Here is a 144,179-nt window from a genome sequence, read left to right as displayed (position 1 = left end):
CGCGCCTCTTCTTCTTGTTCCTGTTGGGTCGCTTTCTAGAACCATTTTCACTGGGTCGTCGTGCGGCATTCTTACGACGTGCCCAGCCCACCGTAGTCGCCCAATTTTTGCAATGTGGACGATGGATGGTTCTCCCAGCAGCTGGTGAAATTCGTGGTTCATTCGCCTCCTCCACGTTCCGTCATCCATCTGCACCCACCGTAGATGGTACGCAACACCTTCCGTTCGAAAACACCAAGGGCGCGTTGGTCCTCCACGAGCATAGTCCAGGTCTCGTGGCCGTAAAGGACCACCGGTCTAATCAGCGTCTTGTAGACAGTCAACTTCGTGCGGCGGCGAATTTTATTCGACCGGAGCGTCCTCCGGAGTCCAAAGTAGGCACGATTCCCTGCCATAATGCGTCTTTGAATTTCTCTGCTGGTATCATTTTCGGCGGTCACCAGTGAGCCCAAATACACGAACTCATCGACCACCTCGATTTCGTCACCGTCAATCTGAACTCGGGGTGGGAGGCTAACATTGTCTTCCCTAGAACCTCTTGCTTTCATATATTTTGTCTTTGATGCGTTGATGGCAAGTCCAATCCGTCTAGCTTCAGCCTTCAGTCTGATGTACGTTTCCGCCATCATCTCAAAGTTCCGTGCCATAATGTAAATGTCATCGGCGAAGCCAAGGAGCTGGATGGACTTCCTGAATATCGTGCCACTCGTGTCTATCCCAGCTCTTCTGATCACACCTTCTAACGCGATGTTGAACAGCAGACACGAAAGTCCATCACCCTGCCGTAACCCCCTTCGACATTCAAAGGGACTCGAGAGTGTCCCCGATACTCGAACAACGCACGTCACTCGATCCATCGTCGCCTTGACCAATCGCGTCAGTTTATCCGGAAAGCCGTACTCGTGCATAATCTGCCATAGCTGATCTCGATCGATTGTGTCGTATGCGGATTTGAAATCGATGAACAAATGATGTGTGGGCACGTTGTATTCGCGGCATTTCTGCAGAACCTGCCGAATCGCGAAAATTTGGTCCGTGGTAGCGCGGGCACCCATGAATCCCGCCTGGTATTGCCCCACGAACTCTCTTGCATATGGTGACAGACGGCGGCATAGAATTTGGGAGAGTACCTTGTAGGCGGCGCTCAGCAGTGTGATCGCGCGGTAGTTGCAGCAATCCAACTTGTCGCCCTTTTTGTAGATTGGGCATACGACACCTTCCATCCACTCCTCCGGTAATATCTCCTCCTCCCAAATCTTGGCAATTACCCAGTGCAGCGCTCTAGCCAGTGCTTCACCACCGTATTTCAATAGCTCACTTGGTAGTTGATCTACACCAGTTGCTTTGTTGTTCTTCAGCCGACCGATCTCCTCCTCAACTTCTTGAAGATCAGGGGCCGGTAGCCTGTCGTCTTCTGCGCGTGCTCCAAGGTCTGTTGCCGTGCCACCTTCGTTTTCTGCTGCTTCACCGTTGAGGTGCTCGTCATAGTACTGCTTCCACCTCTCAATCACCTCACACTCGTTCGTGAGAAGGTTACCGTCCAAGTCCTTGCACATATCGGCTTGCGGCACGTAGCCTTTGCGCGAACTATTTAGCTTCTCGTAGAACTTCCGTGTGTCGTATACGCGGTACAGATTTTCCATCGCCTCGCGATCTCGATCTTCCTGCTGACGCTTCTTCCTTCGGAAAACCGAGTTTTGTCTGTTCCGCGCTTGTCTGTATCGCTCCACATTCAATCTCGTGCGGTGTTGCAGCATTCTCGCCCGTGCTGCATTCTTCTCCTCTACTAACAGTTTGCATTCGCCGTCAAACCAGTCATTTCTTCGGTCCGGGATTGCAGTACCTAGTGCCGCTACAGCAGTACTACCTATGGCTGAACGGATGTCCCTCCAGCCATCTTCAAGAGAAGCTGCGCCAAGCTGCTCTTCCGTGGGTAGTGCAACTTCCAGCTGCTGCGCGTAGTCCTGGGCAACTCCGGTGTCCCGTAGTTGCTCAATGTTGGGTCGTGGCGTTCGACTTCGACGTGTGTTATGCACCGTCGAGAGTTTTGAGCGCATGCATACTGCAACTAGGTAGTGGTCCGAATCTATGTTCGCACTGCGGTACGTACGGACGTTGATAATGTCGGAGAAGAATTTCCCGTCGATTAGAACGTGATCGATTTGGTTTTCTGTGTGTTGGTCAGGTGATCTCCAGGTGGCTTTGTGGATATCCTTGCGGGGGAAAAAGGTACTTCGAACTACCATACCCCGGGAGGCTGCAAAGTTCACGCATCGTTGGCCGTTGTCGTTCGATACGGCATGCAGGCTGTTTGGCCCGATTGCCGGTCTATACATTGCCTCCCGTCCTACCTGAGCGTTCATGTCGCCGATGACGATTTTGACGTCCCGTTGCGAACAGCCGTCGTACACCTGCTCCAGCTGCGCATAGAACGCTTCTTTCTCGTCGTCGGGTCTCCCTTCGTGTGGGCAGTGCACGTTGATGATGCTGTAGTTGAAGAAACGGCCCTTAATCCTCAACTTGCACATCCTCGCGTTGATCGGCTGCCAACCAATCACGCGTTGGCGCATCTTACCCAGCACTACAAAGTCGGTTCCCAGCTCGTTGGTGGTGCCACAGCTCTGGTAGAAAGTAGCCGCTCGATGCCCGCTTTTCCATACCTTTTGTCCCGTCCAGCAAAGTTCCTGCAGTGCTACGACTTCGAAGTTGCGTGGTTGAAGTTCGTCATAGATTAACCTATCGCAACCCGGGAAGCCGAGCGATTTGCAGTTCCATGTTCCGAGTTTCCAATCGTAGTCCTTATTTCGTCGCGTAGGTCTGTGCCGATTGTTCCGATCCGTATTTCTTTCTTCGGTATTTGCAACTTTGTTTTTTTCCAGGGCGGCTTGTTGGGCCTGCCCCAACCCCCTGTCTCGCCGGGGGACCATCGTGCACAGCTCTGTTTAGAGTCCCACGCTGGCACTAGGACGGTGATCAGCCGCTCCTAACATGGAGAACAGACGCCGTTTTGAGCCGCACCTCCATGGTGAGCAGACGCTCAGGTTTGGTGAAGCATTTCCTCTATCACCGTACTATGGTTACCGCGCCAGTGTTCGCGTCGCACCTCTTCACTTTGCTATTGCCGGACTGGCAACATTGCCCAGGCTACGCCAACCAGCTGTGTCCATGTTTCAGCTGGTAGTCTTTTGTTATCATATGACTCGAGGAGGCGTGAAGTAGGAACTTGTGAGGACCAGGGCTAGGTATTCCGCTCCTTCCAGGTTGTCAACTCACCATTTTGTAGCCCAAATTTCATGTGTGAGTAAGTGATAAAAATTGTAGTGTGCAATTCACTTTAAACGGTGCGTTTCATTTTTCATCACATGTAGTTCCAAAGAGCCTTACCGAAATTTATTTCGGTAAACAAGCCGTTTTAAAAACCCACAAGCTGATTTATTACAGTTTGTGAGTCGAAGTGTCAATTGGATATTAAGATATTAAGAAATAAAGAATATTCCATGCAATTCTAGTAAACATCGAAATAAACGTTATGTGTTGTGACAAAATACAATAAAGTTGATAAAACATATGAACACGATTTCAAACATAAAACCATCCCAAATTTTATCACAAAAATACGGAGTACACTTAGGTATATAGGTTCGAGTTACAGCTAGCGAATTTAATATCCTTTTAATCTGCCAAATGATAAGATAAAGTTTAAATTTGTTTTGATTTGAAGAATTCGAAGGAATTAAACATCGAGCAAAACATTTTACAACTAATATTTCAGTTAATTTCAATGCTTATTTTTCAATTTCTAAAATTGTTGAGTAAAAAAACAAATTACCTGACAAAGATTTTCATAATCTCGTATATAAAAAAATAGAGTTTACCATAATGTTTCTTCATTATTTGTTTTCAGGTTTTTCTCTCATTACTGGGACTTGACTTTAAAAAAAAGATACAAATCACTGATAAAAAAAATCAACATTCAAAATTTCGAGATCTTTTAAATAGATTTTTCTTCAGAAAGCAAACTAAAGTCATTCTTCAAGATTCTAAGCTATGAACAAACTATTTCTGAACTTCTAATGAACTCAAAGTATATTACAACGATTCGCAATAAGATCATACTATAGAATTTTACTAGAGTTGATTAACCGGTTTTACCGTGTTTTTTTACAATACCGAAATACCAGTTTTTGTACGATAAAAAATCTTTTTTTTTCGGTATTTTTGTTGGATTTTTTGAGTATATTTCATTGTTTTTTACATGTTTACCATAGTGACTGAAATATATATAAATGAATTTTTGTAATACTAAAAACAAAAAAAAACAAATGAATAGTATAAATAGTAAATAAATAGAATAGAATAGTAAATGATTTTGGAGTAGAGAGGGCTAAGTATAAGAGAAGAGCGGACTGACTGCTTTTGAGCCAAGTGAACTGTCAAAGTCAAAGCCAATCGAGCAGCGCCTATCTTGATTGCATTGACAATTCACCTAGGCACAGGTTGCCAAAGCAGTTTGTGTTGAATCCGCTCCTCTCTTATACTAGACCCTCTCTAATTTGGAGTCTCCAATACATCGCGGTCTACTTTGATAAAGCACTCGCTTGAAATTCTTCGTCGTTTGATTGATTTGGAAGGCAACGGAAAACATGCATAAGCCGAGCGAAGAGAGGAGCTGAATCGACTGGATGATACAGCTGATGTAGAGAACGATGGTTTGACCGCGAAAGAAAAATTTGAAAGACGGTTGCAGCAGTCAAAGTTTGCAGCTTCCAGAACTACACAGAAAAAATCTGAATACTTCCTTTTCACGTAAACTAGCAGCTTGCAAGAAATGTTGCAAAGAAAGGTGAACAGTTGCATACAATATAAATAAATTTTACTTTAACGAACAATTTATTTTTACACGTGACGGAATCCATCTTTGACATAAAAGATGAGACGTAAACAAACATGTCATGTAAAATTAAGTGCTCCGAGACTGAAAAGTTCGTTACGAGCTGAATTTCTCGTCTATTATGGCTCAATTATATGTCAAAATTGACGCTCGTAAATGTCAGTCTCAGCGCACCTAAATTTACATGATTTTTTCTAAGTGTGTAGCTTTGATGAGCGCTTTTCCAACAGACCATTAACCAATAAACACATTTTCTTATAACTTTGCATTTTTTTTATAGTTCCTCCTATTACCGGTTTTACCGGTAATTGATTTTTCAATACCTGAAAACCGGTTTAGCAAATAAGCCTCCGGTATTGCTAACCCTAATTTATACCTATTATTTACAGACTGTTTTAATCAGAAACAGATTAAAAAGATTTTTACGGTGAAAATACAGATTGAAATTGGAAATAATGTGGCAACACTGCGTCGTCTTCGTATTGGTGCGATGCGTGCTGTTCCACTCATGTGTCGTGTCCGACGCTTATCTGTCCGTTGCTCGAAAGCAAATCTCTCAAATCTTTGAGGGATCGATTTTTTTGATCTCGATTTTCGATTTTAAGAATCAATTATTAAAAAATCGTAAAATTCGATCTTCAAAGAAGCAAATTAATGAAATTTTTAAGCATCGGAAAACTGATTTCCATTTACCGCAAACCTAAATTTAATGAATATACCACTTGCGTGCACAAGGTGGGGCAAAGTGGGGCAATTTCCCCTCCTTTTATAAATAAGATTTTTATTTTTACATTTACAAAATTATGATATAAAATAATTTGATTTCTTGATAACTTGAATTGAAGGTAAAATAACTTCATTTCATAAAATAAGGCCACTGAAATCTTGTTATTGCGTCAATTCCTTTTAGATGGTGCCTGAAAATTGCACCAAAAGGTGCATGAAATGACAAACTTCAATTAAATTTTTGGGTCAAAAAATTGCACCCCAGTGGTGCATACAAAAAAATTCTGGTGTAATTTTTTTTTCAGTGTGGTTCATGGAGGGTTAAAAAAGAGGGTAAATTTAAGGTTGAAAAAAATCACCTTCGTGGTGGTAAATCGAAGAAAAAGCTTTTTATTTAATGTTTCCGGTGTTAAAATATCATCGAGGTGGGGCATGGAGGGACTAATTAAAATGAATAACTCTGGTGTAAAAATTGAATCACGCTAAAAATTTGGAGAAGCACATTTTACTGAAAATTTCTGGTCGAAAGTTCACAACACTGTGGTGAATGTAGAAGCAAGGTTTATTAATTTTTCTCGTGTATAATTTGCATCGTTCTGATGGATGCAAGCTTCATTGAAAATTTATGGTGGAAAATTTGCACCATTCTGGTACATGAAGAGACAAACCATGAAAATTGCACCACAAAGGTGCATGGTGAAAAAAACTTCACTGATAATTTTTGGTGCACCGTTCTGATGAATGGAGGAGCATGCTTTATTGCAAATTTTTGGTGCAAAATTTGCATTGCTCTGATAAATGAAATGAACGGAATATTTCTGGTGGAAACTTGCACTGGTCTGATAAATGATGGCACAAGCTTTATTTAAAATTAAGCTATATTAAAAATTTCTGGTGGAAAATCTGCACCGTTGTAGTGAACGGATGCGCAAGCTTTTGGAAAATTTTTGTCCTTAAATTTGCATCCTTCTGCTGAATAGAGAAACAAACTTTAATAATAATTTCTGGTGTAAAATTTGCACCATTCTCATGATTGGAGGAAAGCTGTATTACTGACAATTTATGATGAAAAGTCTGAAAATAGGGGCAAGCTTTATTTGGTGGAAAACCTGCAACATTCTAATGATAGGAGAAGCAAGCTATAAGGAAACCAATCAGAAGATTGGAGAAACAATTTTCATTGAACATTAACTGTGACAAATTTGCATCGTTGTGATCTATTGAAATTTTCTGGTGTAAAATTTTATGGGGGCAAGTTTGTGTTGAAAATTTCTGGTGTAAGATTTGCAACAATCTGCTGCATGGGAGGCAAGCTGAATTGAAAATTTCTGGTGTAAGATTTGCACAGTTCTGGTCAATATAGGGGCAAGCTTTATTGAACATTTCTGGTAGAAAAACTACAATGTTTTGGTGAATGGACGGACAACTTAAGCTTGACTTCCGAGAAGAACCTCAAGGGTATTGAATTCTGACGACAGTTCTAAAAGAAACGATTTCTGGGGATGATTCCAGAAAAATCTGCGAATAATTTCTAATGAATCCTGCAGATAGTTCCAAGATAAGAAAACCAAGAGAATCAAATTTTGAATGAAATTCCAAAGGGATGTTGAGAAAAATTTCAAGGGAGTTCCGAGGATAACGTAAAGCGTATTTTGGGAAGAATTTCTGGAGAATACGGAGAAAAAATATCTGAAATTTTAGGGGAATTTCAGTTCTAAGGTGTTCTGAAAAAAAAGTTCAAAAATATTCCGAGAAGAACCTCAAGAATTTTGAATTCTTATGACAGTTACAAAATAATTCTGGGGAGAATTCAAGGAAAATTCTGCTGAAGTGCATCTTGCAGATAGTTTCAAGATTATTTCGAAAAGAATACAGAGAAAATCAATTTTTGAGTGAAATTCCAAAGGGATTTTAAGCAAAATTCCAAGCAAATTCCGGGGATAATTTTTAACTTATTCAGTTCCAATGTGTTCTGAGAAAAAAACATGAAAATTTCTAAATATAATTCCAGTGGACTTCTGAGAAGAATTTCAAAAGAGCTCTTAGGAGAGTTCTAAAAAATCCGAGAAGAACCTCAAGGATACTGAATCCTGAGGACAGTTCCAAAAGATTTCTAAGGAGTGAATCCTGCAGATAGTTCCAAGATGATTCCGAAAAGAATACATAGAAAATTAAATTTTGAGTGTGATTCCAAAGGGATTTTAAGGAAAAAATTCAAGGGAGTACCGATTATTTCTAGCTCTAGCCGGGAATAATTTTTTGTGAGGAAATTCTTCTGATATTTTAAAGGAATTTCAGTTGCAAGGTGTTCTGACTAAAAGTCAGAAGTCCTAAAAATAATTCGAGATGACTTCTGAGAAGAATTTCAAAAGAGCTCACAGAGTTCTAAAAATTTCGTAAAGAACCTCAAGGAATTCTGAGGATGGACTTTTTCGCAACTGTACAAAGTTTAAAGACTGCTTTTGGATTTCCTTGATACACCCTTGAAAAGTGGGTATTAGTTTGTCATTGAACCTTGGTCTTAATAAAAAAAATCGTCTAAGAATCTTCTCTGAAAATTTCAAGTCATTTTTACCGTGGTTAAAAAGTTACAGCTGTTTATGTGCGTTGCAATAAATTCGGTTTTGTCCTTTATATCATCTTTAGAACATGTTGCATGCTCGGAATCATTTTCTGTCACCCCGACTGGCGGTACTTTGGGACGGTTCACGACGGATGGGATTAAATTGCCAAATTCTATTGGCTGTCTGAAAGCAGTTTGCATTGAAGAAGATGAACCGCTCCGGTGGTGGTTATAAATAAAATTAGCTAAATTAAACAGTAGGGAAACAGTGGTGGGTGGACAGCACCATCTCACACGCACTTTGGAGTACTCCTCATCGCTAGATTAAATGCACCATAGAAAAAAATTGCCCCTCCTTAACATGATTCCTGTGCACGCTAGTTGTATGAAATAAGCCTGAGAATATAAATTTGTTATGTTGCCTCTTTCATTATTACGCATTGTGACAGTTAGGTTGACAACAGGGTTACTGTCATTCATTTCAAATCAAAATATGTTTTATAGGATAATGGAATCATACGATATTATGATTATGATGATATTTTGTTTTTGTTAGTAGCAAGAGGTGTTTGTAAAGTTTGTGTTTCACTCATTAAACCTGACAATTTCACTCATTCATGATTTTTTGCGAACCGCGATCCGAGCATCGCTGATTGTTACTCATTGAAAGCAAAATTGGCAGTGAGCAACTAGGGGCACGCAATAAACTTTAAGTCCAACGCAGGCAACGGCTGTAATTAAATTAAGTCCATTACTACTGCTTTAATAACATTAATTACACAATGTAGAACATTAACTACTTTTTGATTCCATAATTACAGTTGAAATTTCGTAATTACAGTACATTAATTACATTTTAAATATTAATGACCAAAGAATCAAAAACATCTCCAAATGACAAAATGACAAAATGACAAGCGATCAACGAACCGAATGATAACGCTCTGTCAGAAAAGGAAAGCAATAATGATATAATCTTCTTCCTTTTTTTCATGACAAGCAGGCAGTGCGACACAGCTCACTCGGAGCGGTAGAAGGAAACGAGCAAATTGTTGGCAAGCGAACGAAGTAAAGCCGAAGATGATACACGTGTGTTAATGGGAATTTTTATGTTATGTCTTTTCTCGATTCAGTGCAAGCTTTGTCCTCATCCATGTATATTGCAACAAAGCAGGCAAGCAATATATCATTATCCTTATACCACTCCGATCGAGCTGTATTGCAGAGCGAGTTTGTCATGGTAGTCGTAACAACCGTTTTGCTGTATCGTTGGTTGCTTTATGTGTTTGGATTCGCCGGTAATTACCCATAAATCCGAACACTTTTAAAAGTTTATTATCACTGCCTACTATGCTTAAAAAATCACCTAAAAGATGGATCATACGTATTAGTTATCTTGCAAAGAATAATTTAAATTTCCGGTACATTACCGTAATTCAGCATTATGAAGAAAAGATCGATTATTTTGTACCGATTAAATCGATGGATCGATTCTTGTGCCGTACCCAAGTAACAATCTAAATGCTTGGAAGATTTATTCTTATTTTATCATTGTTTTATCATAGCATCCCTTCCAGCCTGTGGTTGTATTACGGTTTTGTGTGCTTGTCATAAAATCAGGCCGTCAAGTCGTCTATAAAACTGTTTTATAACTACTAAATTAAAACTCAGACTTCATAGTTTTAACGGTAGCTGTAAGGTGGTTCTGCATCACTACTTATAACTGAAGAATAAAACCAAAACAAAACATACAATTATGTTTTATGGTACACTTTTTATGACCGATATAAAACTTTAAGCAGTCTTAGACCTTCATTAAAGCTTCATTACAACTATCATCTTTATCAGAGGCCTAAGATTCACAGATAAGAAATATACTGCTACAACAAAAAATACTCTGAAATTTTTTGTCATTATAAAAAACAAATCTATTCAGATATATGAAATGAAAACCCCTTCAGTGCTTCTGAACACGATGAAGATGAGACGATCGACAATATGAAACTCCTGGAGGAACTACAGTTATACGATCCCTACATAAGGCACAGTGCGGTGAAGGAGCTCTTAAAAATATTGAACAAGCGGCTTTCCGATACACTTCCGAAAGATCCACGAACCCTTCTTAAAGCAACGCCGACAGTTTCACTAAATCCGTTTGGAGATGGCCAGTATTGACATCACGGCTTTAAACCTTGTATTGAAAAAGCTTTTAGTGGATTCAATAAGCATTTCTTACATCTTGATTACAAGCGAAAATAGGAGGATCGCTTGGAATGTTGACTTTTTGACAGGTGGTCATGGTTTTTGTTTTGTTTTGATTCGCTGTACCGAATAAAACCAGCAAGCTAGTTATATAGCTTAAATATAACTTAACGCTCTCAATTTGGACTACGAAATGCTAAGATACAACCATTAGGTTTAGGTTATGCTATAGAATTCCAATCTAGGAGAATATGTTATATTGAGGTATTTTTAAGGAGTAGCAAGTTATAACGAAAAAAAATGTCGCCGTATGAACAAATTTCACACAGTATGAATAATTACGCTTTAATTGATAGGCAATAAAACACTTTCATACATCTATGTATAATTAAATAATATGTGACTAGTTATTGCTCAACAGTAGTAACAGTTTTGTACTAAATAGATAATCTTTGAATGACTCTTTAATGCATGGTGCTAATGCAGACAAATTAAAAATATCCCTATATTTTAGTATTCATATGGCGCACTAAATTTATGCTCCTATTTGGTATAATAATCACCATAAATATTGCACGGCATGCTGTGAAGCATATACAGATTGGTTTAAAATTATAATTATTTTCAATGTACAATCATATCAGCCATTATTACCAACTGACAAGGATCATGATTTCACATCAAACATCGAATGAATAAAACCACAATAAAATATTTCTCAATATTAACTATCATCCAAAAACCCCAACTTAAAACCTTCAAAGTTGTCAAAATGTTTCGCGTATCTTGTTTTATCAACTTCTTCAGGAGTGATTTATGCGGTTGTAATATAGTTTTATGGTAGTCATTAGAAGGCTGTTAAAACTTTCTGACCTGGAGGAGGTTTTATGTTTTCATTTTTAACAATCACGTCTAGAGTGTGATAAAACTGACATAAATCCTATGCTCCTAAAGTAGTTCGCATATCAAGTTTTAATGACTGCATTAAAACTGGGCCAATTGGCCATGACATGGCTGTATTGCGGTTCTCAGGAGATTGTTAAAGCAATGTGGTCGTCAATGAAGGTTTTATAATTTGGTTATATCAACTGCTATAAAACTTAAATAAAACAAAAAATGTTGCTTGGGTAAATAGAAATGATTTTCCAATATTGATCTTTTACTAAAGATCGCCCAATCCTAAAGCAAAAAACGAAGAAAACGATTTGGCAAGCGTTTTTGTTATCGCTGTCTTTATCCTCCCTTCCTTTCATTGGTGAAATGGTGAGCGATCAATCGAGCATTGAACTCGCTCACATGAGCATGCGCAATGTGTTGTATGTTCGATTTGCGCTCTATCATTGCGTCCGTGTTTGGGATTTTTTTTTCATGCCGGTTTTTTTTTTTATGTGTAGAAACACTGATAAAACAGGTTAAAACTGTATTTTATTGGCTCTAAGAAATCGAATTTTAACAATATGCTTAATCCGAACGATCAACAGTTCTTCAACTTTTTTATTTAAAAATTCTCATGAAAGTTATCTTCTAGAGACTTTTAAAACTCTTTAAGACAAATGTTTTATACCTGAATTTGTTGCCTGTATCTCTTCTAATAAAAAAGATATACTCAAATATAGTAAAAAATATGAATAAATTCAAATTGATTTTATACGAGTTTAAAAAATAACATACCTCCAATTTTTTTCATATTATTGAGAATAACATACGTTCTTTCAAATGCTGCAAAAAAACTTTTTTTTGTTAGCCCCAACCAGAGATACTAACATTTGAAAAGTGCATATTTTTAGTATACAAACGTCAATAACTCTTGATCGGCGAAAGATATTGAAAAGCTTTGTGCAGCGAAAAATTTGCGCCTTTTTAAGATCTAAAAGTTATCTGAAGACACCTTTGCTGAGAAATTCGAAATAAGAAAAATAGAGCAAAAAAACTGTATTTTTTTAATCGCCACCCTAACTCAATTCAAGAAAATAGCTCTAAATCGTCCAATTCAAGAGATACAAAAAAGTTATTTTCAACAAAGTTGCTTGAAATTAGCTCAGCTATAACTTTGCCCAAAAATGTATACCTTAATTTATTCAAGCAAAAAAGTTAGATTTTTGATTTTAATGATAATAGGAACCACCCTAGAATTCATTGTCATAAAAATGAGGGCCTAATTATAAGGAAAAACTTTGTAGAAGAGACTTTTAGTCTAAAGCTTCAATTTCAGGCTCAAAACATATCATTCCACCTAAATCTGCATTCTGTACCACTGTGCATTGTCGAGTTGGTGTGAAACTCGTCAATTACCATGTTTTTGTTTCTGGACTGTTAATCACAACAATCAATGGTTATCGTAGATTATCATTATTCACACGCAATCATTTCACACATTGCCTACTATTCTGCGCGATGTGTGATGTAACTTTGCATTTCATTTGCACGGAGACTCACATCGTACGAGGGAAGAATTGTCACCTCACACGCCGTGCAAAATAGTGCTCATTATTTGCATCATAGTGGTATGAGATCCAGAAACTTTACTCCAATTTGCAACGCATCATTTTCAAAAGAGTATCATTCAAAATCACGTACCACTTCCTAACAGAGTCAATTAATTATTCTGCATACATTTGCTCTCCACAGACACACACACACACACACACACCCTTTTACTCATCAGCATATTTCATTATCCCACAGCAAACAACGAAACACATTGTAGTCTTTTGGAATATCTCGTTTTGCCCATGTCCTGTATCACACTGGAAGGTATATCTGTTGTACTACGCTAGTGGGATGGGGAGGGGCAGTGGACATGGAAAACATGTCACATCAGCGATTCCGCACCATCCCGTCCATCTCCGGCCGGAAAAACTTCTCACTCGCTCGTGCGATTGATTGAGTGTCCGACTTTCGGAGGTCTGCTCGAGCGAGATGTTTACGAGCTCGATCGCAAATTGAACGATCCATTAATTTTGTTCAATACCGTAGGTATCCCCATGCGATACGTGCATTTGCCATGGATGTGGGAGGGAGACAGCGAAAAAGTGTATCATGTTTCGCAAATAACATCTCGCACATTTACCCTTCCCCCTTGGATGGTTTTATCGCTCCCAACGTGGCGAGGGAAAAGATGAAAAAACACGTGTAATAAATCAGAATTTGCTTCCTGTTTGCTCAGATTTCCGGAAGGATTAAATTCCATTCAAATTGTGCAACTTGTGTACGGAAAAAAATAAAAAAAAAGTGTTGCTCGGGTGGAGGAAACCATAATCGAAAGAAACATTCGTCAAAGTTGGTAAATGGAAAACAAAATACCATTTCTTCACGGCCGATCAGACTAACTCAGAGAGAGCGAGAGAGAGTCAGTTTTACTCAGTTGTATGAGAAATTTCTAAAACCCACGGTTACTCACAGCTGAGTGACAGTGGTTTTTAGAAATTTCTCATACAACTGAGCAAAACTAACTCAATCTCTCTGAGTTAGTCTGATCGGCCGTGTTGTTCGCTTTCTTTGTTCGGGAACAGCAAAGTTTAGAGCGAGCGCGCGCCCGTTTCGCTTTTTGTTTGTTTGGCTATATTTCCATTTGCCAGAAAAGCGTGTTGAAATCATGTCCCGGGAAAACTTTTCCAATTGTCGTGTCGATCACGGTACCTACGCGACACGAGTTAAGAAAACTGACTTTTTATCGGTCAAATGTGTTCCGTTAGGGTTTATCGAAAATTCACAGGACCCGAAAATGGTACATTGGAGAAGGAAAACTTGTACATCACCCTAAGAAACCAATGAAGGTTAAAAATTGAATGGATTGTTGAAAATGCTTTCCAAACGCAATTTATTTTTTAACTATTAAAAATTGAATCTGGTATGCTTGTTTACAGTTCTATCTCTGTTGATATCTAAATTGCATAACTTTCGAGCTGTAGCTGAAGCGAGTGCACACTGGACAGCTAGAAACTTATTTGACTTGGGAAATGAGCAGATTCACAACAGCAGTAGCAGCAGCAGCAGCACCAGCACAAGAGCGACCCTTTAGAAACTTCTTTAAGTGACCATTACATTGAAAGCATCGAACTGAGTGAAAACTTTTGGATATCATTAACCCGTAGGAATAATGAGTATTCTGTTTCGCAGTTTCAGTGGATCAGTTTAAAAACTAACTACTAAGCACCGGTCCGTGAGTGAAATAACATTCCGGTCATCGTCGGTAGTAATTTCGGTTAACGTCCAACAGTGGGATTTTCAATATCACGCTCGGCACCCATCAGCTGGCATCGATCGATCGGAAGCCATGTTCGAACGTTGCGGTTTTTGGTTGTTTGCTCCCTTGAGGCTGGGTGCGCTCAAAGAGGGTAAGTCGAACAGGGACGGTCCACCACCGTGTTCGAAATTAAACCTCCATTCTGAGATTTATGCATCGGAAAGCCGTTGCATGATTTGTTGCATCGAGTGAGGGATGATCTAAGGCAACAGTCTCTTATCATTGTGACCACCCTTCGGGGTGTGGGGGATATTTGTTCGAGTGTGTGGAACACTACCAATGCTGTGTAAACGGCAAACGGTGGAGAAAATTTGAACTAAAACGAACAATCATAGTGCTGGGCAAATGTATCCTTGCGACCTTAAGCCGGATTTAAGCGGTAGCCATCTGATTAGGTCATCAAGTAAAAGGTAAAAGGTAAAATGGTAATGGATGACCGTACAATTCGTAGTTGCTACTCCGTGATTAATCAGAGTGCCTACTCCGTGATTAATCAGATTGCCATTGCCTGTAATCTATGCAACGTTCCCTAAAGATCTATGAAACTAGGGATCGGGTGCTACTAAAATTTCTACTAGTAAAAAAACACGTTGTTAGGAGACAGCACATTCATTTCGAAGAAGTCGGTAAACTGATTTAATATTCAATCGCAGCACGAAGGGGTTTCTTTACTTAAAGTTAACTTGAGTGCATACATTCCGTAATCGGGTAATTTTAAAATATTCTATCGGAAAAAAATAGAGCCTGTTTACATGGAGCCGTTTCCTAATATTTGAATGGAAAAATATGATAAAACCAAATAAGTCAAATTTTCCTCAGTAGAATATTTTAAAACCAATCAATTTAGGAATGTTGGCACTTTTATTACCCGTAAAAAAGAACCGTAGAGGTACAATGAAATGTATTGTAACCAGACAATAGAGTTTATTGTATTTACAATAAATCTTATTCCCCACAACGATAAAATAACAATATAATGTATTGTTTCTACAATAGAATCTATTGTAAATGGTGAAATATACAATAGAACAAGGGGGTCGTTATGTATCTCAACCATACGAAAAATCACTTTTTCCCGAACAACCTTGAGCCATTTTCCATTAATTGTATTGTAGTTCTATTGTTGAAAACTCCTACTATATGGGATGTATTGTACATCTATTGTAATAACAATATGTTAAAATTTCGTGTGCTACACACGCACAACTAGGTCGATTGTTGGCAATAGAATTGCCTGCAATTGTATTTTATTTTATGGTAATGGTATGGTTATTTCTTTCCAGGTAACTTTTTCTGATGAAAAAGTATGAGGTTGTATCCAAGACACGACCGTAAATTAGACGTGTTGTGTTAGGGAAACCACTTTTTCCCATCACGGAAACGACCCGGATGACAAAATTACGCATTTTCGCGCACAAAACGCACGGAATTTTTGGTTTATTGAATAGATAAAAGCAAAAATTGATTGGAGGAATTTCTTGCAAAAATTATTCAATCGCGAAATATTTGCGATCGTTCAATAAATTCGAGATTGTTTTGCTTTTTCTAGCGTCCTGGAGAATATCTTACCTTAATTCGAAGTGTCGCAGTTGCAGATAATTGGCATCGGGCATACCCTCGAAGTACGGTTACCAATCGGTTACCAACAACAACAGGAATTCTCCTACGAATAATCAAATGATGAGACAATAGTTTTTGGGCCTTTTGCCACACACAAAACTACCAGAAGAGAGAGAGAGTTAGAGTTAGCTTGCGATCCGACCGGCAGTCGCGTCGCGTACGTTTGATACTAAATTATATTTTTAGTACATGTTAGTTCATTTAGTAAAATAAGTGTTCAATCTATACACTGGAATTTTTGTACTACGAAGAAACTGGCAAAAACGGTGGCAAATTGCCCCACAATAGAGGTTGGCTGCTAACCATCCCACCCCAACCAACCCTAGAGATTTTACTTCGTTTGGCTAATTTTTAAGGGTTATCTGAAGGGAACCAGTACAGCTATCGAACACGAAGTGTTTCTGATTAATTGACAATTGATTTTATGTACCACTTCAATGCTGTTATGCATTAGACGTTTGGTTGCTGGGTACATTATTGAAGAGCTTTGGACGTGATGTGGCTGGCAGCAAGGCGAGCGAACGTTCAATGAATATTAAATTTTAAGCGACAATAATTTATGGCGGTCCTCAAAATCACCGTTTAGTCGTGCTGGTTGAGTAATGCTGAGCTATTAATGTGTTCAACAGAGATGAGGCTGGCGAGCTGTATGTTGTTTGGAACGAGGGTAACGCGCTTGGCATAGATGGCCCATAGCGACTCACGAAGAGCTACTGAATTCGATCAGTAGCGGTGCGGCTTCTTCCTCCTTCTTCGATTAATGGACGCTCATGTGGGCTGCAGCTTGCTGCTTATGCGCAGCCTTTTGTTCAACGCCACTCGCCGAATGCACTGCTGCTGCTGCTGCTGATGATGATGATGACGGCCGACCGGACACCACCACACACGGTGATTGAATAAGCACCGTTCAGCGAAACCAGATGGAATTCGATTTTGAAATCTGTGTTAGGGAAAGCGCTTTTTGAAGACAATCGGTGATAATTTTGATCATCATTGCAACTGTTGAACATTTGTGTAATTTTAAATAGTGACCTATTGAAATTTGATAAAATGTTCATTTAAGCAGATTTGTAGAAAAATTTCCAATCGATTGGTTTGTTTAGAGTTAAAATCTATCCGCTATTGACATAGTTTTAAGTGGTCAAAACCGTAACGCAGTCGATTTTGGTTTTTTTTTTTTAAATTATACCCCCAATATGTTGCCGAAAAACTTCCTGAACTGCAGGATGATTTGAAGAATTCAAGATATTTTATTAACTCAGAGTATTAATTAATGGAACACATCTTAGTCCTTGTTGATAGTGGCAAGACTCGGGTTGATCCACGGAGGATGATCTTGAAAGAAGGAATAATGAGTTAGCTAGTCGTTATCTATGTAATTCCAAATCCTTGTTCTCTAGTTTTAAGTCTTACCCGACCATAAGGGAATAACACATTTATTACAGCTTGTGTTATTTTGTTTCACTATAATTTGTAACACAGACATGATGGGGACATGATGTTACACTTAAGATCCCGGATGTAGTTAAAATAACAAAAAATGTTACAAAAATTTCCTTTAGATACAACAAAAATATATTTCACTATGATACTTTCATAACAAAAACATAACAAATTTTGCAACACAATTCTGTTGTGCTATTACAAAATTATATCAAATCGTGTTATAGTCATATATTTCACTTTGTAAATCAAAAACTCAGATTGATTAACTGTGTAAATGAAATACAAAACATTATCAAACTCATAGAAAATATAATGCTTGAAAGTCACAAGAAAAAATATATTTGATTTTTTATTGGGGTTTGGTCAATAATATCTGGTTGTGATAAAATCTTGTTAAGAATCAGTTACAAAATCATAAAAAAATCAATGCATTTAAATTTGTTTAAGATTTGTTATATTATTTTCTTGGTGATAAGTTTCCTTAACTTAATTACATCATAATCAGTTATCCATAACAAGGCTTGTTAGAATCTTGTTATTTTATTGTTATACCCTTCTGGTCGGGTAGCCAACTAGGGTTCTGGTCAAGGAATCAAAAATATCTCAAAATGACAAAATGACAAGCGGTCAACGAGCCGAATTGTAACGCTATGTCAACAATGGAAAGCAAAAATTATATAATCTTCTTCCCCATTTTTCACGACAAACGGCCATTGGAATATAGCTCGCTCGGGTCAGTAGAGGGAAACGATCAAATTGTGGACAAGTTGCTTCACGAAGTAAAGCCGAAGATGATACACGTGTGTTAATGGGATTTTTTTTTTGTTATTGTGGTTTGTACATCTGTGCGTATTTTCTAGCGCTTGTGTACTAGTAATGTACAAAAAAAACTACAAGGGACAGCCCTATGGGCTTGTACGCAATAGTGTCGTAGGACTACGTTGCCTTATATAATAAATCGTATTTGTTAACTGCAGCAACAGCCTATCGATTGACGTATTAAGCATTAAAATCCTTCATCTCTGGATCAAAATGAGACCACTTTCCTGCCGCGACAGGTTTTTGAAATTGCATCCCAATGTTGCCTTAAAGTACATTGTATGTTAGATTTAAACATATCTGGATAGAGCTGGAATTAGACGTAACAGGTTTTGTAAACAATGACTTCTCTCGATATTTTTAGGAATTCAAGGCGCGCCCCCGCAAACCGACATTACCGTTGGGTAGGGAAAGTCTTACCCTACCTGATGGTGATGTTGATTTGCGTGCGCGAGCCTTGACTTTCAAGGCATCATCGAAAGAAGTCATTGTTTATACAAGCTGTCACGATCTAATTCCAGCTCTATCTTGATATGGGAACTGACATCCGATTTCTGACCTTGACAAATGTCCAGAAAATACTCTTTTTACAAATTTATGGTGGTCCTGAAAAGAACCGTTTTGTCGTATATGAGGCTGGTGAGCTGTATGTTGTTTGGAATGAGGGTGACGCATTTGGCATAGATGTCCCACAGCGACTCACGAAGAGCTACTGATTCCAATCAATAGCAGTGTGGCTTCTTCTTCATTCTATTGATGCTCATGTGGGTGCAGCTCGCTGCTTGCAGGCAGCCTTTCGTTGTGTACTGGATAACAATGTTGAACGCCAAGCGCCGAAAGCACTGCTGCTGCTGCTGCTGATGCCGACGACTGGACACCACCACACACGGTGATTGGGCTGAATGCGATCAGCGGTTGAGGGTAGCCTTGATAAAGGGCGAACACGAAATTATTGCGACACCGAAAATGTCATGCCAATTTTCTTATAATGTTTAGAATCAAACCAAAATTTTAGGGTAGTTTTATACATATATTTACTTCAAACATCAAAAGAAAAGTTAATCGATGGAGCCTTGAGTGTAAAATTGAACGCATTTTCGCTTGATGCCCTCCATCAAAGTCTTTACAGTGTCATCCGGTACCAGTTTCTCAGTTTTTTTTTTCCATTTTCTCAACATGTCCTTCTCGTCTTTGACTGTCTTCTTGCTCTTCCGAAGTTCCCGCTTCATTATTGCCCAGTACTGCTCCACCGGGCGCAGCTCCGGACAGTTTGGCGGATTCATGTCCTTTGGAACAAAATGGACAGAATTGGCCTCATACCACTCCAGGACACTTTTAGAATAGTGGCATAATGCCAAATCTGGCCAAAATAGCGGAGCTTCGTCGTGCTGCTGCAAGAGCGGCGAAAGGCGCTTCTCGAGGCACTCAGATTTGTAGATCTCGCCATTTACTGTGCCCTTTGTCACGAAAGGCTCACTCCTCAGTCCGCAAGAGCAGATGGCCTGCCAAATGAGATATTTGGAGGCGAACTTCGACATTTTCTTCTTCTTAAATTTGTCGTCCACATCGAACTTGCTCTTGCCGGTGAAAAACTCCAACCCCGGAATTTGCTTAAAATCGGCTTTTATATACGTTTCGTCGTCCATCACACAGCAGCCATATTTTGTCAGCATCTTCTCGTAGAGCTTCCGTGCCCGAGTTTTAGCCGTCGATTGTTGCCGCTCATCGCGGTTTGGGAAGTTCTGTACCTTGTATGTATGTAGTCCAGCTCTCTTCTTTACATTCTGGACGTAGCTCTGCGACATGCCGATCTTTTAAGCCACATCACGGCTTGAGACGTTGGGATTTGCTTTAATCATCCGCTTCACCTTTCCCTCCGTCTTTTTGTTCTCCGGTCCCGGTTTTCTTCCAGCTCCTTTGCCGTGGTCCAACGTCAACCGCTCCTGGAACCGCTTCAACACTCTGGAGACGGTTGAATGGTGAATGTTCAACATTTTTCCCAACTGCCAGTGCGACAGGTCAGGAAATTCCAGGTGTTTGGAAAGAATTTGTTCTCTCAACTCGCGTTGGTTCACCTCCATTTTCGTTGAATCAAAAAACACGACTTCGAGTTTGACAGCATGTACACAATACACATCAATGAGAAAGTGTGCCAAATTTGGTTGATTTTTACCCAATGGTAAAAAAGTTATGCCCTGTTGAATGTGTCGCAATGATTTCGTGTTCACCCTTTAGCTAGCTGCTTGCAGGGAGCCTTTCGTTGTATACTGGAGAACACCACCACTCGGTGAGACCAGATGGAATTCAACTTTGAAATCTGTGTTAAGGAAATCGCTTTTCGCAGGTAATCGGTGATGATTTTAACTATCATATCAACAGTTGCACGTTCATGCAGTTTTCAATAGTGTCATTTTGAAAAATTATAAAGTCTTAAATGGGTCTCAGATGGGTAGAATTATTTCTGATCGATTGGTGATAAAGTTATTGAAATTGGTCCAGGGGCAGCTGAGATATTAACGTTCAAACTCTATCATAATTTTGTCACATGTTCCATTTTCGGTTTTCATAAAGTGTATCCGCATATAGTAATCACAGACGTAGTCCTACTTCAAAAGTAGTCAACATATTGTATAGAGGGCATCAGCGTCTACAAGCATGATGTTTCAGGAGCAACTGAAATACGTGCTAGTTGATTGGGCTGGTGAGCTAATGAACTACACACTACGAAAAAAATCATGTAAAATTAGGTTCCCTGAGCCTGATACCGACACATGTAAGCGGGCCTTTTGACATAATAATCAGTTGAAAGAAATTGAGAAAATCAATTCAAACAAACGTTCGCTTCGTCGAGTTGCTTATGTTTCGTTGCCTATGAAATGTTTGTTTACGTTCCACGATCAACGTCGAATATGGATTACGTTTCGTGTAAAAGTAGTTATTTCTAAGTGTGTAGCATAAGTGTACACAGCCCATATGTCTTTTCATGATTCCGAGCAAGCTATGTCCTAACCCTGTATACCATATTACAGAAAAGTAGGCTAGAAATACATCATTATCTTTCTACAACTCCAAGCTTACAGAGAGAGTTTATCATGGTAGTAGTAACAAGTGTTTTGCCCTTATCGTTGGTTGCTTTATGTGTTTGGATTAGCTGGTTCTGATGCATGGTCAATTTACTGATGTAAAACTTTTAATATTCGCTCCACAGTGCTCAAAAGCTTTTAAATCAGGTCCTCCCAAAATGTGAACTCATTTGGTAAGAAACTGACTGAGCACACACTATTTGCAGTTTATATGGAAATTAAGATGGGGTATCCAAACTTTTTGTTCATTGTCATCTAGCCTTTTTCCAAATGAGTTAAAATTTTGGGAGGCTAATCAGGACCTGATTTGAAACCCTTCGTGCACTGTGGAGCGAAAATTTCAAATTTTGCATCGGTCTACTATACATAGGGGAAATGCCTCTAATGTAGGCCTATGGATTTAAGATTGGGCCCATCGCTAAAAATCTGCTATTTACCAATTTTATCTAGATGAACGCGTCATTGGGCCGGTACAAATGGATATTTTTGGTCGCTATTGAAAATTTAGTCGATTGCTGAATGTATGTATGGGCCCAAATTAGGGACATTTAGGCCGACATTACATTCATTACCGCACCGAGTGCCTCCAGAAGCGTCTGTTGCCCTTCCTGCGATCCCACGGAGGCAAGACATTATTTTGGCCGGACCTGGCATCATGCCATTACGCGCGATCGACGTTGGATTGGTACAGATACTATAACGTTGTTTTTGTACCAAAAACTGCTAACCCCCCAAATTCACCAGAGATTCGTCCGGTGGAAAGATTTTGGGTCATAAGTTCGAAAATCGTCCAAGGTGTTTAATAACGAGCTGGAGTTGAAGAAAGAATGGATGAAAGTGACCAAAAAGGTCGGCTCCACCATTGCACAAAATGTAATGAGGGGTCTTAAGGGAAAGGTGCAAGCTTTCAGCGATGGAAAGGAAATTGAATAAAGTAATTATGCCAAAACATAATCCATATGTATTAGTTCATTCCCTGAAGTTTTCAAGAAAATCCGACTTAAAATAAATTTTTGGCGAACACTTTTGTCTGGTGCATTTTTTTCGAGTACAGGCCTTAATTGAGTTCAAATCTTGGGTGGTTAATTAGGACCCGTTTGAGCACTGCTGAGCGGAAATTTCAAATTTCGCATCAGTCTAATAGTCTATATCGGTATCATTGCCTACTTTTGTTACTAAGAAATTTTGACTGACAAAGAGGCGCGCCTTTGGAGGGTGCTCTTACTTTTTGAAGGGTATAAATAGCGGTCAAGAACGACAACTGTATCAAAACGAAATACTTTATCATTTCTCAATAGTGATGGTGTAATAGGATATTTAAAAATTTACCATAGAACTTCCACATACTAATCTGATCCAACATATCACGAATGACTATTTTATACAATAACCGTGCTTTCAACACAACGTATCCCATTCCAAAACTACCGCCAGTCAGCCCCAGAACAGCGCCAATTGATAAATGAAAGTTTCTCTCCGATGCAAAATCTGTTGATGTTTGCCGTGGGTGGTAGAAACGACAGCTTAATGGGCACAATACACCGTGCATTGGAAAAACTAACTGCCTGCGGAATTTCCCAAAATCCAACAACAGAATACCACCGGGCTTCACAGCTGCTGCTGCTGCCGTTTGCCATTCACTGTTCGATTTCGGACGATATGAACAAGTGATTGAAACTGCGAAAAACCACAAACTATCTTCAGTGTAACCCGTTTCGCCGGCAGTCGATAGCAGGCTTTGATGATGTTTGTGCGGCTCAACGGCAAACTAGGATCTCTCTGGAGAATTGACGATGGTGTTTGGTTGGTTTTCGAAGCTTGACGGCAATCCACAAATGGTTCAACGCACCCCAGAGCGTAACGCGCCAAATTCCAATAGTTGCTGTTGTGTTGTTGTTATCTCCAGGCAGTGTGTTCTGTTGCGTTCTGGTTGCCTATGGAGGTTTGTGGTTTTTGGGGAGTACCGCGTATCGTTACGCGAGTGCCCGAAGCCGTGTCACTGACGGTGTCGAACCCCTCGAGGGAGCAGCGTGGAGATGTCAAATTAAAATTTATTCGCATTTTCCCAACAGCTGTTACAAATGCATGTTATTATACCAATTAACCTGTCATTCAAACCGCTAAACATGGATCCATTATTTGTGTAGACCAGCTGAACGTTCCGGTAAGTGCGACATTTTCTATGTGTGGGGGATAGTACTTCCCTTTGATGGTGAAAATTTGACGCCATTTCGATGGCTGTTTGAAACTAATTTGGCCCGATGGGTGCCATGTATCAAATCAATGCGACTAGAGGGATTGGGTTAAACTAGTGCTGAATTACTTGAAGCTACGTCGCAGTAGATTTTTGCCGTTGAAACGAAGCTGCTAAATTATTGCACTAAAAATGTTCAAACCACCACAGGAATTGATGCTTTTATCTGATCGTTATGGTCGACGTGCCTGTCATAATAGGCGACCGATAATTGTCGGTGGCAGTGCAATTGAATCATTTTATCAATTATTTTGTGGTGTTTTACGGTTTCTTCCACACCATTGATTCGTGGGAAAATTAAAACTCTTTTCACATTTATTTGCCATGCAACCACGTCCTTTCAATGTTGTGGGAACTTCAATTTGTAGGTTCATGTGTCATACTTCCGTCGGTGTCCATACAGCTTATCAAACCTGGATACAGTAATGACCCAATTTTGCGAGTCCCTTTTATGAAAATCTTTTCTAATGTTTTATGAAACCCATGCACTTTTCAGTGATCCCATTGCATCATAGAATACCTTATAAACATCGATCTTGTAGATGAATAAAAAAGATCTGGAATTACGGTTATGTGAAAAAAAAGTCTGATGTGCGGATGGCTGACAAAATCCGGTTATTACTATATTTGAATCCGCAAATAATCGAATAGTTTCAATATCAACAGTAATGGACTATGTCAATAGAGTATTAACACTAGTGCCACAGACACGTAATTCCGAATTCCCACCCAGGAGACATCATTCGAAAATAATAAATCCTTCGATTCATGCCTACCTCCAAAGCAAACGCATATTGCTTCCACTCTGTTGGTATTGTTGTTGTACGAACAAGGCAATTAGCCATGCCAAATTTATGCATACCATTTATTTAACCCTAAACAACGCTATCGTTTCGACCGCTTCGTTCATATCGGGGCTAGACGATTCTAGCCATTAGTCGCACTTGCTGATGCCAAAAAGGTAGACAACCGTAACCATAAACGCCGCTCGATCCAAACGATGTTGTTCCAACCCCCCATCCGACTACTTCCTAGATAAACCAGAAGTAGTACAAGCCAACCACACCTCTCCTCCCCCCGAACCAACCGAGCAAGGCCCATTATTATTATCACTAAAGGCTGTACCTACTTACCTTCAGGTCGCATCCGGCCATGTTCCTGTTCCTGCCACCCAATACAAACGCAGCCCAGCGCGCAGACAGCAGCTGGAAAGCGCGCCCAGGAGAGAAATGGCAGGGTAATAAAAACATTTCCCGATAATGCTTCACGGAACAAAATGGTAATCAAATCATCAAGCTATTTAACAACAATCTAGGAAGGAAGTGCAAAAGAGGTGGCTTTCATGACTTTCACCGCCACCTCATCGCCCTCCGACCGGACGAGCCGATATTGTCGGTACCTATAGGTGAGGCTTTGTAGATGGCTACACAGAGATAATGTCTTGGAGAGGAAATTGCCTCATTTAGACTTCCTCGGGGCTGAGTTAGTTTTATTGGGGTAGGTTTGGGTGAAACAATTGAGTTTTGTGATTTATTTATTTTTTGAATGGAAAGAGAGCGCAGTGCTAATATTTGTTGCTGTAAATTTCCTAAATGATGCATGAATATTGAGCAAGTTTCTAATGTATCTAATTAAAATGAACAGTAATTATCATGCGATTTCATCGCAACTGCTAGCAAATAGGTCGCTTTTTTCACAATTATTGACCCAACTATAATAAACAGTGTTCTGCTTCATTCTGCCTGTGGTAATGTAAATTTTGCAATAATCACAACATTTGGCATAATTTTTCGCTTAAATATTGTGCTAGCACCCTGCATGCTGTTGACACATGACGCGACCGACGACGGACGATGCTACAGTTTCCCGTTTTACGCATACCTGAATAAACACACCTGTGTTGTCATTCAATTTACCAACTGCATGTTGGTTCATCCATTTAGGTACCTACCTATCGACCCTACAGACATGCAGCAACAGCAGCAATTGGACATCCTCGCAGCGATTGTTTGTGTTTGGAATGCTGCCAAAATGTTATGCTCATCACCAATCGGGTCTGTGTGTCAGGAATCAGAATGGTTGCGTAGTTAAAGCAACCTTTTATTACCGAGCGAATGCAATCCTCCACTCAATACTACTGTTCCATATTTTAAGGTTGATTTTTAGTTTAAAACTTATAAAGCTGAAGTTAAGGCACGCTGATAGCGCTGATAAATTAGTCAAGTCGTTTCTGTTTTGCCCCAATTATCCTACGGTTGGCACAGAATGCTGATGATGTGAGCATTATCATGAAACTCATATGTGTACACATTTAATCACACTTAAATTTCCGAACATTCAGCTATTCTCAATAAAATTACTGATGATCAGTAGCTTTTGCGATTAACTACGCAATGCGGTTATATTGAATACTGCATTGGCCGTAAAGTAACAGTTTTACGGGAAAAGTCTAAAGCTCAGTAAAATAGAACACCGAATTTTCAGTACTGATTGTGTTTTACTGAAACAGTCATCAACCTAAGTTTCAAAATTTTTGATTACAGTAAATTGGATTCCATTACTTCATCTTGCTCCGTTCTATCTCGCACACTTGACTTCAGAAATTTTTGAGTGAAAACAGCAACATTCTTGTGAAAATTACTGAAACGACTGGTACTCAACATAGGAGTGGAGAAACATTCACGGTATTGGCCAGTTTCTGCACTCCTGCATCGACTTCCAGATATTCCATTGACTTTGAAACAAAAACTGTCAATTGTGTGTAGTAGAGCTCCAGATTAAGGCACGCAATCTGACACTCAAGCTGAAAAGTAATAAGCTGACCAAACCACGAATTTTCTGCTTTTGGCTCTTCATCTTTGTTCTAGTTAATTGGTTATTCTAATGTGATGATTGCGCTTAGCGCTAATTTATAGGATACCCTTTTATGGGATTGTTTTCGTTTGAATTTAAAAATTTGATAACCTACCTACTTGAACACATGAACCTACCTAACTACTTAAACTAGGTTGCCAAATCACGAATGATCTGGTGGTTTGATCGCAGACAGGCGACTCTGAACCTTTCCAGCGTGGAAGTCTTTCGCTCCTCGATCTTGTTTTGGATCCTCTGAAGCTTTAGGTGGTGGCACTTAGCACAGCTCTCCCAGATTGGCATACCATACTCAATAGCCGGCAGAATGATCTGCTTGAGGACAGCAAGCTTGTTTTTGAGGAACAGGGTGGACTTCCTGTTTATCAGAGGGTAGAGCAACCTGATGAAGATCTCTTACACTTGGTGGATGTCTTGTCCACATGGGATTGGAATAGCAATTTGCTATCGAGGGTGAGACCAAGGTAGACTTTAGTATACTTCACTCGACCATTCAATGGGAGTGCTATCAAGATGGAACTTGACGTTAGCAGGCGGAACAAGCCGAGGTGAATTCGAGTGTGGAAACAGAATGGTTTGTGTTTTAGCTGCATTGATACAAATCTTCCAGCTCTTGAAATAGTCGGAAAGAACATCCAGGCCTGATTGTAGTTTACTCGCTGGAGCACGGATCGCTCGACCCTTATAGATGATGGAGGTGTCATCTGCGAACATTGACACCTAGCAGGGAAGGAACGTCTGACGTGAAAATGTTGAATAGGCTAGGCCCAAGCAGGCTACCCTGAGGGAACCCTGCATCAACGTTGAACGTATCAGAGGGGACATTGTTCAAGTAGATCTGGAATGATCGGCCCGACAAGTATTTTTTGATGATCTTCACGAGGTAGATTGGAAATTTATATCGATGCAGCTTGTACACTAGACCATCATGCCAGACATTGTCGAACGCCTTCTCGACGTCCAACAATGCCATGGCAGATGTATTGCAAACGGACTTGTTCCGCTTGATGATGTTTGTAACCCGTGCGAGTTGGTGGATGGTAGAGTGGCCTTTCCTAAACCCGAATTGCTCTTTGAGAAAGATGTTATTATCATTTGAAAACACCAACAGACGGCTGAGTATCAACTTTTCGAATAGATGGACGACAGCTCCAAAGATTTGTTGAAGATAAGGGTAAGATGGTTGAAGAAGTCAATACTCAAGTTTTTCAACTCGAGGTTGACTGACTACACCATCCATACCCGCAGCCTTCATGTTTTTAGTGCTTATAACAGCTGCTATCACCTCATCAGCCGATATTCTACTATCATCATGTACTACTATGGGGGTGTCAGTGACTCTAGACATTGCTTCCAGTACAGCAGGCTCATGGGGGCTCACCATGGTTTGGCCAAGATTATGCGAAACAACAAAATGTTGGCCAAAAGCATTGGCTTTTTCAACTGGGGTTATGAGTAGGGATGGGTAAAAGGTCTGATCAACAGAGAAAAGCGGAAGGATCGGTCTCGACTTATTTTTAAAAATTTTGGTTATCTTCCAAAATGGTTTTGCACAATCTGGGAGAGAGCGAATCTTGTTGGCAAAATCGTTATTTCTGAGTTCCACCATCCTGGCCTGGATAATTTTGGTTAACCTATTGCCATTGGTCTTCAAGTGGGGCAGCCCAGAACACTGGAACTGCCTACAAATGGTGTTACGGAGTCTGATAAGATCTTTGGTTGGGCTGTCAAGGTTCAGAGTATGACTCACCTGTCTGGATGCTGGTACGTGTTGCTCCCTGGCACGGGATATCGCCTCTTCGATGGTTTGCCGACACTGATCGACTTCTTCGAACGACTCCGGTAGGACGTCGTAATCGATTGCTGTGTCCACTGCTACTACTGCTGCCAGTTGACACGATGGTAATTTCGCCAGAAAACTTGAAACCTATTGGCCGAGGAACCTAGTTCGGCCACCACCGGATAGTGGTCCGAGCTCAGTTTCTGATAGGCGATAGGTTGAGAGATGTCATCGCCAATGTTGCTGATGAAGATGTCGATGGTGGCATGAGCTCCGGATCGACTCAACCGGGTGGGAGTGTCCAGACACAGGATTTTGTGGTGGGCTTCCTGCAGATCGTTGTATAAGATTGTTCCGTTCTGGTTTCGCCGACTATTGCCCCAGGCTTGATGCTTGGCGTTCAGGTCGCCAGCGATGACGAAATTTTGTCGCCGCCGTGTTAGCTTGATGATGTCTCTTCGGAGGTATTTGAACATGAAAAATGTGTGTTTGGTTAAAAAGTTTACCTTTCTAGTTTCTAATAAGAATGAATAATTTACTTAAAATAGGATTGTATTGAACGACTTTATTCAGCAATGAATTTGAATCATGGTTGGACCTAAAAATGAAGCATTACGCGCCAAATCGTATTGGAGCTGGCAAGATACTCTCAAATTTCAATGAAACTTTCTGGATGTGTAGACCTACTAAATAAGCCACTAAGCATGCTAGGTTTTTCAAAAATTTATCTAGACTATCATTTGAGAAGGGACAAACTTATTTGCTGATGTTTTTCATTAAAATATAATAGTAAAATGACAACGCCTTCAAAAAAGACCTTTAGGAAATTGGCCAAATTTTCAATAAATATTATTGAAAAAAAAATCCATTTGAAACCTACACTGAAAAAAACCGAATTTTAATATTTAAAGTTGATTTAAAAAAATGATTATGTTTGATTTAGATGAAATTTTGTCTCAAGATAATAAAATTAATACCACCCAGCAAACCATAAATCGTAAAACAATGAACAAATCAAGTCGTATATACACGCATATTAAATTAGAATCGCATATAACGGCAGCTTAAATTGGATCAAGTTGTTAAAAGATTACACATTACGAATATTTATGATTGAAATAAAACTTTTTTTTCCTAATTGCCTAAAACATCATACTTGTCCACCCGAAATCATATCGCGAGAAAGCTGATGCTAGCATCATATCATTGCATATACACATGAAGTTATTTTATATTGCATATCTGTCTGTTTTCATTTATTTGATTGTGGAATCATTGTGCAATCTACGATTAAATTTGTTTAAAAAACTGAATCGGACAACTTCGATTTCTCAAAAGAATTTGGATAAAAACAACGATGTGAACCAGCAGCATTATTCTCGTTCGTCGATTTCTTCTTCTTATTCTGCCACGTCTGAAGCATTTAATGAGGCCACAGAAGCTTTGGATAATGAAATTAATACTCACGATATGGATTATTCGAAAGAAATTTTATAAAATATCGTTCAAAATGAACATTTCCAAGGTAATTTACTACTTTAATTTAAAGTAATTTACCGATTATAAAAAAAAATCTTTATTTGCATTCTTCGGATCACTTCAATCTGAAATTCGGAACTGGGCTTCTCAAAATCAAATATCGCAAGCAGCTTTGAAATCGTTGATTCTGGTGAATATCCACGAGCTACTACACAATATGCCAATCATCGTTGGTGTTTACTATGGAGCAAGCAAACCAAAATATGCCAATGAATTTGTTTCTCCTTCCATCAATGAGGAGCTTACATCTGTTCTGAATTCAGGTGTGAAAATTAATACTCAAAAAATTTCCGTAAAATCCAAGCGTTTATATGTGATTAACCCACTCGGGCCTTTATTAAGTGTATTAAAGGCAGAGCTGCCAACTAATCAAAAGTTTCGAGAGAATAAATACCCAGAGCACCAACGTGCCGTGGCTCTACTTACGCAACTACCGATACCGATACATGGTTGATGATGTCATTGTTTGATATTATGATGAAATTAGGACTGCAAATTATAATAAACTCACCAAAAGTCTTATTAGATGTTGACCTTAAACTAGGATCTAATGATTTTGTATGATACACGAAAATTCGCTGATTGCCCCATATTTGGACTAATTGATAAGTAGCTGCCATACTGATATGAAGACACCAGGTTCGAGGCTAATGTAAGCAGGTATGTGTTGAGTTTTTCAAACAATATGTGTTCAAACCAATTATCATGTATATATACAATATTCTCGAATTTGCAGTAATAAGTAATATAAGATAAACCATAAAATCTAATTTATACCTTCAGGTTTTTTGTCCTAAAATAATATATGTATATATATTTGCGGTTGCGGATATGATTTTAACACATCCTATATACGAACAATACAGTTAACTTTTTTTATCCATTAATTTATTTGTAAGGCTCAAACGCGTTAGCTTTACGGCGCCGATTCTTACAGTTTTTCATTAATTTGAAATAAAAGAGTTTATAAAATTAGTTCCTTTCTTCCTAAAAGCCGGTTGTTTGGTGTTAACTTTCTCTCGTAGCCGCAGTTTTCTTCTTTCTTCCGTTTTCTGTGTTTCAATAGCAGTTTTCAATTTCTTCGCGATCAAGAACAATGGATGGCTTTCGGTCTCAAGCTGACTTCCTCTTGCTGTTTCTTGTTCTTCTTCCATGTCTGTGGTCGTCTCATCGATTGCCATAACTTCTTCATCGAACACCTCAATAGCATCCGCTGAAGCATCGCCGGCTTAAACACCCGCATATGATGTACAGGTATCCACGCTGCTAACACTTTGGGCTTCGTCTGGGACACGTTTTTCCGTATCCGTCGTTTGTTGTTTTTCGAGCTTCCTGCGAGGTTTCCGCTTTGGGCAAGAATTCATCTGGTGCCCCTCAATCTTGCAAACAAAGCACACATTCTTGTTCCCGGGATAGAACACGTTTCCTTTACGGTTGAGGAAATGCAGTGATGTAGGAATTTCCTTCTTAACATCCATATATACACCGCGGATGCCAGTGTATATATCAAAACCTATCTCGGGAAAAAATTTCTCCCTAACCACACGTTTTACCTTGCCGTATTTCCCCAGCACCAATGCTAGATTTTTGTCAGGCACTTCAGGAGGCAGATCGTACACTCTGACATACTGAATGTATTCATCCGCATTCAACATGTGTCCCTCTACTGCCTTTCCATCGTCCTAACGGAAAGTTAATTGTTCACTGTTATTCATCAATGTGTGACACATTGCCTCTTTGACCTTGAATTTAATAAACAAGGATTTCTTCTCTACTATCCTGTATATAGCTTCCATCTGCATAGGATCCGCATCCAGAGTCTTCGCGAAATTAATAATTTCGCATATCGACGGTTTTCTAAATTTGACGGTGTTTTTAACTTCAACTCCATTCATTCTTGATTCTATCCACATGATTCCACACACGGCTAGCTAACTGCGGATAAACAATGTGCGCAACACACAATAGCTTGGTCGAAAAACAGACTGCCGATAGCACTATCGACACCGAGAACAAATGCTGCTGTGTCCGTCCACAGCTGAAAGCGAACTGTACAGTTAACTTGAAAAGTTATAAAAGCTTTGATATATAATTGCATTATGCACGTTTTGTTATACAAGACGAAAAACAAGAGATTGCGTAATCATTCTAATGAAATCATAAGACATCTCTTATACAATGTTTGCACTAACTACTATTTGTACGTATATGGCCTCCACTTTTGTACGCATATAAAGAATTTATGCATCTTGTACGATGCTTTTATATTGTATAAGCTTACAGCTAACTTAAGTACAACTGAATAATGTAAACAAAATTGTTTGCTGGGCAACCATCCATACATAGCGACCTGGGCACTTTAAAAGAAAAAAAATAATTCCGACAAAAACATTTTCATGATTGAACCGATATTTTTAGAACATTCCATTTTCATACAAAACTAAACCAGTGAAGGTCATAATCATCTCAGAATCCAATGAAGCTCAATGTGCGAGTAAATTTTGTCTAATCAGCAACTAAACTCATTTTGATTAATCGAGAATTCCATATGAAAGGGCTTATAACATTAGAAAATAATACTATTGATTATATTGTCTACTACTAAGGTAAAAACCGATACTACTAATAGCAACTTTGCATTCTTAGCTTAAAGTATTCATAAAAAATTAGGTATGAATCAAATTAAAAAAGTGATCTTCTTTCGTATCAATAACAATGTGGGAAGTCAACCTATAGCATCATAATTCTATAAAAAATATTATCATGTTTAGAAACTTCCCTCATTACTCCAATGCGACTCGAATACCCTGCGTCTCCATTGATACATATCGAATGTTACTAATTTCCATTTCTGATCCAAGACTAGAAATTTCTAAACATGATAATTTCAAAAAATCGTAACTCAAAAACAAAGAAAACTACATCCCAGATTTTTTGATATGTTGTGTAGAAAAGCCTAAATTTTGAAAGAAAAATATAAAAACGTGTTACGCTCATTGTCTACAAACCATGAAAACCATACAAAAAAAAAAAACAAATACAATCAAAGTTCTTCTATACAAAACTCCAATTTCAATGTTTTTTTTTTATATATTTTTTTTGATAAAGATTTTTAATAACCTTTCATTTGAAATTTTGATCGTTCAAATCGGCTCAGTGGCTCAAAAGTTATGATTTAAAAATAATCATTTTAGGAAAAAATGGAAGAAAAAAACGGTTTTTGGACCACCCTAACATGGAAATAGTCACCCTAATGAGAAAAAAAATACGAGTATAATATTTTTCGACAAGGAACAAAACTGCCAATTGTTACGAAATTCCGAGCACCACTATATCGTTTTGCTATGGAATGGCTGTATATATCCTTTGTTCCTTATCGAAAAATATTAGACCCGCATTATTTATTTTTTATTAGGGTGACCATTTCCATGTTAGGGTGGTCCAAAAAATCGTTTTTTTTCTATTCATTCTAAAAATACAGGTCTAAAATTTTTCAATAAGGAACAAAACTACCAATTGTTACGAAATTCTGAGAACCACTATATTGTTTTACTATGGAATGGCTGATTTTTACGTGGTTTTATTTGAGTGGTTTTTTTACACGGTTAGTGCCGCTGAGTCGCAATTTACGCGGTACGTTTTTAACGATTTCTCGACAACGATACAACCTATCGACTTGATTCTAATCACATTATCCGTTTCAAGCTATAGTTAATCGAATGGCATACTTTTAACAAAATCACAATTTTTGGTGTAAATACAGAATTTTTTTAAATTATGTCTATATGGACCATAGCATGCTATAATAACGAATGGCATTAAAATCCGATTTATAAAAAATATTTAAACATGTGAAAAATCAAAATCCCTGAAGTTTTTTTTACGCAATTTTTTTTACGCGGCACGTATAACCCGCGTCAAAAGCGACTCCAGTGTATATGCCAGTGAGTAAGGTTTTACTGGGTTTCTGAATTGCGGAACTGTTTGGTAAAAGTTTTAAAATCTTTGGGAGATTGAAAAATGAAAAAAAAATGTTCCGAACTTGTACACACTTAGTTATGTTAACCCCACTTAATGATAGAAAATACATTTTGTCAATTTAATTGATTCCTTACGGATAACGGTCATTTGAATTTTTACCAACTTTTTAATTTCAGTAATTCAATAACCCAGTAACAAAATACTGACTCCTGTAAAATAATCTAAGTGTGTATATATATATCACAAGCGAGAGAGGTTTCTAGAATTTCAAAAAAGAACAGAGAACCTCAGGGCAGAACCATAAACTTAAGAGAAATAACATAAAATAAAAAAATTAAAAACAAATAAAAATTCCGGAGATGAACTAGCCATAGGCTAAAAATCTCCTTAATAAAGAAAAAAAATCAAGAACTTCTGCGAATTGTTAAAACATCAGCATCTTCCTAGAATACTAAAAAATAGCGGAAACACTGCCGTGAGATGAGAACTTTACGTTAGCGATCCCATGTTATTTTCGTTTTTCACAATATTCGAATTCTGTATCCTTAAGGTGATACGATACTTCACGCTTTTTTGCTTTTTTCTCTCTCGTTTCTATGTGTCAGTAAAATGATTATCATTGATGCTGTAGGGGTGTGGGTGTACATCATGCACTGTCGCAACTACCGTAAACATAGCTGCTGGAGTTCGTTATTAATAGGTCGAATGTCTATTTATTATCCATTATTGACACCATTACTACATTTCTATTCAATCTGCCAAAATTAACGATCTACCACCTCCCAAGGACATCCCTTTCTATACAGAAAAATATCATACGCCTAGCCACCAAGGCCAACCAAGTCAAGTAATCGTAGTAGTTGATTAATTCAAAGCTACACTTTGGTTACACACGACCGGTCCAAAAATAATTCCAGCACTCAAACCTCCAGGTACATGGCAAGAAAAAAGTACCCAAAAGTAAGTTATTTTCACACATCTCGCCACTTTATTACAGGAAGCCAAAAGTAGGTAAAGTGAATCAAAGTAGTTTTCATTCACTTGTGTTCAAATCTTATGGAATTGAAAATTCGCTTTCTACCCAAAAGTAAGTCAGTGAGAGTAGGTGAATATGATCGTGATTATACTCAAAGTAAAAAGTAGGTAAATGTGAACTGGCCGCTAGGTACGTTTTTTCTCGTGTATGTTTATGTTTTTGCATCATTCTTTTCCCGCCTTTTTAATATCAGCTGATGGCTTCAACCAGTGCAACCAGAATGACAAATAGGTTCTCTATAGAAGATTTGTAGGTTTATTTACTTCCATTTCTTTTCTGGAAAAAAAACAAAATAAGATATCGTTTCAATATTTATTAGTGATGGTTTCTAAATTGAACACAGTTGAAGAACCTTCAAAAGCATTAGCATTAGCATTATTGACCGCCCACGGTTGCTACTCTGTTATTACCAGATCAGCTGCAATTACACAGAGAACCAACAGATGATGTTTGGGACTAACATTCATCCTCAATGTGTAAAAACTAAAGATCTAATATTTAGCAATACCAGCGCCGGCCGTGTCCGAATGCAGGTCCAATAGGGAATGGGAAGAAATGTGTTGACGTGATACTAGTTGTGAAGGAAACCGAGAAATTCTCTGCGCTTCCACGAGAAATCACTGGGATGTTGGATGTGGGGAAAGGTTTGCAGCAGCCGGGATCGTTTTTGGTAAACTAATGCTGATTGTAGTGATTTATAATAGGTACACAAACACAAAAACGGGCGCATACACACGCACACCCACTCGCACTCGTGAGAATAAACAGAATATAAAATGATATTAACTTTATTTTAACTTAACTTTTACATAACTTCAACTTAACTTTAACTTAACTTTAACATAACTTCAACTTAACTTTAACTTAACTTTGACTTAACTTTAACTTAACTTTAACTTAACTTTAACTTAACTTCAACATAACTTTAACTTAACTTTAACTTAACTTTAACTTAACTTTAACTTAACTTTAACTTAACTTTAACTTAACTTTAACCTAACTTTAACTCAAATTTAACTTAACTTTAACTTAGCTTTAACTTAACTTTTAACTTAAATTTAACTTAACTTTTAACTTAACTTTAACTTAACTTTAACTTAACTTTAACTTAACTTTAACTTAACTTTAACGTAACTTAAACTTAACTTTAACTTAACTTTAACTTAACTTTAACTTAACTTTAACTTAACTTTAACTTAACTTTAGCCTAGCTTTAACTTAACTTTATCTCAGCTTTAACTTAGCTTTAACTTAACTTTAACTTAACTTAACTTTAACTTAACTTTAACTTAACTTTAACTTAACTTTAACTTAACTTCAATTTTACTTTAACTTTACTTTAACTTTACATTAACTTTACTTTAACTTCTGTAGGCTAGTTCATCTCTAAGCTGAAAAAGTGAATATTTATAATAGAAATGCAAAATTCAATAATATAAATGAAACATTATAATATAATCCTAGAGGTGTTTCATCATCGAAGAGCTGAAAGCAAGCTTAAATAATTAATATCCATACATCCCGCATGAATGAAAACTGAAAAAAGTGTATTATTATGATGTCATTTATTCAAATATTCAACGATCTGAAAATAAACTTATCTTATTTAAAACAATGGATCTAACTTGAGTGAAGACTGAGAAAAACTAATCATTATGTTATAAATCCAAAGATGTTCCGTCATCAACGAACTCAAAAGATGTTTCATCATTGAAGAGCTGAAAATAATTTTTAAATAATAATATTTCTTCAAGTGTTCGTCGCAGCAAAGCTATGCAAATAAAACGGCGTCCCTGAAAGCTATTTATAATTTCATTTAAATAATGAATCAATAGTCAGACAAATCGAAGTAATTTGGACAGTTAATAGTTTTCATGCACTTGTTATAATGCATTACAATATTTTTGTATTTTGCTGAACGAAGGCTGAAAAAGTGAACCATTATAATATTATTCTAAAAAATTTCCATCATCGAAGAGCTGAAAATAAACTTAAAGATTCAAATCAGTAAATCCAACCTAAACGGAGGACTCGCGAACACAATAAGCTCCCCGATCACTCATATTCCGAATCTGATTAAATGAGTATTTACAAGTATACAATTAAATATATCAACAAGTAATGTAATTTTCTCTCCGGGAATGGAAAAATAAAATGGTTAATTGCTCTGTCATATAAACGTAGAACATACATTAGAGAAAATCAAACAATGTTACGTTGCTTCTTCCAGTTGTGTTTTGATCCTGTTTTAAATATTTGTCATTGTATATATAATAATAATATAATAGGACCTGGGATTTATTCAAACTCAAACTCCACGGTGGTGCCCTTTACACAAGAATAAGCCTCTGCTACCGATGATCTTTTAAACCTGGAGACAAAAAAGCTACGAAAAAGCGCTTATGCCTTCATTAAATTCTACTCTTAAGCGACGTTAATAAAAAATAATAAGATTCTCTTGAATTGGTGGCGTCGCGTTAGCAATTATGCACGGCCCACACAAATAAAAAAAAAATGCATGGACAATTGTCTACGCAGGGGGAGGGGGTCAAGAATCCCAAAATCCTGTCTACGTAGTTAATGAACAGCCCCTAAGAGCGATCTTCAACTGGAACGTACTCACCAAATCAATATATCCGGGAGCACATACCCGATGCTTATTTTCCTCTCGCAAACCCGGGAACTCGGTGAGCAGTTTTGTGATACGGAATTTTTCCTGAAAAAAACCGCGAATTCACGAATTTCACCACACCCAACTGCGAAACACGTTTAGACGCACTTTTGGTACACTTTCGATATAAACTAAGTTGAAGAACCTTCAAAAGCAATAAAAACATTGTTTTTAAACACTTTGTTTCAATTTAATTGACAACACTGGATACGATGATAGATGATTTGTACACACACTTTCGTAATGTGGTGTGTAGAAAAAAGGTAAACAAAAAAATTTCAGTTCACAAAATTATTCGCGGCTCGCATTTTTAACGATGCAAATAATATCATTTAAGTAAATATCATCTTTAAAAGTGTATTAAATTGAAAGTGCTTGTAGAAGCACGTGTCGTAATTGTTTTTAGTGTGGTTCTGAAAAGTGGAAGCTAGTGAAAACAATTAGTTAAATTACATGCCCAGAGTAGAACAAAATCGACTGATCGTACTTTTTCATGCAAATATTGCGAATGCGTGAATGTACTGGTAATATTTTGGTGAGAAAGTGTAAAAATATGTATCCAGATCTTATTCATACAATTTTGGCCCATTTTTCAAGGTATGTAATTTACTATTTTGTAGGAAGATGTCTTCCGTAGGCATACCAAAACACGTTTATTTAATGATTGTGGGGACAGCCATTGTTACATGACGTGCCGTATCACCTTAATGCTATGATGATAGCATGATGATAGTGGTTTACCACCCATTGTAGCACGGAAACTAAGTCCGATAGCAGTGGACTCTCTTCTCTGTTTGTCTTGATCATGCTTAATAACCTCTGATTGTCTTCAATATGTCGCCAAAAACGAATTGGGTGGATCGATCGATAGACAAAGTCGCCTATACGCATCTACGGGACAATAAAGAATCTCCTTCCAGCAACATGATCGCACAATTGGTCAAAAAGACGAGCCTCCAAACAGGAAGATGCCCCAATAAGTGGGGAGAAAAACCCACCCTTTATCCACGAAATGTTATCAACAGGGAGTTGGCATTCCCACTCTCCCCGTTCAAATCGCATCAATCGGACCATCCTTCCCTTTTGTTTATGTATTGTAATGTTTATTTACATGTAATACATAATTAATCTTCACTTATACGAGTCGATTTGAGCTATTGTCAAAAGTTGTTACAAGACCTACAAAAGCTGCATACGTCATTTTACGGAATTATGTTGATGAACAAAGTTAGAGTCAAATGAATGTATATGAATGCATGAAATAAATGTAAATAATTGTGTTTTATTGAAATATATCGAATACGCTATTTTGAAGTGTGTTTGTGGCTGTGTATTAGCTCAAATTCAAATGATTAACAAACAATTATGCAAATCGGTGAAGGTCAAGCCTAAGATTCAATTTATGTTTGCTATTTGCTCATATGCCACACCAGAATATGTTTTGGGTGTCTACAGGAAGTTGTCAAGAATATTATCGAAACCAAATCCCATCCGGTGAAGTGGCCAGATGATGACAGAGCCCGGTGTTCAATGTTTAATAACCCGGTCAAGTCTCACAAAAGTTGGATGAATTCTGATAATTTCATAATCATTCGATCAACTCAAATAGAGCTTTGCTACCGAAACAAACGGTCAGTCTGACCTGGTACCATATATTCAGAATTTACATTTTCAATTACCTATTCGAAGAAGATTAATAATTGCACTTTTTGACGAAGCAAAGGATCAATCCCTCCATTAAAATAATCCTCCTCCGCAAGCGGCAGGTAAGCGCAGTCCACCTGAGGATGGATCCTACCCCTGCAATTACGACCCTCAATGAATTGAATCAGCCAAATAAAAAAATCAAACATGAACTGGCAGTCGGTCTTGCGCTGCTGATTTTTCCCATTTTTATTCGTACCACCTATCCAGTCAGCCAACCAAAAAGCCAGCTCAAACCACGATAAATCTCACCGCACTGTTGTCGTTCTACCTTCTCCAAGTTATACAATTAAATTTCAGTTAAATTTAAATTTAATTATTATCCATAAATCAAAGAGCACGCTTTTACCTTGATTTTCAACGAGGATACGCCCAGTCCAATACAGGCCCAGGTCCTCTCTCATCGAAACATCAGAATGGCTTCCAATTTTAATTTGGACCAACTCTCTACCTCATCCCATCATCGTATGCTCACGCTCGCACCGCCACCATCATTCACCAAAGCTTTTTTTTTATTTATTTTAATTTAATCCATTACCGGTGCGCAAAATCTGAATGGTTATCCTCGCCTGGGTTGGGCTTGTTGTAGGCATTGTACCCATTCCACTCCAGTCAGCTGGTTCCACTAAATCAACCGTTCTCCGTTCAGGAGACACCGTTGCAGACTAACGAACCATAGCCTGTGTCCTAGTCCACCTGACACCAGCGGATCCATCCGAGGGCACCGACCCTCCCCGCCACGCTAATAACAAGGTTAAAATTTAATCCAATTTACACCGGCTTAATGAAATTTTCCCAACAGAAATAAAAACACTTCTGCTATGGGTAACGAGTCCGCGTATTCCGGACTGTTTTCTAGGAGAAATCAATACCTCTATGATTTATCCCCAGCGCCACAGTTTCGAGAACCGTCATCGTTTATTGTCAGGAAAAGTAGATTAAAATTCTTTTACGAGAGTCTAAGCTGTTATCTCCGAGACGACGCGACCCAGATTCATCCGATTTTCAAATTAGATGATAATTTATTGGACAATTTAGGCAAATTTATGCAGATCATCCGGTCGATTTGGCGGAAATTAGTGGACGGGGACCTAAAATTCCCCGCAAGGTATCATCCTACCAACCTTTCGATTCACTTTCGATTCGATTACATGCAAGATCCAAACACCCAATCCGATAGCTAGAACGAGTTGGCCGTATCGAATGAATCTACCGGAATAGAAAGACCAATTTCAATTCATTCCGGTAGCAACAAATTCGAGACCGTTCAATAAAATTTAACTATCACACATTCTCCGGAATGGAGTTCGTCCCTTGTTGTCAGCCATCGGGGGCTCGGCACTGATGTCGTCTACGAAAAGGATACGGTGATGGCACAGAAAGTTAGTCCTTGGTTCAAATTTTGGGCTTCGGGTGAGAAGGAAAAGGATGATGACTGGTGGCAAATTCCGGTGATGATGGCAAGTACGCATTGTCTTTTCAAATGGTCACTAAACCTGTAGTCCCTTTTGCAATATTTGGCTCTAGCTATTCTAGTCCCTGAAGATTGTTTGCTAGGTCGATAGAAGTCGATGCAAAATTCAATGTACGCCCGATATCAAATGGCTATTAATATTGACTTTATTGGGGAACAGGCAGTGCATTTTCCGATTGAGGACTGAATTTTTGTAGTCAACTGCAGAGAGGTTTAATTCTTTGTCTTTTGCCAAATAAACTTCATCAATTAATAGTTGTTTGAATGAGTAGGACACATTGGACTCACATTTTTAATTGCATGCCGGAGCGCTGTCAAGTGCCCTGTGCCGTTTCGATTCTTGCAAATAATGGAAATTTGCATGGACACACAGACAGAGAAGCTGGAAAACTGTTTAGAATCATCCCCTGAGAAAGTTTTAAAATCAGAAAATAAATAGTTTTTGTTTTATGATGTCACACTGAGTTTGAATTCTTCCAGTAGTTGAGACAAAGTTCAAAATGAATCTACATGGCTATTAAATTTTCACTTCTGCATGACTTGTGGATGACGAGATCAGTGCCAGTGAAAACGCGACGAGTATTGATTATTTTAATGTGCCCGGTGGACGATGTAACATGGTCATTAGTGTGGGTCAACTTAGTAACACCCTGCTCCCCACTGCTCTGTCCATCTGTATTGAGGTCCCACAAAATTGTGCCAAAATTTAACGAATTTCTGAGTTGGTTGGAAATGCTATCTAACATGAAGCTTAAGTGAGTTGATTTATTAGATAGGGAATGATCTTAGAAGAGGGTAGGTAGATAGTTCCGTAGAGTACGGCAATATGAAAATTGAATAGAAGTTGAAAATGAGCGATGGGCCATTGACAGTGCAAATCAAACGGTGCCTAACCAGTACGATGTACGCGGAGATTTTAAGTATCTATGTCTTCAAATCTACAGGCATAAAGTGTGCGTCTGCCTTTGCTCATATACTGCGTGCGGCTGTGGAATAGTTCTAGCGACGTTTCATCACTACCTAAAGCCCCACGTTGCCGGCGCCGGTGGTGTAGTGGTAAGCGTGATTGCTTTCTAACACCCCGATGGGTCTGGGTTCAATCCCAACCGAGGTCTAAGGCATAAAAATCTCTGGTCACGTCTTCCTTCGGAAGGGAAGTAAAGCCGTTGGTCCCGGCCCATGTGTGTTGAATGGGTGTGATATCCTACACAGGTGTAGAAGCTGCCTTCTTGCACATTCGATTGCCGTCAATGGATGGAAATCAATGTCCGTTGGTGATTGGCACTAGAAGCATTTCCAATCGATGGAATCAAGATCGCAAATTGATTTTAATTCTCTTTGATGATGATGATGATGATGATGATGATGATGATGATGATGATGATGATGATGATTTTTTTTTATTAATTACTTTATTTGTACAGGCTCAATCGAATAAACTTTACAGAGCCGAGTTTTCGTTATACATTATTGATGTCTTATATTATATAAAAGTTAAAGGAGCTAGACCGGATACTCGTGGTTGTCTAGAGGTTAGTGGAGATTTACAATTTTTTTGGATGGGAAAAGGGAGAGGGAGGTTTGAAATGTGGTTAACGATACAAATCCTAAAACATGAACTAATTTCTATTCATCTTGAAAACAAACATAAAAAAAACCCACACTTACAAAATATAAACTAAACACAAGGTTAATCAAGCTTACAATCTAATGTTAATATTCTTAAAGTAAACATATATGAGTTTCATAAACTCCAGATCGCGTCTTGCCAAAATATCCCGAACTGGAACGTTAGGTTGTCTACCGAGAGCCCGAAGGGAATTGTACAGCTCCGATCTGACTCCACGATGCTCAGCACAAGACCAAATAAAATGATGATGATGATGATGATGATGATGATGATGATGATGATGATGATGATGATGATGATGATGATGATGATGATGATGATGATGATGATGATGATGATGATGATGATGATGATGATGATGATGATGATGATGATGATGATGATGATGATGATGATGATGATGATGATGATGATGATGATGATGATGATGATGATGATGATGATGATGATGATGATGATGATGATGATGATGATGATGATGATGATGATGATGATGATGATGATGATGATGATGATGATGATGATGATGATGATGATGATGATGATGATGATGATGATGATGATGATGATGATGATGATGATGATGATGATGATGATGATGATGATGATGATGATGATGATGATGATGATGATGATGATGATGATGATGATGATGATGATGATGATGATGATGATGATGATGATGATGATGATGATGATGATGATGATGATGATGATGATGATGATGATGATGATGATGATGATGATGATGATGATGATGATGATGATGATGATGATGATGATGATGATGATGATGATGATGATGATGTTGATGATGATGATGATGATGATGATGATGATGATGTTGATGATGATGATGATGATGATGATGATGATGATGATGATGATGATGATGATGATGATGATGATGATGATGATGATGATGATGATGATGATGATGATGATGATGATGATGATGATGATGATGATGATGATGATGATGATGATGATGATGATGATGATGATGATGATGATGATGATGATGATGATGATGATGATGATGATGATGATGATGATGATGATGATGATGATGATGATGATGATGATGATGATGATGATGATGATGATGATGATGATGATGATGATGATGATGATGATGATGATGATGATGATGATGATGATGATGATGATGATGATGATGATGATGATGATGATGATGATGATGATGATGATGATGATGATGATGATGATGATGATGATGATGATGATGATGATGATGATGATGATGATGATGATGATGTAACGTTTTACGTTTATTTGTAAATAGTTTTTCGTTGAAATCTAATTTAATTAACAATTAAATCCTTTTTATGTCAAGTTTGTTAAGAAATGAAATATTTCAACCGTGTAAATAAAATCAGACCATTACTGTGTCGATTTTACAACTTTGCCATATTTACTGTGTCTAGGCTACAACTTCGCCATAAAAGCTCAACTTATAGTGAGCTGTATTATATTGTACATGCTTTCTGGAGGCGCCATGAAGTCCGTCGCCATTCGAAAGGTTTGGCGCAACTCTCGAATAAAGAGAGAGTTTTTAAAAGATGACCTATCTGAATAGGAAAAGGTCGTTAGGAATTTTCCTGCTCGCAAAATTATTCTGACTCATCCATTTCGCTTTCGAATCGGCTGGATAACAGAAGTGCGCGAATTACTTTACGTTCTCGAGTTATATTAAATCAAATTGATTTTGTGCGATAAGTTTCTCTAAAGGTACTAAATAGTAGTGAGTGAGTTTTTATCAACCAGTGGTTTTTTAAACGTTTTCTTTCTTTTTGTACAGTGGACATAAGTCCGTATTAAGTTCCGCGTAGTCTGTTCAGTGCGTTTATTTGTGATATTGTACAAAAAAGGTAATTTTATTGAATTTTGTTAAAATTTAGAATTGTATGACTAATGTGAGTTCGCGTTGGATTTCCAGCGCGTTGCGCTTTTTTTGTACGGGCTGGATATACGTTCCGTTCGGCTATCGTCAACGCCGGATCGGGTCTGTGGCATCGCCATCATCGTTCGTGGGAGACGGACATTTTCTGTGACTCGTGCGCCCTGCTAAGGCCCGCCTTTTCGAAGGTAGCTAAACGGAGGTGGGTGAAGTTCGCTAATATTCGAAGCGAAATATCTTCCGACGGTCGCCAATCATCCGTCGACGAGGTCCCTTCCACTACAACCCCGTGGACCATCATTTCCGAGAGCTCGGACCGTGTGAGTGCGTCGCCAAAAACGTGCCACGGTCCGGATTCAATCCAACGGGAGAGGGGGTTCATTTCATCGCGGATGGTCATAGCGGAAACAAAGTACGCGAAGCCGTCCGAAGATAAGTTGGCCTCTTCTCTTTGCGGAGCGAATCTCCCGGGACAGCACGACTTCTCGTCGTAGCTCAGCTCTCGATTGCCAAATCGGAAGTCTTCCGTCCAGCCGCCACTCCCTCCGCAACTCTAATTCGGCCATACCGCGTACGAGTCACCTTCCGTTGCTGCGCGCCATACTGCAGCATGTGAGCGGCACCATCACGTTTACGCCGCCATCGCTACACCGCCATCATCGAGTCGTCGAGCCCTCATCGGACAGCAGTCAGCGATTCATCACTTCGTTAAGTAAAACCTGCGCAGGTATGTGAGAGCATGTTTAATTCATGGCCATGATTTGCTCTTTCCCGTAAACCCCTCTCAGAAATCCAATGCGAATGAATGCTAGAATATAGTTTAAAGAAAATTTTGAAAATTAGTTTTTCGAACGTTTTGAATGCTACTCCCTGAATAAAACACACTTACTACGTTACGTTCTGTTTTCTTTCGTTTCCGCTCAGTTGAGTCAGCATTCCTTCGTTCTCTTTCCGTTTCGTTTCGGGGGTGAGTCAGAGTAATACCTTGGTTTATTTATTTGGTCCATGCGCTCCATTCCTGTATTACTGAAGGACTTGGCATTTCCAGAAAGTTAATAGTTTTTTTCATTGCCGTTAGTAACCAACGACCGTTCAAGAGGTCCTCTGAGAGAAAAGTCTCATTTGTCGGGCAAAGCTTTAACACGACCAGTGGTCTCTCTTAATAGAGAGTGGCGCTTAAGCCACTGAGTTAAATCAAAACCTCAGCGAAATTTCACGAACGGTTACAATGATGATGATGATGATGATGATGATGATGATGATGATGGAGAAAGTCGGAAGCCAGAGGGCATACGAAACAGTCGAAAAAACTTCAAGGAGAAGTTGGGCAAAAAATCCGGAAGAAAGATGTTTCTTGGGGATGTTAGCACAACATTCTCTGAATCTCTTTATCCATCAATTTTCCGAATAAAACATTCCTGAAGATCCCACAATATCCCTGAAGGTAACGGAACATTCCGGAAATGCACTTCGGAATATCCCATAATTCATCGGAACTCCTTGAAAGTTTCTGCAATTTTCCTGAAGATAGTTGGGCTGTTTTGAAGTTCTCTGATCATCCTTGATGGACTTTCTCGAAGATTTCAGAACATATTAGGTGCTCTTAGAATTTTCTTGAAATTAATTGAATATCAGCATTGAAGTTCTGCCGATTTATTTTTATTTTTAAAAGTTGTCGAAACTGCCATTAAAAAGCACGGACCTTCCCTTAAAATGTTCTCAAAATTTTCTAATGTTCATATAACTTCCCTTACGTTTCCAAAATTTTCAAGAACCTTTTGGAGTTTTGCTGAAGTTTTCGGAAATTCCACGAGTATTCTGAAGTTCATTCAAAGTTTCAGAAATTTCCATGAAATTAATTGATCTGTTTTAAAGTTCTCAGAGCATCCCTAAAGATCTCTCAACTCTTCTGATATAAATGGAAGTGCTCTGATAACCATTAAATTTCCCTAGTTTCCCGGGTTCTTAAATTGTAACCGAACTCAATTAAAATGGTTTTACTTCATCGGAACTTACCCTTACAGATTTTTAAACTTACCGAAAATTCTGAATTTTTCTGAAGCTTTATAGCTTCCTAAAAGTTCCTGCAGTTTTTCTGGAGCTAAAGGAACCACAATAAAACTGTGGAAGCATCCCTGAGATGCCACGGAAGTTGAAAAACTAAACTGGCCGGAGAAAACGGAAGAACCTTTCGAGCGAAGCCAGAAGAAGCTTCCAAGGGGATTTGAAATAACTTTCCAGTAGGAATCGTAAAATAACTTACGGGGCAAGGTGGAAGAAAGTTTCTAGGGGAAAGTTGGAAGAAACTTCCAATGGAAGATTAAACTATTTTCAGCAAGCTAAAAAAATTACATTTTGATTGACCTATTTGTTGACTGAATAAAAGTAGTGAAAACTTTTGCGAGTTTCTAAAATCTTCAGGATAGCTTGCAGAACTTTAGAGCAGTCCAATTAAGCTTACGAAAGTTGTAGGAACCTAATAGAAGTAACGAATTTGAAGTTTCACGAATTTCAGAGAAGTTTCATCAACAGACTATTGCAACATTGGTGAAGTTCAGGAATCTTCTGAATACTTCAGAATCTTCATGGTGAATATAATAACTTTAACGGCGCCGGTGGTGTAGTGGTAAGCGTGATTACCTCTCACCCCAGCAGGCCTGGGTTCAATTCCAGTCGGCACCGCCGGGATGTTCTGAGGCATAACATCTCTGATCACGCCTTCCTTCGGATGGGAAGTAAAGCCGTTGGTCCCCGGTTCATGAGTTGATGGGTCGATAGGTAGGGTGCAGGTGTGGGAGCTGCCTTCCTGGCACGTCGGTAGCATTGGTGCTCAGCACGGAAAACAAGATCGACGGAAAAAACAAACCAAAGAAAAAAAAATAAAAAATAATAATAATAACTTTAGAGAAGATGCAGGAACTTTCAGGGAGTTCTGAGAATTTAAGGGATAACTTCAGGGAAAGGAAGTCCAGAAAATTTTACAGAAGTCCAGAGCACTTGCGAAAAATTGTGGGAACCTAAAAAAAGTTCCAATAGCTTCAGGAAGCTTACAGATCTGTAGGGCAGTTCCAATAACTTCCAATATACAGATCTTATCGATAGTACAGATTTTTTGTGTGGGTTAAACACCTGTAAGGGTGAGTTGAGAATTTAAGAAAACTTCAGAATATATATATCACGAATTTAACAGAAGACGATGGAACCAAATGGAAGTTTTAAGATGTTCAAGATAGTTTCATAAATTTCTCGGCAGCAAGAAAGACAACCAATCAGAGACGTGTTTATGTCTTTCTGCTAATGTCTAGTATAAGAACTTAATTCCTTTTTCTTTTGTCTATCTTTATTAGTTTTTGTTTGTCTTGCCCCACGATGCTGTCTCGATGAGTCCCACTGGTCACCATAGCTAGTCGAACTCCAGACGAATCATGAAACAGCACTACCGTTCATACTGACGATAACGCTCTGATGAGACAACGAAACCCAACACCCAAGCTCCTCGCCTGATCCTAACCTTCGACAATGTACCCCTCTAGCCTCAGCTAAGCTGCGAGTATTCGGTTCAGCTTCTGCTAGCCATAGAAATAAGTAAATTTTGCTATTGCGCATTTTGCACCAAATTAAACTACTGTTCAAAACATAATTGCACAGTCATATTTTCGCACATGCCAGAAAATTTAAAAATCGACTTATTTTAAAGCAGTAACAGCTTAAGAACATTACTAGCAAGCTACACTGTTGAATTAAAGCGCTAGAAAGCATTAAGAAGCTCTATATTAAACTTTTATGACCCGTGCGAAAATATTACTGTGTACTTATTTTTAGCGCAGGAGTCTAATAAGGTGTGAAATCCGCAATACAAACAATGAACAACTAATTATCGGCTTCGTGAAGCCAACGCGATTGAGCCCTCCAAATAAATTAACTAAATAAAACAATGTCTGGTCAGGAAAATTGTGCGAACTTCAGGAAAGCTCCAAGAGCATCAGGGAACATAAAAAAAATCTCAGGGCAGTTCCATTAACTTCAGAAATTACAAATTGCAGAAACTTTAAGATAGTTCAACAAATTTTCGAAATTTTCAGCAAAGTTCCGAGAGCATCTGGAAATTAGCGGAACATAAAGTAAATCCAGGATCAGATTAAGAAAAGTTCGGTAAACTTCAGAGCGATTTTCAAAACTTAAGAAAAAATGTCTTCAGGAAAGATCATAAAACTCCAAGGTAGATCCATTAGTTTCAGACAAATGCAGAATCTTTTAAGCATTTCCAAGACCTTTAGGGTAGTTCAGACAACTAATGTTCAGGGACGTTGAAAATAAATCAGTGCATATTTGCGTAACGCGTCTCGATTTACTTTACTTCAGCCATCATCAGATTAGTACATGTCCACGGTGATTAATTGCAACCAGTACAATTCAGCAGCTGCTTGGCATCCACTCTGATTTACGATGGTTTTATAACGGAAATGAACAATCCATTTATTTAAATACAGCATTTCAAAGTGTAGAACATTCCTGGTTAATAATTCAGCTTATTGCTGTTTTAAAAACCTTTTATAGTCTGTCGAGAAAGTTAAAATCTTTCTGGTTAAAAAATAAATTTAAAGCAGCACTCAATCCCTCAATAAAACTGTTCTGCAAATCAATCATAAACTTCATTAGTAATTGTTTATTAATACCTTGATAAAATACTCTATAATGTTTTTCTATCATTATAAAAGCAACCATAAAACCATTCGGTTTTAAATGAGAGCAAAAAGCATATAATTTGTTGGTTAGACTTGTTAAAGTGTATTATAAAATTCACAGATCTCTGTTTCCAAATTCAACTTAAAAGTTGGATCTTTATGGTGAATATAAGCAAAATTTATGACAAGGAAATCTCGAAGAGTAGCCGAAGTATAATGAAAAATTCAAACGATGTTAACGACCAAAGGGAAGTCAATTTCAGCAACGACTGAGCATCTGGCGTTTGCATCACTTTCTGATCGGTGTTGGACGTCTCCTTTATGAAACAGACCAGCCTTCTCCAGATCGGACGAACGAAATAACTTACATTTGTACCGACAGAAAACCACTGAAGCTGTCAGTAAGCGGAGATTGGCTGGCTTCCGATTCATAGCAGTGATCTTATTCAGCGAAAGGGTCAAAATTTCATTCAAGCATACTTAATTTAAACTGCATCGTTTGATGGTGCACTTCGGGAACCAGCCGGAAGAAGGGGATCTTTTACGGGAACGATTGAGCTTCCAGTTGTTCCATTACATATGCGAAATGTTGCAAAACAGTTCCGCACGCTTCCTTAGTAACTGCTTCCAATCCAGCGGGAGAAAATTGCCTGGAAGAACGCTAGAGCAAAACCTTGTTGCGATGATCGAACAATGCAACTATCGAAAGATAAACAAACATTGACGTTTAACTTTTGGAGGAATACAATTCAGTCAGGACGCTTTCTTCATAAAAGCCATTTTAAAACCTTATGGATTTGTTAGGGATTTCATTAGAGCAAACCAAGTTTTTCAGAAATGGCCAATTAAAACCAACTTTTAAGCCACCGCCATATTACAATTATTTTGTTTGATTTTTACAATCTCCGTTTTAAATGTGTATATAACTTTATTTTCTACAATTTAGCAATGAGCAGATATTTTAAATATAATAATCGTAAAAAATATCTCAGCTGTGCTTAATTATTAATCTGATTTTTTTTTTCATCAATTAAAAATAATGAGCAAAACCGACGTTTTCCGAGGGCGGACTTATTTTTTTCGATGTTTTCAAGTACATTTCACATAAGATTTAATATGGCACCTACAACTAGGCCACTTTATGAGAACAATTTTAATAATTTTGGAAATTGAAGAGGATTTTTATATGATATATATTCAATTGTTTTGTTAAGATCGGATGGTATTTATGAATACTTTTCTATCTTGATTGATGATGTTTCTAGTGGATTCAGCAAGCGGCTAGAGAAAATTGAATTAAGAGGGTTTTTATTGTTGCCAGATAGCTTTTATTGTAGCTTAAAAACAGGTTTCAAATGGTTCTTAAAACGTTCTTCATACAACCTTTTTGTAGTAAATCAAACTTGAAGAGTTTCAAAAATTTACCTTTCAGAACCTTCTCTAGGATGAGCCAACTAGACAGATTTTAGTCACAAAGAGGTTTTGGTGGATGCATCAATGGCAAAGTAGCCTTTAGCAGGGTTTTATGAATGTTATTTTATAGTAGTTTTGTATTACTTCATAAAACCCTAAATGTTACTTGGGCAGACAACTCCTGAGAAGTTTAGAATAATTAAGGGCAACTTTAATAATATTATAGAAGTTTAGAGTACTTTGGGGGAAGATCATATAACTTAAAAGCAGTTTCATTAATTTCAAGAAGTTTCAAGGAACTATGGAAAATCCTGATATTTTCAGAGATGTTCCCAAAATTGGAAACTTGCATGATCTTCAGGAAAGTTTAATAAATTCCAGGATGATTACCGGGACATTAGGCATGTTCTAAAAACTTCAGGGAAGTCCTGAGAAGTTCAAGGAAGTTTAAGGATTTTTAAGAAAGAAAAGAGTAAAGTCCAAACATGTATTGTAACTACAATAACTTCAGGGGAGCTTCATTTTTTTAAGTCTATTCTTTCATGGTAGTTTAAAGATCTGGAAGAAATGGTTCCTAAAAATTGTAATAAAATATCTAGAATTTCAGAGACAAACTTGGAACCACGCAAATTATTTAGAATCAGAATGCCAGGAAAATTTACATTAAAGAAGCCCTGAAAATTTCAGGAAAGTCCAAATGAATTAAGAAAAGTTCAGAAATGATGAGGCAACTTCACAGAAGGTCAGAAAACTTAATAGATGCTCCGAAAATTCCTGTTAAATTACGGGAACTGCAAAGAAGTTCCAAGAGTTCCAGAAAAATTACTGGAACGTCAGAAAAGATTAATGAATAATAGGAAAATAGCTAAAGTTTAAGAGAAGTTTCAAGAACATCAAGTAACTTTTTTTTTAATTCTAGGAAATGTTAAAAAATGGGATTTTTGCTGGAAATTCCGTTAGTTTACATCAGGAAAGATCAAAGGTCTTTAAGACAGGGCCTGAGGGAAATTGAGGAAACTTTAAAGAAGTTCTGTAGAACTTAGGGAAGTCAAAAAAAATCAGAAAGTCCATAGAATTAGAAAAAAACATCTAGGAAGTTGAAATTTTTAGATAAATCTAGAGAGCATCGAAAAGTCGATGCAAAATCCCAAAAACTAAAAAATCTTTACAAAAGTTACGTGAAGGTCGGAAAATTTCCAAGAATTTCAAGAAATTTGCGGGATCTTAAGTCCGATCAATGAACATCTGGATGATTTTGAGAACTCTGGATAAGTTCCGACAACTTTAGGAAAATTCTAACCAATTGGAATGTGATTTGATGGGTTACATAAGGGTTTTGTTTAAGATGAATCTGGGCACGTAAAACAACCACGTCAGGATAGCACAGGATATGGATTCCCGTCCAGTTTACGAAAGTTTTACACGCCTCAAAAATCGATAGGTAACAACACGAATTGATTGGATTGTATGAATGACTCTCCACCTTGTAAGTTTTGACGTAGAATTACGTCTTTCGGCAACATATTGGGGGTGCAATTTCAAAAAACCACTTAAAAACTCTGTCAATAGCGGATGGATTTTAATTCTAAATAAGCTAATCGTTTGAAATTGTTCTAAAAATAAAATGAACATTTTATCAATTTCCAATAGGTCCCTTTCTTTTTAGCTTTTTAGCTTAGTCTGACTGCACGTATCGATAGTTGCACTCCGTGATTGATCTGAACCAGTGAAATTGTACAAAGAATCAACTGAATGGGGCTTGGGAGTAACCTGCCATTCTCAGTGTACATGTTCCAGTGACTCCTACCTTTAAAGATCAATAACGTCACCGGCCACGTCCTTGCAATCAGGTGGGAGAGGGAAGGAATGTTAGTGTGTGACTTTTGTTGTTTTGGGACCGTGTTTACCTCTGCATCCCACAAAAGTCACAGGAAGGAGGTTTTGTTAGTGGGTTAGGTTCGTTGGATCAGGATTCACCTTGATAAGTGATGCGATCTTTTGTTTTGTGTAGTTATTTATAAGTGTTTTCGATTTATGCTCTAAACAGCCGGCTGTCTAGAGATGTAGATCATTATTAGATGTGTGTATACCGATTTAAACCAACAATAAGGATACTGTTGGGGCCACTCACAAAGTGTGATGATGGTTTATTTTATTTTATCAATGACCAAAATAATTAATTATAAGCGGTTTGAACCGATTTAAACCAACAGCAAGGATGCTGTTGGGGCCACTCACAAAGTGTGATGGTGGTTTACTTGATTGAATATAAAATAATTATTAGAACCGATTTGACCCGATTTAGACCAACAGCAAGGATACTGTTGGGGCCACTCACAAAGTGTGATGGTGGTTTATTTAGTTCGGAAGAAAATGAATATGTATACTTCTTTTTTTTTATATAATAGAACGAATTTGTACTGATTCAAACCAAAAGCAAGGGTTCTATTGGGGCAACTCACGAAGTGCGATGGTGGTTTATACTATAAGGGCATAAAACAAAATCAAGAGCCATTTCGGTTTCCATAATCCGACGGAAACGTCTTGATCATCGCGCGATTTACCGTATTGATTCAAATTCCGAACAGTGCGTTAAAATCATCCTTTGAAAAACACCTTTTTTACCTAAAATATTGCTGATCCGCTCAGAATGTATTTAAACTCACGACTTATCGTAATATGGACATCCTAAAAGAAAATTTTTCAAAATCCATCCCATACAAAAACACAAGTGCTCAGAATTTGAGCGTGTTCGTAATATGTATCAGCTCTTTAATATAACTTACCGATAAAAACTGTCTCCATGATTCTTTGGGTTGTTTCGTATTCATTCGTTTTAAGTCGTTTATTGGTTGAGCTGCAAATCTTCGTTAGCTTATATTCGGAATTTGTTGTCCTACACTAAACTGTTTATCGTTTTGCATCCATATTATGATCGATTTTAAACGAATGACGCTAGGTACGTCTGTTTAAACGGTTTAAACACACGCATGCAAGACAAAATTTATTTTGAGCAAAGCGGTTTGTTTACTAACAGAAATGCAGCACGTTGATTGTATTCACACCACTAAATTTACTCTTATTTTTGCACACACACAGGCACATCTTTTTCCCAGAAGAAAAAGTGATCCAACAAGTGGTTGCAATATTGTTTTCGGAACTTCCCGGTAATTTTTTAAGTTATAATCACAAATTTCACTTCCAATCACAAATCTTTTTCTAAATGAACATATTTATATAAAACATTACACTTTAAAAGCACATTTCACCACAAAATTATTTTTTTTCCAAAACGTGATTTCTATGCAAATATGTCGTCAGTTGTAAAGTAAAATGATCAGGTTTTATTCGTTCCATGACATGAATGCGCAACTCCTTATCAATTTCCAATAGGTCCCTATTGAAAAATACAAAAATATCCAACTATTGCAATGGTGATAAAAATTATCATCGAATGCCTGTAAAATGAACTTTCCCTAACACAGATTTAAAAATCGAATTCCAACTGGTCTCGCCGAACGGTGCTTAGTCAATCACCGCGTGTGGTGAGTAGTGGTGTCCGGTCATCAACATCATCATCAGCAGCAGCAGCAGCAGCAGCACCAGTGCTTTCGGCGCGTGGCGTTGTACATTTTTCTCCAGTACACAACGAAAGGCTCCCCGCAAGCAGCTAGCTATTAAGGCTGCCCTCAATAGCCCTCGATTCACCGAAGAAGGAGGAAGAAGTCAAACCGCTACTGATCGGATTCAGTTGCTCGTCGTGATCCGCTGTGGGCCATCTATGCAAAGCACGTCACCCTCGTTCCAAACAACTGTATGTTGCCAGGCTCATCCGTGTTGAACACCCTAATAGCTCAGCATTACTCAACCATTACGACAAAACGGTTCTTTTCAGGACCACCATAATTATTGTTATTTAAGAGTTAATTATCAGCGATTGTTCGCTCGCCATTTTTGTTATGTAAGAGTTAATTTTCATCGATTGTTCACTCGCCTTGCTGTCAGCCTCACCACCCACAAAGCTCTTTGATAATTTACCCAGCAACCAAACGTTTGTGGTCAAATGTGTAACAGTATTGAAGTGGTACATAATAATTCTCGTAATGACCGAATACCATCCCAAGTCACACATAAAACATCTTTTTGAAAAAGAATTAGAACGGCTTGTTGTATAAATGTATTATAAGAGATGCAGAAGACATTCCACGTTATATATGAGGTTTAAAGATGTTTTCTTCATACTTCTTTGATTCAACATTTTCCAAAATTGTTTTCTTTTGCTTTTATCTTAAAATGTTATTTGAACGTGCATCTTACTGTTTTAATACCACTATAAAACTTGTCGTATACAAAATCAATCCAGATTGACGTAAACATTGACGGTGCCTTTGAGCCGGACTGTCTCTTCATGCAGTGATTGACAGTTTCTTATGAGGTATTCGGAGGTTTGTTATAAAGAAAGTTGAAAATACTTTTTTATGACATCTCATAAATTAATACAACTGAAAATGTGCAGGTTGTCTTATAAGGAGTTGAAAATACGTTTAAATAACATTCTGGCAATTAGATGTACGCTTCGCTACTAACAAAAAGTATTCATGACGGATCGAAGGCGTGATGAACGAGAAAATAATTTTCATGCCATTGGCAAGAACATGATAGATACTTATAACAAACCTTTCATCAAACGGTGTTGGTCTAGTTAGGTAGTAACAAGTCTACCACGCCAAGAACCAGTGATCGAATCCCATGCTCAAGTTTTTTTTTTATTGTTTTTTTTTGTCACTGGTTTTTATGATGTTTCCAAAACATGTTATAAGACCAGTTTTTAGTTGTATAAGCTCCGCGTCTTGCGCTTTTTAGGTTGTATAAATGTATTAAATGATGTATATTAAAGTATTAGTGATTCTTTGCGTTAGTCATTACAAAGTATTTTCAACTTCTTTATGACAAGCCGTGTTGCTTGGGATATGACCTTGTCAATTTACCAGGAACACTTCGAATGAAGGTAAATTTTTTTCCAGGACGCTGGGAAAAGCAAAAAAATCGTGAATTTAAAATCTTGATAGGGAATATTTTGTGATTTGAAAATTTAAGCAAGAAATTCCTCCAATCAATTTTCGCATTTTTTTTTATCTATTGAATAAACCGAAAATTCCGTGCGTTTTGTGCACGAAAATGCGAAATTTTGTCATCAGAAAACGGGACGTTTCCGTGATGGGAAAAGTGGTTTCCCTAACACATCTATTTATATGGTCCCACATTACAATTATGGGCTCTCGTGAAAGGGAATTTAAGGTGTTCGGGGGCGCACATATGAAAATTCAGCTAGTAACCAGCTCTCAATTTTTTTTTTCATTGGTACTCTCCGCTCCCACGTAACATTGCAAGCTACATGGTTGCAATTGATACATGGACTATCTCTTTATCTAAAGAAGTTATTTCCAATTATATTTAAAAAAAATGATCAAAGTCCAGTTGATTTTATGGAAGTTTTATGGAAGTTGGAAGGAGTAATAAAATGTCCCTAATTTGTTGATGTTATATAGAATAATGAACACCAATTCAAATGCCGTCAAAATGATTTATGTTTGCTTCAACCAGAGATAACAACGTATAAAAGAAAAACGTCAAAACTCTTGATGGGCAAAAGGTACCGACAAGTTCTGCACAGCGTCTTGAAAATTTCTAACAGTTATTTCTGGACAATATTGCTGAGAAATATGAAATAAAAAAATAATGAAAAATACAATTTTTTTTTTTTTTTTTTAGATTCAGTCTAGGTCAATTGAGGAAAATTGCTCCAAAACGCAGCAAATCGTTTCGGATCGATGTTTTTAGAATTACTTGTAATTTTACACAGTTATTTGTTACTGCTCAACATGCCATTTGACACATTCTCGCGTAACATCGATTCTCTTTGGTTTACCACGGCAACATAAACGAATTAATCGCTGAGATCGCAGCACCGTTCGACAGAGGATGATGTTAGCTTGCGCCTGAAACAACACACTGAATGGGAAATTCATTTGCAGTCGGGTTATTCGCGAAAGAGAAAATCGATCAACAATGATAGGCCCTTTTCTCGTGTTGCGCGATATTTGTTTTCCAGAACGATTTGTTTGATTGCGATAGTGTGTTCGGAAAAGTTCTGTAGGAGTATTGTGCTTTTCTAGAAAGATATACACTAATTAAAATAATAGTGTGCTTAGGAAAAAAAAAACAAATTAAATAATAACTTTAAAAATCACGCATATTTAAAACAAAATATTTTATGTTAAATTGAAGCTCAGGTAATGTGAGAACTACTGACAATGTGTTTAAGTTGGACAATTCATAAACAAAAAAAAAATAAACTGCAAGGTTCCAAATTTACGCGATTAGTACATTTTCCATCAATCTAATAAACACCTTTATTTCAGCAAAGAAAAAAGTTTTTTTTTTATTTCAATGCAATTAAGAATCAACCTAGTATTAGGCTAAACTGTAAGGGACAACTTTGTAGAAGATGCTTTTTTTCGAATGTTTCAATTTCAAGATCTAAATGCATCTTTCCTACTAAATTCCCATTCTGGACCACAAACTCAATGTATGGACTGGCCGCGTAGTCACCCGATTATGAAAGTAGCATTTATTTCTACATTGCGCAAGGAATCAACACGTGTTCCGTACGTACAAACAAAACACCACCGCTTACAAACCATATGAGTGCATCGTTCCGATGATGGAAAGCATAAACATACCGACTTTTCTTCTGTAGATTTGTGATTTATTTTTGACCCATTTCCCACAACATGATTTTTCCCCCGGATTTATCTGTCAAATTTCTCTCTCATTTTCACGAACGATCACGTGTTGGAAGTCAGAGAGAGGGAGCAAAGAGAACGATACATGTCGCAACTGCCGTAAAATTATAGAGCAACATCTGAAAAGGGCCTACGAGCCAAATGCAAACGATGACATTAGACATCGATTTCTCGCGGATAAGTACTCATTCAGACAAACCGACACCAACATCTAGATTAATAGAGGAAGTTTGCTCTATCAGATGGTTTAGTTAGTTGTGATTCGTGAGCAACCGACGATCAAAGTCATTGTTTACGTTTGGCTTGTAGGCCCTTCTCATATGTTGCTCGAGAAATGCCATGCGCTCCTCGCTCAACCAGTTTCCTCGTGCGAGTGAGTGCGCCGCGGTGCTGTTGTGTAGGTTGTGGTTGGAGCAATTCGTGAAGATCACGATCACGAACGATCGGCCGCCGGTTGCGTAAATACCTATAACAAAGCCAACAGCACACATTAATGTCGGATACGAAATCTCTCAAGTTCACACACTCACTGACCACGCCACGAATTGAGGAAAATGAGTTGCTGGTTTTTCGCGCTCGCATCGAAGAAAAATTTGCCTCCCGATGGGCTTAGTTGCGAGAGAGATTAGAATGGAAGAAGATCTAGGATGTATTATTTTGATTGTTGAAATAAGGTGAAATTTTTGGGGAAATTAGAAAATTTCAAGTTTATGTTGAAGATATATTACTGGTTTACCTGGAAAAAAGAATCAATTAGGAATCTTTACCGATGACAGAAGGCAAAAAATTCAACGCTGGATGGAAACTTGACGTTGATGAAAAAGGTGATCCTTAGAATTAATCTGTGCTACTCGGTAACACCTCTTATTTATTAATAGGCAGGCAGATCAAGGAAAACTTGATTTGGAAAATTGGTTTACTCAAAAAAGATGCGATAACTGATTGATTGCCAGCAATCGGGAAATGCATTTTCGGAACCGCTTTTTCCTAAATAGTCGTTTTGCGTAGTGCTATTTTTAAATAATCCGCAGTAAAAGACGACGATCGTTTTCGAGTCGGTGGTGGTGGTGGTGGTGACAGCTACCAGCTGATGTTTTTACTTTCGCCAAAAATTTTGCTGTGAGTGTTTTGAGAGCGCGAGAATAGTGAAACTGATAGTGAAAAATATATAGTTGTATAGATGTCATATGGTAATGTTTACAAACAAATGCTTCAAAAAGTTACCATAGTTCACAGCTCAAACCGATATGCTTCACGCTTTAATATCTGCATCGGAAATCGTTCAACCGCAGTGCCATTATTCCGCATGAAGCAGCTCCCTTCGATTGGATAATTTGATTTAATCCGTCTTGCGCTGCAGTCTGATGCATGCCAACCATACAGTCTCAGCGCAGCATTGGGGTTCTCGGCAGCCTGGAAGTCAATTCCCAGACCGACAGAAGTGGAAGAGTAATCTGTCTGCGGCGAGAACGTGGCTGTAAATCCGGATCAGGACTTCGCAGCGTGTGACGGAGTGGGATGTAAAAAGGTTGTAAATTTCTTCTTCGCCATTAAATCTCACCGCGAACACGGGAGAACGTGCAGCTGCAGCAACTGCAGGTCGTCTTCCCGCTTGCGGATGTCTTCATCGCGTGTAAAAGGATCAACGATGGTACCCCCGTCGACTGCAGCTTTGCTGCCTGCGAGTGGAGTTGACACCGGAAGCCAGCATTGCACTAGGTGCGTTCCAACGAGAGGAATAAATTAAGCAGTTTGAATTACATGAGTTTAAGTGAACTTTAAAATATACACCGGAAACGAAAAGATCCACAGCTCCTTTTGCCCACAGATTATTCTCAAATTAATTACCGAACTTTTTGTCAAATGACTAAGTGGGTAGATAAATAACTTTTAGAATTAACTACAGATGCTTTTTTTATGGAAACTTAAATTCCCGCTGTCATATATGGGTAATTTAATATCGAACCGAAACAATTATAAAACCAATATTTTTCACTCGGTTGACCACGTTCCATTCTCTTCCACCTTGTACATTGTACCGGATGTGAATAATTAAATTTTCAAAAGATTCGATTGAATTAATAAATTTCCATCCGCCCGTTCTCGTCCACCTGATGGAACCGTAGAATATGGAACGCAGGAATGAAAATTGAAATCTTTGCAAAAGAGCAACTTTCCGCTTCGTTAGCCATTGAATTCATCGTACCGCTTGCGTGGGCCTCCCCCAAGTACCCTTTCTCTATAATATAAAACCATCACTACCAGCAACATCCACATGGTCCGAAGAGGGGTATGGAAACGGCGTGAATGCGGAACGGAAGGAGAAAAAGCCACTTCCTGGCATAATTTCCGGTTTTCATTCAACTGATGGCTGTGGGATGGGTGGTGGCTAGTTTCATCGGGAAACCCAGAGTCAAGAAAAACTGAAACTGAAAAGTTGACTTGTGCAGGTGCACGATACGATGCGTGGGAGGATGGATATTACGCATCTTTCTTGCTTCGATTCACTGGAACTGCAGAGCGGCTGCTGCTGAGTGCAATGAATCGTGAATCCGTGCGCAAGGGACTAACGTCAGAGTAAGTTGATGCAAGTCGTAAATTTGGTGTTTCATATTTCTGTTAACACACAGCCAGAAACAGGTGCCATGGTTCGCAGTTACGGTACTGGGTCAATTGGATGAAATATTTTTATTATTTAACGCGCACCACGATTGAAAGTCTTGCTAATAAACTAAACTGAACTAAACTTAACACGATGAAATGCTCCTTAAACCTTGGAAAAACGCTCCTTAACTGCGTAACCACTCAAACTAGCTATCCTGCCCATGCTTTATTAGCTCCACTCCTCTAAGTAAAAAATACATGGTAAGGACAGTAAATCTGAGCTAAGCTAATCCCCAAGTAACCAAAAGTTCTGAAAAAGGCAATTTAAGGCTTAAGCAGCTTGGTCCGGTGGTCTATAATATTCTAAGCAGCCACTTTTTTAAGTCTTTTGTCGACTTTTATTAACTTTTATTTTTGAAAGTTCCGGTACCATAGTTGAAAAGCATTCTAAGTAGCTTCTGGGGGAACTTAAGCTGCATCTTTAGAAACAAAATAAAATAAAAACAATTTTATGTTTCGTTCGCACTTTTATGAAAGTTGATTCGAAAGCTAGTGTTCAGTTATGATCGTGTTAAAGATTTATCAGTATTAATATTACTATTTGAGCTGTTTGAAGAATACAACCCAGTTCATCTGTGTGAGAGTCCCAGCACGAACCGCTACACAATTTTGAATATATTATAGTGAGCTATTGTCCCGACTACTGTTGGAGTTGGCAGCGCTGACTAACTAATTGGAACACGAAACACAACACCTTGATGAATTTCATATTGGTGTTTACCTCAACTTTTTACCTCAACATTTTCAGTATATGTAAACGCTTTATCAATTTCAGTTGTACAGCCTCAACGTTCCATGTTACGTCGTTTGGAGCCCATACAACTGAAGCATTTTCTAGGATCGGCCATACGAGTAAACAATACAATGCCGTGAATCCTCGGCAATCTTAGAGATGAAGCCAAGTTGACGATTAGCCTTGGAAATAATCGACGCATAATGGGAATGAAAGGAAAGCTTCGAGTCGAATAGGACACCAAGATCCGTCACTTGATCCACTCTGCTAAGAACAGTATCATCAATGTGGTATTCATAAAATATCGGATCTTTGGACCGATAGAAGGTCATCACATGATATTTGGCGACGCTGATGACAAGCTTTTTCGAGCTGCACGAACATATTATTAACCTTTGCAGAAGAAAGCAGTCCTCGATGCACATATACGAGCATATACGAGCTTGCCCTTGTGGCCAAGGGTAGATGCAGCGTCATTGAAAAAAAACACAAACAGCAACGGTCCCAAATTACTTCCTTGCGGGACACCGGACGTGCTAGCAAATGGCGATGAAACATAAGATCCGTGTTTAACGTACAACGTTCTGCCAGTCAAGTACGATGACAACCACGACACCAATCGATTTAAGGCTCCCAATCGCGATAGCTTGCAGAGCAACACTTTATGATCAATTTTGTCAAAATCCGCCTTTAGGTAGATTACGTCAACCTGCGCTTTATCTTCCATAGCCGAAAAACATGTAGTAGTGAAACTACATACATCTTCATCTGGTAACTTTCTAGGAATGCAACAAATTATATAGAAGATCATTAAACATCAATGAATTTCTTAGAAATGCAGATAATTTTGTAGAACTACATCAAACTTTGAAGGATATTATTGAATTTTTGTTGAAGTTCACTGAAGTTCAGATATTATAATTGACGTTAATGATCTTTTTTAAAACTTCAGTTAATTTGGAGATGTTAGCATTAGCATCGAACAAGTTGCACAATATCGTAGGTGGTACGAATTCAAAACTATTAAGAGCAAGACGGATGTCTATTACTGGGCAGATAGTAAGCAGAAAATAATCACTATCTCTCAGATAAAGACATATCCTGCTCCAACAGTTAACGATGGTCCTGACCACGTCGTTGCAACTGGTAGGGATAGGAAAGGTATGTTAGTCCAACATTTACTTAACAGAGATGCAGAGAACTCTACGACCCCTCATGAATGTCTCGGGAATTTAGGAATTATGTTTGTAGGCAAGGTAAGCCAAAGGATACACCCAGTCAGTTTTGCTGGTAAATGTAGATTTTTTTATAAATGTTGAAATTGCTGTTCAGAGCGTTTGCTGGAAGAAAAGGTTGCTGAAATAAAATTAAGACCATACTTACATCTAAAATGTATGGTAAATGATAAACTGACCCTAGATGGAATTACAACAAACGCTTCAATTGGTTGTTGTCTTACCTATTTCTACACGTTCAAAAAATGCTACTCAAATCCAAGTTCACTTCACTGAAATACCGTGAAACTGTATCCATCCGCAATTGAGCAAAAGTCCATCCAAATTTGATCAAATGTCACCCACATTGCTGCAGATTTTCCGGAAAATCTGCAAGACCATGATCGACATTCACTCAAACACGAGTAAAACCCTACCGATTCCGGAGTGACCCGAACCCAAAATTGGGCTGCACTCTCCATCCGTGTAATATACTTGTGCAAGATCCTCCAACCTCACCATCGTCTTGATAGCAACTCGTGCCTACTCTTATTCACTTTTTTTTTATCTTCTTAAACAATCCTCCCCAACCGGTAGAAGGTCCAATTTTCAGACCTTTACCCATTCATATATTAGAATACCATTAAATTTAACTCAACTAACTCAACACAAAACTATTTTTGTATTTATCTTTTGTTCGAGGAGAAAATCATCCATTCCCTCTGTTTCCATCTGTTGGTCATCTTACGCAAAGGACGCAACCGTTTGTTCCCTCTTCGTATTGGATCGTCGTTTCCTTCTGCTGCTCACAATTTTCCCCCTTTCACAATCTGATCTAAATCTTCACTTCCACCGCTAATCTTTTTTACCTAACCACTTGCCACCATACTTATTGAAACCTTACATATATCAATCCCAATAATTTCCACCAAAAACACTTGAAATTTTGATTCAACTTGATGAGCTAGTTTTTGGAGATGTTCATGATAAATTGAAGAAATGTAGAAGATCTAAAAAAATAATTAAATCTTCTTTAAAGATAGAACTTGGTTCAATATTTATATAGAACTTGATGGCAAATAAAAGAAATTTTCAAAAGATCGAGAAAGCTTCATAAAACTAAAGTGAATTTATAGTAGTTCAGTGATCTTTGTAGAAGTTAAACAAATAAAGTTGAATTTTGTAAAAGTTCATGGAACTTTACATAACCTCGGTTAACTAGCTGCTTTGACTAGAGGGATCTCCGCAGAGAGAAAAAAGAACCGTGACCACTTTACATCACCAATAACTCGCGACACAACGGCTTCAGTTGACCAGTAAACAGTCTGGAATACAAAGCGCCAGCCCCTCACCGGACGAACAAACTCAAGACCATCGCCGAAATCAGAACCGACAACTCCCAGCGACCAAAACCAAAGCGTCTAAAGTGCACCCCACACGACAAAAGTTTCGTCAATAATTCCATCAGTAGGGTTGTGAATCTAATTTCCGCCCTATTAAGCTTAACCCATACTTAACCACTGTCTTTCGAACGAATATGAACTCAAAAATTGAGTAACTATACTATAGATGACTTCCAAATTTATTAAACTTTCTATACGTACCGTTGGATTTGATAAAAAGTCACAAATGATTGAGATATTGTAAGAAATCTAACACTGCTTCTTGATTGCAAATTCGTTCTACAAGATTCAATTTCGTCCTAACGCATTGAAACGCCATTGGTTTTTCAAGGTTTTTCTTCGTTCTACGAATGAAGACAGAAAAATTGATTTGCTAGGAGCTCTTCTTTTGTGTTGAGAACATTGAGTTTAAATTTTCATAAACGCACTCGTATAGGCTTTGTGTTGTAGCTTATGAGCTAACGCATCGAAACAAACGTATTATTGATTTGTGTACGGTGAAATCATGGATATTATTGCTGATTTCGGCTCGGTAGAACGGAATTGGGCGATTACGACGAAGTAGCGCTCTACCCTATGTTCATGTCAATAATTTCAACAATATTTTCGGGGGGTCATCAATACAGGGTCGCATTTTTGTATCCGATTGAAAGATGCCGATTAACAGGCTCCATCTGCTGCTGTAGTAAAACAGAAGGGGAAAATGAGGGGAATTATTGAAACATTAAATCAAACTTTTTTGATTTTGCGTCAATATATTCATCAATATTTTCACGGCACACTTCGATTGCACTTCTGAAACACAACCTCAACGCACAAACACGACGACGACAACATTTGACAAGCGCCTTCAGTCCAGGAGGTGGAACGCCAGCACGGAGCAAGCAAAGGGAAGAATAGAATGCACACACAGAGTCATTTCTGCAAAATCTCGACAATACACTGAGATATTCAAAATGCTGCTTTGGTCACTCATTTGAGCTAACAGTCTTCTTCAAGGCAAACTAGGGTAAACGCTCCTATAGTTGCGGTATGTTAGAAGCGTTAGGTTCCTATAGTTGTGTATGGAGACACCGTACACAACTATAGGAACCTAACGCTTCTAACGTACCGCAACTATAGGAGCGTTTCCCCTATGTCAATTATCAGTGACGAACATGCTGTTTTTTATAGGTTTATAGCTAAATTTGTAACGAAATTAAGTGACTTGAGCAAAACAATTACATGGAGTTGTCAAAGTGAACAAGCATCTACGTTCTGAACTGTTTGGATAGCAATAATGTGACTCAGAATGCATGAAATTACACTTTTTGTTATCAGTTGACGAAAGGTTTTTTTGAGGATCAAGTCTATCAGTGACTATGTGAAAAACAATTTTGTCGTTATCGTGTGAAAATCTGTCTGCACTGCACTGCTGAACTGCTAACATTGACAGCCAAACGCGAACTGTTCCAGTTACTAATTGGGAGCTTTCTATGCAAACCAATACATGAATTTGTATAGTGTGTGGTAAGCAGAATGATACTTTATGCCCATGAAAGTCCAAAAAATTCCCAACCCGAAGATTTCTTCGACCGGACCGCGACTCGAACCCACCGCCTCCAGCATGCCTTTGCTGGCCAGGCTAGGGTAACCATATCAAAAACTTGAAAAGGAGGACATTTCGTTTAAGGTTTGGAGATTAAGGAGGACAATGATTCCCTTTCTTAACATTAAAGGAGGACAATGGGTTTTTATCAAACGTTTTAATAATATGTAGGGAGAGGAGGAGCATAGTGAGCATCCCGCAGTTTGGCCCTGGATCTCTAGCTGCATGAAACAAATCAACTGGTAGTAGGTTCTATATTATTATGATATTGATCCTACAACCAACCAATTTGTTCTGAACGGCCGGAAGTTCAAGCTGGTGCACGGGATGCTCACTATGCCCCACCTGTTCACTATGTCCCTCTTACCCCTACGCTATCACAAAATTCATGATTTTCAAAGGTTCAATTGAGATTGTTCATAACTTGTAGTCGTTACCAATTCAATTCATCTTCTCGTTATACATCTGAAAAAAATGCATCAAACTAGCCTTCAAATTCATTTTTGATACTTGGAAATGTCTAGCTGATTTGCAGAAAACTACAGCTTTACATCCTTAAAATGATCCCAACTTTAATCATGTTCAAAAATCAGGATGCATGTCATCGCTGATTGAAACCAATATGGAACATCTAAGCAACCTGTTAATTTTACCATTGATTCAGCATAGGACCCTAAGGCCGCTGCCATAGTGGGAGTGAAGAGATGCGCTTAGCGTTCCATACAAAAAATCCTATTATTGATATTATTCCTTACATTCGATTCCACAAATCGCCGATTGAAGTGATTGTTAACAAAATCAGATACGTCTATTTGAATAGTTACGTTTGCAATACCTAAAATCCCATATAACCAGAACGTCAAAATCGAACACATGTTGGATTCAATGTATTTGGCTGTGTTCCATTTGATGAATTTTAACTTAAATTTTACAGATAGAAAATATTTAAATAAACCTATTGCTAAATGCTATTGTACCAGTCTTATTTCTGGCAGCCCAGGAAGCAATTTGGACAAACACCATCAATTTGACAGAAAGAAAAAAATCAAATAAACCTGCTATTGTACCAGGCTTATTTCTGGCAGACCAGGAATCAATTTTGACAAACACCTCGAAAATCACACGATCAACAACAGAGAGATTTTCGAACATTTAAATTTATTTTCGAAATGTCAAATTTATGTAAAAATTCAGAAAAATTAAACACAGCCTAAGACCATAGAGGTAGCTCTAAGACTAGAAGGTCTCGAAATAACGTGCTCAACTTTTTAGCTCAGCTCTGGTACTCTCTTCAGTCCCAAGCTAATCGATTCACCCCTCGAAACATAGGAAAATCCACTAACCTCCCATTTTATCTGTCAAACTTTCATAGCAAATCAAAACAAACATTTTTTAGTACTAGAATTTCGACTAGAATAGGGTACGTTAATCGTGCATATTCCATGTCAAGTGGAAATCGAACATCGACGCTACTCGGTTCAACACTCGCTGCAGGCCGTAAATAGCGCTCCCTAAGCTATAATTAGTTCGAAGAAGTGGAAGTCTTAGCATAACACTGTTGCGTAGTGATCGAGGTTGAACATTAAATGTTCACTTGTTGCAGAATTGGTTCAAAGTCGATTCTTCCTTGCAGAGTATCGGCGACGGTTAAGGCTCTGAAAACATCTCTTCAGATACGTAAGGGCTCGACATTGATCAATTGGCAGCGATTCTCGTAGCTTGGAAGACGAAGTGGGCATCTCCAAGGCAGCTTACGGAGCGCAAAGCGAAGAAAACGTCGTTGCACAGATTCAATTCGCTCGACCCCATTATTGTAGTTTGGGCTCCAGACTGCAGAGCAGTATTCCAACGTAGATCGTACGAGAGAGCAATTGAACGATTTCAAGCAGTAAATGTCAGTGAAGTTCTTAGTAATCTTGAAGACACAGCCGAGAGTTCTGGACACTTTGTCGACGACATATTATATATGGTGTGAGTGTGTCAGACTTTGAGTCCCGAAAAACGCCTAAGTCTTTCAAGCAATGCACCCGTTCGATAGTCGTGCCTAGTACTTAGTTGGCCCTGTGATAACATGGTGAACGTCGTCGAATAAAGGGGGAATACCAATGGTCCCAGATCTAGGCGGGAAATATGACAGGTGGGCAGGAACTCACGGTCTCCCAGTGAGTTCTTTGCCGTTAATGTTCACGAAAAGTTCACTATTTTGCCATACAGAAATTCAAAACAAAATTTTTTTTTGGGCGAATTTGGACGGTTTTTGACCTGGGTCATATGACCGGAAGGTGAACGCTGGTCACAAATGCCGTGCCAAACTGATTTCCTACGCAATTAATCAAAATTTGATGTGAATTTCGCTAATGAACACGAGGAGCATTTCTTATAGCAAAACTTGCCATAACAAAATGGGCATAGTTCATTTCAGTAAACAAACTAACATTTCTTCCTACTGTGTCACCTATGTATTAGGCCACTAGGTTCCAGATGGCTACCCTGAGGTATACTGGACTTCGCAGAAGCTTGCTGAGCGACAAGTACCCAAAGCTACTGTCAGTTAGCGCTCCGTGATGTATGAACGAAACTATCTCAAAAGATTTCCACTGATCCCTACACACTTAGAAATAACTAATTTTACACGTTAAAAAATCCATCTTTGACATAAAAGATGAGACGTAAACAAACATGTCATGTAGTACTAAGAGCTCCAAGACTGAAAAGTTCGTTGCTTGACGAAAAGTACGTTTGATTGAGCTATATTTCACGTCTGTTATGACTCATATTTACGCCAAAATTGACGCTCGTATATATCACTCTCAGAGCACCTAAATTTACATAGTTTTTTTTAATTATGTAGCTTATCAAGCTTAGCGATCGCAATTTCGTGGTTTAGCTTATCGAAGGCTGCGGTAAGATCTGTGTAAATTACGTCCGTTTGGGTCCGAGCAAGGAATCAAAAATATCTCCATATGACAAAATGACAAGCGATCAACGAACCGAATAATAACGCTATGTCAGAAGTGCAAAGCAATAATGATATAATCTTCTTCCTTTTTTTCATGACAAGCAGCCCGTGCGACACAACTCACTCGGGGCGCTAGAAGGAAACGAGCAAATTGTTGGCAAGCTGCTTCACGAAGTAAAGCCGAACATGATACACGTGTGTTAATGGTAATTTTTTTGTTATGTCTTTTCTCGATTCATATCAAGCTATGTCCTCATCCGTGTATATTACAACAAAGTAGGCAAGCAATATATCATTATCCTTCTACCACTCGGATCGAGCTATGTTACAGAGCGAGTTTGTCATGGTAGTCGTAGCAACCGTTTTGTTTGTATCGTTGGTTGCTTTATGTGTTTGGATTCGCTGGGTCCGAGCAATCAAACTGTCTGTGATGTAAGACTGTAGGCACAGCAGGTTCGTAGTTGTGGTACGCCCAGTTATGAATCCGTGTTGATCTATACTTAGATATTGCTTGCAATGCGCATTTAGGGACTCTATGACAACCAATTCAAAAAGTTTTGATACAGCACTCAGCAACGTGATTCCCCGGTAGTTGTTTACGTTGCGTTTACTTTAGGAAATTGATTAGCACTGTAAGTCTCTGAATATATGTAAGTTTCCCAAGGTCTTGAATTATGATTTAATTTTGAAGTTTCGGGAATTATAAGCTTGTCTAAGCCCATGATCTTGATTTTTTTTTAAATTGTGGAATTCATTGTAACCTTTCCGTCCCGGACTATTTTACTGTCATCAATTTTGTTGTTCATTTGGCTCTCAATTTATTACCAGCTCGAACCAAAGATCTCAATTCCATAAGTCACACCGGATTTGCACGGAAATTCCATGGGGTCTGTCCAATGTGAGACATTTTTATGTTTTTTTTTATTTCCAATATGAACGTAACATTTTTCGTTAGCAACTCATTAACGAATCGTATATATGCGAGTAATTGCCATGTATACCGGATATTCTAGGTTTTCTAAATCGTCCTGGAGTTCAGTTGATTTGTTCTACTATATCAACCAAAACTGCAATAATGTCTGTAGTATCGAAATATGTCCAAACAGATTCAAAGTGTCTATGTGGATTGTACCCGATCTATTGCTAGGTATACATGATGTTATAGGTTCTGAAATCATTCTAGAGATCAGATTATTTTTCTACCAGATCAGCCAAGACTAATTCAATATCTGTAGTATCGAAATTTGCCCAATCGAATTTGCAGTGTCTATGTGGATCATTCCAACCTATTTTCGTGTAGCCAAATGTTCTAGGATTTCCATATCGATATTTCGATATTACAGATTTTTTTTCCTCTGTTCGGGACCTAATAAACTGTGACCAGTAATTTGATCTATTGTAGTATATCCCGTGTCTTTAGTTTAGTGCATGTCGTATTACTTCATCACTGTTGAGAAATGATGAAGTATTCGATTTTTTTTTTTATAGTTGCCACTCTTGCATTTATCGCAAGGATCCGACTCTAATTGAAAGGTCCCGCTATTTATACCCTTCGGAGTGTTGAACCACTCATCAAAGGCACGCCCCTTTATCAGTCAAAATTGGATTCCTTAACAACAAAAACAAGCTATGACACCGATAATGACCATGCATCAGAACCCTAGTCTTAACCACTTCAAACTAGGGAACAACGAATAGAAGATTAGGAATCACAAAGATGAAGACAACTACCTCATTTTTTTCCTTGTTTCAAGATCATCCTCGGTAGACAAAGCCGAGTCTTGTCACTATCAACAAGGCATAAAAAGTAACAAGGACTAAGATGTGTTCTTTGGTTTACTGAAAAATCCTGTTCCGCTAGTTTGAAGCAGTCAGGACTAGGAATCGGTGGTAGATCTTACATCCCGTAACGTACCACGTTAATCTAGTAAAACAAATCATCTGAACTGCAGGTCGATTTAGGGATCCTAGATCATCTGGTATACGTGGAAACTCCAGAACGATTTGGAGAGCTTAAAACATCTGTTATACATGACAATAGTTCATGCATGATCCACATAGACACTGTGCATCTGTCTGGAAAGATTTCGATACTAAAGACATTGTCCCAATCTCGGTTGATGTAGTAGATCAAATTATCTGAACTCCAGGACGATTTGAAGAACCTTGAACATCTGGATTACTCGGAAATAGATCATGCCTGATCCACATAGACACTTTGAATCTGATTGGACATTTTTCGATACTACAGACATTATTGCAGTCTTGGTTGATCTAGTAGAACAAATCAACTGATCTTCTTCTTTCCTTTATTTAACGTCGGTCTCTGTTCCGCAATCTAGTGCCAATCACCGACGGACATCGATTGCCATCCATTGACGGCAATCGAATGTGCAGGAAGGCAGCTTCCACATCTGCGTAGGATATCGCACCCATTCATCACACATGACACATGGGGCGGGACCAACGGCTTAACTTCCCTTCCGAAGGAAGACGTGACCGGAGATTTTTATGCCTCAGAAAAATCCCACCGACCTCGGCTGGGATTGAACCCAGACCCATCGGAGTGTTAGAAAGCAGTCACGCTTACCACTACACCACCGGCGCCGGCTTAAAATCAACTGATGTCCTGGAAGATTTGGAAAACCTATAATTTTCGGTATAGATAGTAATAAGTCGTGCATGATCCACAAAGTCACATATATACGATTTGGTTATGATTTCAGGTATAGGTTCATATTAGAAAAAAAAATAAAGAAAATGTCTCACCATTGTACAGAACCCAAGGAATATTCGTGTAAATACAGAACCGCGACGTGACCAACAAGTGTGACTTATGGAACTCTGGTAATTTCTCGATTATGTGCAGGGTGTTTGGTTTGAATCGGTAAAAAATTGAGAAAACTAGAGCCAAAGTAACTAACAACATTTTGGACAGCAAAATACGTCAGAGACGCAAAGGTTAATTTTCAATAAAATTTTCATTTCAAATGAAAATGCATTAATTTTTTTTTAAAGGATGATTCATCAAATCTAGGCCGGTATTACTTAATAGAATGTTATAATCTAAGGATGTTTTATTATACATAAATAACTAAAGATGATACAATGCTATTAAAAAAAATATTTTTAAATGTTACAAACGATACTCCTTTAGCTCAGTCGGTAAAGGCGCAGCTTCAAAGCAATTCCATGCTGGAGACGACTAAGTTCGATTCCCGTCCGGTCTATTATTTTTTCGGGTTGGAAAATTTCTCTACTTCCTTGGGCATAGGATGATACAGGCATAGAAAGCTCTCAATTAGAATGTGAAAGTACTTCAAAGAACACTAAGTTGAGAGCAGGCAAAAATCTAATATGCTATAAGCAATAAGTTTGAAATGCCATGTAGTAGCAAACAAATGCTATTTTTAGGCAATGAAAACAGTTTTTTTTTTTTTTTTTTTGTCGCGCATTAGTATTTTAGTATTTTCGCGGATCTAATTTAGAAAATATTGTAACTGCCCTGCAATTGTCCTGATCCCAAGCAGTTTATTAACATTTGAATCCGGTGAATGTATATTAACACTCTGTTTCAAAGATATCTACTTTTTACTTCCTGAATCTCGAAAATATATGGGTCAGGGATTTCAAAACTTTTTCTTTTTTAACTTCCAGAATTTTGAGAATTATTCATGGAAAGAAAGTTCGAAATCCAATAGGAGGAAGCCAAAAAAAAGCATCCAGAGAAATTCAGTAGAAACTTGCGTGTGAATTCTGGTTAAATTTCCAAAGGATTTTTTAAGAAATGCCCAAGGAAATCAGAAAAAAAAACTTCTCCAGGAAGCCGTATGAAACTTCGTAATGAAATTAGAGCTAGCTTCCTCGGAAAACTAGAAGAAGCTTCCCGAGGCAGTTGGAAGAAACTTCCATGGGAAATTACAGGAAGCTACAAAAAAAAACTTGCAGCAAAAGTCGGAAGGAAATTTTGGAGGAAGTCAGAAAAAAACTATTGGATACATCTGGAGAATAAAACTTCGGGGGAAGTTAGAAGAAATATCAGAAGAAAGCAGAGAAAGTTAGAACAAATCTTCCAGGGTAAATAGTTGGAAGCAACTTCTTGGAGAAGCTGATATTTATGGGTGAAATTTAAAAATTGTCCGCTGAAGGAAATAAAAATATTAAAATTGTGTTGTTATTTCTACTTAAAGGGAAGTTTACCACATTGATTTTTTTTTAAATCGATAAAAGATTAACCCTCCATATCTGAAAAAAATATTCATGCAAAATTATGTTGCCTCATAATGAAAACAAGTTGGACTCTAATCAATGTTGAAAGGTCGGTTTTTGCGGTTTTTTGACGTACGACTACGTCTGTGATTTCTATATGGAGGTACACTTTGTGAAAACCGAAAATGGACCATGTAACGAAATTTTGAAAGATTTTGAACGTTATTAATTCAGCTGCCCCTTAACCAATTTCAAACATTTTATCAGCAGTCGATCAGAAATATTTCCACGCATCTATAAAATTTCTTCCGACTGTTGATTTTCAACAAGAAACTATTGAAAAGTGGAAAATATCAAGCATTGTCCAGCAGATGGGCCAAGACTTTTGCGAGTGGCCAATCATTGAACCGAAGATAATGGGATTGTCCGGTCCGATTTGCTGATCCAGCTACCTACACGTCATCATCATCTTTTAAAGGCTTTAAGCCTGCACAGCAAAAAAATAATTTTGATATCACATCAAAGTGGGTGCACTTGAATCGTGTCAAAAATATGGTGTAATATTACTTGCCAAAAACGAAAAAATCGGTGTATGATGTGAAATTACGCTGCTTTCACTGCCTTTTTTTTGTGGCCATTAAAATAACATTATATTTTCGACATGATTGAAGTGCATCCTCTTTGATGTAATATTAAAATTTATTTTTTGCTGTGTTTACTACCATCGGCCCTTTTCAGGACCACCAAGATTTTCCAAAAGAGTTAAATTTCTGAACATGTTCCAACTAAAATTCATATCAAAAGGTTCTTTTCAGGGCAATCATAGTCATACTAAAGAGTATAAACAGAGAAAACCCCCTTCAAACTCCTATTCCTATACAAAGCACAAGCTCTTGCTGCAGTTAACAAATATCATTTATTATATAAGACCACGTATTTAGTCCTACGTCACCATTGCGTACAACCCCATAGGGCTGTTCCTTGTAGTTTTTAGTCCAACTTTGTACCATGATGAGATTGAAAAATCGTTTGAACTCTTTTAAAAAAATAGGAAAAAAACTTTCTTTTTAAGGTTTTCGATATCTTTTTCCAATAATTTAAAAAAATAGAAAACGTGTTTCTTTCATCTTCCCCTTAAAGCTTCATGTATCGTTCTACATAAGTGAAACAGTTTAGTCGATTATTATGAAAAATTAATCCTTTTTAACAAACTAGTCTCGGGATAAAAATAAATTCACAATCAGTATCAGTGAAACTCGAAACCATATGGGTCCTTCCAGAATCTTCAAATTTTTGACAGAGCTCTTGAACATTTTCCAAAGTCCTATAAGTATGAAGTCCGTTGCCAAGTTTCCATTTTTCAAGCAAGAAATTTTGAAAAATATGCAATTCTAAGTCCTTGAATATATGTTTCCTTTGTCTGGGATTTTACTGATAATTAAATATCCAAAGTCCAAAAAATCCTACTTCGAAAATTCATAAAATTATCCAACTCTGATAACTTAAGATTTTTCACAAGTTTGAACTCCAGCCAGAAATAGCAACCGGGAAAAGTCAGTAGAAACATTCGGGAAAAGTCGAAAAATCTTGCGGGAACAATCTGGTAAAGAGGATGTCGGAAGAAATGTCCGAGGAAATCAGAGAAAACTTCTTAACGAAGCCGTATTAAACATCCTAAGGAAATTGAAGCTAGCTTCCATGGAAAGCTGGAAGATACTTCCATGCTAAATTACGGGAATCTACACACCAAAGTTTCAGGAGAAGTCAGGAAGAACTTTTGGGGGAAGTCAGAAAAAAACTTTTAAAGACGTCTAGAGAATCAAAACTTTGGAGAAAGTGAGAAAAAAGCGGAAAAAGTTGAAAACAAACTTCTTGGAGAAGCTGACATTTTTGGGTGGAATTTAAAAATTGTAGTACTATTTAAAGGCGAGTTTACCGCATTCAAAAATCTAAAAATATTGGATGAATATTATCTTTTGATTTCTGAAAAAAACACACATGCAAAAATATTCTGATCTCATCATGAAAAAAAGTTGGACTCTAATCGAAATCCCAATAATTTCTCATAAATAAAACGAATTTCTTCAAGCTTCCCCTTAATACTTCATGTTTGGTTCTACATAAGTGAATAAATTTGATTGGTTTACTATCAAAAATTAATCCTTTTTGTCAAACTAGTCACTGGATCAAAATATTTCCAGATCAACTAGTTTATAATTCACGGGTTGCACTAAAATAGTCGGGAATTCAATACGCTAGTGCAGGGGCTGTTGTACATTTATAATCGAACGTCTGTATTCTATATGTATATTTCTGGTTAACTCACAACAAACGTGCTTAGCGTCCACTCAAAAATGGTGAGTGTCTTCGTGCTATACAAAATTCAAAAAATATAGAAGATTGTCTAAGCGAGGCACAGGAAGGGGGTCCAAAATCTCTCAAAACGGTCTGCGGTAGTTTATGAACAGTGCATTACTTAAGCACAAAAATTTCTGACGAATTTATGATTAAACTGCAAATAATGAAGTTCTACAACTCAATACTTCCGAAAAGGTGCTCAATCTAAATCTAAAATACCATTGAACAATTGAAAAGTTCATTTTATACAAACGTCTTTTATCAAAGAATGTTTAATTGATCTAGCAATGCAGCAAAGATAATCATACCTTCCCAGGTACATCATACTAGCCGTAGCAAGTAAACATTCATCAATTAAATAAGCGCAAAAATCATACTCATGAGAATCAGAATCACTTTGAAAACGAGAAACCAGTCCGGCTACATTCTGTTCGAATAAATCACCCTTCTGCTCGACTGGGATCTTCATCGGTTATATGTCTTACACCTTTTCTTCCTCCATGGGAGCAATACGTTTCATCGTCGTGTGAAGTAGCTACCGTTCTAGCAACACTCCTGCCAACCTTTTCACATATTCAAGAAAATGTACCGACCAAAGACGAACAACCTACAACTGCTCCCTCAACCGGCAATGGCAATCAAGTAGAATCTGACCCAGCTGGACTGGGAAAGAAAGCAACTTTTCGGATGAATTCATATAAAATTTACATTCATACCTTCTTAGTTAACACACTATACTTGCTCAAACGTGGCTCTATTTCCTCCACAGCTTGTTACATCGACGTCGAGGACGACGAAAATGAAGAAGACCAAGCAAGGGATTCCAATACGGCACATGGAACCAAGGGTCGGAACGGCGGTGATGAGCTTGATAACGGCCAGTCACAGTGGTGTGATTTACCGGATCATATCATGGAGCGTATCTTTGCACACCTGAGCATCAAACAGCGATACTATGCTAGTTTGGTATGTAGACAGGTACCACTAGCAAGTGAAGACGGAATTTCATTTGAAGAAATTGTCTTGTTCTGATGGGATGCTGGAGGGGCGATGTCCCACCGAGAGCAGCTCGATTTATTTCGTTTGCGTACTGATGAGATGATTTTCATGATTTTCTTCTCGTTACAGACCTGTTTCAGCTGGTATCAGGCATTCTCGCTGCCAAACGTATGGTCCAATTTTCTGGTCGTGGACGAAACACTTTCCCGGCTTAAATACAACTACTACTCTGGCTGGCAACCGGTGCTGGATCATGCCCGAACTCAAAATTGCCTGATATCCGTGGGGAAGCTTTTCCGTGGGCTGGATTTCCGTCCGGTTTACTCGTTCAACAATATGTTTCAATTCATGACTCTGATCTCGTGGGCTATTGAGCAGAACCAGCAAATGAAGATCCCATCGGAGTGGAAGGGCTGTGGATTGAAAATAAAATCTCTAAATTACATCTTCCCCTGCAATATGGCCTCCAGCGAGGATCCGGAATCGATCAAACTGTTCGGAACCGGCGGGCAGCTGCTGGCTTCCCTGAAGAGATTAATGCTCAACCTACCCAACCTGCAAACGTTGCGGTTGGTCGATTTGATGCTGGAACGCTACGAAGCGAACCACCTGCTGGACGAAGTGTTGGAAGCGTGCTGTTTGGTGCTGAAGCGGTTGCACCTGATCAACGTAACCTTGGTCCATTGTCCGGTGATGCACATTGGACTGTTTTTGAATCTACAGGTGAGTGTAGGGAAATCGATTTTTTTTTTTTGCATTTACAGGGAATTTAAATTTCAGTTCAGTTCATTGAGGTTGATTGTAAATCGCATTCCACTCCCATGTTATGATGTCAGTCACTCGGAAGTAGTTTCTAATCGGATAGATTATTAAACGTATGCATGCATCAGCTGCTTTCAGTGAAGCATCGACATAGAATTAATTTCTGCTTATTATGCCAACAAGCTTGTTCATTACATAAGGGCATATTGAAAATCAATAGCAACCAATCGCACACATTCCAGCCAAGTTAAGGGCTGAATCGATACTCTTAACCATTCGCCTGAAGGATGCTGATAGAGTTGCACATTCCCGCGGACGAACGAACGAACGAACGATAATGTGGAACAGATGATTCCTCATAATTGCAGCTTCAGGTTGCTCCTATTTCCAAACCCACTTCTCGCGGCTCCCAGAGTTTGATTCAACAAGCCATGCCCAAGAGCCATACCGGGAGGAACCATTATCATATAGTATAGCAAATGTTAGGTAGAATAGATCGCTACGCCGACCGTCACCATCATCTCGTCCGTTGTAATGTCAATCGATGCTGCCCTACATATGGGCGAACTAGGAGTGGTCTGGTAACATACCAGACAATCGTCGGTCGACCCCATCAAACCGTGAGCAGCAGTAGCAGCATCAACAATCACTTTATACGAGATGGTGATGTTGACGACTCGACTACGAAGACGACGACGACGACAACGACGGTACGGCGTTTAGCAACTGGCGGGGAGTACTAAATACATCTACCTACCAGACAGACGCTTCATATCGTGGTCAAAGTGTTGACAGTGAATATATTAGCATACACGAGTTCCGATGCTGTGGCAGCTTTATCACTTTAGATCAATCGATGCAATGCGCATCTATGGTGGTTTTCATCAAGCATTTCTTCCCCTCCCAGTCTAGCTAGTCGTGGAAATGGGATTTCACGCCATGGCATAATACGACACTGGTCAACCTTTTTGTTGAATAGAATGTAATTGGAATTTGGTCGGTGTACACGGATCTGATTGACGTTCAATGTGATTTACCGAACATTACCTATTTGATGATATTGAATAGATAGAATATTCATTATTGTCATAGAAGAACAAGTTAAGGGCTCACCGTGCTCTTCAGGTGATTCCGGCGTTCAGCAAGAAACTTTGAAATTAGTGGAAATAATCTGACCTTCAGTGTGGCTATTAATTATGCGTTGGATGCAAATATTGCCAATCTCATGCCAAACCGTACTACGTGATATTAAAATGCTATGTATTTTGCTATAGGCTCTTTTCATGCACCATCAACATACACGGCGAATGAGAACGACCCAAATTTGAGTTTAGTTCACTCATAATCGCCAAAAGTGCAGGAACTCAGCCATGAGTAAATTTGTCTCATGGTTTCCTGTGGAAAACCAAAAACAATCTGCCGGAAAATGAGGAAATTGACGAAAATTTTATTCAGTCTCGGAGTAGTACCAATAGACTGAGTGAATCCAATCTTTACTTTTCTCAAATTCGGGAATTTTTCCCTGGAAAATCCTGGGAAAACATGAGGCAAATTTACTCATCGCTGAGTTCCTGCACTTTTGGCGATTATGAGTGAACTAAACTCAAATTTGGGTCGTTCTTATTCGCCGTGTAGAGTGCGCTATCCGATTTTGAAAGGAAATGTCATCCAATGCATTTGTTTACATCACAATGACGATTTTCAAATCTCAAAATAATGCATATTTTATTTCACATCTTGCAAATTACCATCGGGTGTGGTCTTGTTTTTCGATTATTTACAGATTTGAACTAATTTACAGCTGAAATAACCACACATTTAAAATCCGGAAGATCATAACCGCTGGGACAATTTTATAAATCTTAATTTTTCTCATCAAAAATATATGGAAGCACCAGCCGGATCACTGCAAACCCGATACAGAAAACAAAATATTCCACGTGGCTGATGATTTCAAGCACCTGGGATGGATAAATTAATCAGGAAAGGTGAAAATATTTTCCTCTTCCTATGCTTCACGGTGAAAATGTTCACCCTCATCACTCTGTTGAGGGTTCCACTATTCACCACCAGCGGCTGGAACAATCGCTTAGTTTCTATTGGCAAATCAAAGTTGGCATTCTTGGAGAATAGAAGAACTATGAGAGTGATGATGGTTTCAAAATTTTACACGGTGAGGTATACGAGTGCAATCTTAAATTGCTTTTATTTTGCAAATGGAGCATTTTATTTAAATCTGGTTGATGCTACGTTAGTAGAAAACTTAAGGACTACTCAATAGACATTTAATATTGAAAAAATGATTTCTTTTCAGATGTTTCGGTGTATACATAGATTTCAGCTTTTCTACCACTGTAGCAGCAACCAGATTTAAATAAAATAACCCATTTGCAAAATAAAAGCATTTTAAGATTACACTCGTATACACGAAACGAAAATTAATTATTTGATTCATGTGTTTCACTTTTACATTTTTGCCAAAACATCAGCCTTATACATTCCATAAGACAAACCATATAGGTACTATAAGAATGCATAAAAGGTATGTGTGACCGCTTATACATATCATTTGACACATGATCTTCATTAACTTTTTGCAAGGCGTCTGCTTATTAGTTGACTTGTACATTTTATGAATAATCAGCAATAGCAATTTGCCAAAAGGTATAAGGAGATTTCTATCCGTGTACACAGCAAAAAAAGTTGTTGAATATTACATCGAAACTGCTGCAACCAGGTCAATCCATCGGTTGTGTAATATCACATTGTACGATGTACATCGATTTTGCGAACAAAATTACATCCATTGATGTAATATTGTATCTGCGTTTTGCTATTACATCATTATTTCATACATCAGCTTGAATTACGTTGATCGATATTACATTTTTTTTTTGCTGTGTACCTCCCGTGGAAAATTTTGAAATCATCATCACTTTCATAGTTCTTCTATTCTCCACGAGTGCCAACTTTTATTTGCCAATTGGATTCGCCTATTCTTTAGATTTGCAAAAACTGACTTTGCTATTGTTTGTGAAGGAGGTGTCCACGGCCAATGAGATCCACCCAAATCTGAGTTCAGTTTACTCATAAATCGCAAAAAGTGCAGCAGCTCAGCGCTGAGTAAATTTTCCAGAGCTTTTCCAGGTTTTTCCAAGAAAACATCCTAATACTATTGGTTCTACTTCCAGACTGAGTATGATACAAATTTACGCATTACATTACACGTGATTGCCTCTCACCAGGGCGTAGCCAGGTTTCAAATTAGTGGGTGGGGGGGCAAAAACTTTTTTTTATGGAGAATTAGGTTAGACGCCGATTAGCTGAACACCATTATACCGAACGCTATTGTACCGTATGGATTACTGGAAACTGAATTTTCAGTCATACTTCGGCATATGTCCCCGATATGTTTATGAATTTTTATAAAAAATACAACACGTTTAAAAATAATGTATCCAGGGTACCAGAACCATTCAAAACTCTAGGGCTTGTTTTTAAGTTTCAAGTTTTTTCTAGTCGTATTAAAATTAAGTTAGTTTTAAGTCTGATTTTCCACTCCCGGATCTTTTTAATTTCTCTAGAAATTTACATAAAAAATAATTTTCCAACAAATTTTATTAGCAACAAGTTTTAAGTTTCATTCAAATTATTGATAAAGATGACGGGAATCATGCTCAATAACACTAGAAATTAAACCAGAATTAATAATTAACCAGGGTGGAAAAGCGATAAATTGGTTTTATGAATTGCTTAAGGAATCTAAAGCTTGCATAAATTAAGATCCAAAGCATAGATTTTTTAAGGTTACAAACTCATGTTTAGCTCGATATCTGAATTTCATTTTCACCAGACAGTGACTTACCTACTTACTTAATGATCCTGCGCACCTCCAGGGGTGCAAAGGTCCGTTGTGAAAGATTTCCATCCTGGGCGATTACTAGCTTAGGTCTTACCCTGGGCCCAAGTCAAATTTCGGTCAACGTTCTTGATTTCACTGTTTAGGCTCCGCCGCCACGAGCCTCTGGGTCTGCCTCTGCTGCGATGTCCTGCTGGATTCCAGCCCAGTGCTTGCTTGCAGATTTCGATTCCGCTCCGTCGTAGTGTGTGGCCGACCCACCTTCACTTCCGTTCAAGAATTTCTGTCTCTATCGGCTTCTGATGGCACAAACGATGAAGCTCGGAATTTGAGATCCAATTGTGGGGCCACCAGGCACGAATTATGTACCGCAGGCATCGGTTGATAAACACCTGCAGCTTCTGAGTGTTCTCCGCTGATACACACCATGTTTCACTGGCCTATAACAGCACAGACTTCACGTTCGAGTTAAAAATTCGGATTTTGGTGCGTCGACTGATCTGATTCGCTCTCCATACATTTCGCAAACTGGCAAAAGCAGCCCTCGCCTCCTTAATCCGTGCACTTATGTCGCTCTTGGTGTCACCGTTCGACGCTATCTGGCTGCCAAGATATTGGAAGCTTTCGACTTTCTCCACTGCCTGTCCAGCTACCGTGAAATTGGAACGGGTTTCCGTGACATCCAACGATTTGGTGTTGTTGACGTTGATGGTTAGACCTGCTTTAGAGGAGCGTTCCACAAGGTCGTCGAGCTTACCCTGCATGTCAGAGCGCCGTTGTGCTGATAACGCAACATCATCAGCCAAATTGAAGTCGTTGATATGCTCCATGGTAATAGGCTGCCACAGCAATCCCCCACGGTTCAGTACACCAGACAGTGACAGATTTTTAAAATTCGGAGTTTAAAATAATTTTAAATTTTTCCTGCTTCGGTAAATGTTGAGCATTTCAAATATATTTTTATTAAACCTAGACTTATAAAAGGATCATAACCTTGCCACAATAGTCCTTTTAATATTGTCCATATAATCAATTCTGAACGATTTAGAAAATTTTACAATATTGTGTGACTCCGAAAATTAAGCAAAGCAAAATGATAAAATATCTTTAGTATCCCTAATTTATTATAGTATAATTATTAAGATGTTGCGCGTTTTTTTTTTATGAAAAGGATTTTAATATTCTACAATTTGGTAAACGTTCAATACTTAAATATTTCTTATTTTATCGAAGACATTCCATATTCCTCATCTCATCTCATCTATTTATCTTTAACAACTTACAAAATTATGTTTGAAAACTTAGTCTTGGTAGAGTCCTACCATTTTATTCGATAACAGTTTTCAGTTTATTAGCACTTCAGTTTACTCTGTGAATCAAATACTCTTGTTATATTGATTACAGATCTTTTGGCTTAAGCAAGGCTTCAACTTTTGAAATTCACCTCCGACCTGCTATTGAAGTTTGCTAATAATCTTCTTGAAACTTTCCTCAGAACACTCCTGAAAAGTCCTCGGAATTTTGTTAAAATTCTTCTTAGAATGTTGCAACGGTTCTCTTTAAAATTCCCTAATATTTATTAGGAACCTATTGAACTTATCTCTCGAGCTAAACATTTCTTTAGAATTCTAGCCAACATTGTCAGTCTTTGAAGTGCCAGTCTGTTGAAAAACAAGCTTATTTTAAGAACTTTGAAAATATTTCAATGTCAGATTCTTGGGAAAGATTTAGAGTCATTGGAGTGTCATGGAATATAAAAAAATCAAAGTTAAAAATTGGATTTAAAGAACAAAATATTTTAAAATTTTATAATCTGAATAATAATTTTCAGTTCTTCAACCAAAACCAAGAATCATGAGTATTTTGGTAGGTTATCAAGAAAAAAATGTGTTGCTTTTTTTCGAGTTAACTGAAATAATGAATCTTACTTCAATCTGATTGGGACACTCAAACAAATGTGGAAGATAAACATTAAAAAAAAAGTTGACAAAAGCTGTTGATGACCTATTCTCCCCCCAGCAGGCCTAGGTTCAATCCCAGTCGGTATCACCAGGATGTTCAGAGACATAACATCTCTCATAACGCCTTCCTTCGGAAGGGAAGTAAAGCCGTTGGTCCCTGGTTCATGAGTTGATGGGTCGATAGGAAGGGTCCAGGTGTGGGAGCCACCTTCCTGGCGTCGATAGCATTGGTACTCAGTATGGAAAACAAGATCGACGGGAAACAAATCAAGAAAAAAAAAGAACGACACTAGTTTTCACACGTTTCCCTTTGAAAGCCACTAATTCAACTCAAATCCTTTCTATCAACTAGGGTTAAGATTTACTTTCCCTCATACTAAGCACAAGCCGTACTTAATCTCTCTTTTTTGAATGGGTTTGAACAAATATTTCTCAAAGATGGTTTCTAAATTAATACGTACCGTTAGATTTAATAAAGAGTCACCAATTGTTGGCAAATTGTTAAGAATCTAACACTGCTTTCCCTAATAAAAATAAGCATAAAAGAGAGCTTAATGACGTGTTCATCCTAACCATTTGTTGGATAGTATACCCATCCGGGATACAGTTCGTTTATGGTATTTGTTTATTAGGGTATCGATTCCAATTCGGTCACACGGGTTTCAATTCCTTCCAAACACATAGAAACGTCATTGGATTCACTTCGGCATACGGAATAAGGTAGAACAAATGAATTCCCTAGAAGCGCTTGTTACTTGGGATGGCTGTAAATATTCATTTTATGGATTTTGTTTTTAGCATGGGAACTAAACTATCGTACCAAGCATATGATTGATTTGATCACGTTAAAATCATTGATTTAGTTGATTTTCCGCTCGATAGGACGGAAATGGGCGCTTATGCCAAAGTAAATTAAAATTTAAAATGTTTTATTTATCCTATTAAATGACGTGCACCTCATTTTCTTCATCGGTTATTACGCACCAACTAGAACGTTGAGCCTTCCTTAAAAACAAATGTTTTAAAAGCATTTCCACAGTTGTTAATTAAAAGCTATCTTTTAAATTTGTCGAATCTCTTAACGGAATACGCCGATCAGTACGTCCGGAGGTACGCGGTGAAGTGTCTTCGCTCAATCCAGGACGACGAGCTGTTGCTGTACCTGCTGCAGCTGGTGCAAGCTATGAAGCACGAATCTTATCTCTACTGTGATCTGGTCGACATTCTGTTGCAGCGATCGTTGAACAATCAGCATATTGGACACTTTTTCTTCTGGCATTTACGGTCGGAGATTCAAGTTCCCTCCGTTCAGGTCCGGTTCGGCCTCATCCTGGAAGCGCATTTGAAGGGCAGCCAGAAGCATATATCGATACTGTTGAAGCATATGTAGTGTTTGAGGAAGTTGCAGCATGGTTCAGAACTGGTTAAAAAGGGAAATAAGGAGAAGGGAAAATCGTTACTGATGGATTACCTGCAAGATAAACCCGTTGGTGATGCCATGTCCGATGTGATAAGTCCGCTTAATCCAACACACTACTGAAAAGTCATGTAAATTTCGGTTCCCTGAGACCGACACATGTAAGCGGGCCTTTTGACATAAGAATCAGTTGAAATAAACGTGAAAATCAATTCAATCAAACGTTCTCTTCGTCGACTAGCTGATGTTTTGGTTGGAGAACACTTAATTTTATATGAAATGTTTGTTTACGTTCTATGATTTACGTCCAATATGGATTACGTCTCGTGTAAAAGTAGTTATTTCTAAGTGTGTAACAATAAACAATTTCGGCTTGGCAGTCTGGCAATCACTCAATCAGAACCAGACTGCCAAGCCGAAACTGTTTATTGTAAAACCTCACAGTCGAACACTCCAACACAATATACGGTACAGAACTACTTCGGCCTAAGCGCCCATTTTGGGCCTATCAATCAGAAAACATCAAATAAATCCATGATTTCAGCGTTATCAGGTAAATTATGCGTTTGGTAGGATACTTTACTTCAAATGCTACCGAACGAAGTCAATATGAACGCGCGATATGAATGTTTGCATCCAATATTCTCAATTACAAATGAAGCGCTCCGACCGAATCAATCTTTATATTCATCCGATAGGCCGAAGTGAATTCATTGGCGTTTCAATGCGTTAGGCCGAGTTTAGAATCCGTAGGCCGAGTTGGGCGTCAAGAAGCAGTGTTAGATTTTTAACAATATCTCAACGATTGGTTTCTCTTTATCAAATCTTACGGTACGTACGGAAAGGTAAATGTATTTGGAAGCTCACAGTAATAATAACATTCCGTTTGGTGCTAAGCTTCGCTAGATTAAGAAAGAATTAGTGCGAGTTTTGCTTAATATGCCGAAAATGGGGTAGTTAACCCTAAGTGTGCAACTTTCGTTGTTAGGCCGTACGTAAAGAGGCGTGCAAAGTAATAGACTCGAAGATGCGAACCCTGTGGACTGTTTATCAGAATTCAGACATTAATGGGGACGATATTAACATGATCTTCAAGAACCGTGACGATCTCCGGCAGGATATGCTCAAATTGCAGATGCTGCGAATCATGGATCGAATCTGGAAAAGTCATGGATACGATTTTCGAATGAATCCGTACAGCTGTATCAGTACCGGTCGCCGGTTGGGGATCATTGAAGTAGTGCTTAATGCCGAAACTAATGCTAACATTCAGAAGGAGAAGAGAATGTTCTCGGCCACATCTCCATTCAAGAAGGGTTCCCTGTTAACGTGGCTCAAAGAGCACAACACAACGGACGAAATGCTGGCGAAAGCAATACAGGAATTCACGCTCAAATGTGCAGGCTATTGTGTCGCAACGTACGTCTTAGGAGTAGCCGATCGGCATTCCGATAACATTATGGTGAAAAAGACTGGTCAGCTGTTCCTTATCGATTTCGGCCACATCCTCGGCCATTTCAAGGAAAAGTTCGGTTTCCGTCGAGAACGGGTACCGTTCGTGCTGACACATGATTTCGTTTATGTGATCAATAAGGGTCGAACGGACCGAGAAGCTCACGAATTTCAACAGATTCAGAATCTTTGCGAAGAGGCGTTTTTAATTCTAAGAAAGCACGGTTTCTAATCCTAACACTGTTTGCCATGATGATCGCGACTGGTCTACCCGAGCTGTCTTCGGAGAAGGATCTTAGCTATCTACGGGAAACTTTGGTGCTCGATCTACCGGAGACGGAAGCACGCGAACATTTCAAGTGAAAGTTCAGCGAAGCCTTGGCCAACTCGTGGAAAGCGTCGCTGAACTGGGCTTCGCACAACTTCTCCAAGAACAACAAACAGTGATAGTTGCGTTACAATCTCGCCATGTAAGCCCACCATGGGACGGAACAGTGATATCATCGGCCGTTTCCCGTTCCTGCTGGAAAGGAATTGGTAGAATTTTGCATTCAAAATCGTGGATTACAATTAATGAATGCAAGTTGAATTGTGGAACGGCGATGTACCGCCAGTGCAAGACACTTTACGTATTCAATATATTGCGCATTTCGTGATGCATTTCTCATTTAGTATCGTCATCTAAATTGCGAATTTTCATAGCGCTAATAAACAAATTGCGAAATCATTTATCTCACATGTAGATGTCCTTTTGTGGCGTTGTACAGTTTTAAGAGTTATTTTTAGTTAATAAATACAAGAAATCAAAGTGCATGATATTTCAATAAATCATATAGGCTAAAATAGTCACGTTTTTAGAGTAAAGTTAAAACAAATTGTGTGATTTGCGTCTTCAGTCGGAAATTCAAAATTTATGTTCGTCTTTCAAGATTAGTTAAAAAGAGGGAGCATGAATGGAGAGACTTTGTGAACTTTGTAATAAATTTGCGCAAAACGATTTGCTGGCCTCATTGGACCGGTCAATCCCATCGCGCTAGCCTAGAGATATTACCCCAAATAAATTGCAGATAGTTGCAAACGACTGATAAAAAAAATCCCTTTATGAAGAGCTTTCCTTTATTTCCTTTCAATTCCGTTATAATTGCTTATCTTTTGAGAGATTCGCGTATTTCGTCTACTACTTGCAGACTTCATCAGTGCCAAGTACTCAACACCACTGTTAAGAGGTATCTGTAAAAAGATAAGCAATTATAACGGAATTGAAAGGAAATAAACCAACACACTAAAAGCTCTTCATAATTAAGTGCTGTCTAGTCCTATACCAATTTTCATTCGTATATTGTTGGGCTATGGTTCCGTATTCGTAACATTGTAATTATTCCAAGAAAACAGTATGGGAAAAACGAACCTGCTTCACCCTGTCTCTCTCTCTATTCCCACTATTCATAAAAGCAAAACATTGTACCGATATGCCACCAGTGCCTGCGACCTTCGGTGCTCAAATTCCATTACTTCCCGACACCAATCATCATTGCCGCCGCAGAACCGGTTTTGGAAAATTGCATTAATCCAACCCAACAACAGCAACCGTAACCTGTAACCACGTTGGTATGCATTACAATGTATGTACTATGTTTATTTTCAACCATAGGTCCTGGTGGTATCACCGCAAAACATCGACGACGACGTCTTGACGCTGCTGGCCGACTCGAAGGTACGACACCTGTACCTGCTGCAGAACCGGTACACTCCGGCGGCCATTTCGATCACACCCGGCACCGTCAAGGGCTGGCGGATGGTACGCCATGATAATCCAAATTTACGGGTCCATCTACGCGTCGAGTCAACAAGTAGCGGCGAAATTCTACTCCAACCGGAGGCACCGGTGCACAGCATGATTTATCAGTCACCCAAAACAATGGTGAGTCCATGTGTGAGTGTGAGTGTTTTAAGCCTCTGAATACAGTCAGGAATCCTTATTGCCGGGGTAACGGGGGCGTGAATAAGGAACCGCGAATAAGGATACCCACAGCTTATGGGATTTTCACTAATGGGGGCTGTAGTGGATTATCTCATTTGTTTCAATACATAAAGCTATACTGTCTTCGACAAAGTTGCTGTACTGGGTTAGACCAACAAGCCTGTGCCATTGGATTCAGGTTAAATTGGGAACTACGCCGCTAGAGGCGCTTCACTTTTATGTTACTTATGACGGGCGCTATAATATATGGATCATATTTCCAACATAGAATATTTCGTGATCCTGACCATATAGAAAGTTATTGTCTTCAGCAAAGTTGTTCAGGTGATCAAGTCCTTTCGGATGGTGGCCATATTAGTTCAGAACTCTCTCACTACGCAGCGCTAGTGTGCATGTGCAATTCCTATATAAACTGTATCTCGAGAGCCTGGCCATATAGAAAGTTGCTGTTTTCAGCAAAGTTGTGCAGGTGATCAAGTCCTTTTGGATGGTGGCCATATTAGTTCAGAACTCTCTCACTACGCAGCGCTAGTGTGCATGTGCAATTCTTATATAAACTGTATCTCGAGAGCCTGGCCATACAGAAAGTTGCTGTTTTCAGCAAAGTTGTGCAGGTGAGCAAGTCCTTTCGGATGATGTTCATATTAGTTCAGTACACGCTCACTACGCGGCGCTAGTGTGCAAGTAAATTTCCTGTATAAGCTGTATCTCGAGAACCTGGCCATATAGAAGGTTACTGTCTTGAGAAAAGTTGTTCACGTCACTAAGTCCTTTCGGATGATGGTCATATTATTTCAGAACCCTCACACTACGTGGCACTAGTGTGCACATGAACTTCCTTAATATGTTATGACTCCAAAACTTATCCATATAAGATGTTGCTGTGCAATGTGAGAACAGGAACTGGAAATCGATGTCAGATGCCATTTTGGAATCCAAGATGGCGGCCATCGGTTCAAGAAAAACTGTCAAATACCGTACAATATGGATATTTTTGGAATGGGGATGACGTGTAGAGGCCGGAAATCGTTGCCAGACGTCATTTTGGAATCCAAGATGGCGGCCATCGGGTCAAGAAAAACTGTCAAATACCCTATAATACGGATATTTTCGGATAGGAGATGACATGTAGAGACCGGAAATCGATGTCAGATGCCATTTTGTAATCCAAGATGGCAGCCATCGGGTCAAGAAAAACTGTCAAATACTCTACAATATGAGTATTTCCGGAAAGGGAACGACGTGTAGAGGCCGAAAATCGATGCCAGATGCCATTTTGAAATTCAAGATTACGGCCATTGGTTCAATAAAAACTGTCAAATACCCTACAATATGAGTATTTCCGGACGTGTAGAGGCCGGAAACCGATACCAGGCGCCATTTTAAAAACCAAGATGGCGGCCATCGGATTTAAGAAAAACTGTCAAATATCCTACAATGTGGGAATTTCCGAAAAGGGACGACGTGTAAAGGTCAGATATACATTCCAGACGCTATTTTGGGATCCAATATGGCGGCAACATGTTTTCCATAAATAAGGCTTACCAAGCATATTGCGTATAATTTATTGTGTATAGCGTATCATTGAGCAAGATCGCAACATAACGTGGAAAATTCCGCAAAACAATAAAATGCTTTGCTACAGATTTATTCCACATTTTGTTTTCTCTTTCGATAACAAAGAACCAACCAGCGCTGTCATGTTTTATGCATTCTAGTCACTCTCGTTCTTCCACACCGTGAGATGGGTCTCGACTTCCCTTAGCAAATCTTGCATTTTTGCACTCCGTTCAACATTGCTGTCCAATGTGTAGAAACTTTCGACCTCGGATAGTTGATTTAGTTTTAACTCGATTTCTGCCGCACCAGGTGGTGGATGAAAATATCAACCATATTCACTGTAGAGTGGTCCAGGAATAAATCTGTAGTTTACGATAGAAAAAAAACAAAACAATTAAAAGCGTTTTATTGTTTTGAGGAATTTTCCACGTTATGTTGCGATCTTGCTCAGTGATACGCTATACACAATAAATTATACGCAATATTCTTGGTAAGCCTTATATATGGAAAACATGTTTTTTTAACTAGTTCGTTTATTTGGAAGGCTCAATCACGTTAGCTTTACGGAGCCGATAGTTTATTGTTCTTTGTTAGTAACAACATTCACTTAATTCTATGTCTAGTAGGAGTTGGGCCGAATACTCGCGGCTTACTCGAGGTAAGAGAGGTACATTGTCGAAGGATAGGATCAGGGGAGGAGCTTGGGGGTAAGGTTTCGTTGTCTCATCAGAGCGTTGTCACCAGTATGAACGGTAGTGCAGGATTCCAAAATAGCGTCTGGAATCTATATCTGGCCTCTACACTTCGTCCATTTTCGGAAATTCCCACATTGTAGTGTATTTGACAGTTTTTTTTAAACTGATGGCCGCCATCTTGGATTCCAAAATGACGTCTGGCATCGATTTCCGGCCTCTACACGTCGTCCCCTTTCCAAAAATATCTATATTGTAGGGTATTTGACAGTTTTTCTTGAACCGATGGCCGCCATCTTGGATTCCAAAATGGCATCTGAAATCAATTTCCAGCCTCTACACGTCATCTCTTTTCCGGTTCCTGTTCTAACATTGCACAGCAACATCTTATATGGAAAAGTTTGGAGACATTACATATTAAGGAAGTTCATGTGTACACTAGCGCCGCGTAGTGTGAGAGTTCTGAAATAATATGACGATCATCCGAAAGGACTTAGTCACCTGAACAACTTTGCTGAAAACAGCAACTTTCTATATGGCCAGGCTCTCGAAATACAGTTTATATAGGAATTGCACATGCACACAAGCGCTGCGTAGTGAGAGAGTTCTGAACTAATATGGCCACCATCCAAAAGGACTTGATCACCTGCACAACTTTGCTGAAAACAGCAACTTTCTATATGGCCAGGCTATCGAGATACAGTTTATATAGGAATTGCACATGCACACTAGCGCTGCGTAGTGAGAGAGTTCTGAACTAATATGGCCACCATCCGAAAGGACTTGATCACCTGAACAACTTTGCTGAAGACAGTAACTTTCTATATGGTCAGGATCACGAAATATTCTATGTTGGAAATATGATCCATATATTATAGCGCCCGTCATAAGTAACATAAAAGTGAAGCGCCTCTAGCGGCGTAGTTCCCAATTTAACCTGAATCCAATGGCACAGGCTTGTTGGTCTAACCCAGTACAGCAACTTTGTCGAAGACAGTATAGCTTTATGTATTGAAACAAATGAGATAATCCACTACAGCCCCCATTAGTGAAAATCCCATAAGCTGTGGGTATCCTTATTCGCGGATAGCCCGGCAATAAGGATCCGGCAATAAGAGATACCGGCAATAAGGAATCCGGCAATAAGGATTCCTGACTGTACAGTGCATTTTCTGTGGTGGTTTTTAGAGTGTTGCGTTCCGAGTGTGTCCACCAACACATCAAATTCAAAAACCGAGAGCTTTGAATGGCTTCAGTTATTTAATCTGGTTGCTGCTGTTTGCTTAACGTCTCGGGTGTCCAATTTTCCCATTTCTGTCGATTAGCACATGGGTCTGCTGGATGTACGCAGATCTTCGCCGAAGGGTGAAGCAGTGTTGAAAGCTCCCACATGTAAGCATCCTGGTCCCCAGTCTGAGCATACCAATGCAATTTGCGATTGCATTTGTGCTTCAGCAAAAGCTTCCCAGCAGCCACGACCGGAATGGAGGAAGGAGAATGGAACGGATCCAGGTGACCGGGAGTGGTGATGACGACGCGGCGGGGTGTTAATTAAGTTTGGAGATAGTTTGTTTATTATTCTTATTCATATGCATAATGGAGTTGGCTTTTGGGCGAATCCACACAAATGAATTGAGTACGAGAGGATCTACGGTAAAACTGTTTGTGCGAGCATAGTGCTGCATGGGGTGGGGTGACCGGGAGTCGGGCGGCAGCGTATCTGTTCCGGTGCTGTGTTTTCCTGTATTTTAATGCTGTTGAGTTGTTGCCCTGTTGCTGGTGTGGATGGTGGATGGTGAGAGTGTTTTTCAACATTTCAACTCGGCGCTTCTGTTTTAATTTTCAGATTACTTCGGATAAGCTGCTCGCTGCAGTCGATGCTTACAAATTTACGCTCGCCGTCTATGGACACGAGATGCTACCAGATTTTAGCAGTCCGGTTGAGTTTCAGGATCGGGTCGATAGCTTGATGGTGCTGATGGCTAGGTCATGCCCGGAGCTGAGCGTACTGGTAAGTGAACAATGTGCTGCTAGAGCCTTAAGCAAACAGTGACCTGCTATCGGCACTAATTATTCTGCTGAAAGCAGATAGAGCTGACCTGACTCAAACATTTTTGGGTAGCCGCAGTAGTAGGTGCAAATCAAAAACGCAACGATTTGGACTGATTTTCATAAATCTTTAAACCAAATTGTTGTATAGTAAGCAGAATCGGACCCACCGAAGAAACTAATTTCAAACCATAACCCATTCCATTCCAGATGATCCGCGAGCGCATCTCAACGACCACGCTACTGCTGATAGCACGCAGTGCACAGAACCTCCGTCAGCTGTACGTCCGCCACAGCCAACTAGTAGAAGAATGCGACTGGCCCAAGAACCCCGAATGGACGGACGAATTTTTCCAATGGCTGCAGACATCATCCCGTTCCATCGCTTCAACTGAAAAGGAAATTTCCCAAATACTGCAAACCGACTGGAAAACTTTAAGCGACGAAAACTTCCCGAAGGCTTCCCTCACCAAATACGTGGATCATTGAATTTAATTCGACGAAAATTGAACAAAACAAATGATACAAAAGAAGATACTCAAATATTAAACGAACAATAAAGATGAAGGACGCCAACCGTTTTTGTTGGAATCTCAAGAGCAAGAGTAAGAAAGAAAATCCTCCGGGCAGCCTTTTAATTAAGTGAAGATAATCGAACAATTATTCCACAACTTCCTCTGGATCCACATCCCTCAAGGCTAACAACGGTGAAGAGCCACTCGGGACAAGGGAAGGCACTAACCACAAACTGCACCTACGGTGTTTCTTATTCCGCTTTGGTGAAATTTCTTGAATCGTTATTATCAGCAATCATAATAATAATGGAGGGGCCTTCGCAGTTGGTTTCCCCCCTCGTGGTTTATGGTATCACTTGGTTTCAAAGTATTTTGCCTGACCTCGTCCCCTCGGGGGAGCCATTGCCATAATGGGAAGGTATCCAGAAATATGCGAGGAAGATGAAGGAATTCAGTGCTTTTCTTCTTGCACCATTTTGCCATCAGGTGGATTGAAGTCGGTTGGAAAGTTTGCATATAGGGGAAATGGATGTAATGTCGGCCTAAATGCTTCTAATTTGGGCCCATACATTGAGCAATCGAGTAAATTTTCAATAGCGACCAAAAATATCCATTAGTATCGTCCCAATGACGCGTTCATCTGGATAAAATTTATAATTAGCAGATTTTAGATCCATAGGCCAACATTAGAGCCATTTCCCCTACTTTAGGTTCATGGGAAAATTTAGGAAAGGGAATAACAGAGGAGCTGAAAACAGTATCCAGATCATAACAGCCAATTTCAGCCAACCAAAATAGAATAATTATCTTCAGCAGCCCAGAATCCTCTGACAGTGAAAGACATCAATTTCTTTGAAAAAGTTTTAGATTAATTAGACGATTCACGGTAACTCGCAACAACTCAAAATTGAGTCGAACATGCTCATTTCAGCGCGAAGTATGGCTACTCAAAAGTGAGTAGGCGCACTTTTACTCCCTTTTGAGAAAACGACGTTCAGTCAATGTCTGTGATACTTTCAACCGGAAAAAAATTGTTTTTTTAATTTGTTTTGATAAAAAATAGAAATTACCTACTCCAGATTTTTTTAACTAGAGCTGCAAACGACTGAAAATCGTCTCCGCATGCAATTCCTGCTTACCTTAACACATTTCGGCCGGTGTTTTACAATAATTTCGCCTTTTCTTAGAGCGTTTGCTGCGACACGGCTGGCATTTTATCGTCGATTTGGCTGACTGAGTGGCTTTTACTCAGTTTGACATTTCTCGTTTACTCAGATTTTGACAACCTAATGCATCAGATGAAATTGAGTACGATCGACTCGCCCGGTGAGTAAGCTGAAGTAAGCGTGTTGGGTAATGAAACTTTCCAGTAGTTCTAATAACCATTTCATTTAGTTCTATTAACCAACATTTTGAATCGATCTCAAGCACACCAGAAATAGAATGAGTCGATTATTGGGCGTAAATCAAAATCAATATATCACACATACTGAACCGTACAAACCGAACAATATATCACGCTCACTCGAGGTTATACCACCAGGGGATAATAGAGAATCTGATATATTAACATTTTTTTCAACTGAAACGAACTTACCAAATTCATGTTTGCTGTTCAATTGATTTATACACTATGCATTCGAAGGCCCCCAAAACATTCCCTTCGTGCACGGATCTTGGCTCCGCACGACATTCATCAAAAAACCACCATGTATGACTTTCTCCAGTCAATTTAAATATTCGCACAAAATTAGGAATGATTAACTTTTTTACATATCATTTTAATTTTTACATAGCTGGCACTTTCCATCACCAATCCCGATCATTAACTCAAGTCAGCCAAACACTGCATGATTGAACGTGTTCTCGAACACACCACACTCGCGTGAACAAAAGCCTACACTCAAAAAATTCAACACGTTTGATCGAAAGGTTTAAACACTTGATTTTCTAAATGCACAATCACATTTACTTTAAGTGTATTTCACCTTGGTTCAATGTGTTAACACGTTAATTTCTGGTGTTTCAAACTTTGAAATGTTGAAAAATCTTTCACTATCTATTCAAGTGTATTGCACATTGAATCGCACTTCTGTTCAAAACAGATGGATTTAAAGTGTTTCGCATTTCAATGCAATGTGAATTGCTTGCTCAGAAAGGTAAACATCGAAAACAAGAGTTGTGACTTCATCCTATCAACCCGCCTCATATATTAGAACAACCGTGGCACAGTGAGATCGAACAAAGACTCCGGCAGCAGCACACCCCAACAGTCCATGATCGAATCCCAAATCAGACCCATTAAAAAGATATGTGAAAGCTCTGGCCTCTGGAAGTTTTGTTTATATATTTGTCGATTAATTTTTAGAGTCGGTAAAGTAGAAGTCGATAAAGTAGAATATTGTAGAATATTGAACTATGATGTGCAAAGCTATTGATATCACCATATGAGGCACATAGAATCCAAGTGTGTCACAATTCAAATCCATAGAGTTCAGGCATGGTTCATAGCATAAGATTCACACATTAAATGGATGTGTTTCACAATAAGCGCAAAATTAAGTGTGAGACACATGATGATGACGTGTGGAATTTTTTGAGTGTAACTCCTCGCACCAACACACAGTGGTTCTCCTTAGAACAAAAGTTGGCCAAACCCTTAAAATTGTTGCAAATAGGTAAAAAACAGTTGGAATATATGTTTTTTAGCTGTACGAAGAAAACTTGACAATCAATACGTCACAAAAAGGAGTAAAGTAAAACCAAAACCAATGTACATAATGGTGCCAAAGACGTATTTAGGAAGACAAAAATGATTGCGCCCAAACCATCAGTTTCAGATATATGGTTTTTTGGGGAAAGTTGCTTCATATTTTTGTTCAATCTTTTTTTGTTCGTGAAATTAGGGTGGTCCATAAAATTGGTGAATTAAAAATACAAACTTTTTTATTATTTGAGATAGACCAAAGCAGTGTTGAAGACACAACGTTTTTATCTCTTATGGTTCATAAGTTACGATATTTTTAAACAAGCAGGTTAGGGTGGCCTCTAATATCGGTGGCGCATATTTTTGCTCAAGCAACTAGTAACTGATTAGAAAGTTAAAGGCTATTTTCTTCGACAAAATTGCTCTTTTAAATTGTCAATATCTCAAAATGAAGCAAACCGATTTTCCAACATTTAACCTCATTGAAAAAATCGTTTTTTTCTTCATTTTTGGTAAAGAAAAACTGGAAAAGGTTTTTCTGTTTAAAGCATTTGATTTAATTAAAAAAGTAATATTTTTCAGCAACTAGCCATAAATTTTCAAATCAAAGAGATAACAACTTAGCAAAAATATGCGTCAGAAAAAGTTCTTAAAGTTTTTTTTTTTTATTGATGCATTTATTTTTCCAGGCTTATTTGCTGTAGCTTTGCGGAGCCAATATTCATTGTTTAAATAACAAAATAACTTAAAACTGACGCTAGTAAAGCGGGGGCCGATTACTCGTGGCTATCTCGAGGTTAGGAGTAACAAATTGTAACAAATTGATGGCAGGGTAGGGATTGAGAACACAAGGTTTGGAGTAGTTCTTAAAGTGACTAGTATAAAAATTTCACGAGAAATGATCGTATAAAAAGATATTTAAAGAATGCCGATTTTCTAGGGGCCACCCTAACCTGCTTGTTTAGAAAAATCATAACTCATGAACCATAAGAGATAGATATATAGTGGGTGTGTATGTGTTTGAGTGTTGATGTGCTTTAAAAAAGGCATTGTTCAGCTTGCTACAGTATACACCGCAGATTATAAAACTAAGAAACGGATATTTTTCAAAGAACACTTTACTTGTTACGCCTATCTGAAAGCTAACTTTCCTAGCTATCTTTTAATTACTAAAGGATAGTGGGCGGATGTGTCCGTCATATGTTTTGCTAAGTCTAAGTGTGAATAAAGTATATTTTTGCTAATTTTGTAATAGAAACTGTCACTTAAAACAGTGCAGACACTCTTTTTTACCATTCATTTGACGTGAAATAAACCGAGGAACATTTTTTTTGAAGCAACCAAGTTGATAAACACAAGAAACAATACGATTTTTAAAAAAATATGTGATATCGCTACACTATAACAACCATAAAAAGATATTTAAACTGCACAAATCATTCAATTTAAGATACTCATAATGTGTTAAAATAGTAAAAAAAATATTGAAATAAAAAAATTACAACTATATTTTTTGATTCAAAGTGTTTTTATGTTACTTCATACGCGAAGTTAACGATTTTCAGAGTTGGTTGGAAATGCTAACATGAAGCTTTAGTGTGATGATTTATTGGCTAGAGAATGATCTTTAGAAGAGGGTAGGTGGATAGTTCCGTTAGAGTACGGCAGTATGAAAATTGAATAGAAGTTGAAAATGAGCGAAGGACCATTAATGCGACAGTTTTAACTTCGTTAACGTCAGTTAACTTCGCGTATGAAGTAACATAAAAACACTTTGAATGTAACAACTCAAGGCGGGAGTAGCCGTCAACAATGCTGATGATGGTACAGCACGCAACAACCACCCTACTGCCTTCTCTCTGAGATGATCACGTTGGTCATGACGAGAGGAGCAACACAATAGTTGGGTAAAGAAGAACTGCATTATAACACACCATCGACTGGAAATGCTCTCGCAACGTGGGGCTTTAGGTAGTGATGAAAACGTCGCTAGAACTATTCCACAGCCGCAGTCAGTTTATGAGCAAAAAGAGGGACGCACATTTTTGCCTGTGGACTTGGAGACATACTTCAAGTCCCCGCGTACATCGTACGGGTTAGGCAAAAATGTGCGTCGATCTTAAAACTGTCGCATTAATAGCCCTTCGCTCATTTTCAACTTCTATTCAATTTTCATAATGCCGTACTCTAACGGAACTATCCACCTACCCTCTTCTAAAGATCATTCTCTAGTTAATAAATCATCACACTAAAGCTTCATGTTAGCATTTCCAACCAACTCCTATATTTTTTTAGTTTTTGGCCAGCAGGAACCACTGTGCAACTACACGCTCAATTGTGGTCATACCGAATTTAGGCGGGTAATATGACAGGTGGGCAGGAGCTCACGGTCTCCCAGTGTTGGTGAGTTCTTTGCGATTAATGTTCACGGAAAGTTCACTATTTTTCCATACAGAAAATCAAAACAAAAAAAAATATGGGAGGATTAGAACAGTTTTTGACCTGTTTCATACGACCGGAAGGTGTATGCTGGTCACAAATGCCGTGCCAAACTGATTTCCTACGCAATTATTCAATCTTTGATGTGAATTTCGCTAATAAACATGTGGAGTATTTCTAATAGGAAAACTTGCCATAACTAAATGGACATAGTTCATTTTAGTAAACAAACTAACACTTCTTCCTACTGTGTCACCTTTATATTACCCGCCTAGATACCGAACACCAAAAGGGCAGCACACAAAGCACCATTGCTGCTACAAAATGTTTGCAAACACCACTTTAATCTGATTAAGCTATCGCACTCATGCACACAGATGTGCCAATATTTAAGTTGAAATGCTCTATAAAAAAATGTGGAGGTCGTGGTGGCCGTGGAGGCATCATGATTAAGCAAAGTTGCATCAGTAGAATTAAAAATATTCTCCATAAACCAAGGGAAATTTTCAATAAAAACAGATTAAATGTATCCCTAAAATATTTATGAAATGTGCCTTACAAAACAAAAAAATGTTCCATAAATTTGAAATTGGCCAATCAAAAATATGAAGTGTTGCAAAAAGTACACTTTTCATTTCAATCTGAAGTTAAGTGTATTGCCTATAACACATAATAATACAAAAATTCATGCAAATTGGAGTACGTCGAGTCAAAACTTGTTTTTATCCTTGTTTTGGCAAGGAACTGGGCTCATTTCATAAGTTTGAGCAAACATCTTATATTTTTTAGTGCACATATCATCTCTTTTGGAAGCTTCGTTTGTATGTTTCTTTTGGAAGCTTCGTCTGGAGGTTTCTTTTGGAAGCTTCATTTTGAAGCTTCTTTTGGAAGCTTCTTTTGGAAGCTTCGTTTGTAATCTTCTTTTGGGCATTTGTCCGTCCCTCCCCTCATCTAACTAAAAAAAGGGTAAGACAGTAAATTCATAAAGGTAACTCTAAGACCAGAAGGTCCCGAAGAAACGAGCTCAACTTTTTGGCTCAGCTCTGGTACTCTTTTCGGTCCCAAGCTAATCTTTGCATCCCTCGAAACATAGGAAAATCCACTAACCCCTCATTTTATCTGTCAAACTTTCATAGTGAATTAAAACAAACATTGTTTAGTACTAGAATTTCGTTAATCGATTTGCTTGGGACCAATAGGCTAGTCAGGACTAGGAATTGGTGGTAGATCTTACATCCTGTAACGTACCACGAAAAGGTGATCTACCCACGTTACGGGGCAAATCGTTAGTTTCCACCGGTTGGTAATACCGTGCCTTTACTGATTAAAGGGTGTCCACAGTTAAATTGCATCACTTTAAAAAAGCTGTAACATTTTGCCCTTTGGGTTAGCTTTAATGAAATTTTGGGTGAGATGGCCTCAGCGTGTATTGTTTACACTGCGTGAGTTTCATTGTAAAATTTCTAGTAGTTTTGAAATTACATCAGAGGAACAGCGCTTGCGAGAGAAAATTCAACAACCTACATCTTTCTCACCGAGCCATCGGAAAGATGTTGGGAATCCAAAAATCTACTGTTTCTCGTGTCATAAAACGTTTTGAAGAAAGTTTAACCATAGAGGTAACTCTAAGACCAGAATATCCCGAAAAAAAAGTGCTCAACTTTTTGGCTCAGCTCTGGTACTATCTTCAGTCCCAAGCTTATCGATGCACCCCTCGAAACATAGTGAGCCAATTTAAAATCATTAGTTTCCACCGGTTGGTTTAACTGTCGATTGGAAGCAAGTGAGTTCAAGGAAAAGTGTTCCATACTGCGTTGAAGATCACAAGCGAGTGGTTTTGCTGCCTTCAAACGCAAACCTCAAAAAAACTGCACTTGACAAACCCCCTTATTCTGCGAGTCACGTGACTTTCTCTCACCGGTGAGGTGACAATTGTCACCTCGTGTGAGGTGACTCTCCATGCAAATCAAATGAAGAGTCACCTCACACGAGGTGACTATTGTCACCTCACCGGTGAGAGAGAGTCACGTGACTCGCAGAATAGGGGGGGAAAAGTTTCGTGCAGAAAGCTAAGAAACGAGCCGAACTACGTTCGCAATGAACGACAAAATAGGACAGTTAGAACGCGGACACGTAAGCTGTACACACACATGCTGACAAAACCGCGTAAAAGCAGACTTCAAACAAATTCCGGGAAACCAGTATGTGACTGCGAAACACAAGTTCGATTTTTCCGAGTCCCTCAGGAAACAGCAAGTGTCCCAGTTCCCCAAGAAATTCATGGTTTGGTAGGCGATTTGTTTGTGCGGAAAACAGACAACGCCTTTTGTAGAAACTACAACCGTGAATGGCCAAGTCTACATGAATGAGTGCCTGAAGAATTGACAGCTTTCGTTTCTTCCGATCTAGCCTCTTGTCACTACTCCAAGGACGTTCTGGACTGGTACAAGACGAATGGGGTCAATTTCATGCCGAAGGATCTCAATCCCCCAAACACACCGGAGTTGCAGCCGATCGAAAGATACTGGGCTATAATGAAGCACGAACTCCGTAAACATCCTAAAGCTGTCTCTACGGAGCAGGAAATGTTGAAAGCATGGTTGAAAGCAGAAAAATATCGATTCAACCGTTGTACAAAACCTTATGGGTGGAATTAAGAAGACAGTTCGGGCATTTGAATTTAGTGGAGCTGAAATAAAGAGTGGAATAAAGATGCGTAATCCAAGCTTATATATAGTATTTAATTCCCTGAAAATTTCGTGACAATTGGATGAGAGACTTATTTTTTGCGAGTACTTCTAAGTGATGCAATTTGACTGTGGACACCCTTTAGGCTGGAAGAGGATACAATCAAAAAATAAATCTCATTTCCTATGGAAAATATCCATTAGAATTTCACATTTTTTTAATTGGGAATCGCACTACAAAATCACATGAAGCTTATGTGTCCAATGAAATTTTTGTGATTTATCACATAGAATTTTTGTGATCATATGAATGTTATGTGAATTTTCATTAATTTTGTTATTGGAAAAATATCATGTGCGTTCCCAATGGATAATATATGAAAACTTTTTTCGGCATAGGATTGGACGATATATTACTACTAGGACAATCATGCTCATGCGGAAAAGATAGTACACAACCCCCTCATTTTTCGCAATACTTTATTCCAGGCGTATTCGCCTTAATCCACGAAAGGTACCCCGTTGTCCTAGTATTGACACTAGGATATGCACTCGCACAAGCTACCCCATAGCTAATCACTCCGATATGATACACTACGCCCGTGTTGGGATTCGTATAAAGTACAGGCCCGCCCGAATCATACTGGCAAGTGTCCCGTCCTTCCGCGAAAGTACACATCTGATTCAACGTAATGCCGGAACTGTTCATCTTTAGCTTGCACTGCTCGTGACTGACCACCATTAGGCTAACCTTCCTCAACACCGATGACGCTGGAGCGCCAAAATCCATCGTACCCCAGCCAACGGCTTCCACTAGCATGTTGTTGAAGGTTGCCGTTGACCAACGCCACGGTAGGCATGCCGGCCCAACGCCTGCATTGAAAACGATCGGATTCCGAGTTCGCACCATGGCGATATCATTCGTTGACGATTTTGCTCGATATCCACCATGGATGGTGAAGGTGCTGATCGACATTACGGTGGCATGAGGGGTATCCGATCCGATGGATAGATCGTGATCTCCTACTAGTAACGCTGTACTGGCGATTTTCTGTCCCGCTAGGCAATGCGCTGCAGTCAGAGCGTGTCTGTTGGAAACTGAAATAAGTATAACGTGTAATTTTTTTTCAAATATTTTCAACTATGACATCACATTACTTATGGTAGCTCCGCAAAACACCCTCCTCCCGGAAAGGTTCACCAGTCCGGCCATCATCGGAAACTCGTTGACCAGTGTCTGTACTCCATTGACGATTTTCACCGTTCGGCGACGTCCACAGTCGCACGATGGTGGGTTGGCTACAATCTGGCAACTGAAACGACCTCCAGTGGAAGATTTCTCCGAACGCAGTGCCACAGTCAACTTGTTTGCAGTGGCTTGCACTATGAACGTGGAAAGTCCGCAGTATCGAGTAGCTCCTGCAAGAAGAGCATTTCCGCTGAGGGACACCTCAATGCGGTCCGCCAAGCAGTTGGTGCTCTACGATGGGCAAGTTTGCTCGTAAATTATTAATATTGTAAAGAAGCATTGAACTTACACTCGGGAGGACCACATCGTAACAGTTCACCTTGAGAATGTAACCAGTAGGTCCGGTTAACCTCCATCGGCAGTTGGTGTTTGGCTTGTAGTAGTTCCCGTATCCGGGTGACTGAATGTAGAATACTTCATCTGCGGATAGGGTTCTAACTGTATCACATCCCGAGAACACACCAAGACATTCGATGTAGGGAAGGTAACTGAGAACTATCGTTGAAAGCAGAGCTGTAGTGTGAAAATAGTATCAGTAAAACACACAAAAACTAACGGCACAAGATATGGAACCAACCAACGAGATAAAAGTACATTTTGCAATGGCACCGCGCCCCGTAGCAGACAATGATTTCAAGGTGGTTGGGCAATATTCTGAAGGCAGTTTTTTTTTATCTTTAAAAATATGATTTTGATAAAACCAGTGTCCGCGAATTGTTAACAGCAGCAAACATGCTAAATGTCATGACTATGAGATAACGTGCCACTGTCCAATGGAGCAGCACATTTTAAATCAATGAAGAAGTGACGCAGACTACACAGAACCAAGCAAAAATATAGAAAAAAAAATCTAGAATTTTGAAAATAACTTAATTTGAAAGAAAAATACATATATTAGAATCTTACAATTACCCTCAAATAAAAAATTTCTGAAAATTGGTCTTTCTAATCTAGTTTTGAAAACAATCTTAGACCGAGATCTCAATTTTATTCCAGGATCGATTTTAGTTTTGATTTCATGAATTCTTGAATGATATCTAGATTAGGCCATGCGGTTCTTTTAATATTTTTTTGAATTTGTAGCACTTAGCATTTCTAATAAATTTAAAAACTCTGGGACTTACAAAATACTTCGGGAGCTTAACAAAATTGAAGCCATATAAAATATAAAATTTATCAATGTTCTAAAGATTAATTGTATTTATGAATTAGGAGGCATTAGGGTGTATGTCTAACGTTTATTATGTCTAATATCCATTTTATCTGACGACTTATACCAATAGCATTAGTCACACACCAAAAAAACAGTGGTTAGAATAAAAATGTAAATATTGACTTTCAAAAACAAACGAATGTTCATATTTTCAACAATATTCACACGTAATTTTACCAAAAATCTAGCAGGGGTGATAGCAGTATTCTGCAATTCAAATAATGAATTAGTGTTTGTCGCCGTAATGACCCTTTGCTCAATTTCAACTTCTGTTTAATTTTCTCATTACCGTACTCTAGTGGAACTTCATCATCTTCAGCTAAAAAAATATGCACTAAATAAAGCTTCATGTTGATATAAATGCAGTAATGAAACACTTTGATTGAATGAAGCATAAGTTTAACTTATTTTTTAAATATTATTAAAACCATTACAAATATTTGAAAAATATGTCCTTCTCGCACCCCCTTAAAACTGGCATGAAATATCAAGAGGCACAAACATATTTATTTTCAATTTTCTATCTTCGGCTAAAATTGTCTCCCTAAAACCAAAAATATTCCTAAGTCACATACAAAAGCTGTGGCGCCCAAAGAAAAACTAAAGTTCAATTTAATTAATTGTAGTGTATGTTTCGAAAACTTTTAATAAACAAAACATGAATTAGTTTTTCGTTTCTTTCAAATGTTTTGATTTTTAATGTTTGCTTCATATGGTTTTTATCTGTAAAGGGCTTAGTATATGATCTCAAAGAAATTCTATGTTTCTAATTCTAAGTCCAAGTCAAAGATCTTATTGTTTTTACCCTTCTTACAAAGAAGGGTATAGATATCACTTGAAAAACCGACTATCGATCCGAGGCCCGGAGGGCCGAGTGTCATATACCATTCGATTCAGCTCGACGAGATCGGAACATGGCTGTGTGTGTGTGTGTGTGTATGTGTGTATGTGTGTATGTGTGTGTGTATGTAACGAAATGAATGCGCTCACGTTTCTCAGCAACCGCTCAACCGATTTGGACAAACTCGGCGCCAAATGATAGGTCTTGGGGTCACATTGAACGCTATTGAACGGTTTTGGAATCGGTGAACCGGTTCCGGAGATATGGCCGGAATAAGATCCGGTGAATATGGGCCTTCACGCTGGATTTAACGGAAAACGTATTGAAACCATCATGCGACACATCAAATTACTACAGAATTCAAAAATAAGATCAATGCAAGTCGTGTTAAGTGTTCCAGACCACATTGGACACACTTGGACATGTTCCGGGTACCCCGGGGAAGTTGCTTGAATATGAATTGAATTAAAACCCATTAAATCACATTAAAATACGATGATAAGGTGATTGGTAGCCTCACCAAATAGACTACACCCGGATATATTCCGGGTACCCCCAGGCAGTGGCGTAGGCTGGCCTCAACCGCTGATCTGATTCAGTTCCAATCACCGTGTGTGGTGGTATCCGGTCGTCGGCATCAGCTGCAGCAGCAGCAGTGCTTTCGGCGCGTGGTGTTGAACGTTGTTCTCCAGTACACAACGAAAGGCTGCTTGCAAGCAGCGAGCCGCAGCCCGCATGAGCATCCATAGAAGGAGGAACAAGCCGCGCCACTATTGATCGGGATCAGTAGCTCTTCGTGAGTCTCTGTGGGCCATCTATGTCAAGCGTGTCATACTAAAGAGTATAAACAGAGAGAACCCCACTCAAATTCCTTTTCCTACACAAAACACAAGCTCCTGCTGCAGTTAGCAAATAAGATTTATTATATAAGACCACGTAGTTCTACGTCACTATTGCGTACAACCCCATAGGGATGTCCCTTGTAGTTTTTTAGTTCTGCTAGGAAATCCCAAAAATTCTTTAAATTACTGTTCCTGCTAACCATCTTTAGAATTATCTAAACAAATATATCACCGGAATATTCTTGGATTAATTCTCGAAATCCCCTGGAAATTTTCCTCAGATTTTTTTAGGAATATTCCTAAGAATGCCTTTGGTATTATTCTAAGAATTTTCATTTAATATATTTCTGCATTACCTATGAATCTTAATCCTTCACTAGGAATTCAACCCACAACTATTAAATTCTCACCTAGGAAATTACTTGCAGTTATTTTAAAAAAATAACTTAGATTTCTCCGCAAAATTGGCTCTTTGTCTAATAACCTTCATGAATTATCCGAAAACTCCCATGAAATTGAAAGTATCCTCAGAATGTCCTTAGATTTATTTTTTGTATTACCTTGGAGCTCTCCTCAGAATTATCATGGAATAATCCTCCTTCTCTTCCAAATTTTCTCATAAATCCTTAAGAATTAACGTCAAAAACGGTTATGAATTTTCATTCAAAGTCTTTTGAATCCTATTGAGAAATGCCTTGGAATTCTATTCAGATCTATCTGTTTTTGTAAATGACCCCAAACTTATGATCGATGACATGAATTACTATTTGATTTATTTAAAATATTTTCTTAATTTTCCCAACAAAGTTTCATTAAAATTCCTGGATAAATATCTTTCCAATCAGGCTACAAAGGCCTTAATGTCTTATACTGTCCGAAGAAGTCGTCTCCACTCTACTCGATTCATAGCCACACGTCATCATCCTCGTAGTCCGCGAAGGTCCGCAGGTCACCTGCTACTTGGTCGATCCACCTTGCCCGCTGCGCGCCTCTTCTTCTTTTTCCTGTTGGGTTGCTTTCGAGAACCATTTTCGGTCCGAAAATCATTTTACAACGTTCCCAGCCCACCGTAGCCACCCAATTTTTGCAGTGTGGCCGATGGATGATTCTCCCAGCAAATGCACAGTGGTCTAAAAGTGCCAAAACGTGCGTTTTTTAATTTATGCGAAAACGGTCCATTTAAGCCATATAGTGTCTTTGGAGAAGTTTGTGCACTTAAAAAGTCCATTCTTTTGTGCTTAGTCATTTTATGATTAATCCACCTAGCAGGGAGATGAAAATTTACTTTTTTGATGTTTGTCGATATAGCAAAATGTTGTCTTGAGCAAAGTTTTAGACAATATTAAAACAAACATTTTTGCTGAAGACGTCAACCCTCCCTCTGGAAAGAGCCTTCAGATTTTTGTTTTGCAAATAACTTTTCAGGAAGTAATTTTTTGATATTAGTCTGGTCTACACAAATGTTTGTTTTTTTTTAAATACGCCATTTTGTTTTGGGAAGCAAGTCCCTATCTTCAATATTTCATATGATATTCAAGGTTTTGATCCAATATTAGCACTATTTTCAAGCTCAATAGCTCGAAGTTGGGCAAAATTGGGCAAACCAGGTTGATTAAATTTGAAAGTATACTTAAAATGCTGTCCAATTCATACCAAATCATTAGTCTTCTTTAGTATTCTCTGGTGATCTGCTTATTACCAAACTATAGTAAACCATGTACAGATAATCGTTTTCTTGTCTTTGTACATAGAGGCTCATTCATACGTCACTTACTCTTGGTGTTGAAGGATGAAAATTCGAATTCGGTTAAATCGAATGTTAAAAAATTACTCCCTGAAAAGTTATTTGCAAAAACATGATTTTCTGAAGGCTCTTACCAAAACAATTACATATCTCTGTAAAAATATGAGATAGATGGTTGACCTTTTCACAAAAATCCTCAAGACACCATTTTTGCTATCTCGACAAACAAAAAAAGTAAATTTTTCATCTCCCTACTAGGTGGATTAATCATCAAATAACTAAGCACAGAAGAATGGTCTTTTTAAGTGCAAAAACTTCTTCTGAATTTTAATGGCGATGTGAACATCCATGCATGCAAACATTTATACATGTAAACTTCCTTTTCACGTAAACTAGCAGCTTGCAAGAAATGTTGCAAACAAAAGTGGACAGTTGCATACAATATATGGAATATTGTATGACATGTCACATAAATTTACACGATCTATAATCTAAACTTGAATGATATATGACGCTCCATTTATGTGCATCATAGTAACGGAAATTTACACTACTTTTTTTAGCTGTGTATGGCTTAATGGACCGTTGTTGCATAAACTAAAAAACGCACATTTTGTCACTTTTAGACCACTGTAAACTGGTGCAATTCGTATTTCATTTGCCTCCTCCACGTTCCGTCATCTATCTGCACTCTACCGTAGATGGTACGCGACACCTCTCGTGGCCGTAGATGACTACCGGTCTAATAAACGACTTGTAGATACAGACACCGGAGCATCTTCGGGAGTCCAAAGTAGGCACGATTCCCTGTCATAATGCGTCTTTGAATTTCTCTGCTGGTATCATTGTTGGCGGTCACCAGTGAGTTCAAATACACGAACTCGTCGACCACCTCGATTTCGTCACCGTCAATCTGAACTCGGGGTAGGAGGCTAACGTTGTCTTCCCTAGAACCTCTTCCTATCATGTATTTCGTCTTCGTTGCGTTGATGGCAAGCCCAATCCGTCTGACCTCAGCCTTCAGTCTGATGTACGTTTCCGCCATCGTCTCAAAGTTCCGTGCCATCGGCGAAGCCAAGAAGCTAGATGGACATCCAAAAAATCGTGCCACTCGTGTCTCCCAGCTCTTCTTATCACACCTTCTAACGCGATGTGAAACAGCAGATGTCACCTAGCCGTAACCCCCTTCGAGATTCAAAGGAACTCGAGAGTGTCCCCGATACTCGTACAACGCACATCACTCGATCCATCGTCGCCTTGATGGATAGCAGATCTCAATCGACTGTGTTACAGTGTGAATTTTGTTAAATTTTGTAATTTAAAATAAAGTTTTAGCATACAAAATTTGAATGGCATATTTAGCAAAATACCTACGAAATAAGTTTCATGCAAGGCATTGCATGATCTTTAACGAATGAAAATTGGAATTGCGGATAAAGGAACAAATAGATTTGCATGTTTTTTTTTTTGTGACCCCAAACTTTTGATCGAGAGCGTATCTTTAGAATCAATTTTAAAATCTGTGCAAAGCTGCTCTGGAAAAAAATAACAAATTCTCTTAATAGTTCTTCAAAATGATTTTATTTATCCTGAAAATCTGATTCAGTCCAAGTGGCTTGACATTATTTACATAACATATGTGAAACCGATCGACCCCATTTCAGTAATTTCAAGTGATAAAGTAGGCCATCGATCTGATAAATTGATTATACCAGCTGTAAAATGAGTGAGGGGTTCAAGGGGGTCGCCGATTATATTTAAATAATTATAACCTGGTTTATAATTCTACGTTTTCTTAACTTCTGAACTTATGCCTTTATTTTTCCTTAACTATTAATGTCCTTTATTCATAACTATGTAACTAGCTTTAACAAACTCATCAACTTGCTGCACACATCAAAAAGTAAATCAACGTTTGCATAAAAAAGTAGACCATTTTTGCCAATTTTTTATGCAATGACCTGCCACCCAACGATTAATCCTAAAATGTCATTGTAAGTTACCATATGTTAACAGTACGCAGTCTTCTAACTCTAAGTATGAGCGGGTATATTTTTCAATTTTCTTTCTGTAAACTTAGAAGCAAAATGTATGTACGATTTTTTTCGTTAACTTTTTCTCATTGTTTGGAACCAATTGCATCAACCTTTAATTTAATTTGGATTCGTAGGGGGAAAATTCGAGCGCCCAAATTAGGAGTAAACTGAACTAAAAGCAGCAAAATATTACGGTTTATATAGAAAATATGCTGACCATCGTTCCATTCACAAGAACTTTGACCTGAAGTACCCAAGGATTCAACCCTCGATATGTTTCTCAACTGCGGCCAAATGAAAAATTTGGCACAAAGATCTACATCAATTACTTTGTACTAAAAAACGTGGAAAAGTTGATCGAAAAGCCAAAAGACGATCCTAACAAGCTTTTTTCGACTTCCAGCTAGCAATCTCAAAGTTACCAGGAACGGCTAGAGGATCAACAACTGGAACACTTACCCTAGTTTTATTTCTAGCCTTTTTAGAAAAAAAATGAACTTTTTTTAGTACAAACGTTATTATCCATCAACAGAATATTTCGTGATGCAATCATAAAATTCCCAAGTTGACTTACTAAAAGAACAGTGATCAATTTTCCAACATACAACAATCATTGAATCTTCAAATTGATTGCTGTAAATTACATTCAATTATCGTAATTTCCGTAATGAACGCAATGCAATTCAACCCGGTCTAAGATACGAAGAAATATTACATTTGTAAATAGGCAATGCTACTGGTTAATAGCTCTCTAGATTGGCTTTTGATCGGCTCGATAATACTAGTTAAAAATCCTTTGATAAGCCCCCCTAATCTAGTAGAGCTAGTCAAAAAAAATAGCCGCATTAGCATGACAATTCACCTTTTCCGCCACTCTTTGGTGGACATTTCCTTACCCTTCCACTCATATGAAAATCCCGTAAGATACTGTCAATCTATGCGTGAAAAGACGGCGGCTCGCTGGTACCATGGTGGAGTGAAGAGATAAGACAAAGTCCGCATAGACTTCATGTTTAGATTGTCCGATGCTTGTCGTCGTCAACGTCAATGCTTACTGAGCATGCAACCATATATCTGGTATTTTTTTCATAAGAGCCAATGTCGCAAACGTTTAACAGTTCCTTTTTCCACAAATTTCTCAAGAATGAAAAACCATTCAAGTAAACAACCAACGATGATTGTGTAGAGGGAGAGGCCCCCTTTCCAATAGAATTGGTGGCTTACATGGATAGACTTTGAACTACGAGAAATTCACGAAAGTAGCCGTTGTTTACGTTTTCGACATTGGTCCTTATGAACGCTCAGTGCCGTTATCACGAAAATTGTATTTTGACAGATCGATGGCCAACGTTATACCACAACAACAACACAAAAAGGGGTCATCTTTTAGTCAGTTCATGAGCATGAAGTTCCTCATATGTTATGTGCATTATTTGAAGAGAGGAAGAAGTGCTTTTTTTCAATTTGGCATCGAAATTCCTGAGTTTATCCCAGTTTCTTCCGGTGCCATTGAATTTTCGGCATTTTCCGGTTTTCTCGATTTCCCGGTTAACTGGTCACCCTGGGGGTCTCATAGCCTAGTCAGTAAAGGCACGGTATTACCAAGCCGGAGGGGGCGGGTTCGATTCCCGGTTCGGTCGAGGAAATCTTTTGGGTTGAAAATTTTCTCGTCTTCCCTGGGCATAGAGTATCATTGTACTTGCCATACAATATACAAATTCATGCATTGGTATTGGCCTCGAAAGCTCCCAATTAATAACTGTGGAAGTGCATTAGAACGCTAAGTTGAGAGCCGCAATAAGCTAATATGTGCTAAGCAATAAGCTTGAAGAGCGCGGAAGTCGCCATATTGAATTGAATTTCACAATGGCGTCAGACATGGGTTTTCAGTCCTAATTAGTCACCCCGATTCCAAAAAACCCATATTGTGGGGTATTTGACAGTATTTGCCAGTGTTTCTGTAACCGGATGTCAGCATCTTGAATTTCTAAATGGCGTCAGACATGGATTCTCGGTTCTCACAGGTCACTCAGATTCCAAAAATATCCATATTGTTGTGTATTTAACGGTATTTTTCTGTTTTCCTGTAACCGGAAGCCGCCATATTGGATTTTAAAATGGCGTCAGACATCGATTTCCGGTCCCTAAACGTCACCCTGATTCTTAAGATACCCATATTGTGGGTTATTTAACATTATTTTTCTTCCATTCAAAGTGTTTTTATGTTACTTCATACGCGAAGTTAGCGATTTTCAGAGTTGGTTGGAAAATGCTAACATGAAGCTTTAGTGTGATAATTTATTAGCTAGAGAATGATCTTTTTTAGAAGAGGGTAGGTGGATAGTTCCGTTAGAGTACGGCAGTATGAAAATTGAATAGAAGTTGAAAATGAGCGAAGGGCTAAAACATACTTCACATACTTCAAGTCTCCGCGTACATCGTACGGGTTAGGCAAAGATGTGCGTCTATCTTTAAAAACTGTCGCATTAATGGCCCTTCGCTCATTTTCAACTTCTATTGAATTTTCATACTGCCGTACTCTAACGGAACTATCCACCTACCCTCTTCTAAAAAAGATCATTCTCTAGCTAATAAATTATCACACTAAAGCTTCATGTTAGCATTTTCCAACCAACTCTGATTATTTTTCTGTTTTTATGTAACCGGAAGCCGCCATCTTGGATTTCAAAATGGCGTCAGACATCGATTTCCGGTTCTTACACGTCACTCCGATTCCAAAAATACCCATATTGTGGCAAATACCCCAGAATTTCCAAGTTTTTCTGTAACCGGAAGCCATTCAAAATGGCGTCAGACATCGTTTTCCGGTCCCTAAACGTCACCCTGATTCTTAAGATATCCATATTGTGGGTTATTTAACATTATTTTTCTGTTTTTGTGTAACCGGAAGCCACCATCTTTGATTTCAAAATGGCGTCACACATCGATTTCCGGTCCCTACACGTCACTCAGATTCCAAAAAATACCCATATTGTGGGGTATTTGACAAAATTTCCAAAAAAATTATGTAACCGGAAGCCGCCATCTTGGATTTCAAAATGGCGTCAGACATCGATTTCCGGTCCCTACACGTCACCCTGATTCCAAAAATGCCCATACTGTGGGGTATTTGACAATATTTTCAAAAACCTCTTTTTAACGAGTTTTCTTTTTACGAAATAAATCCCAAATAACGAGGTTCTTTTTTGACGCACTAATTCGATTTACGAACCCCCGTTTTGGTTCGTAAATGGAGGTTTCAGTGTGTTTCGCAGTAGAAACTGGACTCGTCAAAGGTGCGGAATAGACTGATGCAAAATTTGAAATTTTCGCTCCACAGTGCTCAAACGGCTTCAAATCAGGTCCTGATTAGCCTCCCAAAATTTAAACTCATTTGGTAAGAAACTGACTTGGCACAAATCATTCAAAGTTTATATGGAAATTACTATGGGAAAACCAAACTTTTTGTTCATTGTCTTCTATCCATTTTTCACATTGCTTATTCGAAAATTTCTATAACTATTCTTACGGGAAATTTTCTAAGCTACAGCTTTGCCGAATATTGTTTTTCAGCTAAATGTCAAACTAAATAGTTATTAATTGTTTAAGATATTGATAATCTTATAACATGATCAAGCAGCTGTTCTGTTAGCAACACTGTATTCTGCAGTGTGACATAGTAGCCATGATATTTGTGCTCTATTCTTCGCACCAGAAACACCAATGTTGCCTGCTGAACAGTTGAATGAGCATAATTATAAGACATCAGTGACTTGAATCATTAATAACTTTTGTTCCTTACATTTGATTGAAAAGTGGTTTTCAACAAAGTTGTAGCTGGAAAAAAATTCTACAATCCCTTCTATCATTTTTAAAAGCATAGTGATGTGGTGAATTGTTAGATACATAAGAACAAAAACATAAGTTTTCCCATAGTAATTCCCATATAAACTTGAAATGGTTTGTGCCAAGTCAGTTTCTTACTAAAGTAGTTCAAATTTTGGGAGGCTAAGCAGGACCCAATTTGGAACCGTTTGAGCACTGTGGAGCGAAAATTTCAAATTTTGCATCAGTCTAGTGCGGAATCGCAAATAAAAAAGTGCATGGTTTCTTCTGCGTACTTTTCTGTTCGTTAGTTTCGTTAGTTAGTTAGCTAGGAACTAAGCAAATCGTAGCGCTGTAACAACTTTTATTTACTTTTTGATCAAATTTGTCATTTTGAATGGATTGTCTAAAAAAGTTGCTTTCGTGACGTTTTTTCGAAAATAGGGAATTTTTAGTGACCACCTTTAAAAAAGTGACCCGCTATCAGCCCTGCTTTAGAACTTAAACAATATTTCCACTCATGTGGTGTCCGGGTAAGCTTATCAACAGATGTAATGTTGACATGACCCAAAACAGTCGGAATAACAGCAACAGCATATTGCGACCATTTATCTCCCGGAGGCAAATATGCCACTTTCGTCATCTAAAGTATCGCCTGTCCCTGACAACTGAATTCCAGCACTGGGATGCAATTCATTGCCCTAAAATAAAATTCAAATCCATCAAAACAAGGTCCTCAAACAATAGCCCGAATGTGTTCGGGTTGCGCTTACATCACCATAGCGGATAAAAAAATTGTTTCCATCTTCAAACCAAACTAAGTAGATCAACGGACAGCATTGTGATTCGACTGGCCCGAGAGGAAAGTTTTAACTGAGCAAAATAAATTGTCTGAAAACGTGTGTTGTTTGAACAACTGCTAGCACCATTCAATATTCGCAATTGCGGTTGTTTTCCTTCATTTATGAGCTGAATCGAATTAACTAAATTTGCCAATTCTAATTCATCTCTCAAACTGTTAAGCTCTCCAATATGGAAATTTGGTGGTGGTTAGGTTTATTCTGTTGTTCGCTACTGTTCAACCATAGTCACAGTCAAAATTACGCAGGATGTGATATAACTTACAATTATGCCTCCTACTCGGTGGGATATATTCAATCGCCGAATTGGAGCAACTACTACAAACCTGGAACGAACTGCCGATTTACGATCCAGGCTCCTCCAAGGCACTACCTTTACATGCAGTGCTACGATATGTATCTCCCATCCACCTACGGATGTTACTACGATAAGCTGCAGGTGTCGTTGACTGGCGATTCGACTTTGACTGGATCGCAGATCTACTGCGGTTCAACTCCGTTCAACGTAGCATCGAGTGGAAACAAACTGGTGGTGGCACTGCAGACTTCTCCATATCTGAGTGGAGGACGCTTCCGGTGTCAGGTCACCGCCATACCGCGAAAGTGCAACTGTGGAAGCCGCAAGACGGTGAGTTCAGATTCTGCTGTTACCACACGAGTCATCTAATAAGCTTGGTATTACTCACAGCCCCTTATCGTCGGCGGAGTGTCCACTCAAGCAAACGAGTTTCCCATGATGGCTGCCCTTATTGAGGTATCGTCCAAGTCTCTCGTGTGTGGGGCTACAATTAGTAAGTATTAGTTAACTGCATCTTTCAATTCGTAAATATGACCAAAACCTTCCCGTCCACCAGTTACCAACCGGCACGCCCTTACGGCTGCACACTGCATCTCCGGACGCTCCATCACGAACAGTGCCCTACTGGTAGGAGACCAGAACATGAAAACCGGTACGGACACAGCATTCGCCAAACTTATGCTAATTTCCACCTTTACCGTTCATGGACAATACAATGCCAACGCCAAAACCAATGACATCGCCTTGATTCGAACGGTGGACGAAATCGTCTTCAACGCTGGAGTCAGTCGAGCTTGCCTCCCGTATATCTACGCTGGTGCCAGCTTCAATAACATCTACCTCGAAGCTCTCGGCTGGGGAACGCTGGACTTTGGTGGTCCTCAGGCGACCGATCTCCAGAAAGTCAGTCTTCAAGTGATGGATCTCACAACTTGTCGAAGTCAGCTATCCCCACAAAGCTCGGTCCAGGATACTCAAATTTGCACCTACACTGCCGGAAAGGACAGCTGCCAGTACGATTCCGGTGGCCCTCTGCTCTATACTGACCAATCCGGAGGTGTCGTGTACGCCATCGGCGTCACCAACTACGGCATCACGTGCGCCTCCAAGTATCCTAGCGTCAGCGCCCGGGTCGCTTCCTATCTAAGCTGGATCGAAACTAACACCGGGTACGACTTTTGCGAGAAAGTGTAATAAAAATGTACGGTCTGAAACTATCGAGAAAAAAAAACCCGGCAGAAATAAAACACGACAACGGAAATAAAAAGCATTTGCTGTGTTAAAAGTGCTTTTAAAAATAATTAATTGTTAGCATTCATTTGTAATTCCATTCACACTCCCAGCGAGCTTGCTTTCAAGAGCTGGGACCGGAAACCAAGTCAACCAACAATGGGCGAACGCGGACGAATGGAATGGTGATAAGAAAAGTGTGAGTACGAGTAACATGGTCTGGGTGGGGCCCGTTTGTGTTTTCTGGTCGTGCACTGCAAAAGTCTCGTTCTGGGGCCGCTGTAGAGCGTTTTTAGGAAATAATAGTAGGAGGGAAAGCATGGTGAGAATGTGCTGTTTACTGTAAGTTTTTATTGCGTTATCAATCTGGTAGCACCAGTCAGAACGTTTGTGCCATATACAATTAGGATAGTGGGATAGTGGGTTGTTAAACGTTCGGACATTCGGCAAACTTTGTCTACCGGGGCACCACACTGCATATGGTTATAAAAATCATGTGCCATCTTTTCAATAATAGTTGTGATGATTTCAAAGTCAAGTTGAACAGGCTTTAATCTCCGATAAAATACAGCCCGTTCGACTGAAATCTAATGCAAAGTCTTGGCTGGCAGCACTTCGCGACTTCGAATTGGTGATGCGAGGGCAATTATAGCAGTACATCTTCGTCAACGAAGGATGCCAGATTTGAAGACAATCAACAATGAACTTCATCAACCTGAAGTCTTGAAAAAAATATGCAGAGGACTTGAATGAAATCTTCGAACAGCTGGGATCTTTTAAATACTTCCTGACCTTGATTGATCTGAAGAGTGCTGAAAAATCTACCAAAGCATTTTATTTGGGAGCTTTAATTTGAAAAAAAAAGTTTTCACATTCATATTGGCCACCGATTGATTCATTAACCCAAAATATGAGTACATAATCTAATCTAAATAACACCAACACAGCCAATTCATGAAAGCATCGTGGAAAATGATAGATATACCTCCATCACTGTTCTTGTCTATCTGCTGTATGTTGCACATCATAGATGTGCAAAATATATCAAAACGGTCAGGCCTACTGTGCAGCAGTTAAGGGGCAAGATGATTCAGAAACACCGGCCTGCCTGTTGAGAGCATCTAGTCTAAAAATGTTAAGTGATGCTCCATTTTCTTCTAGCGGTTGGGACCTGAGCACTAACTCTTATCCTAGCCCTATATGGCATTACTCGCTTTCTGAAAAGAGAAGAAGGGAAAGGAAGGAGGGGAAAGAGAGCTGGAAAAAGGTAAATGAGAGCTACCCTACCTCCTTAGCCCCGTTGCAATATAAGTTAATGATTTTCCTTTATTATCAACATCGTATTTATTTATTGCCTCAACCATTGATTATGCCCATCTAACCATCATCGCTTTCATTTGATGATTCATCAGTACCTAGTGAGTTCATCGACATCTCGCTATCTGATGTTTCATTTAATAAGTATAACTTTGCAGTCTCTTTCTTAAAAGTATCAATTTCATGTAGTATTGCTTCAAAGTCGGTTTTTGTCTTATCGAATGACTGCAATTTTTTGTTCAATCTTACGAACCATTTATCACATGGTCTGCAGAATCTTTTTACGCGTGATAGTCGAAGGTTAAATGCTGCTTGTAGCAAATGATTTTCGTCCCTTCATGTTATATGACTCCAATAAAGGATGCGGAAAATTTTAACTTTTTCCCAACAGTACAACCTATCAGCAGCTGCCTCGTTGTCTGTTCCTCATTGCCACCACAAGCCTTGTACCATTCTTACACAATGTTACGCTCCCCAAGCAACACACATGTTCTATAACAGTTTATATACCCTTTATATGCCTGGTTTTGGTTGTAAAGCAGTTTACTCAACATAATTCTATTAATTTGTGTGACTTGGGTCATACCTTCGATCTTCGAAAGGTTCTTCGATTGTGCGCCGTCAGGGCCATGACATTAAATTTTAGTCCTAAAACAACGGTGGGAACAATTACCGTTGGATAAATTCTTCGAACTATATACCAAGGAGATTGGCTCTTTAGCAAGAACGAAAGAATCATTTTACTTGCCCTCGTTCCTTTTAAGCACCTTTTCTTTACATTTTCCGGTCTGTTTAGCGTAGTGGCGAGATATATTACCAGGTACTTCATGATTTTTTTTTTTCCTTTTTTATTTAACGTCGGTCTCTGTTCCGCAATCTAGTGCCAATCACCGACGGACATCGATTGCCATCCATTGACGGCAATCGAATGTGCAGGAAGGCAGCTTCCACACCTGCGTAGGATATCGCACCCATTCAACACACATGGGCCGGGACCAACGGCTTTACTTCCCTTCCGAAGGAAGACGTGACCAAAGATTTTTATGCCTCAGAAATATCCCACCGACCTCGGCTGGGATTGAACCCAGACCCATTGGGGTGTTAGAAAGCAGTCACGCTTACCACTACACCACTGGCGCCGGCAACTTCATGATTGACTGAGCTTTTAACTCCATTTCAGCCATTTTAAACGCATCTTCAACAGCTACCTTGGTTGACTGTGGGTTCCTTACAATGGGCTCCGATTTTCCGAAATGCACAATTAGTCCTGATTTTTCTAAGAGCTCTTTCAAAACCCGTACGATTTCAGTTGATTCATACTGCTGCATACGATCATAATGTCCTCTGCGTAAGCGAAAATTACAGGTGGTGACATTCTTTCATTCTGATCCAGTGAGATTTAAGGGAAGCGATCTTTCAAGCAACTCAATACATGATGTATTGTTATGGTAAGGAGTCTATTCCTTTACCCTTCAGTACTTTATGAGTTGTTTTATTTGAGCACCTCAAAGATGTTCTCTCATGCAGGTCCAATTTAATAATTCTATTGATTAAACCAGAGTTGCGACCTATCACAATCACGATCGTCAAACAGTAGTAACGCTTTGTACATTCCTATCAATGTGCTCGTCGAAGCTCTCTCCATGACCATCCATCAAGTTGACGAAAGAAGTAAAAAGCAACTGGTGAATGTCGTCTTCGATTGTAATCCACCACCGATCTGGTCATTCCCGACAATCACGACACTCATCTGTGCTCGTTTTGAAGCAGTTGCTGCTTTGCGTGCATTTGTGAGTGTGTTGGTGAGTGAGCCCAACAGCTTCCGTTTAATGTTGCCTGCTTTGTTTGTAACTCACATAGTCGCGTCTGCCGAGACGAACTTGGAATGCGTAGGCATTGTTTTAATTTTCTTCTGTTGTTTCACTTTTTCTCATGATCGTGCTGCAGAAGTCTTCACTGTTTTCGTTGTGCTTTTCATCATCAGCAGCGAGTGTAAAGTTTTGCTTGTGCGCAGCGACCGTTACTGGCGATTGTTGTTTGCCATGGCTCTACCTCTCACTGCGTGACAAAACGTTCTGTCAGCGATAGTCGGTTGATGCGTAGACGAGTGTCACGTGAGTGTCATGATATTTTGCATCACTGCATTAAACAGTTTGGGACCTTCATGAACTTTAAGGCATCAACTAATGAATTTTGATCCATCGAATCGAAAACTTGCCGGGTATCTAAGTTATTCTCCTTATATAATTCATCTCCTTTGTTCCACCGTTCCTCCATGATCCTTTTAGAGGGAAATGTGCTCTTCCACGGACCGATTCTTCAGGAACTCAGCTTGGTATGATGGGGTTTCTTCGGTGGTTTCTCAAGTAGGTAGCTTCTTACAATTTTGTAAACCACGTTACAAAGAGTTATTTAACGGATATCACTTATCTCCTTAGGATATGGCTTCTTTGGAATCGGTAGGTATCTGAATAGTTTCAGAAATATCTTCAGGAGCTCTGTTTTCAATCCAAATATTTTCAAACACTGTATGAAGTTTGTTCCTATACTCTTAGAGTACATTTTTCAACAATTTCACATTCAACCCGTCTAGTCATCATGAAAAAGCGGTATGTTTTCTTAAGCGTTACGAAATCGTTGGTCGCGATAAACAGACGTGATATAAGTTCATGGATTCTGGATTTAGATCATGAAAATGTGATTTACACGATCACGTTTACGTATCATGAATTCAAATGAACTACCAGTTCAGGTTATCGTGATTTTTTTGTTTAAGGATACCGGAACGGTTTTCTTTGCGTGTAGCTGGGTTCAAAAATAAAACAATAAGTTCCAAGGAAGTTCTGTACTTTGGGAAGTTTAAAGATCTTCAAGGGTTAGCTATAAGAGGTTCAGTTCCGTGAACTTCAAAGAAAAATCGTGAGCTTTATGAAGATCAGAGAAATGACAGTTGCATTAACTTCAAAAACTTTAACAGAACTTCAAGATTTTTTTCCCTTGATTTGCTTCCGTTGAACTTGCGACGCCAGGAAGGCAGCTCCCACACCCTACCTATTTACTTACTTCCTTGATCAGTTATTTTATGCTTCAGAAAATCCCGGTGGCGCAGCCTGGGATTGAACCCTGGCGCTTTGGATTGAGAGGCAGTCACGCTTCCCACTACACCACCAGCGCCACTTTCAAGAAATCTGGTGGTATGTTTAAAGATCTATGAAAAATATATTAGAGAGCTTCGGGAAACATTTGAGAAATTCAGGGCAGTTCCATGAACATCCTAATTTTTTGGAAATTTTTAGGAAATACCCAAAACTTCAGAAATTTTTTGAAAGTGCAGGGCCGTTTGATTTATTGAAAAATAAACTGCAGGAACTTTACATATGTTCCAAGAACAATGTCCAGAAAACTACAGAAGAATTTGGGAGGGTCATGAACATCAAGAAAATTACTGAATCTTTAATGAAGTTCCGAAAATTTCCGAAAAATTGTGATAACTCTGTGTTAGATTCATTAAGGAGAAACTTACCACCCTTAAACAAAAATAAGATACTTTGTTTCTAAAAATATTGAAAAACGATGTCTAAAACCAAACTGATGGTTTCCAAATAACTTATTAATGTCAAATTTAGGTATGAAAATAGCATAACTGACAACCTAAATATGGTATTAGTGAGGCTGACATAAAAGGTAAAATACCAAAAATAATACCTCAAAAATATTCTACGAACAACGAACAAATAAATAATATAGTTATTACAATAACAAACGGATAACAGACGCTTTTTTAGATACCAGAATACCATAGTTTGTTATTTTGCAGGTCTTCTAATACTAATTCAATAGCTATTTTAGGTATTATTATCTAAAAACTGAATGATCACATTTTGTTATATTGGTATTCATTTGATATTTTGCAAAATATTTCGATAACTGAATAATATCAAAACAAGGTTTTATACCACAAGCATACCAAAATCTGGTATCATACCACATTAAGATATTAATTTGTTAGCTATCGGTTCCTACTTGGGATGTTAACTTCAGGATAGCTCTGAGAACTTCAAAAACGTCCAGAACAAAGGATATGTTTAAAGATCCCTAAAATAAGGTTCCAATAGTCTCAGGACTTTTCCATAAATTTCAGGAAAATTTCAGGAACTGTTCCATTAAATTCACGAAATTTAAAATTCAGGAACTTATCAGAAGTTTAAAGACTTTAATTAACTTCAATTTAGTTGCATGATTTTAAGGGAAATTACGTGAACTTTGTGGATGTTCTGAGAACTTCAAAATAGTTCCACGAATAACAGGAACATCGCGGGAACTTCAGAGAGAAGTTCAGAGAGCTTCAATTATATTACGAGAATTTAAAGGCAGTTAAAATTAGAAAAATAGCGACAAATATCAAGAGGTTCAAAAAAACCATCAGGGAAGTTAAAATAACTCAATAAAAAATTCAGAAACTTCACAGAAGCAATAAATTCAAGGAAACGCAAAAAACGTTGGGATTAAAAGATTTTCTGGGCAGTTTCATTGATTTGGGGAAATTTTCAGAAACATTCACTGAAGAATAATTAGAACTTCAGGATAGATTAGAGAAATTAAGAGTGGTCCACATATTTTTAAAGAGCTTTAAAGAAGATCCGAGAATGAAGGGGAATAATTGGGATTTCGGGAAAATTTCATAGACAGACTGCGGCATAATAAGGTATAATCTGAGAACTTCAATAAAATTGTGGGCTTTTTAGGGAAGCTTTGATAACTTCAAGGTGGTTCCATCAGCTTCAAGGAAACTGCAGGAACTTTTAAACAGTTCTAGGATCGTCAAGGGGGGTCAAACAAAACTTCAGATAAGTCCAAAGAACTTTATAGAAATTCCAAGAACCTCAGACAAGCTAGTTCTTGAGATCATCAGACAAGCTCAGAAATCTTGAGGTCAGTCCCACTAACTTCAGGAAAGTTCATACTTTTGGGGAAGTTTGAAGATCTGTAAATATTTTCTCTAAATTCAGGGTAGTTCCATGATTTTTTGGAAAATTTCGAAAAACTTAATTCCAGAGAACTTCTGAGAAATTAATAAAACTATATACATATTTTGGAAACATAACAGAAGTCTTTCATGGACAATGTTCAGGTATAGACATATACATATTTATGATCTTTATGAGAAGTGGGGCCACATTTCGCAGCTCGAAAGGAAACATTTTTTCTACGAATACTTGTATGAAAAAGTGTTTCGTTTCAAGCTGTGCAATGTGGCCCCTGCACGAACTTCCGAGTCGCTTCAAGATCATCAGCGAAGATCAGAGAACTTCAGCGCAGTTCAATGAACGTAACTAGAAACTCAGAGGATTTCCAAAAACTTCTGCTTAGCTCTTAGATCTTCAGAGATTTTTTTAGATTTTTAGGAACATTCATTCTTTTTTGGAATGTTCGGAGTATTTGAAGGATGATTAGAGATCTTCAAAGCAATTTTTTTAAATATTGGCTGGAATTTTCTAGGATGTGCGATACATTATAGAAAATTTAAAAAATCTCAGGCATGTTTCTACAATTTCAGGAATAATGCGGGGTTTTGAGGTAAAATTCCCCCTGGAATGTTAAGGAGCTTCTACGAACTACTTGATATTTTAGGGAACATTGTCATGGAGGAACGAGTTATATTAAATCAAATTGATTTTGTGCGTTAAGTTTCTCAAAAGGTACTCGCGCGCCCTACTAAGGCCCGCCTTTTCGAAGGTAGCTAAACGGAGGTGGGTGAAGTTCGCTAATCTTCGAATCAAAATATCTTCCGACGGTCGCCAATCATCCGTCGACGGGGTCCCTTCCACTACAACCCCCGTGGACCATTGTTTCCGAGGGCTTGGACCGTGTGAGTGCGTCGCCAAAAGCGTGCCGCGGTCCGGATTCAATCCAACGGAAGAGGGGGTTCATTTCATCACGGTTGGTCATTGCGGATACAAAGTACGTGAAACTGTCCGTTGGCCTCTTCTCTCTGCGGAGCGAATCTTCCGGGACAGCATGACTTTTCGTCTTAGCTCAGCTCTCGATTGCCAAATCGGAAGTCTTCCGTCCAGCCACCACTCTCTCCGCAACTCTAATTCGGCTATATCGCGTACGAGTCACCTTCGGTTGCTGCGCGCCATACTGCAGCACGTGAGCGGCACCATCACGTTTACGCCACCATCGCCACACCGCCTGAAAGATCGTCTATCGCCGCTATCATCGAGTCGTCGAGCCCTCATCGGTCAGCAGTCATGGATTCCTTGCTTCGTCAAGTAAAACTTGCGCAGGTATGTTATGTTAATTATGTTTAATTCATAGCCTTGATTTTCTCTTTCCCATACACCCCTCTAAGAAATCCAATGCGAATGAATGCTTAAATATAGTTTAAATAAAAAGTTGAAGATTGGTTTTTCGAACGTTTTGAATGCTACTTCCTGAATAAAACACACTTACTACGTTACGTTCTGTTTTCTTTCGTTTTCGCTAAGTTGAGTAAGCATTCCTTCGTTCTCTTTCCGTTTCATTTCGTGGGTGAGTCAGAGTAATATCTTCGGTTTATTTATTTGGTCCATGCGCTCCATTCCGTATTATTGAAGGACTTGGCATTTCCGAAAAGATAGTAGTTTTTTCATTGCCGTTAGTAACCAACGACCGTTCAAGAGGTCCTCTGAGAGAAAAGTCTCATTTGTCGGGCAAAGTTCTAACGCGACCAGTGGTCTCTTCTAATCGAGAGTAGCGCTTAAGCCACTGAGTTAGATCAAAACCTCAGCGAAATTTCTCGAACGGTTACAACTTCAGGTCCTTACAGATTTTATGGGATGTTTCACAACCTTAAGTTTTGAAAACTTTACGAAAATTTGGGAACTTCTGGATAGATCAATGAGCAACAGGAAAATTGTGGGAAGTTTATACAGTGTTCTGAGAAATCAAGAAATGTGTTAGTTTTAAAATTTATGTATCTTTTCACTGCAATATCAAATATTAGTTTATAACCGTGAGAGGATAGCTATTTGAAAATCATGGTTTTTTCCTTAAATTGTTGACTAAGCAAATGGGTTCCGATTGTGTACTTTTGCCCTACTGGATGGGGCAAGAGTGCGCATTTTATTAAATGTGTCACAAGCGTCTATTTTAATCGAATGGATGCATTCTTAATCAATAACAAATCAAAATTGGACCTTAGTTTGTCATTTTTACGCACATTTTATGTGTATGACCTCATCTGAAAACAACATAAAATCATAAAAAGCTGATGTAATTAGTATATTCGGTGATTTTTTTTTTTTTTCCTTTGGTTTGTTTTTTCCGTCGATCTTGTTTTCCGTGCTGAGCACCAATGCTACCGACGTGCCAGGAAGACAACTCCCACACCTGGACCCTACCTATCGACCCATCAACTCATGAACCGGGGACCAACGGCTTTACTTCCCATCCGAAGAAAGGCGTGATCAGAGATGTTATGCCTCAAAACATCCCGGCGGCGCCGACTGGGATATTTTTGCATTAAATCCTACTAATTAAAGATTAAAGACAGGTTCGATCATAATTTTTCAAAATTGAAACCATATGTCCACCACTCTACCACATTTCTACTCTTGCCTTACTCGAAGTCCATAATGAAAAGGGTCTCCCATAAGTTACGTGTTTCCAATATCTTCTGCTGATACATACCATAAAACACCTATCATATAGATCAATCACAATACTGAAATACTTAGGTTATAATCTTCATCTATAATATTATCATAATACAAAAAAAGTACACACTTTTGGTGAAAGCCTTTAAGTGGATTATTCAAAATACACAACATTTTTCTAGTAAGCTTGTATTCAGTGCCTTTAGAACCAGTGCGTACTTTTGCCACCTGCGAACTCTTGCCCCGCTTTACTCTACCAATAATTTCAGACATACATCGAAAACATATGAAAAGTGTACACTTTTAAAGATTTTGAAGAATTATTAATTATGTTGAGTTTCGATCCAGGGGTTGAGATCTTCATCAGTGCCAATTTAAGTAGATCATAAAACTTTATGCGCTGAACGGAACATGGTACAACTTTATATCCCATAAAGAAGGTCAAGTCCAAAGATTGAAACGTTGCACATCGTAGCGTCTTGATCCACCAAATCCAATATCCAAAAATTAGTACTTTTATGATTACAAACAAATTTTATCTTTTAATTTCACTACCTTATTTGCTTATACTTGACAGATACGCGTATTTGTCAATACTGTGCAGACTTCTTCAGACTCGACTCGAGTATTAGTACAAAACAATGAAGAAGTCTGCATATTATAGACGAAATACGCGTATCTGCCAAAGACAGGGGTTGACACTGTTGACGTTTTTTACTACACACGCTTCGTTGTCGTGCGTGACAGTCAGTTTGTATTCGTACTGTCATGCTCTACCGTCGTCTCTCTCAACATTCGAGCAAAAAGAAAATTTTCAAATAACTATCATATGACATGTGTGATTTCGTTCTAATTCCTCAATTTGGTTTAAATCAAACCATTTCTGATCAGAAATGTTATTGCTTGCTATTTTCAGAATTCACTCACGAACATCATCAGCAGCTCTTATTATGAGGAACTAAAATACATACATTCGTGACGGTCCTCAGCGACAGTGTCGTATGACAGAGCTTGTCATATGACATTTCAGTTTGGTACTGTAATTTGATGGCTTGTTTTGCAAGTGTCGGAAGCAAAGCAGTGGATTATCAAAGAAAATGTGACGACTACGGTGACCGCTTACAAAACTGGTCAAGGATAAGCAAATAAGGCAGTGGAATTAAATGGAAATTACTAATCCTTCTCTCTCTCTCTCTCTCTCTCTCTCTTTATACAGGTATTCCACTAAGAATACACATTCATCAGGAAATTTTACCCGTACTCTTATTTTGTGGGTATTTCCCTTAATTGAGATCATGGACGCTCCTAAAAGGGGCGCATGGATTTGAGGTTAGCACATATGCCAAATCAGTGAGTTATCAGCTCTAAATTTGCCATGACAGCACTGTTTGCACTTTTCTGAGTCTGGAAATTTCGTGGTTAGTAATCATATGAGAGACGTGAAATATTTTGCGTTGAAATATTTTGGAATGAAGAATCAGGATAATAGGATATTAGGAGATCGAATTAATACATGATTTCATTGTTATGCTCCCATGGACATTTTAAGGATATTCGTGACTTTTATGGGAAACAAATTTAAAGAACTAACTTTATGCGTGAGAATACATCAAGACGAATTTCTTTAAATGGATAATTAATCTAATTTGTTTACAATTATTTTCTTAAAAACCCTTGGTTCCGGTAATTTACCGGTATTATTAGTACTGAACCTCTCAGTACTGAAATTCCAGTACTCACAAAAAGGTTCCGGTACTGACAACCCTAATTGTGTCTGAAGCATTGGACAACCTTGGAAACATCCTATTTTTTTATTATAGTCACTTTAACAATCTGGGTCATTCGTGACTCTTCCGGGATGAGATTTGAACTCGTGACTTTGACGTGAGAGATATGAATGTTAACCAAAATACCGGGGCCGTCCCCGAAAAGACTTTGTTATCCTTCGCGAGATCTTCTGTGGAAGCCTTTTGCAGACCATTTTATTTCAGTTTCCCTCATAGTGATCATTCCTCCTCGGACCATTGGTCTTGTTTAAAAAAAAGAAAACCCCTTCCTCATCCACAGTGCCACGATGAAAACGTTCGCTTGGGCATCATAAATTGCCTCCTATCTACCACATACCTACCATTTCTCCAACCAACCTGCCTACCCGCAGACAACCGCTTCCTCGACTCCGGCTTTCACCGGATTCATTGGATCTCTGATCATTGTTGTCGTTGGCACTGTCAGCGGCAGCTGGTTTTAATATTTATTCGCAACCACCGAATAAAAGTGGTTCATCCAGCACCCACAACAGCAGTAAGAGCCAACTTCGTCCATTTCTTAACATCAAGCACACTTTGTGGAAAATAATCTCCCTGCCTGCTGTCCCAGCATCCATTGTGAATTTATTTAACATACTATTAAAAAGTAGGCCCTTCAAGCGTTCAGCTTATTTAGGGGTTTTCGGGGGGTGGTAGGCTATTATTTGGTATCACAAGGATACGAATCCCACTTCCTTGTTGTAAAGCAACGTTTTTCTACCATCCCATCCCGGGGAAATCCACCGGGATGCTCGGAGTGGGCGTCAGAGAGACATAAATTTTCCACATACACCAATTTTACGCCTTTTTCCAAGAAGCCCGGAAATGAGTACCCTGTGCCCTGGGCTTTTATGATTATTTTTACACTCCGGGTTCTAAAGCGAATACCATGCCGTAAAGAAATTAGATGGTTAGAAAAGTGAAACAATATAACGCAAGCAGCGAAAGATTTTCTTCAGTTATGTCATCGAAGGGGTGAATGGGTCTTCCTTGCAAAATAAATCAATGAAATCAGAGATGGTCCACATATACCAGAGCATTTCCAATATTTAAGTGAATTCCAGTTGAAATAGATGTTATTCATTGAATACCAGGAAATAGGATCAAATTCACAGCAAATATTAAAAAGTCATAAAGCCCACCGATGACAGCTGACGGATTTGGTAGCCAATATTTTTTATTCTACTTTGTTCGTTCATATTTCATTCAATCTCACGGCACCCGGCTAACTTGGTAATCCTCGGACTACAGTTTTGGGAAAAAAAATATAACACAAAACCATTCGTGGTGACCCTTTTTTTTTCCTACTCGCTGCTACATCACGCAGTGGCGTCCAAACCATATAACTCGCTTCACTGCCGCTCTACTGGAAGCAATAGAACGCGCCGGGGCTGTTGGCCATAATCCAGTCTAAAAAATCAGTCACTCTGGTGTTAACACTGGGATTTGCCGTGGCACAGGCAACCCCATAGCTCACAATGCCAACCTCGTAGACCAATCCGTTCTCGGGTTCGGTATAGAAAAGTGGTCCACCCGAATCGGACTAGAACAAAAAAAATACAATGGTTAGAAACAATGAAAAAGTTAGCTGTAAAACCGCTGAAAAACGATAGAGTCAATCCCACCAGCAGTAGCCCTACCTGGCAGGTGTCCTTTGTCGGCGTGTAGGTGCACATCTTCTGATGCGTAATGGTCGAATTCAACCGACTCGAGCACTCCTGATTACTGATAACGTTGAGGGCCACCTTGTTGAGAACGTCCGATTTTGGTCCACCGAAATCCAAATCTCCCCAGCCGCAGGCTTCCACGATGGCACCGTCGAAATTCTCACTACGGTACTTCCACGGCAAACAAACGGGTCCAACGGCTTCGTTGAATTGTATTGGCTGCAACGTTCGGATCAGCGCAATGTCATTCGATACGGGTCGCGTTGTAAATCCGGGATGTGACAAAAATTGAGCTATGATGTAGGCTTGGGCGTACGGAGTCTCGGCTCCCGTGGTTAGATTGTGATCACCAACCAGCAAAGCGGTGTCATCCACCGTTCTCAGCAGCAGGCAATGCGCTGCCGATAAGGCGTAATAGTTGGAAACTGAAATCGTTAACGACGGTGTTAATTTCGATTTTGACCGGTCAATGGTATTGGAACAAATTACTTACTAATAGTGGACCCGCAAATGATCAATCTTGATTTAATGTCCACCAAAGCAGCCATCATGGGGAATTCGTTGACCTTCGTCTGGACACCATTCACAATACGAGTCTGTAAAATGTTCGTATGTTGAGTGATCGGTTAATGGTAAAAGAGTGTGATAAAATCATACCACTTTCTTCTTTCCGCAAGAGCAACTTTGAGGAATGAGGGACATCGAACAAAGGAAACGACCTCCCCAGCTCTTTGGAGCTGCCCTGAGTCGGATGTACAGCCTGTTGCCAATTGATTTCTCTCGAATTATGCCTGCTCCGCAGTAGGTGTATGCATCCTGCAGGTCTTCTCGGCCGGTTTGTGAAAGGTAGAAGGTGTCGAACTTACAGTAGGTACTCTGCGGGTGATATAGAGTGGAATATGAGGAAAGACGTTCTTGAATTGAAAGGATGAATAGTTATTTTGAAAAATTCTAAGAAAAATCGGGAAAACACTCCTGCGAATATGATTAATTTCTCATGGGAAAATTAAGTCCTAATATAAGTTATCTTTCCAGCAAATTGCAAATCTGTCTCTTCCTGATCGCTACGAAAGTTTCTTGACAGGTACCTACAGGAATATTCCTTCAAATTAATTCTGATTTGCAGTCATAATATTGAACCTGCAAAATGAGTGTCAATGCTACGAACAAGCTCGCTGTTGTGTCACAGCAGAGCAGTTCCGCGCCAACTAACGAATCGATTTTACTATCGATGAACATCGAGTCAAAAATTCATCTTTTTGCTATTTGGCCTGCTCATTGTTATTCCAAAATACAGTGTATCTCTTGATCGTACACCCTGGAAGAATTTTTTTAAACATGGTGAATATTCCTTTTTTTCAAATCGTGGCTGGTGGTTGAACAGATGTTTAGTGATTTATTGCTATAATTTTGGTCTTTATTGGAGGAGCCTGTATGAAGATAGATTTATTTTAGTAAAACACTCGATTTTCAACTTTTTACCTAGTGAACGAATTTTAGTAAAATTAGTGGCAGATGAATGATTTTTATTACGACTAAAAATAAGCAAAATTTCAAGAAGTTATGTTCATTTTATTTCAAGAAAATAGGGGTTTTCAAGAAGAAGGCGTTTTCCTTAAATTGCTCTTACTTTTTGTAAACCCAACCAAATGTGCCCAATACTGAGCCAATAATTGATATACTGAGTCAGCTGCCAAAAATTGAGAGACGTTTCTTTTTAACTTGTGCTTTTAGAGCCATTTTTCTAAAATTTAAGTACTACTGTCCAACTATGTTAAATTTAAAGCAAGCTATTTAACTATGTTAAATTTAAAGCAAGTTCAACTATGTCGATCCAATCGCTGGAGCTTAACTGTACGAACCCTAAAAATCAAAAGTTTACTATTTTTGCGGAAATGAGGTCACGAGTGTTTCTTCTACTTATACGAACAATGTTTTGCGCAAAATAACAGAGTAATTATTAAAGTATTCCCATTGATTATTCCTGGTAGGAGACACACTTAGCGCACAACAATATTGGATTTCACCACTCTTTTCATTAAGATTACCCAAGTAACAACTCAGCAGCTACTTGGCATCCACTCTGATTTATGATGTATAAAACCATCCAACGGAAATGAAGTGTAAAACGTTCCTGGTTAGTAGTTCAACTTATTGCTGTTATAAAAACCTTTTACAGTCTGTCGAGAAAGTTAAAAACTGTCTTGTTTTAAAAATAAATTTAAAGCAGCTCTCAATACCTCCATAAAACTGTTCTTTAAATCAATCATGAACTTCATTAGCAATTGTTTATTGTAAAAGCAACCATAAAACCATTCGGTTTTAAATGTGAGCAAAAAGCATATATTGTTGTTATTTAGACTTGTTAAAGTGTATCATAAAACCCTCAATTACTCTGTTTCCAAATTGACCTTAAAAGTTGGATCCTTATAGTGAATAAAAGCAAAATTTATGACAAGGAAATCTCGAAGACTAGACGAAGTAGGATGAACAATTCAAGCACTGTTGATGACCGAAGGGAAGTCAATTTCAGCAATGACTGAGCATCCTGCGTTTGCATCACGTTCTGATCGGTGTTGACCGTCTCCTTTATGAAACAGTCTAAAAACAGACCAGCCTTCTCCAGATCGGACGAACGAAATAATTTGCATTTGTACCGACAGAAAACCACTGAAACTGTCAGTAAACGGATATTGGTTGGTCTCCGATTCATAGCAATGATTTTATTCAGCGAAAGGGTCAAAATTTCCTTCAAGCGTACTTATTTTAAACTGATGGTGCACTTCGAGAACCATCCGGAAGAAGAGGATCTTTTACGGGAACGATTGAGCTTCCAGCTGTTCCATCATATATGCGAAATGTTGCAAAACAGTACCGCACACTTCTTGAGTAACTGCTTCCAATCCAGCGGGAGAAAATCGGAAGAACGCTGGAGTAAAACCTCGTTGCAATGATTGCACAACGCAACTATCGAAAGATAAACAAACTTTGACGTTTAATTTTTTTCAGGCAACTTTGCCTCCATAAATGCTGCCATAAATCTGAACGGGTTAGGATCAAGCAAAATGGCTTTAGATAAATACAATTCAGTCAGCAAGTTTTCTTCATAAAAGCCATTTTAAAACCTTATGAATTTGTTAGGGATTTCATTAAAGCAAAACAAGTTTTTCAGAAATGGCCCATGAAAATAAACTTTTAAGCCAACGCCATATTACAATTATTTTGTTTGATTTTTACAATCTTCATTTTCAATGTGTGTTTTTTTGGATATAACTTTATTGTGGTCAATTTAGCAATGAGCAGATATTTAAAATACGATAAGCACAAAAAAAATATATTGGCTGAGCTTAATGATCATTCTGAAGAATTTTTTTTGGATTTATTTTTTGCGATGTTTTCAAGTACATTTCACATAAGATTTAATACGGCACCTACAAGTAGGCCACTTTATGAGAACAATTTTAATAATTTTGGAAATTGAATCGGATTTTTATATGATCAGTTTATATTTCAATTATGTTTTTCTGATCGGATGGTATTTATAAATCCTTTTCTATCTTGAACGATGATTTTTCTATTGGATTCAGCAAGCGGCTAGAGAAAATGGCTTGAAAAAGGTTTTTATTGTTGCCAAATAGCTTTTATTGTAGCTTAAATACGGGTTTCAAATGGTTCTCAATACGTTCGTCATTCAACCTTTTTGCAGAAAATCAATCTTGAAGAGCGTCGACAATATACCCTTCAGAACCTTCTCCAGGATGGGCCAACTAGAAATATTCTAGTCTTAATGAGGTTTTGGTGGATGCATCAATGGCAAAGTAGCCTTGTCCAGAGTTTTATGAATGTTGTTTTATAGTAGCTTTGTATTACTTCATAAAACTCAAAATGTTACTGGTTGGTTGGATGGTTGGTTGGATGGTTGGTTGGATGGTAGGTTGTCTTTATTAAGGAGATTGAGCATGCAAATAAATCACCTGAATCCTTCATTTCATAAAATTGATTCAAAATTAAAAAGTGAATGAATCACCAAATACGGCTTGCGGAGTAATCTAGAAAAAAAATAAACCTCTATTTTTGCTCGACTGTGCAAATCTCGGCAAAAATAAGTTTCACTGAGATCTCAGCAAAAGTGACATTTGATTGCTGAGTCTCGGATAATTCTTAGCAGAATCTCAGCAAACAAATGAAATGTTTGCTGAGATCTCAATAAAACTTGTTTTACCGAAATTTGCACGGTAGCACGGAGTTCGGTAGGAAAAAACTAAGTGTGTAGAAAAAATAAATGAGAACGTGAGAGGCGAAAGAATAGTATACGCTCACTGCCAAGGAATCAAAAATATCTTAAAATGACAAAATGACAAGCGAGCAACGAACCGAATGATAATGCTATGTCAGAAGTGGAAAGCAATAATGATATAATCTTCTTCCTTTTTATCATGACAAGGAGCCCGTACGACACAGCTCATTCGGGGTGGTAGAAGAAAACGAGCAAATTGTTTGCAAGCTACTTCACGAACTAAAACCGAAGATGATTTTTTCGGAAATTTTTTCGTTGCGTCTTTTCTCGATTCAGATCAAGCTGTCCTCATCCGTGTATATTGCAACAAAGCAGGCAAGCAATATATCATTATCCTTCTGCCACTCTGATCGAGCCATGTTACAGAGCGAGTTTGTCATGGTAGTCGTAGCAACCGTTTTGTCTGTATCGTTGGTTGCTTTATGAGTTTGGATTCGCTGCTCACTGCAGTTTTCGCGAGCAAAGCAACAGCCTCGGCAACAGTGATTTCTATTGCCTTGTTGCTGATCATGATTTTTCACTTCTTCCATACACCTGAAAATGTACCGGTCTACATTCTACACTCAAAAAATTTCACACGTTTGATCGAAGTGTTTAAACACTTGATTTTTTAAATGCACAATCTCATTTACTTTAAGTGTATTTCACCTTGGTTCAATGTGTTATACACGTTAATTTATAGTGTTCCCAACTTTGAAATGTTGAAAATATGTCACTGTCTATTCAAGTGTATTGCACATTGAATCACATTACTGTTCAAAACAGATGGATTTAAAGTGATTTTCATTTCAATACGATGTGAATTACTTGCTCAGAAAGGTAAACATCGAAAACAAGACTTGTCACTTTATCCTATCATATATAAGAACAACCGTGGCACAGTGAGATCGAACGAAGACTCCGACAGCAGCACACCCCAACAGTCCATGATCGAATCCCAAATCAGGCCCATTAAAAAGATGTGTGAGAAAGCTCTGGCCTCTGGCAGTTTTGTTTATATATTTTTCGATTCATTTATAGATTCGGTAAAGTAGAAGTCGATAACGTAGAATATTGAACAATGATGTGCAAAGCTATTGATATCACCAAATGACGCACATAGAATTCAAGTGTGTCACAATTTAAATCCATAGTGTTCAGGCATGATTCATTGCATAAGATTCACACATGAAATGGATGTGTTTCACAATAAGCGCAAAATTAAATGTGAGACACATGATGATGACGTGTGGAATTTTTTGAGTGTAGCTCTATTCTAACGTCATGTGCGAGACGACATCGAGTTACCGTACTATGAGAGCTTCTTATTTGCCTTTAGCCTTTCCAAAACCTTAAGCATTGAGTGGTAAAATAGCATGTCTAATAATCGTACAGGTCTGCAAACTCTTATAAAGTTTTTTAAACATATGTATTGCTTCCAACGATCAAGCAAATTTCACCCAAACAAGCGAAAATAATGCGTAATTATGAACCAAAACAATAGTTATGATTTAAGAGATTAATTTTTCTTGTTATTCTCCTTCTTCTTCTTCTTCTTCTTCTTCTTCTTCTTCTTCTTCTTCTTCTTCTTCTTCTTCTTCTTCTTCTTCTTCTTCTTCTTCTTCTTCTTCTTCTTCTTCTTCTTCTTCTTCTTCTTCTTCTTCTTCTTCTTAGGCTCTGAAACGATTGTCAGAATTTTTTAACATTCGATTAAAATTTGACAGATGGAAAAAAAATATCGATTAACTCTGGCTATCCTGGCATGGTTATTTCTGACAGACAAGAAGTTAAATTTTTACAACCGTGACTTAGTTCTGCTCGAAACCGATCGATCGGTAACACAGGAATTTTCTAACATGAAAAATAACTTTGAAAATGTCACTTTTAATCACAAGTTAAACTTAACTCGGCAAATGGTTCACAGCCTTATTTTTCTCTCTTCTGCGAAAAGCAGTGGTAGTGAAAAACAAACGCACCGGTTAAAAACTACCATGGGATTGTACCACATAGGTAGCTCTAAGACCAGAAGGTCCCGAAGAAACGTGCTCAACTTTTTGGCTCAGCTCTGGTACTCTCTTCGGTCCCAAGCTAATCGATGTGCCGCTCATTTTATCTGTCAAACTTTCATAGCGAATCAAAACAAACATAGCGTAGTACTAGAATTTCGACTATAATGGGATACGTTAATCGTTTGCTTGTGACCAATAGGCTAGTCAAGTAGTGAGCCAATTTTAAATCATTATTTTCGTATTGATTGTTGATTGTACGTAATGGTGGCGTAGGACTACATGGTCTTATATAATAAATCTTATTTGTTAACTGCAGCAACAGCTTGTGTTTTTTTTTAAATAATATTAATCATGATATTTGACTCAGCGTTGACAGATTGTTTTCAGGCATACCAGTATCAAAAGTCTTGCGCAACACAACTTTGGTATACCACGACAACATATACGAATTTCTCGCTAAGCTCGCAGCACAGTTCGACAGAAGATGATGTTAGCTTGCGCCTGAAACAGGCTGTGAACCATTTACCGAGTTATTTAACTCGTGGTTAAAAGTAACATTTCGAAAGTTATTTCTTATGTTCGAAAATCTCTGTGTTACCTATCAATCGGTTTCGAGCAGAACTCAGCCACGGTTGTCAAAATTTAACTCCTTGTCTGTCAGAGAGGGGTTAATCGATAACTTTCCATCTGTCAAATTTTAACCAAAAGTAAAAAAAATCCGCCAAATGGTTCAGAGCCTAAATGGGGAAATTCATTTGCAGTCGGGTTATTCGCGATAGAGAAAATCGATGAAGAGAATCGATCAACAATGATAGGCTCTTTTCTCCTGCTGCGCGAGAGGTTTTGAAAAATCTGTATTTTCCTGTATTTTTCTATATCTACTGTTCATTTTAATTATTTATATGTTTTTTTTTTTTTTGGTTTTTGAAGGCGAAAATGCAAACTTTTGGACTACGAACAGAAAATATAGAAATATATAGACGGTGAAATATAAAACGGAATCCTTACCTCTCCATCCGGGACGTCGATGGTGAGCTCAATGTCTCCCATACTACTATGCAGCGGGTCAAGAAACGAGCCGGGTTGTCGACGTTTAAGAAGGTGAAGATAACGAACCGAGATTACAAACAAAACACGTCGGTAAAGCAGCGGTCCGGAAAGCTGTATACTAGAGTGTTTCAGCGTTATATGGAAAAAAGTCAAGGTCAGAATCACCCTGCCAAAATTTGAGGTCATTTGGTTCACGGGAACCCCTCGCTCAAAAGGCTTGAAGTTTGTATGGGGAAAATCGACAAAATGTATGGGGGAGCGAGCCACTTTCACATTCGCGGCTCTAGGTGGCGCTGTAGTGGGTCGATTTTCTTCGTGTACAAAATGTAGCACTTTTGGAGTATTGGGAACATCTTGGTTGAAGACCGGATGTGAATCCGAGTTACCTCTGAAAAGTTATTAGCGTTTCAAACGAACACCACCTGCTTCACTTCTGAGGAGGGCCTAACGCGCTTGTGCAGTTTTTATTTTTACGAACAGGTATACGAATAGCAATGTTTGCATAGGTATAACATTTTTGTTTAACCATGAAATTGGTTGAAATTTTCACAGTGAGTAGAAAAATGTTCGAAATTATGGTCTACTAAAAATTGGAACAGATTGGCCAAGTGGTTCTGGTTTTATTCCGGGTTTCCGAGAAGCCATCGGGGGGAGAAAAGGTACCAGTCGTCTACAACAAGGTGGTGCTGGAAATCCACAGCAACAGGCATCTATGGGTAGTGCTGATTAATATTTTAACAAAATCAAACCATAACCTGGTTCTAACTGAGCGTCCACCGGAAGGCCTTTCGATAACCCGGATCAACCTTAATCTGGATTATTATATATTTTTTATCAAAGTAGGCCTTGATTATTCTCTGCAACTATATGAAATGTAGTAAATTAATGATTTTAGATATATAAGCGTTCCAATGGCTTCAAGTGGTCACCAGATGATCCGCCGGAAGATCCGAAACATCCGTAAAATTTAGTGCTACATAAATTCGATCAAAGTAGGCCTTGATTTTTCTCTGCAACAATGAGAAATGTTGTAAAATGGTGATTTTTTATGAGTTAGTTGTTCAATGACTCCGAGCTATCACCAGATGGTCCGCTGGTAGATACGGAACATCCGTAAAATTGATTGCTGTGTAAATTTGATCAAAGTAGGCCATGATTTTCCTCTCCAATTATATGGAGTATAGTAAAATGATGCTGGTCGTTGGATCCAAGTGGTCACCAGATGACCCACCGGAAGATCCGGAACATCCGTAAAATTTATTGCTGCGCAAATTTGATCAAAGTAGGCCTTGATTTTGCTCTGCAACAATGTGAAATGTAGTAGAATGCTGATTTTTGATATGTTAGCTGTTCAATGGCTCCGAGTTATCACCAGATGGTCCGCTGGTAGATACAGAACATCCGTAACATTGATTGCTGTGTAAATTTGATCAAAGTAGGCCTTGATTTTCCTCCGCAATTATATGGAATACAGTAAAATGGTGATTTCTGAAATATTTTAGCTGGTCATTGGCTCCAAATGGTCACCAGATGACCCACCAAAAGATCTGAAACATCCGTAAAATTGGTTGCTACGTAAATTTCATCAAAGTATGCCTTGATTTTTCATTGCAACTGTATATAATGAAGTAAAAGTATGATTCTTTATATATTAGCTGGTCACTGGCTCCAAGTGGCTCGCCGAAAGATCCGGAACATCCGTAAAATGTATTGCTGCGTAAATTTGATTAAAATAGGCCTTGATTTTGCTCTGCAACTACGTGAAATGTAGTGAAATGGTGATTTTTGTTATATTAGGTGTTCAATTGTTCCGAGTGGTCACGACATAACTCGCTGGAAGATCCAGAAAATCTGATAAATTTATTGCTGTCTAAATTTGATCAAAGTAGGCCTTGATTTTACTCTGCAACTATGTGGAGTGTAGTAAAATGGTGATTTTAGATACATTAGCTGTTCAATGGCTCTGAGTAGTCACCAGATGGTCCGTGAGAAGATCCGGAACATCCGTAAAATTGATTTATGTGTAAATTTTTTCAAAGCAGGCCTTGCTTTTTCTCTGCAACTATATGGAATGTGGTAAAATTGTGATTTTTTATGTATTAGCTGCTCATTGTAACATCAGTAAAATTAATTGCTTCGTATGAGGACAGCTCCGGCGTAGTCGTTAGCAAGTGTGTTGGTGTGTAAGTCACACAAACATCGCATGTATTTAAATCGATTGGCAAACAGGTTGACACACATTTTCATCATCAAATAAAATATTTCAGGATATTAAAAAAAAAAAGTCAGTATCTCTGAGCCACACATCCAACGAAGCCTTAAGTTATCCCCTTTCATTTCAGGGTAGTGTTCAAATGTAATTTCGGGGGAACATTTTGACACTACCCTTAAACTAACTGGGATAGTCTAAGATTTTGTTTGGTAAGTGTTTCAGTGATACCGTAAGTGGAGGTGACCTTGGGCCAAAAAATCAAAAAACTTCGTTCCCTACCTAACAACGTTCACATTTTAGCAAGGAAAACAATGTTAAGCATGTGAATATATTCATCAATGATATATTTACGACTGTCATGGAAATGGTTGATTGAAATTGAAAGCTCATTTTACTAAAATTAATTAAAAAATAGACCAATGTAAAACCTTATGGGCCAACACATAAATTTAATTAAAATATCTTAGGTTCATGTGATTTTGTGGTGCGATTTCCAATTATGAGTTTACATGAAAGCTATGTGAAATTCATATTATCGATTGGTTATGTGATTTATTTTATGAAAATATTTCTACGTTTTATTACAAGTGAATACCTTACGAAATCATGAAGAATACAGAATATGTTAATCTTCGATGTTAAGGGGAAGACGGGATAGAAAAATCTCCAGACAAATCTTACGTAATAAGTGCATGGTCCCTAGACAAATCGTGTCTTTAGCCAAATTGCTTGAAATCAAATTTTCTACAGCTTTGTTGCGGAATGCAATCTGCGATATCCTCAAATAAAAAAAGGTAGGTGAAATGGATGCAATGTCGGCCTAAATGGCCCTAATTTGGCCCATACATAAATTCAGCAATCGACTAAATTTTCAATAGCGACCAAAAATATCCATTAGCACCGTCCCAATGACGCGTTCTTCTAGATAAAATTGATAATTAGCAGATTTCTAGCAATGGGCCCAATCTTAGATCCATAGGCCAACATTAGAGCCGTACCCCCTATATTCCGTATTATAATTTAAATGTATCCACCTTCATCAAGTTTTATAATTAAGGTGATTCCTTGAAGCGTCCAACAATGGCCTTGATGATGGCACAATCACTTCATGTTTTCTAGATCACAAATCTCGGGCACTTTTGCAACATTGCTCATAAAATTGTAACTCCTTATGTGCTGAAGTGCAACAAACGCGAAGTTCCAGTTTCATTTGTGTATGCTATGTGAGAGTTGATATTTGTGGTCTTGAAATTCCGAGGTGATAATGAGATTAACCAGAAATAAGGTTTCCACAGCGATTCACCATAAAAAAGGGTCACTTAGGTTTGGAAAATACACCCATCACCAAAAATGAATGTATAATGGTGCAAATATTTACAAATTGTTACAGTTACCGTAAAATGAGAGGAAATTGAGTGGAAGTTTATCAAATCGCCATTCCAGTTCTTTTATCGAGGAACACTTTTTCATAACACTGTTATTTCTCGTTTCAATGCATAATTGTTGCACTACAAATACAGAGTAGCCAATTCCGCAACCTCCAATGTGGGGGCTTCGTTCAGCAAAATGATACAGTTAAATTTAGTTTTGGTCACTTGGAAATCTAAGTCAAATGTGGCTTAGCGTTCATGTTTTAAAGACAACTTTATGGAACAAAAACAAACACACCCAACCAGGCATGGAAAATCATTTGCATTCATTTCATACATTCAGTTACATTAATTTGCCTCTAACTTTTTTCATCAATAGCATTCCGCAAAATGAGGTTTAGAAATTTTGTAGGTTTTGTTATTAGCTACAACTTTTGTTCAAAACTCAAATCTGTATCTTTTATGCATCACGAACTAGAACGGGCAGAACTTGTTACTGTTTTTCAGTGAATGTAAAATACATTCACTGAAAAACAGTAGTGGCTTCTGTTCACTCTGGTTTGTCATGCATAAGAGATACAGATTTGAGTTTTGAACAAAAGTTGTAGCTAATAACAAAACCTATAAAAGCTCTTTAAATTATTTTGCGGAATGCTGTTGATGAAAAAAGTTAGAGGCAAATGAATGTAAATGAATGTATGAAATGAATGCAAATGATTTTCCATGCCTGCACCCAAACCTTTTTTACGCCGGGACATGTTTTTAATTTTCTTTTTCTGTAGTGAAATTAGAAAATGTATATAGTCACCAGTTGCATCAAGCATCGTTTTAGTTGAGCATCGTATAAAAGGAAAACAAGACTGCGTTTAAAAAGGGTTAGGTTTAATTGCATCTATTATCATTTGTTACGAATTTTTATATGTTAACCATGCCTGATTTCATTAGCCCTTTTCAAGTGTTAATCAATTTACTGAGCGAAAATCATTCACCATTTATCATTTCTTGCACATTTTGTGTGATACCACACGATTCCATTTCTATGCGATTTTGTTTGTTTTTACCCTGATTTAGGACGAGTATATAAATTATAATACCACTTTATTTTCTTTTAATTTTATCTAATTTTCTAAACAAGTTGCACTAAATTTGGTAATAATTCGAGATAACTCGATCAAAAGTACGGACGCAACAAAATCGCGTAAAAACAGAATTGAGCATACTTAGATATTTTGCTAACAATACTCACTTGTACGGGTATATGCTGAAAAAGTGGTTTTGGAGGAGCGTGTCGATGTTTCTGTGACGATCAAAAACGAAACACGTTGAAATTAGACTAAATAATATGAAAATATTCTCGGAACTCATGCAATCAATCTGTCACCAACATGCAATAAAGTACGATGCAGTCTATTCACAGTCCACCAATAATCTTTGAAGAATGAGTGCTAGGCAATTCTACTTTCACTATACCAACTCTAACCGATACACCTCAGTCTTGATAAAAATGTGAATTTGAAAGTTTTACTCACCCCGGGAATCCGAAAATCCTCGCATGTAAAATTAATCCGGTAACCAAATGGTGCCTTGATCTGGTACGAACAATCCGTGCCCGGATCATACCGCTGAGGATACGACGGCGAGGTCAAGTAGTAATCGGAGCCAAACTTCATATCCAACGAATAGAAACAGCTCGCGTTAGTCCACCGTGGAAGCCAACCGCCAACTGCCATTACAGCGAGAACCACTACTGTACTGGTTACCATTTTGACGATGCACTAATTACCGCCGATAAACTCCCACCTACTAAGGCATCCCATTGGATCCGGACAAGTTTAAATAGTAAAGCTCCGGCGTGAGGGTAACCTTCTAACGGGAACGATTTTTTTTTTTGTCAAATACACTTTCGGTATTGATAAAAATAAATTCAGGCAGGAACCATAAATTTGTTCCGTTCAAACTATTAAACTAGCTAATATACAACGGGTTACTTGCCGCACCGAAAATATAACTTTTCGCAACTAAACTAGTGAGGGTAATAAATCTAGTCTGTTACGCGATACCTACCCCGCACTCGCTTTGATTAGAATTTGATTGGCATGTCAAATGGGCGAGCGTTTCGAAAAATATTCCTCGTTCCGATGTGAAGCACTTTTGAAAAGCTCGCTGTTGGAAGCATTTTCGAACGAGAAATTCAAGGTTGGAAACCCATTTACCCAAGGTAAGGCACTTCCAAATTAGATTCCGCCCTGCGCATGCAGATACAGTCGTGCTCAGGACGATGAATTCTCATTTTTGCGTCCAATGAAGGTGGTGTTTGCTAACGTTCCCGATTGAGGAGGTTCCAATGAAAGATCCAGATGGTTCCGACTGATATTCCAGACGATTTTGACAGAATTCCCACACCATATCTACGAAGTTTGCTGACGTTCACGACGGAGGAGGATCCAGATGATTGCAATGCGAATGCTGCTAACAGTTCTAGACGATTTCGTCAAAGTTTGCTGACGTTCGCAACGAAGGTAGTTCCAGGAATAAACAACGGGTTGATTAAGTTTGTTTTCCATCCCCGATATGACGATTTTTCGAAATATGGGAGGCCACGATAAGCAAATTGTTTCATTAAATAGATGCAGATCAGAGTACAGCGGGAACAGTCCAATCAAGTCAACTGGCGACAGGGGTATGTCCAAAAAAGATTGGCTGCAAAACTGGAAGTCGAAAAAGCAAAACTCCTTTGACGAATTTTTTTTCCGTGTTGGGTATTTTGATCACTGCTACCAGTACTTAGATCTATTGTGATATAGTCCCCGTTTTCCCTAAGGTGTCGAAGTTTGCATGGTTCAAAGGGCTGGACTTGAGTCGAGACTTCATACACGTGATGTCTCGTCTCATGTCCAATCACTATTGTCTGAACGCTCACTTGTTCTGTGTGGGGTTGGGAGACAGCAATCTCTGTGAATGTGGACAAGGTTACCAGGACGCTGATCACATCCTTTGGTCTTGTGCGGAGTATCGTGGAGTCAGATCACATATTTATGATTCCCTTCGGGCTCGAGGTAGACAACCTAATGTTCCAGTTCGGGATATTTTGGCTAGACGCGATCTGGAGCTTATGAAACTCATATATGTTTACTTTAAGGATATTAACCTTAGATTGTAAGTTTGATTAACCTTGTGTGTAGTTTGTATTTTGTACGTGTGGGTTTTTTTTCTCAATGTTTGTTTTCAAGATCAATAGAAATAATTTCATGCTTTAGGATTAATTAAATAGTTGTATCGTAAACCACATTTCAAACCTCCTTCTTCCCTTTTCCTATCAAAAAAATTGTAAATCTCCACTAACCTCGAGACAACCGCGAGTACTCGGTCCAGTTCCTTTAACTTTAAATATAAGACAGTATTAATGTATAACGCAAAGGATAACTCGGCTCTGTAAAGTTTATTCCATTGAGCCTGTACATAATGATAAATAAGCATTTTCCCAGTCAGTTATTACATTTCGAATGAATTGCACTACTTGGCTGGGAACTGAATTCCAAATATCAAAGGGTTCTGTCAGCCCCTTATCCAGAAAACTACGCCTCTTATTGAAGATTGCTGTACAAGAGCATAGCAGGTGTTCAGAGTCTTCTTTTGCTATGCCACATAATCGACACATGTCATCTTGAAATTTTCCTATCAGCTTCAAGTGATATTCACATGGACAGTGCCCTGTTATTAAACCTGTGTACATACTGAGATCTTTCTTTGATGGTTCAAGAATTTTGCTAGTCATTGAAATGCTCGGATTAATAAACCGTTTCGACTGCCTAGCAATGAGAGTGTTGTTCAAATTGGTCTCCACTTTCATTTTTTCCAATTTCTTGAACTCCATTCTAAGAAAGCAAGCAGAAACTCCACAGAATGGTTCTGGTCCCATAAATTGTTGAGATGATCCAAGCCTAGCTAGTGTGTCGGCTTTCTCATTCCCTTGAATTCCATAGTGACCAGGAACCCAAAATAGGTTCACTTGGTTTTGGTAGGCCAATTTTTGGAGTGACATTGCACATTCTCCTGTTGCTGATTTCATAGCATTTAGTGCTGCTTGGCTATCAGACGTAATGCAGATATTTGAATGTCTATAATTTCTACGCAAGCAAATTTTAGAACATTCAAGAATTGCTTGGACTTCTGCTTCGAACACGGTAGGCCAGTAGCCCATAGATATTGAGATATTTATACCTGGACCTGTTACCCCTGCTCCTACACGATTATCCAATCTAGAACCGTCTTTTTAAAAGACAATTGATCCTGGACGGGTCCCCCATTGTCCCACAAATCGCGATCCGCATCTGCTACATTGTAAAGACGATCGAAGTGATATTTTTTCTTCATCAAATCTTCATTTTGTAACACAATAGAATCAATATTGAACATTTTAGGATGCTTATAAAGGGTGATACGGTCAAAATTTGGTCAAGGGAAAACGCGTGTAAATCGGTGAAATTGTTTATTTAAAAAATCAAATTAAATTTCTTTTTCAAGTTCAATTAGTGTAAAATTCAGGAAAAATATTCAGTTAGGCTTCCGCTTTTCCAAATCCGAATTGCCGGGCCTTACGCTTGACCCCTGCCATCAGATTTTGTACAGCCACCTTGTCCACCTTCTTCGCCGCAGAAAGCCAGTTTGCCTTGAACTGCTGCTCGCCCTTAGCAGTTTTTTTGGTCTTCTTTAGGTTCCGCTTGACAATAGCCCAGTATTTCTCAATTGGGCGGAGCTCTGGCGTGTTGGGAGGGTTCTTGTCCTTGGGAACCACCTGCACGTTGTTGGCGGCGTACCACTCCATGGCCTTTTTACCGTAATGGCAAGATGCCGAATCCGGCCAAAACAGTACGGAACAACCGTGTTTCTTCAGGAAAGGCAGCAGACGTTTATTCAAACACTCTTTCACGTAAATTTCTTGGTTGACAGTCCCGGAAGCTATGAAAATGCTGCTTTTCAAGCCACAGGTACAGATGGCTTGCCAAACCAGATATTTCTTTGCGAACTTTGACAGTTTCATGTGCTTGAAAACATCTGCTACCTTTCCCCTTCCTTTTGCCGTATAAAACTCCTGTCCCGGAAGCTGCTTGTAGTCGGCTTTGACGTAGGTTTCGTCGTCCATTACCACGCAGTCAAACTTCGTCAGCATCGTCGTGTACAGCCTCCGGGATCGCGCTTTGGCCGTCGTATTTTGTTTATCATCGCGATTTGGAGTCACTACCTTCTTGTAAGTCGATAGGCCGGCTCGTTTTTTGGCTCGATGCACGGTTGTAGACGATACACCCAGCTTATTTGCGGCATCTCGGAGAGAGAGGTTAGGGTTTCGCGTGAAACTACCGGCAACTCTCTTTGTCGTCTCAGAGGCTTCCGGTTTTCGATTTCCCCCCGATCCAGACTTCCTGGCTGTCGACAAACGTTCCCCAAACACTTTAATTACATTTGTAACGGTTGATTTGGCAACTTTTAGCGATTTTGCCAACTTTGCGTGCGAGTAGCTCGGATTTTCGCGATGCGCGAGCAAAATTTTGATACGCTGCTCTTCTTGCTTGGACGGCATTTTGACAACTGAAGAGTGAATTCCAAAATCAAAATAGAAGCAACATTCTACACACACACACCTTCAAAATGAGGGGTGTTCAGGTTTTTTAAATGCAAAATTGAAAGAAATACGTCAAGTTGATATTGACCAAATTTTGACCGTATCACCCTTTATGTCCTCTGTGACGGATAGATTACTCATTCATTATAATTGATTTTAGGATTCAATTAATACAGAGCGTCTGAAATTTCTGTCAAAATAGTCTGGTGCATCCTCCGTCGGAATCGTCTGTAACCTTCATTGGTAGCATCTGAAATATCCACCGAAATCGTCTGGAACCTCCTCCGTCGGGAACGTCATCAATTTCCGGTGAAATTGTCTGGACACTATGCCGAAATTACCGAGAATGTTCTCATTCGGAATCGCCTGGAAACTTCATTGGCAGTATCAGCAAACCAACCGGTGAAAACTAACGATTTTAAATTGGCTCACTACTTGACTAGCCTATTGGTCCCAAGTATATCTATAAGCGTACCTCATTCTAGTCTAAGTTTAGTACTACACTCTGTTTGTTTTGGTTCGCTATGAAAGTTTGACACATAAAATGAGGGGTTCGTGGATTTTCCTATGTTTCGAGGGATGCATCGATTAGCTTGGAACCGAAGATAGTACCAAAGCTGAGCCAAAAAGTTGAGCACGTTTCTAACTCTGTTTGTTTTTATTCGCTGTGAAAGCTTGACAGATAAAATGAAGGGTTCGTGGGGTTTCATAAGTTTCGAGAGGTGCATCGATTAGCTTGGGACCGAAGAGAGTACCAGAGCTGAGCCAAAAAGTTGAGTACGTTTCTTCAGGACCTTCTGATCGTAGAGTTACCTCTATGGTACCACATACGGGGAAATGGATGTAATGTCGGCCTAAATGCCCCTAATTTGGGTCCGTATCTTGTTGCATCGGAAATTTGCTATAGTTTTTCGTTACGTGGTAGTCTTTGTTGCATGCACGGCGAATGAGAACGACCCAAATTTGAGTTTAGTTCACTCATAATCGCCAAAAGTGCAGGAACTCAGCGATGAGTAAAATTTGTCTCATGGTTTCCTGTGGAAAACCTAAAAAATCTGCCGGAAAATGAGGAAATTGACGAAAATTTTATTCAGTCTCGGAGTAGTACCAATAGACTGAGTGAATCCAATCGTTACTTTTCTCAAACACGGAAATTTATCCCTGGAAAATCCTGGGAAAACATGAGGCAAATTTACTCATCGCTGAGTTCCTGCACTTTTGGCGATTATGAGTGAACTAAACTCAAATTTGGGTCGTTCTCATTCACCGTGTGTGTAAAGTTCGCATCGCATTTTTTGTGATCATGCACTGAACCAAAACATCCACCGATCGTTGAATGAAATCTCATTCAGCATCAAGCAAAACTAATGATTCCTGAGATTGAATGAAAAACACGTCGAATGATTTTATGATCAACAATAAGTGGTTTTTGTTTACTTTTCAAACGTTTTTCTTCTTCTTGTCGACCAAATAATCAGTCACATATTAATAGGCACAAAAAAAATT

General features: G+C 38.6%; 4 protein-coding genes and 1 pseudogene across 6 annotated transcripts; 3 read left to right on the top strand and 2 right to left on the bottom strand.

Moving 5' to 3' along the window:
• Positions 1-58,101: 58,101 nt before the first annotated feature.
• LOC135700079 (uncharacterized) lies at positions 58,102-91,797 on the top strand. The gene is made up of 6 exons (XM_065220473.1): positions 58,102-58,185; positions 75,259-75,455; positions 75,618-76,211; positions 86,591-86,860; positions 91,019-91,183; positions 91,432-91,797. The coding sequence occupies exons 1-6, from the start codon at positions 58,131-58,133 to the stop codon at positions 91,708-91,710; spliced, it is 1,560 nt and encodes a 519-aa protein (XP_065076545.1). The 5' UTR covers positions 58,102-58,130; the 3' UTR covers positions 91,711-91,797.
• LOC135700086 (phosphatidylinositol 4,5-bisphosphate 3-kinase catalytic subunit beta isoform-like) lies at positions 76,730-85,422 on the top strand (annotated as a pseudogene).
• Positions 91,798-100,020: 8,223 nt separating the features above from the next.
• LOC135700078 (venom serine protease-like) lies at positions 100,021-101,420 on the bottom strand. Of its 2 annotated transcripts, none has more exons than XM_065220470.1 (4): positions 101,375-101,420; positions 101,108-101,313; positions 100,728-101,049; positions 100,021-100,667 (listed from the first exon to the last, which is right to left on the bottom strand). In XM_065220470.1, the coding sequence occupies exons 1-4, from the start codon at positions 101,412-101,414 to the stop codon at positions 100,033-100,035; spliced, it is 1,203 nt and encodes a 400-aa protein (XP_065076542.1). In that variant the 5' UTR covers positions 101,415-101,420; the 3' UTR covers positions 100,021-100,032. The 2 variants fall into 2 exon arrangements, with proteins under 2 accessions (XP_065076542.1, XP_065076544.1); XM_065220472.1 differs by having other exon boundaries at positions 101,396-101,420.
• Positions 101,421-112,336: 10,916 nt separating this feature from the next.
• LOC135700077 (venom serine protease-like) lies at positions 112,337-113,778 on the top strand. Its single transcript, XM_065220469.1, has 3 exons — positions 112,337-112,807; positions 112,868-112,970; positions 113,034-113,778. Exons 1-3 carry the CDS (start codon positions 112,352-112,354, stop codon positions 113,669-113,671), a joined length of 1,197 nt encoding a protein of 398 aa, XP_065076541.1. The 5' UTR covers positions 112,337-112,351; the 3' UTR covers positions 113,672-113,778.
• Positions 113,779-125,669: 11,891 nt separating this feature from the next.
• LOC135700076 (venom serine protease-like) lies at positions 125,670-138,845 on the bottom strand. 2 transcript variants are annotated; one of them, XM_065220468.1, is made up of 6 exons: positions 138,583-138,845; positions 138,300-138,350; positions 126,794-127,012; positions 126,630-126,732; positions 126,110-126,561; positions 125,670-126,012 (listed from the first exon to the last, which is right to left on the bottom strand). In XM_065220468.1, exons 1-6 carry the CDS (start codon positions 138,814-138,816, stop codon positions 125,833-125,835), a joined length of 1,239 nt encoding a protein of 412 aa, XP_065076540.1. In that variant the 5' UTR covers positions 138,817-138,845; the 3' UTR covers positions 125,670-125,832. The 2 variants fall into 2 exon arrangements, with proteins under 2 accessions (XP_065076540.1, XP_065076539.1); XM_065220467.1 differs by lacking the exon at positions 138,300-138,350.
• Positions 138,846-144,179: the final 5,334 nt, after the last annotated feature.

The sequence above is a fragment of the Ochlerotatus camptorhynchus genome, unplaced genomic scaffold (assembly GCF_037179485.1).
Source record: "Ochlerotatus camptorhynchus isolate MF236.1 unplaced genomic scaffold, CSIRO-AGI_Acam_v1.1 ptg000128l, whole genome shotgun sequence".
NCBI classification, from domain to species: Eukaryota; Metazoa; Arthropoda; class Insecta; order Diptera; family Culicidae; genus Ochlerotatus; species Ochlerotatus camptorhynchus.
The sequence above is the reverse complement of the archived record's forward strand: the minus strand, read 5'-3'. Positions and strand labels throughout refer to the sequence as shown.

Coding starts and splice junctions, on each gene's coding strand:
- LOC135700079 (XM_065220473.1), top strand. CDS start 58,131: ATGACAGAAGGCAAAAAATTCAACGCTGGATGGAAACTTGACGTTGAT. Junction 58,186..75,258: donor ACTTGACGTTGATGAAAAAG/GTGATCCTTAGA, acceptor TTTCCTCCACAG/CTTGTTACATCGACGTCGAG. Junction 91,184..91,431: donor GCCCGGAGCTGAGCGTACTG/GTAAGTGAACAA, acceptor ATTCCATTCCAG/ATGATCCGCGAGCGCATCTC.
- LOC135700078 (XM_065220470.1), bottom strand. CDS start 101,414: ATGTACTTTTATCTCGTTGGTTGGTTCCATATCTTGTGCC. Junction 101,314..101,374: donor TTGGTTCCATATCTTGTGCC/GTTAGTTTTTGT, acceptor TTTCAACGATAG/TTCTCAGTTACCTTCCCTAC. Junction 101,050..101,107: donor ACGATGTGGTCCTCCCGAGT/GTAAGTTCAATG, acceptor TGCCCATCGTAG/AGCACCAACTGCTTGGCGGA.
- LOC135700077 (XM_065220469.1), top strand. CDS start 112,352: ATGGAAATTTGGTGGTGGTTAGGTTTATTCTGTTGTTCGCTACTGTTC. Junction 112,808..112,867: donor ACTGTGGAAGCCGCAAGACG/GTGAGTTCAGAT, acceptor TATTACTCACAG/CCCCTTATCGTCGGCGGAGT. Junction 112,971..113,033: donor CGTGTGTGGGGCTACAATTA/GTAAGTATTAGT, acceptor CCCGTCCACCAG/TTACCAACCGGCACGCCCTT.
- LOC135700076 (XM_065220468.1), bottom strand. CDS start 138,816: ATGGTAACCAGTACAGTAGTGGTTCTCGCTGTAATGGCAGTTGGCGGT. Junction 138,351..138,582: donor AGGATTTTCGGATTCCCGGG/GTGAGTAAAACT, acceptor TGATCGTCACAG/AAACATCGACACGCTCCTCC. Junction 126,013..126,109: donor CGACAAAGGACACCTGCCAG/GTAGGGCTACTG, acceptor TTTTTGTTCTAG/TCCGATTCGGGTGGACCACT.